We start from the raw sequence: 113,326 nt of genomic DNA, 5'->3' as shown, positions 1-113,326 counted from the left end.
CCCATATTAATAAGAACAAATCCCATCTCCACCCCCATCTTGGGATCTCTGCCACCCTCTGTGACAGGACACAATACCTAAAAACCAGGTTTCGAGCCTGCATATCGTGTAGCTTCCCCCGGGTCCATCTTGCCCGGCTTTCTGATGTTTGTTTGTTTAACACAACTACGTGACCGAAGAGCTTCCTTCCCAGAATACACTGCTGTGCTTGGAGGGTTATGAAGCAACTCAAAGTAAATTTATGAGGTGTCGACAAGCCATGGAGACTAGCATTTTACCGCAGAGTGATTAGCTGGAAGTTTATCTACAGTGGGGTGGGGATGGGGTAGGGTGAGCGAGCGGGTGGGAAGGGCACTCATTTCCTTTCCTTTGCAATTCACCATGGAACCACTGTATTTATTTTTCTTTCCTTTTTTTTTTTTTTGGTTTTTCAAGCCATCATTATTTCAAGGGAACTCTGCTCTTGTTCCGCTGATTACCAAATGATTGACACAGTTTTATAGTTCTTGGAACAGAGAAGAAATGGAAATTCCAAGGAAGAGACAGGAGACTTACGAAGGGCTTTTAATGAGATACAGGAGTAAGTGAGTGGCAGCTGCTAGCATCCTGGCATCAGATGGAAGGGCGTGGCCAGGAAGTTGTTCCTGGATAACTACTCCCAACTTTCAGATGTTTTTCCAAAGTCAGGGCTGAGGGATTCTCAGCTCTGGAACCTCCCCATCAGGCCATGATGACTTCACAAATCACCAACATTTAGCCTGAACAGAGTCAAGCCCCAACCCAACTGTTGTGAATGTACAACTTACACATTTGAGGGCACGCTCAATTGGATACAAAGAGGAAGGATATTCCCGAAAGGGCAATCTTTTTCCAGGAACACTTTGGCTCATAGCCCTCCTTACCCTTTCCCTTCAGTTTGTATTTGGGAACACATCCAAGGGAGGAACCAGAAACAAAACAAAACAAAAAACAATAATAAAAACAAAACAAAACACTACTCCTGGGGCTGGGAAGGCAGATCACCTGCCACACAAGTATGAGAACCTGGGTTTGATCCCACATAAAAGCCTGAGCCAGTAGCTGTCTGTAACTCAGCACTGGGGGTGGGGAAGGAAGGATTCCTAGATCTCACTGGCCAGCCAGCCTAGCTAAATGGGTGAGCTCCGGCTTCTAAGGAAGACCCTGCTGTTCTCTGAGCTCAGAGAGATAGCTCAGTGGTTAAAGAGCTCTGGCTGCTCTTCCAGAGGACCTGGGTTCAATTCCCAGCACCCACATAGCAGCTCCCAACCAGTTCCAGAGGCTCCAATGCCCTCTCTAGCCTCCTCCAGCACCAGGCACAGAGATGGTTCAGGAACATATACTAGGTAGCCCTGGCTGGGCTTGAGCTCACAGAGATCTGTTTGCCTTCTGAGTGCTGGGATCAATATCCAGTGTTTTAAAGGGAAGTGAGGGCACTCATCATGGACATTCTTATAGATGTTTGCTAGCTGGAGCCCCTGCCCAGACACAGACTTGTTGGGCCAGTCTCGAGCCCAGGAACCAGGGACCTCCTGGTGGAAAGTGACTGACATCTGATGTCTGTCTTTGATGCTACATGTGTACTCATACACACACACACACACACACGCGCACACACACACACACATGCACTCGCACGCGCACGCACCCATGCACGCACGCACGCACGCACAGACACACCCACATGTTGTGTAACAGTTTCCTCTGAGACTGAAACACCTCATCCTGCAGGGGAGCTCCTTAAGCAGAAAGGCAAACAACTCAAAAGAGCTGAAGGAAGTCCCTGAAACTCACCAGACTCACTAGCCCCCCCCCCCACTCCTTGCCAGAGTAAGCAATAATAGCTGAGCATCTGTCTGAGAGAGAGTGAAGTCAAGTGACAAAGAAGACTCAGACAAGTCAAGCTGAAGAGAAGATTCTGAGACCAGACTAACAGCCTGGAATTGAAACCAGCTGAGCTGCCTGGAATTGGTTTAGACCAACTGAGGCACCTAGAAGGGACAATCTCCAACTTGCTGAGCTGCCTGCAGCCTACGCAGTGGGCTCCAGGTTCCCAGCTTTGTGAATTGTCACCCACACTGGAGGTGGCCCTTGGTGATCCAGCTGTGTCTGAGTCATTTCTGCTCGTGTAAGGAGGTCCTCAACCATATTCCTGTAAATAATCCCAGTAAAGCTCACCGGTTCACTAGGTTAGACTTTGGTAGTGTCTGTACTTTGGTCTCCCTATCTTTGTACTTTGGTGTTCCCTCTCTGGGGTGAGTAGATGGTGTTCATCTCCCCAAGAAAAGCTTGTCACACAACAGCATTTGCACCCCAATCACACATACACAAATAAAACAAAAAGGAAATCTACTTGCATTCTTGGCTCATTCCATGAGGCAAGTACTGCCCTGATATTAAAACCAGGGAAAGCCATTATAAGAAAAACTAGTCCAAGATATATTATTATTATTATCAACACAAATCTTCAGCAAAACACTAGCAGTCCAATCCAGCAACACATGAAAAGGATTATACACCATGACCAAGTGAAATTTATCCCAGAATTCAAAGTTGGCTTAATATCTAGAAGTCAATTGATGTTATCCATCATGTCAACAGAATAAAAGAGAAATACTATGTAATCATTTCAATATTTGTTGGGAAAAAAACACTGACAAAATTCAATTATACCCTGTCATAATAAAAGCATTTAACAGACCAAGACCTGAAGAGTAAAGAACATCCTCGTTTCGATGAAGGGCATTGAAAGCGAGAGAAGGGGTGGAGAGAGAGAGGAAGAGAGAAGAGACATGTAAACAAGCTAATGCTATCATCATATTTAATGGTGAAAGACTAAATGCTTTTCCCTTCATTATAAGAATAAAATAAGGATTTACCTTTAGGAAGTGAAACCATATGTATTTTCAGATGGCTTGATCTTTTATATAGAAAATACTAAGGAACCCATTTAGAAAAAAACAGCAACCTCTTAGGGTGCCTGGGAGGTGGTTTCATCAGTAAAGAGCTTGCTGCTGAAGCCTGAACACACAGAGTTCAGAGTTCAGATCCCCAGTACCTATGTAAAAGCCAGGTGTGGTGGCTGGAGTCTGTAACCCCCCAGTTCTGGGGGGCAAGTGGATGCAGACAGGAATACCCCTGAGGCCCATGCCCATGTGAACTTGCACACACCACACACACATGAACTTGTACACACACCACATGCACTTGCACACATGCACAACATTTATACAAAGACACACCCAAAGAAACTATTAGATCAAGGTGTGGTGATGCATGCCAATGATTCCAGCACCTGGGAGCTGAGGCCAGAGGACTTTATGCTCAATACAGCCTGGGCTATGTGTTCTTCCAGATAAGATTGACTCCCTTGACCCCAAAACTAATAGAAGCAATAAGCAAGTTCAATAAGATCTCAAGTTTCAAAACTCAGTTGTGTGGTGGGCAAGATGGTTCAGCCTGTGGAAAAGGTGTTTCCTGCTAAGCCTGAGGATGCCAGTTTGATCTCTGGGTCCCCCATGGTGGAAGGAAAGAACAGACTCCCATAACTCATCCTCTGACCTCTGCACATAGGCTGTGACACAAGCATGTGCACATAGACACACACACACACACACACACACACACACACACACACACACAATTAAAACAAAAATCTAAATAATACTGAAAACATTTTAACTTCAAAGCATGCCAGTGAGTGAGTAAAAGGTGGCAGTCACTTTCAGAGGTTTTCTGTGGCGGTGTTTAGAAAAGCGTAGCTTTTCTTTCCTTCTGGCTCTTTTGGACCAGTGCCTGGGCATGTTTTCCCTGACACTCTGGGCTGTCTAACTCATCGGATTCCCCATTTCTGCCATGTCGCTGCTTGCTGACTTCCTTTACAACTGAGTGGCAGCTCTCCCATCCTCTCCTACATCTACCCTCAGCCCAGTAGCTGCCGACGTGGCAGCTTACCTGCCCCGTGCGTTCTCTTAAACTAATGAAATTTCCTCAAGGTATTCATACAAGTGGAGAACTATTTTCAAATCATGTATGTGATCAGAGTCCAGAAAATGTAAAGAAGTCTTACAAGTCAATAAAAAAAAAAAGGTGAACTGGCTGGAGAAACGGCTTGGTCATCTACAAAGTATTTGCCACACAAGACAAGGACCTGAATTTGGTCCTCAGAACCCACATTAAAAAACAAATAAACAAAAAATAAGAAAAATAGCTACTCCTTGTGGCTCATGCTTGTAGTCCCGGTACTGGGGAAGAAACAGACAGATCTCTGGGGCTCATTGGGCAGCCAGCCTCACTTCGTTGGTGAGCTTCAGGCTAACAGCATCTGAAGAATGGCAGCTGATATCTCTGGCCTTCACCTGAACACACATACACAGGTACACTGGTACACAAGGGTGCATGCGTGTGCGCGTGCAAAACACACACACAGTAAATTAAAAATAAAGTAAAAAGTCAGGACAGTTCAATGTAATAATGTGTAGAGGACTTCAATAGACATTTTCTCAAATAGATATACAAATATCTTATTTGATAAGCACGTGACAATAAGCACCTGACATCACCCAGCTCTCACTGAATTCCAAATCAAAATTGCAATAGGATGTTACTTCATACCCAGTGGGATCCCAGCAGACAGTAACAGCTGTTGGCGATATGGTAATAAAAAAAAAGATGCAGCTGTCTTGGAACATAATCCCTCTGTATTTCCATGGTAAAAATGGGCTACATCTATTCCCCAATTTCAGTCCATCTCCTGTGATTGTATAGTTACCTCTTCAAAGAGAGGAGTGTTGTAGTAGCCTTGATCAGGGCTCTGTGGAAGCCCATTAGGGAAAGCCATTTCACTAGCCTGGGTATACACTTAAAATCCCAAGCTACCCTGACCAGAGTTACCATGTGACCCAGGGATTCCACCTGGAGGTGTGTGTTCAGGAAAATTGAAAACATACACACATACAAACACTCCTATATGAATGCTTACAGAAGTATTATTCAAAGTATCCCAAACAGCCCAAATAGCTCTCAGTTGATGGATGGCAAATAAAAACAATATATGTGTACAATGGACTCTTATTAAGCAATAAAAATGAGTGAAGTACTGACCTGACCCACCACCCATGAGCCTTGAAAACATGCTAAGTGAGATGGCCATGTATTCTATTATCAGAGAACCCTGTTTATTTATGTTGTGTGCTGGAGAATGGACTCAGGGCCTTGCACGTGCTGGGTGTGGTGGGTTGAATGGCTCCCATAGGCTCATATATGTCTGAATAGTTAGTCCCTGTTGGTGGAACTGTTTGGAAAGGATTAGGAGGTGTGGAGGAGGTGTGGCTTTATTAGGGCATAGACTTGGGGGTTTCAAAAGATGTGGGCCATTCCCAGTGTTCTCACTTCACTCCTGCTCGTGGGTAGATGTGTGCACTTAGCTGTTCTTGTCACCATGCCTTTGCTCTGTCATCATGCATTCTAACCCTCTGACACTGTAGACTCAAACAATTTTCTTTTATAAGTTGCCTTGGTCATGGTGTTTTGTCACAGGATTACTGAGACACTGACCAAGTACTCTAAGCTGTATTCCCCAGCCCTGTTTATAATCCCTAGTACCAAATAAAACTGCATACATTCTAGAACTTTATACATCCTATACAAGGGTTCTACCACTGATCTGTATAACCCATTCCATTTTTCATTTCGAGACAGTCTTATTATGTTGGCGAGGGTGGCCTAGAACTCATATGCCACCTAGTCAGGCCTTTAACTTTCCATTCTTCTGCCTGAGACTTTTGAGTAGCTGTGTTTTGATGGGAGATGTCATTCTGTAAATATGTTTCTCTTATTGGTTAATGAATAAAGCACTGTTGGCCAATAGGAAAGCAAGATAGGTGGGTCTAGGAGACTAGGAGGAGAGAGGAAGAAGTAGGGAGGAGATTCAACATAGAGGACAGAGAGAATAGAATGCCGGGCCCTCTATCTGGTAAGATGAGACCATGTGGAAATACTTAAATTAACAGAAATGTGTTAATATTTAATACAGAGCTAGCCAATAAGAAATGCTAGTAATAGGCTAATAGCTTTATATCTAATACAGCATCTCTGTGTGTTATTTGTGGCTGGCGCGGCAGTGAGACCAGGCTGCCGGGAAAACATGCTCGTAACAGTTTAACAACCCTGAGCCCTGAGACTCAGTTTCTAACCCCATGTATATAAAGTATACACAACAGATTGTTTCTTCTTCATCTTTCTCCTCTTCCGGGACAGAAGTCTTGATATGTAGCACAGGCTGTCCTTGAGCTCATTATATAGCCCAAAAGTACCTAGCCTTGTGGCTCTCCTCCTGCCTCAGCTTCCCAACTGCTAGGATTTAATGATGTGAGCTGCCACACCCTGGTGAAGATTTCTTTTTTTACATAATAAAAGTATTCTAAAAGTTGATTACAAGGCTAAATGTGGTTGTGTGTACCTGTAACCCTGGCATGTAGGGGATGGAGGCAGGGTGTTCAGGAATTTGTTATCACCATAAGATTTCTAGTGAGTTCAGGGCTAGCCTAGGCCTAAACTGCCTAAAATAAATGCATAAATGAGCTTGATTTCAGGAGTTACTGCTTAACTCTTTTAAAATACTAAAAACATTCTATTGTATATTCTGCGGTGTGTGTGTGTGTGTGTGTGTGTGTGTGTGTGTGTGTGTGTGTTTGTGCGCGCACCTGTGTATGTGAGAGCACTTGCACATGTGGAGGTCAGGGGTCAATGCCAGTGTCTTCCATTGCGTTCCTCCTAATGTTTAAAGGTGGAGACTCTCACTGAGCCTGGAGCCACTGATACAGAACAACTGGCCAGGAAGACCTAGGGACACTCCCATCTCCACCTCCCAGAGTTGGGATTACAGGAGCATGTGGGGATCCAAAAACTCAGGTTCTAGGTTCTCATGTTTACACAGCAGCCACTTTACCCACCAAGACATCTCCCCAGTCCCTGCTGAGTACTTTAAATGTATGTAAACTGTATGGAATATGGATTGAACCTTTTTTTTTTTTCTGAGACAGGGTTTTTCTGTGTCGCTCTGGCTGTCCTGGAACTTATCCTATAGACCAGGCTGACCTTGAACTCACAGATATCTGCCTGCCTCTGCCACCTGCATGCTGCAATTAAAGGCTTGCACCACCACAGCCTGGCCCTGGATTTTATCTTAGTAAACTATTACACAAAGAAGAGGAAAGCTCAGAGATGAGCTCCAGTTGCAGCCCTGACTCAGAAAGCCTGTTGGGCAGCCTCACTGGCCCTCCTCCCATTTATAAAGGGTCAGAGGACATAGCACTTGAAGATCAAACATCAGAGGAGAGGGCACTTCTGGTTGCTATATAAAGAGAAGAGTGTTGTATGGGGCAAGCACTCACTCCTAAGAGGATGCTTTTCTCTCTGTGTACTTTTTGAGAGCCCCTCACACCCCAGACTGTCCTGGAACTCCCTATGTGCATCTTGAACCCACAGTAAGGCTGCTGATGCTGGAAAAAAGAAAAACACTCAAATATGCACACACACACACACACACACTTTAAAGGAAACAGTAAACATTCATGTTACATACCTATCGCCTAAATTCTATCAATAGTTTACTCTAATTGCTTAATCATATTTCTATACATCCTCCTCTTTAGCCATGCATCCATCTATAACCATCCGTCTGTTTTTGTTGTTGTTTTGTTGGCAGTGTGTATTCACGTGTGGATAGAACCTGGGGCCTCCCATATCCTAATACCCCTGCCCCTGAACTGAACCCCAGTCCTTTCTGTAGATTGTTTCTAAGGTTAAAAGTCACATACAGGAAGTGCACAGATCTTATTTCCACACTAGACAACAGATGCCTGCACCCATGTCACTGAAACTCCTCTCAAGAGACATCAGGAACACTCCAGAAAATTCCCCCAGCTGACTTCCAGGTTACTCTGATCCTGTCAGCCTACATTAGCTTCATTTGTTTCGGGTCTTACAGAAATTGACTCAGGGTAGAAGGCCTCTCTGTGCCTCTTTAAGTCACACCACAGGACATTCAATCATGTTGCGGCTTGTATTTGGTAGTTGACCTCTTTTATTGCTCAGTCATATTCCATCAGCCGATTCTGTCCGGAGAATTTTCCATTCTCTAGGTAGTCACCGGGGCTGTTCCAAGTGGAGTTTGAACACAGGAGAGCTTTGACCATTCTTGCATGGCTCTTTCACTTATATAAAGACCTAAGAGTGTGAGGAGAAAGTAGGGTTGCTGGCCATCTCTAGGGTTAGCTATGAAAGAAACAGCTGCATTTTTATGTATTGCCGGCACTTAGCACAGACTTACCAGCAAGGCATGAGCAGCCCCATTGCTTAGCTCTCCTGGTGGGTGAGTGTTGGTGTTTCATTGCAGATTTCATTTTGTATTTCCCTGATGACAGATGATGTTGAGTGCTTTTTTGTGTGTTTCTTGGCCATTAGTTTATCTTCCTCTACGAAGTTTCCAGTCAAGCATTTTGCCCATTTTAAAGACAGCTCTTGATCTTTTTGTTATTGAGTTGTAATCATTCTTTATATATTTTGTTTACAAGTTTCTTTGTTTACAAGTCAGATATACGTCCCAATGAGTTTCTTCTAGTACAGTGCTTCTCAACCTCTGGGTCCAAACCCCTTTGAGGGGGGGGGTCAAACAACCCTTTACAGATATCCTCAGTATCAGACATTATGATTCATAACAGCAGTAAAATTATAGTTATGAAGTAGCCAAGGAAATAATTTTAGGGTTTGGGGGTCACTACAACATGAGGAACTGTATTAAAGGCTGGTGGCTTTAGGGAGGTCAAGAAGCACCGCGATCCAGTGTGAGACTTGTCCAGCATTTGAATGATGGTTTCTGATACATACAGCTTTTTTATTTCAGGTCAATGAGATGGGTCAGTGGGTGGGGGCATTTGCTGTCAATTCTGACAACCTGAATTCAATTCCTGAGACATGCTCTGCCTTGGAAGGCGAAAGCTGATCGATTCCTTCTGCCCTTTGACCTCTCTACACACACACCATGACATGTATACACACACACACACACACAGAGAGAGAGAGAGAGAGAGAGAGAGAGAGAGAGAGAGAGAGAGAATGTAAATAAATAAGACATAGAAATAAAAAATTTAAAAAGAACTTTTTAATTTTGTTTTTGTATTTTCAAGACAAGATTTCCCTGTGTAGACTTCACTGTCCAGGAACTCTCTCTGTAAACCAGGCTGGCCTCAAACTCACAGAGATCTGCCTCCCTCTGTCTCGCAGGTGCTGGGGTTAAAGGCATGCTTCACCACCACCCAGTGTACTTTTTAATTTTTATGAAGGCTAACTTGTCAATCATTTAAAAAAAAAAAAAGGTGCTTCTTGTGATATATGTTAAGGTCTCTTTGCCTATCTAAAGTCCCAAAGAGGTCCTCCTGCATTTGCTTCTAGAAAAGTGATGATTTTAGTTTTGGTTGATTTATAAGATCTTTTTTTTTTTTTTTTTTTTTTTTAGGCAGGATTTCTCTTTAGAGCCTGTCCTGGAACTCGCTCTATAGACCAGGCTGTCCTCGAACTCACAGAGATCCTCTGCCTTCCAAGTGCTAGGACTAAAGGTGTGTGCCACCAACACCCAGCAATTTCTAAGATTTTAATGAATGTAATGAGAATGTCATGATGTTTGGTTATGCCTGTATGAACATTCAGCTGTTCTGACACAGTCTGCTGAAAGATTTTCCTCTGTGTGTGCATGTGTGCCCATGTGCACACACATGTATGTTCAGGGAATAGAGCCCAAGGCCTTGCATATTCTAGGTAAGTGCTCTGACACTGAGCTACATCCTACAGAGTGAGGTCTTCCTGAGCATCTCTTAGCAACCTTTCTTAGGCTTTACTGTAGAGGTCCTATAGATCTTTACTATAGACATCTTTTGTGAAACCTATTCCTAAGGATTTTGTGCTTTGTTAAAAATACTATTGTAGGGCAGAGGTGACTCATCATGGAAGGTCACTTGCTACCCATGCTTGATGACCTGAGTTCCATTCCCAGTAACTATGTAGGAGAAGGAGAGAACTGACTCTTGCAAGTTGTCCTCTGGCCTGGACATGTGTGCTATGAACTATACATTGTGTGTGTGTGTGTGTGTGTGTGTGTGTGCATGTGTGTGTGTGCATGTGCGTGTGTGTGTGTGTGTGTGTGTGTGTGTAGTACAAAACAAATACATGCAAAAATATTTCAAATGTTATAGCTGGGTGTAGTGGTGCACACCTGTATTCCAGCCCCCTGAGAAGTGGCGGCAGAAGGATCAGGAGTTCAAGGCTAGCCTCAGCTATATAGTAAGTTTGAGGCCAGTCTGGGCTCAGATATTGTCTCCAACAGTAAAACAAGGTAACAGTCATGTGGTGAATGGAAATTTTATAAAGCCTGTTCTCTGTCACCAGCCACAGAGCTGAACATCAAAACAGTAGCAGAAAAGCCAGTTTATCAAGAGAGTCTGGGTTTGGGGAAGTGGGAACCAGAGAAGTGACAGTTACTGGTAGTTGCAGGAGATCTGAGAAGGTGGGAGGAAGGTGGCCATGTGATGGGAGGGAGACGGCATGAGTAGTGGGGTAGGACCCTGACTTCCCTGTCCCCGACAGGTGCCTTTTCCTCAATATTCTTCTGAAAAGAGAAGTCAGGGCAGTGCTGCAGTCCCAGGAGAGTCCTCCTGTTCCTAGGACCCTCTCAGATGTGTCATCTCCCCAGCCCTCAGGCAGAGCTGCCACCATGGGCTAGACCACGTGGTAATTAGCTTAGTGGTATAGCTTGTCCTTGCTCACGGCTGCCCGTGTGTGTGTGTGTGTGTGTGTGTGTGTGTGTGTGTGTGTGTGTGTGTGTAGGGGGGATGGAAGCTGAAACCTGGGCTTTCCTGATGCCAAGGATGCAGCCCAGGCCTTACTGGCTCATGTCTCTTTCCCACATACAGCCCAGGCCTTACTGGCTCGCATCTCTCCCTCTATTTCTTTTTGGTGCTCCACCCAGTTACGGAGCCAGCTGCCCACGTCTCTCAAAGCAGCCAAAATTTCCAGCTCATGCAATGAGGAAAGATTCTTAAGAAGCAGAAACCCGGACAAGCCCCGACCCCACCCGGCCTGGGTCCCATCACTGTCTCGATGGGAAGGGCGTGGGTAAGGAAGAGAGATGACAAGAGAGTTTTCCTGCCAGAAAGAAAAGGGTCGGGAGGGGGTGGTGCCAAGGGGCCTCCATCCCTCTGTCCCCTCACAGTGTACTCAGAGCCCTTTAAAGAAGGGCACACTTGCTGTATGTTAAGACCCTACTAGTTGCTGTAACCAATAGACCCTCAAGTACACTGTGTCTGCCCCTTGATCATCACCAGCTCACCAGTTTGGCTGGTGGATGTCCTCCAGGCAGTGACTTAGAGGCCAGGCTTTTCACATTTGATGCTCTGTCATTCACTTCTCCACCAGACCTGTGGGGATGAAAGGAGACTCCTTTGAGAGCCACAATGTCTCAGAAGGGGACAGGGGAAGGTGGCTGAGAAGGTCAAGTGCTACTGTGTAAGCTTGTTGACCTCAATTCAGATCCTTACTCCCATGGGTGTGCCAAGGTGAGCCTGTAACCTCAGCCCTTGGACGGTAGTGGCAGGGAGGCAGGCAGACACCCAGAGCTCACACTGGCTGGTCTAGCTGAACGGGTGGATGAGCTCCAGGCTCAGTGAAGACACTGTCCCAAAAGTAAGGTGGAGGGTAGAGGAAGGCATAGGATATCCACCTCTGGATGGTACACACACACACACACACACACACACACACAGCCTACAAGAGACACATGCTATTTCAGCTCAATTGGTAAGAACCTGTCATAGGGCCAAAGAGACCTGGAAATGTCCCTGCTTCCTAGTGGTTTCCCACTGACAACTAATACCAGAAAGGGAGCTCAGATTTTGGTGTTTCTGCCATCAAGCACCACGGAGTCCTGGCCAGTCCTGTGGCCTCGCTTTATAAACTGGAGGGACCTGTCTCAAAGTGAGGGGTTGTCTTCTTCTCCATTGCCATCATGGGTTCCCCAAGCCTTCTCCATCTTTGAAGTGGCTTGTGCCGCCTTTCACTCCCCCCCCCCACCTTCACTCAGCCATTCAGGGCCCCACTTCTATTCAGCTAAATCTGATGTCCTCCAGAAAGCTTTTCAGGGAACTTAATACCCACACAGAAGGCGCCCGTTCGTTCTTTGGGTGCTCTATACGTCAGGAGTAGGAGCAATGTCTGCGGACACAGCCCTCATCTCGCTGGTTCACTGCGGTGTCTTCAGTTGAGATCAAGGTCCTTTGTCCAGCTACATCAAAGGTTTGTGAGTAGGAAGTAGACACAGTTATAGGGATCCTCTTAGAAGGAGGGGAAGAGACATGGGACCCTGGGTAGAAGCAGAAAGGGGGGCTGCTTATTTAAAGGGAGTCTACGTGTCTAGCGCGTTTGTTGACGTCATATTTAATTCCCCTCCTTCTTGGTTCCTGCCCTCTCCCCTTCTCTCTCTTTTCTCTCCCGCGTCCCTTCTTCTTGGCAGGGACTGAAGCCAGGCCTCCTGTGAGGCAGGCTGCTTCTCTTCTAGTGAGCCACAGCCCAGGCCTCCCTCAGCTGTGGTTTTCAGTCACGTGCTGAGAGCATGGGCAACTTTCCCCACACTGAGGGCTAATTAGAACTGTTTACTTGTTAATGGCTCCTCATGTGCTGGGCCTTACAGTGAGCTGGTCTGGCTTTGCAGAAGCCTCATGGAGTAGGGACTTTTGCTTCATCTCCTCTTTGCACAGAAAGAAAGAAAGGCCTAGAGAGACGCAGTAAACCTCCCAAGGTTCACAACCCTCGACAGAACAGTAGCTTTAACTTTGGTATCCAGCGCAAAGTCTCTGTTCCTTATGTGACTCTGTTTTCTTTCTTGAGGGACATCCGGTGTGTGGGGACTAGAACCCCCTTGGTGGCCCGTGCTCTCCAACTTTACTGTTTTCTCTCTTCCTCTGCGGCCACTGAGATCATTGCTTTAATGGCGGAGCCACCAAAAGATGGTTTCTGGGATCCCTGGGTCACTGAGCAAGGGGCAGCTGACCTGGAGGTTTGCTAGCTGTATCCTGCCTTGTGTGGATGAAAACAACACCTGTGTAAAGAGTGTGTGTTGGTTTCCATGGAGATCTGGAGGTGAGTCATCATAGCACAACAGAACCAGGCAGCATGATGGCCCACGCATGCACGCATCTCATGGTTTGTAAATCCCGGGGTGCTCTAGCCTGGAGATGGGACTTAAGACAAATCCGAACTCAGGCTGCTGGAAACAGAGCTCAGCACACCAAGGGCCTTTCCGATCTATTGGCGGCTGGAGCTGCCAGGCCTGGCCTCCTGATCATCAAGCTGGGCTTCCCCTCTGCCCTGTATCAAGTCAGTCCACATTGCTGGCTTTTCAAGCTGTTCCCTTTTAGCACAATCTCCTTATCTCTGCCTTCAGGGGTCAGTGTTCAGAGGAGAAACCTGGGATCTCCAGGCCCAGGATGTACTGGTTACATCCCCTGCAAACCACACTGTCTTTCATATAGACTCTCAGGGACATAGGGAACTTACAAGCCAGGCGGCCTCCATGTTCTGACCCTGCTGAAGGGGCAGCCACCCTCTGAGTGTTTGAAATTTCCAAAAAGAATCTGGGACTGAGGATGGAACTAAATGGCAGAGGGCTCACCTAGCACATGCAAGGCCCTTGGGTTTAAACCTCAGCAGCAGAGAAAGGAAAGAGAGAAGTCGGGAGGAAGGGAGGAAGGGAGGGAGGGAGGGAGGGAGGGAGGAAGGGAGGGAGGGAGGAAAGAGAGGCCTGTCAACAAGAAGCAACTTAAGCAAAGTAAGGTTTATCTATTTGATGGGCCACTACTGAGCTACAAAAGGATGCATGCACTCTTATAACTCAATAATAATGAGACAAATGGCCAGGAGTGGTGTCTCATCCAGCACCTGGGAAGCTGATGCAGGAGGATGGTAGTCTTGGGCAACAGAGTGAGTTCTGGGCTAGCCTAAGCTACTCAGCCAGATTTGTCTCAGACAAGACAAAAGAAAACAAAAACAGAAAATGAGGCAAAAGACAAAGTTTTAAAGCAGATAAAAGACTCTGACAGGTGATGTAGTGGTTTGAAAAAAAAATGGCTGCCACAGACTCATAGGGAGTGGCACTATTCAGAGGTGTGGCTTTGTTGGAGTGGGTGTGGCCTTGTTGGAGGAAGTGTGCTTCATTCACTTCCTGCTGCCTGCCATTCTGGATGTAGAACTCTCAGTTCCTTCCCCAGCACCATGGTGGCCTTCGTGCCACCATGCTTGCGGACATGCTAATAATGGATTAAACCTATGAACTGGAAGCCAGTCCCTATTAACTCTTTTCCTTTATAAAAGTTGCTATGATCATGGGGTCTCTTCATGGCATAGACACCCTAACTGAGATGCTATCTAAGGGAAATACAAGTATAAGCCCACAAAAAGACTTAAACATAAATGTTCATAATAATAATGACCAATCTGGAAACATCAAAATGTCTGTCAACTGGTGAACAGGTAAGCAAAATATGAAATGTGTGTCACAAAACACAGTTTGACAGCAAAAAGGAACAATACAGAACAATTAATAATTAAACATGCAACAATATGAAATAATTCCTAAAGCATGTAATTCCACATGTGTGATTCTACTTATATGAAGATTCAGAAAGTTGACAGAGGTATTGAGTCAATGGTCAGCTGGGCCTAGGATGGGAATGGGAATGATTCATGATGAACCCAAAGGAACTTGATGGGACAATGGGAATACACTCCAACTGAACTGTGATAATAATTGCATGGCTTTTTGAATTTGTTAAAGATCATTGAAGATCCTTACTGTGGATGACATCACTCTTAATAGAGCTGTTGGTGGGGAGAGGGAATGAGGAAGCTGGTTAAGCCAAGGTCTGGAAAGGTCTCCAAGTTGCATTTTTAATAGACAAAGCAGAGCACAGTTCATGCAGCTGCTTGCATTTTTTAAAAGGGGGGAAAGTGTTGGAGGACACCCTCTGTATGGATTTGTATTTACCCCTCTGCACTAATACATGTCTCTATGGTTTGCTTGTCTGTGCCTAGATCTCACTGGAAGGGTACACAAAGCTGGTGACAAGCAGGTGTTGGCAGCTGGGATTAGCTGACTTGGAGGTGGATCGGGTGAGGTACTTTTCTTTTCCATGTTTTCTTTTAAATTATAAAATATGCACAATATTTAACCTTTGAGTCTTTTTTTTTTTTTTTTTTTTTTTTTTTTTTTTTAAATCTCTGTTGTTGAGACAGGGTCTCAATATGATGCCATGGCTGGTCTCAAACTCTTGGGCTCAAGTAGGCCTCCTTGCCTTTCCACCTCCCAAGTGGCTTCTCAAGACTATAGGCTGAGCCATGCCCAGCTAGGCTTAGCCATTTTTAGGTGTACATTCAGTGGCATTAAATCAATTCATATTCTCTCTCCCTCCATCCCTTCACGACCATTCACTCAGAACTATTACCACCATCCGTTTTCAGAGATCTTTTGTTTTGCTGCACCAAAACATTACACTGTAGATCATAATGCTGGCAAACCCCATTCCACCTTCTGGCTCTGTGAATGGAGGTACCTGTGTGCCTCATGTAAATGAGATCACACTATTTTAGTGTGTGTGTGTGTGTGTGTGTGTGTGTGTGTGTTTTACTTATTTAGCAGACCTTCGGGTTCCATTCATGTTATAACATTCCAAAAAGGCCTTCTGTAGTTGTTGAATTCATTCTTGAAATTTATTTATTTGTGCATCTGTGAGCCTGTGTGAGTTTTTATATGTACCATGTGCTTGCAGGTGTAATGCGGTCCAGAAGATGACTTCTGATCCCGTGGCATCACAGGCTGTTAAGAGTCCCAAGTGGTTGCTGGGAGCTGAACCTGGGTCCTCTGTAAGAGCAGTGGGTGATTTTAACTGCTGAACTCTCTCTCTCCTGTCCGGCTGAATTGGTATTTAAGAGCATATGAAGTGATGTACTCCACTCTGGCATTCCCACCCATACCTACCATTGGACTGTATTCTTGTTCATCTCTGCCTTGCCTTCCTATCTATCTGTCTATTTATTTAAGACAGGATCTCTGGATGCCAAGTCTGGAACCCACTATGTAGCCCAGGCTGTCTTGGAACTTGCAGCAAGCCTCTTGCTTCAGTCTCCTGAGTGCTGGGATTAAAGACATGTTTTTCTTTCAGTTTCCAGTCTTAATACTAACTGATAATGCTCATCTGTACCCATGGCATCCTGTTCACTCATTTATCCTTCCCTAGCTCTCGAAGCTTCCTTCTGCCCTTTGGCTCCTGTGAGCAGTGCTGATATGAAAACAGGTATGCAACTACTTCTGAGACCGCTGTTATCTTACATTTTCCAAGTAAGGATGTATTATGTAAAAGACAAATTAAAATTGAGTCAGATGTGATGGTACATGCCCATAATTTCAACACTTTGGAGGTTGACGAGGAACACTGGGCGTTCAAGGTTAGCTTGGTCCACAAAGTGAATCCATCTTAAACAAGAACAAAACATCGAAAAGAATAGCACAGAATACATAGAAACGAAAGTGTGCTACTCTTTCCCGTGGTCCACTTTGGAGGCTGCTGAAGAGCCCTTGGTTCAGAGGGGTGTTCCCCTAGGAGCCGGGGACTAGAAGGTGCGTCCCCCACCAGGCTCAGTAGCAGCCTAGCCAGGGGTCTCGCTGAGTCACTGCAATGGCCTCGGTTGTGCCCTCGCCCGCCTGCCGCCGCCCACCCGCTGCCCTTGGCTAGCCGCCTTCCTGAGCTCCACTCAGCCGCGGGCCGGTGACTCAGGGCACAAGCAGCCTAGGAACGCCCGCTCACAGGATAGGGGTGCAGCTCGCCTCGCCACGTCCCGCCGGCTTGTAGCAGCTTTTCCTTTCTGGAAACTCCTTAGCCGGGCCACCTCCGCTTGCAGCCTGCCTCATCCCAGTACCGATGCACCCACGCTGAATCCCCATCCAAAATCCTTAAAAGAATTTAGGATGCTAAATCTTAACACGAACTAATGGGGGCGGGGCGGGGCCAAGCTAAGGTCCTCATTTCGCCACTTATTGAGAATGCAGAGGAAGTTTACAGCAGAGAATGACCTGTTCTAGAATAAATACAGACTGGAGCAGCCAGTACTCCTAAGGTTCTTTGTAATTATACATCAGATATGTGGCCACCTCAGCCCCCTGGGAAGTTCAGGGCCCGCAGACGACTCCTCATCCTCTTCTCCCCACTTCCCACATGCAGGGTCTTACTTTGTAGCTCAGGCTATCTTCCCGCTTCAAGATGCTTAGAATTGTCTTGCTTTTCTTCTTTTGGTTTATGTCCATGTGCGTGTGTCTATATGCGTTTGTAGACCAGGAGTCGTTCTTCAGGCTATTTTCTTTTTTGTTGCTTTTTTTGTTTTGTTTTTTTGTTTTTTGAGACAGAGTCTGTGTATCATTGAGACCCCCCCTGGCTGGTGACCAGAAATCCCAGATGTTCTTATCTCAGCGACCCTTTCCAGTGTTTAGGTGGGTCACTGAGCTTGATGCTCTCTATATGAATTCTTGGAATTGGACTCAGGTTTCATGCTTCCGTGCCAAGCACTTTTCTGACTAAGCTATGTTTCCAACCCCAAAGTCTAAAATCTGGGGAGTTCTGAGTTTCAAAACACATCTGGTTCCAGGATTTGGAATTAGAGACACTGGATCTGTTCATACCTGTTTCACAGAGCAGAGACAAGCTCACAAGACTGCTGTAGAACTCTATCCCACTCCGCCCTGTCCTTCCTCCCCCTGTCCCTCTGGTCCCCCTCAAAGATACTATTCTTCTTGTCTGGTGACATTTCCCTGTTGGATTCCAGAGCCCGGCCCTGTGCCTCTACTTATGGGCATTTAATGAGAGGGAAGAGCCTTCCCAGTCCTTCTTCAGGAGGCAAAGGTTGAGAATCATATAAACTGATGTTGGGGGGGGGAGAGCAGATTTATGTTAAGGACCAAATGACCGAACTTTATGATTTTAAAGAGTTAGACCAGAGCCAAATTATCCTGGGCCAATTTTTGTCATTTGGAAAGCCATTCCTAACAGCTTGTGACTATCAAAATCTTTAAAAGGAAAAAAAAAAAAAGTATTCTTAGCCAAACACCATCTTCCACCACCAAAAACCTTAACAGTGTCCTCAGACACCATCTGAGAACTATAGGAATGTTTCCCCACTGTGGACACACCTACCCGTGGTCCCACCAAAGTTTTTGGTAAAAGCTTTGAGTTACTTTGTCTTGTAATTAATAACCCCCCCCCCCATAGAACTATGTCCACAGTGGACCATGTCTTTCTGGTCATGCACTTATTTTCTTTGAGGCAAGAGATATAATTTTGTGCTGATGGTTGAAAGTTCACAGCCTGCCTGGGTGACTTAGTGAGGCTGTCTTAAAACAAAAGTAAACAAAGGGCTGGAACTGTGTGTTGTGGAGTATGCCTGTAACCCCAGCAATTGGGAAGCCTGAGGCAAGAGGATCAGAAGTTCAAGAGCATGCTCTGCCACACAGTGTCTTTGAGACCAGCCTGAGACACATGTGAAACCAGACAAAATGGTTGAGGAAGCAGCTCGATGACAGAACTCTTGCTAACCTAGCATTCACAAGCCCTCAGTTCAATTCCTGCTACTACAAAAGGAATAAATAAAGTAGACCTTTCACTGCCCAGGGTCTAGCCTTACTTTAGTGGTCTTGTAGCTGTGTGATTTTGGGCAGGCTACTTAACCCTTCTGTGCCCCTTAGCCCTCATTTGTAAAGGGGAGTGATATAAATAGTAAATCTCCTCTCCTAGGGTTGGTGTGGGTTAGAAAATGTGGCTTGGCCCAGTGTTGCCAAATACAGCCCTGGACTCCTATTGCATGGTATATGGATAGAGTACAAACAAAACAAACTTGTTCATTATTTAACTGAAATTCACAATACCTTTGGTCAGTAATCAATGTTACCATATCAAGCTGAAGTCTATACTGTCTTAATAGTTGGGAATGTTTAACTGAGAATAGCATTTTTCTTTTTCTTTGCTCTACACTAGTAGGTTAGCTCAATAATAAATACATGGAATTTTCTGGGGGGGGGGAAACAGAACAAATTTAACAGGGCATTCTGAGTTTGTCTTTTGCTAAACTTGGCAAACTTATCATGCCATGGAATTAATCCCTGGCATATATTAGCTGGTGTATAGTAATAAATGTCTAGGGGCTGGGGGTCTGGCTCAGTATTATTGGAGTCTGTGCTTAGCATTATGAAGCCTGGCTCAGTCCTCGGCACCCCAATAATATAATGATGATGACGTCAAATGGCAGGGGGGAAGCTTTTGCTCATAGCATTTGTGTGTGCCTAGCCCTCCTCTCTACTGCTTCAGGGGGTATATTCATTTATTCCTTTAACAGTTACCTATTGGCATTGAGACCCCCTACATGCAAGCCTTGGGGACACAGCAGTGCCGACTTCATTGGTACTTCCAGTCTGGCAAGGAAGCAGAATATAAAATTCCCACAATGATTAGTAACTATCATGACAAGACCCGAGAAGTCCCAACTGCAATGACAGTGTGTCATGGGCCCCACACCAGTCTGGCGGTAGTGGCTCAAAGTATCCCATTTGCTCCCTCCCACTGCTGTCCCTTTCCAGAGTGTCTGGCGCTGACACTGAGAGACAAATCTTGGGAAGGACGCACCGGCCCAGGGAAAGAGGGCGGGTGTTGCGAGGGGGTGGAGCTCAGCAATGGTACCTCCCACTCTATTTCAGCAAGCTGGGAGTGGCAGGTGGAGCTAAGGAGAGGTGATGGGGAGGCGGGCCAAGGTGTTCCTCCAGCCTGCAGGCTCTGGGTGTGGGACTGGGGGAAGGGGTTTAGAGTGACGGGTCTCTGGTGATGTCAGGGCAGAAGAGGACCATAAAGATCAACCGACCTGACATTTGATGGATGAGGAAACAGCACTGAAGGGGGAAGTGACTTCTGTAGGTCACACAGATCTTTCCCGGTGGTGCTGTCACCAAAACCCGGGCTGACTCCCTGCCAAGGCCCTGCTCCCTCACCAGAGGTGGAGCTAACGGAGAAGGCCCTGTGACTGCCTGGCCCTTTCTCCCTCCCTGGGAATCCCCCACACAGGGTCACCAGAAAGCTCCTGGCCCCCTCTCTCCCACATCCCCCAGGCCGGTTTCACCAGGGGAGTTACTGACAGCCAGCCTCAAATAACAAATGAGGCCCTACAGGAGTTCCGTTTCCTAGGGACTGCGGGGTGGGGGGCCAGCCTGATGCTTTCCAGCCAGCTCCTGGCAGAAGCCGGCCCATCTGCCCAGGACTGCTTCTCTCTTCTCGCTGCCCCCTCCAACTGGGTTCCCTGGGAGACGGGGTTCCCTGAGCACATGGACCTCCAGTCTCCAGAATCCCTCACCAACCCATCCCTTTGTATGTCCCTGATGTATGTGTACTTAGCCTAGTGACCCTGCCCCCCATTCTTGTGCCTGCATCCAGTGCCTCAGAGGAGACCTCCCCTTCCCCCTTCTGGCTGCAGAGATGCTGAGAAAATGTGTGGTCTTAGGGTCCATGGTGTGAACTCTGTTATAGACATTCTGAATTTACTTTTTGCTGGGTTTGACAGCTAACCCCTGGGGAGTGGGGGAGATGGCTCAGCCCATAATGAGCTTGCTTGGCAAGCACGACTTAAGCATGAACCTTAGGATTCATGTAAAACGCTTGGCCTAGCACCATGTTTTTTGTAATCCTAACTCCGAGGAGGCAAATCCAGGAGCATCCCTTGTGCTTATAGACCAACCAACTTAGCTAAAGTGGCCTCAAAGGGGAGGACGCCATTCCTGAAGATGACACCTGAGGGTGTGTCCTGTGGCCTCTACATGCACACATGCACATGTGCACCCATGTACAAACCCATGCATGCATGCTAAGCAATAATAAAAGTCTAATCTGGCCCACAAATGCTTTAGGTCTTTTTCCAGTGAGATGTTATGTCCTTGTTTCCTCTCCTCAAAGCTGAGTTGACCATGTAGAAGACTCTGGGCCTCCATATCCTTCTCACCCGAATAGGGCCCTGGCTGTTTTTCACCTTAACCAGGTGGGGGTAGTCTGCCAAAGATGGCCTCAGCAGAAACAAGGCTAGAAGGGTGGGGCTTAAGGATAGTTCAACTCCTTTCAACTTCTTCAGAGACACCCACGGTGAGGGGCACTGTGCTTTAAGGAAAAATGTAATGTATAATTTAGTACAGATTATAGATAGTTACCTATAATAGTCAAAACTTATAGTTAAGTTAGTTAGGTTTTCAAGATATACAGAGATGTATTTGAGATTAATAGGCATTCTTCAAACCTTTCAAAGACCTACAGAATATGGCATTTAAAATGGTATAGGGTTTTTCTTAACAGTGAGGCTCCTGGCAACACCACCTGCATCAGAAAGGAAGATGGACATTGAAGAAACGCATTATGGAGTTTGTTTTCAGTATGGCAAGACTAGCTATTTAAGCAAGATACTGCTCTTGTCTGGACTGTTTGACTATTTATGCTGTATAAACTGGACATGCAGGACCCACAGGACAGTGACTGCTGATACAAGATGGACATTGCTGCAGGGTTCCTGCTTCATGGAAGAGACTGTCAGACAGTCTGCAGGACACAGAGAAAAGTGACTGACAACCTGCCAGTACAGGTGGACAGTTTAAACTTTCCTGCTTTGCTGAGGAATCTGCCAGACACACTATGGCCTATGGGCTGAAGATGAAACATTACAGAAGAACTTCGGGTGACTGACCAGGTAGTGAATTGTCTCTGTCATTTCTAGAGTTTATATATTATCCTTCTGTGGTCTTCGAGGGAGTTGAAGACACATAGTTATGGTTATAGTTTTCCTTAGTTAGGATTAAAGATAAGTTACATATAGAACTTTAGACTCAACAAAGATAGGATATTCTTTAAATCTTGCTAAATATTAATGGACTAAATATTGTTAACTGTGACTCTTATTTGATAACTGTTTTGTTATATATTTTGCTATGTTAAGGTTAAAACCCTTCTTTTTATTTAGACAGAAAAGAGGAGATGATGGGAGATGTCATTCTGTAAATATGCTTCTCTTATTGGTTAATGAATAAAGCCCTGTTGGCCAATAGGAAAGCAAGGTAGGCGGGACTAGGGGGACAAGAAGGTTTCAGAGAGAGAGAGAGAGAGAGAGAGAGAGAGAGAGAGAGAGAGAGAGGAGAGATTCAAAATGTAGGACCAAGAGAGAATGCCGGCCCTTCTCTCTGGTAAGATGAGACCATGTGGAAATACTTAGATTAATAGAAATGGGTAGCCAATAAGAAACTAGTAACTGGCCAACAGCATTATATTTAATTCAGCATCTCTGTGTGTTATTTGGGGCTGGTGTAGCTTTGGGACCAGGCCTTCAGGAAAACAGCTCATAACAGCTGTGAGTATCAGTCTGGCCAACGGTAACAGTCAGAGCTAAGGGCCCTGCTGACAGCCATTATCAAATGCCATGAAGCTGAGAAGGAGAAACTGTGAGCAGCTAGGGATGCTGGGAGTTACTTGGTTCAAGCTCAAATCACTTTTAGAGAAGCTGATTAATCTGTACCAAAAGCTTGTAACTTCTCACCCACCTTGGGAACCTCCATCCCTCACAGCATCCCTGGACATCTTCAACCTAAGACAGCTATAGCTTTTTCTACCATCAGGGTCCCTGACTGGTCCTCTGTCTCAACCAGGTACAGAATCTGCCAAGAATGGCCTCATCTTGACCCAGCTCCATCACTAGGCCTCTTTCTGAAGTCCTTTCAGTCCTTTTAGGGGGTCTTGTGTTTCTGAGGATGCCTTCCCACTCACTGGCCCCCTCAGTGCCCTCAAAGCAAACTCCTCAGGGTTGGGTCGTGGGGGCGGGAGTCCTTCTACTCCTCTCCGCAGCTCCCTTCTGCCTCCTGGTCTGTATTTATTTTTCAGTGCTAGGATGGAAACTAGGCCCTTGCTTATGTTAGGTAAGTGCTATACCTCAGGTAAAATTTTATTTTGAGACAGAATTTCATTGTGTGATTCAGGCTGGCCTCAAACTCATAGTCCTGTTGTCTCAGCCTCCCAAGGGCTGGTTGAGGTGTTCACTCCCACATCTGACAGCCTCTGGCTCTTCTCATACACCTTAGTCACCCATGTCCTGTGATGGCCTCCACTACATCCCAGCCACTCCCCCTCAGGATGGGGGTTGGCTTTGGCTCTTAGCTCACTGCCTGGCATCCACCCCAGCCTCATTCCTGATGATTCTGACACACACACACACTTCTGACCTTCTCACCTCTGCTGAGTGATTTTCCCACGCTCACGCCCTGGCCCTTGATAGTGATGCCAATAGTTCTGCCCTGGGTTTCCAGCCTCCTGTCCTCCCCATTCGCTTTCTCTGGATCAAACTTCTAGGCTCCACTTTCCCCTGGGACATCATCTCCACGCTTCTTTGTTCATGTCTCATGCTGGCATCTATGGCCTAGCATATTTTAATCACCCTCTGGCTGAAATCCTGGCCATTGCTACCCTTTTCACGGCCTCTTTGCCTAGTAGAACCTTGCTCACCTAAGCCAGCTTCTCCATGGTCTTCCTACTTGTGCTGGGGAAACGGGAAGAGACTGAGACCGTGACAGCTGGCCCAGGTACCTGCCTCAAATGGATAGTGAATCTTTTTCTGTCCCTCCAGCCAGCTCTCAAATAATGACACGGGGACCTCTTTATTAATTATGAAAGCTCAGCCTTGCCTTAGACTTGTCCCCAACTAGCTCTTATAACTTAAATTAACCCATTTATATTATATTAACCTATGTTCTGCCTCATGACTTTTTTAACTCTCTTCCATCTTGTACCTCCCATTTCCTCTCCATGTCTCCTGGTGACTCTGTCTTCCCTCCTCCCAGAGCTCTCTCCATCCAGAAGTCCTGCCCATACTTCCTGTCTAGCTATTGACCATTTAGCTAAATGAGGCAGGGCCCAGAAAGCCAAGACAACTTGAACTCGATCCCAGGGAGCCAATCATAGTAATTAAACCAATCACATTGAGTGACATCTTTACACAGTTTAATCATACATATCACAACACAAGTGTGCATCCAACACTGCTTGGGAGCTCTCTGCTTCCCTGGTGTGGGTACTCACAGAGCAAGTCAAAGTGGAGTGAGATGGGAGGAGAAGATGCAGGTAGAGACAGAAGTACCAGCCTAGGGGTGTGCGGGTACTGCTTCTCGGGCTGATGGAGAGTAGTCAAGGCTCTAGCAGGCTGGTCCTCACACTTCTATCTCTGCATAGACTGGGACCAGAGGTGCTAGAGATGGTCACTGTTTCTTGCTCAGTCTTGTTGAATACCAAACAGAGATGGCTAGATGTGTAGGCAGAGCACTTGGCCAGCATGCAAGGGGTTCTGTGTCCCATCAATAGTGTCACAAAAACAAGCCTGCAAAGACACAGAGCATCAGCTTGCTTCCATGTAACCTTCCAATGGGTTTACATCCCACCATGAAATGAATCCCAAAGTCCACAAGCTCTCCTCATCCTAGCTGCTGGCTTCCTCCTTTACCTTCCATGCCTTGCTTGCTCCCCATAGAGCATTCCAGTTCTCCAGAGGTATCAGTCACCTTCCTTCTGTTCCCAGGAGTCAGTATACTGTCCAGCTCCAGTTTGACCATTGTCCCCTTCCAGACAGCCTGCTCTGTCTGCCATCTGCCCTAGTCACTCCCTACCATATCCCCCACTTCTTGTGTTACCGTAGAACTGACTGCTTCTCAGCTTGCCTCAATGGCTTATGCATTAATCTTCCCCTCTCCATGGGGGGGGGATGCTCGCTCTCCTGGCCCCCTGTTACATATTCAACTCCTGACGTGTGTTGAATACTCAGTATACATTGTTTTAAATAAATGAACACATGGCTTAATAGATGGGGGTCTGGAGGGGGTATGGCTCCTATCTGTTGCTGTAAGGATGAAGTTCCATACTGGGTAGATGGGAAGTCCTCTTACAAACATGCAGTGTGCCTATGGAGGTGTTTCTGCATCAGCACCACACCCAGCCTGTCATGGTTGTTCAGCAGGATTTCAGAGGTGAAGTTCCAGGTGAGGTAGGAGGGGTTTCCTAAGAGAAAGAGGGATGATGAGGCCTCCAATCCTGCTGCCTGCCTTATGTCTCCAGGCTCTGCCTCTCCCGAGGGCTTGCCCAGCACACAAACAGACCTGAGTTCGATCCCCATCTCACCAACCACACAAAAGCATCCTTGAACACTGGTCTCCAGGAAGCATTCCCTTGCACGGTTCCAAATCGCCTCTGCCTCCAACAGACTGTTGACCCCTTGAATGTGCATGTCACATTATAGGTGAGTTTCTGTCTGTCTGTGTCTGCCTCTGTGTGGGAGGCTGGGATTCCTGCCTCCCCCATCTTACTCTATTAGCCCCACAGACACATGCAATGCTCACCACACCTGTGGATTGCACTCCACAGTAAAGAAAAAAAAAGTTGTGGCTAGGGACAGTAGAGGAGGCAAAAACAATGTAAAGTGATAATGCTTGCATATTTGGGGAGAACATGGGGTATGGGGTGAAGGATGAAGGGACACAGTGTCATGCTGGATCTTGGAGGGAAGTTTGGATTTACCCTATGGTATCTTTCTTTCTTCTTTCCTCTCTTCCTTCCTTCCTTCCTTTCTTTCTTTGGTGTTTTTCCTCATAGACCAGGCTGGTCTCTAACTCACAGAGATCCACCTGCCTCTGCCTCCTGAGTACTGGGGTTAAAGGCATGCACCACCATGTCCATTAACAAATAATGTTACATTTATTTATTCATTCATTCATACTGTGCATATATATGTGCATAGACATGCCACAATGTGTATATGAAGGACAACTTGTGAGAGCTGGCTCTCAGTTCTCTCCCCTTCCACCATGTGGGTTCTGGGGACAGACCCAGGTCCTCAGGCTATAGCATGCACCTCATTTACTGAGCTAGCTCATGGTGCTTTTCTTATTAAGAAGGTCTGACTTGATTTACCAAAGTTCAAAGGCAATCATGGACTTAGCCACATATGGAATCCCATGAGCCAATCCCCCCCCCCACACACACACAGAAAGCTTAAAACAAAACGCCTGCTTCTCAGCAGTGAGCACCTGGCTTCTAGGGAAGCTGCTGGGCTATCAAGAGGTTAAGTAGAAGTCGGAGGCGCTCTTCTGGGTGACCTATCCTTATAGGGCGCTAAAGGGAACTGGGATAACTTGGGGGCATCCCTAACCTTTGAGGATGATGTCATCATGACAACTGCTCACCCACAACACATCTCGTGGTCCAGTTCTCCATAGAGAGAGGCAAAGGCCCAAGGCAGGGCTACATGTTTAGTGGTCTTAAGAGCACGCAAGAGGAACCATGCTCACCCTCCAACCCCCCCAAAAAAAACCTGTGCAGATTTGCATCATATGAAAGAGCTGCTTGTTCCTTCCTTCTGTAAATAGAGAGGTCTCAAGATCCTGCTCTTAAACCGGGCGGTGGTAACACACACCCAAGTGGATCTCTGTGAGTTCAAGACCAGCCTGATCTACCGAGTGAGTTCCAGTATAGGCTCAAAAACAACACAGAGAAACCCTGTCTTGAAAGGAAAAAAATCCTGCTCTTAGCTGGGTGTGAGGACACACATCTGCAATCCCAATGCTAGGAGGCAGAAGGGAGGTCATCTCAAGTTTGAGGCTAACCTGGTCTATACAACTAGTACCAGTCCAGCCAGGCCTATACGGTGAGACCCTGTGTCAAACAAAGCAAAACACACCACCCAACACAAAAACAAATCTGAACCCAGACCATCAACCAAGCTGAACTTTCTCCATAGCATGAGGCAGGGCCCAGAAAGCCAGACAACTTGGACTCGATCCTAGTGAGCCAAACTCCCCAAATGTCCGTAATGGACACTCTGCCAGCAAGGCACTTAAGTGTCTCAAACTTTCATTTTCTTAATGTTTCCTTTAGTGGTTTACTTTTTTAAAAACAAAACCATAAGTTTAAGTCATTTTTTTCCTTTTAATTATGTGTACGTGTGTGTGTGTGTGTGTGTGTGTGTGTGTGTGTGTGTGTGTGTGTGTGTGTGTGTAGGTCAGAGAACAACCTCAGGTGTCCCTAGTAGGGATGCCTTACTGATTTAGGCTGACTGATCTGGGAATCCCACAGACCCTCCTGTCTCCGCATCCTTGGTACCAAGAGCATCAGCTTGTGCCACCACACCTCATGCTTGTGCAGCAAGCAGTTTACTGATGGCTGTCTCCCAGTGCCCCAATCGTCCTGCTTTTTGAAGGCCACATAAATGGGAGCATGGAGACTGCTCTCTCTGCTCATCTTTGTCCTGGCCTCTTTTGTTGGTTCACACTTTTGCACAGTCCCCCATCCTGTGGACATGCTACAATGCCCATAGCCACTCTGTCACTGATGGCAAACAGACTGCTGTCAGCTTGCAGCTCTTATGAACCAAGCCATTGTGAAAACCCTTATTGGTGACTTTTGGTGAGTGCTCTATACTCATTTTAGAAACATCTGACTCCCTTCATGTGCTCAGCTTCAGTACAGGCAGCCAGTTTCTTAAAGTTCACACACACACACACACACCCTTGCCTTCAGCCAGTGGAGTTCTAACTGACCCACATCCTTGCCAACACGTGAACATCAAGCTTTGATCCCAGCTCTGGTGTGCATACAATAAGACTATGTGGTGCTTTTAATTTGCATTTCTCCAATGCCTAATGAAATCAACACAGGTTTGTTAGCCTCTTACACATCCTCTTTTGTGAAGCATTGAGTTGTTTTCCAATTTTTCTATGTGATTGTCAACGATTTCTATTGACTTTTCCTGCAGGTAAGTAAGAGTTTATTATGTATTCCCGATATTAATCTTTTGATGGATATGATCTATGATGTGACCTCTCTAGTGAATGCTGCTTTATGGTACAATATTTCTGTAACTAGAACCTTTGTGGCATATGTCACAGGTGTTGTAAAATAAATAGAATCGAACCAGAATATGTTATCTTTACATTCTAGTTAGCTAGCTTGCCAGTGGGCAGCTCTGGTCAGCATCCTGGTCCATGTTGACAAAAAAATGCAGCAAGTGAAAAGGGGGTTGAGTAGATGGCTCAGGGTCCTTGTCCTGAAAGTGTGAAGACAGAGTTTGAATCCCCAGGACTGATGTAAAACCCAAGCAGGTGTGGTGGCCCCTGTCATCCCAGCATTCAGGAGGCAGAGACAAGGAATCCCTGGAATGAGCTGGCTAGCCAGGTTGACCAAATCAACAGATGCTGGGTTCAATTGTAAGAGTGAAGTGCAGAGCTATTGAGGAAGACAGCCAACATGAATGTCATCAACACCAGGTCTTCATATATGCACGCACACACATGTGCACACACACAGATATTCACACACATGCAAACAAATACATGCACATGTATACACACCAAAAGGTAGCAAACATAAATATTAGAAAAGGAAAAAAAAAGGAATAAAAAAAAAAAAAGGAGGCTAAGGACCTCTGGGAACTTGATGTAATGGGAAAGTCTCACAGAGTTAAAAAAGAAACAACTTCCCAGTCTTGCCACCCCATGCTCATTGTCATCCTACTGTGCCCTCGTCACTCTGAATAGAGTCCTGACACCTTCTGTAGTCATGCCACTTGGTGCCATCCTCCTCTTGAGGCTTATACACTGCCAAGCCAGCACTGCAGCCATGGATGCAAAGAGGGTCTTCAGGAGAGGTGGGCTGACATTAGGTGGGGCGGGAAGGAATGATGGTGGTGTGGTGGTAGGCGGGAGCTCCTGAGGTAGAAGGGACCTGGGATTGGAGTTGGGGCTGAACACAGAGGAAGGTCTGTGAGGTGTGCTGATGGGTTGATGTGAAGGAAGGCAGAGACCCTTCTGGGCTGGCTCTGGGGGTTCTGAGCTGGAAGATGGAAGAGAGAGAAGACAGCAGTAACATGCTGAGTAGAGGGAGATGATGGAGTCAACCTCAGGGAGAGTCGTCATTCATTCATTCATTCGTGTGTGGGTGGCAGGGTGCAGCAGCATGTCAGACAGACAAAAATTCTTGTTCTGGTGGAGAAGACAGACTGGGAAAGGCGAGGACTTCAATCAAAGAGGAATCAGTGGGAGGTTGGGCAATCTTTCCTCAGAAGATGTGAACACGTGTCTGCTTACCTTGCATAGGGCACCAACGATGGACCAAAGAGATTGTACACCCAGCTCTGAGTTTTGTTTGCCGAGACAACAATTATGGAGTTACTTTTCAGAAGTATGAGTGCCTCAGGCGCTGCATCATGAAAAAGCCCGCTTCAGTCTGGGTCAGATGACTCATCTAAGGGACATTTCGAGTCCCCTGTGTTACTTGTAACTTTCTTGTGTGTTCTTATACCTTTCTTAAGAATTTCCTGAGCCTCCTTCTCTCACTCACCCCACAAGGAGAGATTGATCTGCAGCTGGTGGAGCACACCAGGGAGTTAGTTATGCATGGAAGCAGGGATCTGGGCTGCAGGGATCTGGGCTGCAGGGTTGGTTGAGACCTGGCAACTGAAGGACTATAGTTACAACTCTGTGGGCTGGTGAGCCTGCCCAGGGATGGGCTGAATGAGCCTAGGAGTGGGGGGGGGCTAATGGCTAGCACTCGTTGGAGACAAGGAAGAGACCCTAAAAGACAACCACTCCTTGGAATGCAAGGAGGGTTGTGGTGGAAGCAGATGACTAGAAGGGGGTTTCTAAGATTTGATAACATACTTTCAACCAAACTTTAACCCCTTGTGTGTGCCAGGCTCTGAACAACCAGAGAGGAAATGGACATCTCTTAGGGAGACAGGTGTGTCAATTACAGTTGAGCAAAGTGCATGAACATGATTCTAGCACTGCAATTACAGAGACCAGGGACTCATGTTTGTGTATGATATATGTTCATGCGTGTGTTTGTGTGTGGCCAGGTATGTGTGCATAGGAGGGTGCTTTTGTGTGTATGTATGCCTAGAGGCCAGAGGTTGGTGTTAAGTGCCTGTCACTCGGCCACATGCTGCCAGCTGGACAGGGATTGGAGGCTCTGCATTCCAGGGCCCTGGTGGTGTTGAGAGCAAGATTTTCTTCCAGGCCTTTAGTGTCACCTGGTGGGAGCGAGCACACAGCAAAGCTCATTAAGATCCTTCGCCCAGGCCAGATGCACACTTTGAGATCATGTTTGAGAAAGCTCAAAGTGAAGGGGCCTCTGGAAGAGAAGGTGCCCGGATGGTGTGAGAAACAGAGATCCAGTACCAAGACAAAAGGGGAACGCAGGTCGCCGGGACTTGGGAGATCTGGAGGTATGAGTTAGAGTGGGTAGGAGGCCGTGCTTAGGCAGCTGGAGCAACAAACACCCTCTAAGGGACCTGCCCCCTTCCTTCTCCCCTTCCAAGATTTGTCTCTTTGGGGGGATAGGACACAGTGGGCAGGACAGATGGCTTCTCTTGGCTCTAAAGCTCCCCTTCCAGCTCTGGGTGTGTCTGTGTAGTCACCCCTCGGGTGAAAGGCCTCTCGTGCCCTCTGCTGGCAGCTCTGCTCCAAGCATCCCTGATGAAAAGCTAAACTAATTTCCAGCTGTGGGATGGGGGTGTGGAGGTGCGGGATGAGGGTGGGGATGTGCAGTGGGGGTGAGGGTGGAGGACTGGTTTGTAGTATTCATCTGGACCCCGGAGGCCTCCCAGCTGGCTCACCTCCCTTTATCCTTTACCTCCAGCTGGGAGTGGCTCTTCAAAAAACCTAACCAGAAGCAGACCCAGGAGCCAGAAACGTCCACATTGACTCTGGTCAGAAGAGTTTGTGCCTAATGCAAAGAGCCAGGCTCCAAAGGGTATGCGCTCTGTGAGTTCCCCTACACAACAGCTTCAAAGGAAGAAATGAGAAATGGAGGAGAGAAGGGCCAGGTAAGAGAAGAGGCCTGGTGAGAGAGAAGCAGGGAGGCCTGAGGACAAAGGGACAATGGGGGCAGGGAGGCGTAGGACAATGGGACAATGGGAAGGGGGCAGAAGAGTTGGCTCTGCAGCTAAGGATACTTTGTTGTTGAAAACCCAAACAGCTCATGGCTGTCTGTAACTCCAGTCCCAGATGCCCTCTTTGGGTATTGGTGGGTACCAGTCATGCACATGCATACATGCATGCAGAGGAAAACACTCACACACATACAATGATTAAATAAATAAATAAGCAATTCCAGGCCTGCTCCCCCAACTTTGGTGCTGGAGATCCACCAAATGACTCTAAGCAAACTGTCTCTGGGCCAAGAATGGAGGTGTTTTTGTTTTAATTAATTAATTTTCCAGGGTCTCACCCTGGAGCCCTGACTGGCTTTCCTCAAGCTCATGGAGACTCACTGGCTTCTGCCTCCCAAGTGCTGGGGTTAAAGCTGTGGGCCATCTGGCAGAAATGGGGCTTTTGAAGTAATAGAACCATTCTGTTTTGATTGCAGTGGCGGCTGTGAGACTCTGTGCTTGAGGCAAAATATAGAACTCTGCATAAAGACACACAATCAAGAGTGTGCGAAGGTCAGTAGAGTAGGTGAGTCCCATAGCACAGCAGGCTGTGAGGGGCTCATCACCTCCCAGGATTGGTGTGCACAGCAGTTATGTAAGATGCCGTGGTGGGGGTTGGGTACTAACAGTGACCTGAAACTCAGCACCAGGAGACTCAATGCTCTCTTCCAGCCTCAGCACATACCTGCACATGGGTCACACACACACACTGAGACACACATGTAAGACCCTCAGAATGAGGAGTCTTCCAGGTTCGGTCGATACCCCAAGAACTCAATGTCCAGTCCAGTGGCTGCAAAATGCAAGAGGCTTTAATGAACAGGAAACGTTTGTGCAAACGGGCTCCTCCAGCACTCAGGCTAGAGAGAAGCCCCCTCCCCTGGGCCCAGGTGTTTTTAAAGGCAAACCCACAAGCTTAAGGAGGGGGTGGGACCCTCTGTCCATTGAGTACGTGACCCTTGGAGGCCGGATGGTCTCGCTATTAGGGTCAGCAGACCTTAGGGCTTCAGGTGTGCTAATTAATCTTGTCTGGGTAAACCAGAGTTACAGCTATCTCTTGACCCTATTTACCACCTGTTGACTCACAGGAAAGGAGGGGCAGTGTGAATTCTTCTTATCTCAGGGCCTTGTGAGAGGAAGCTAGCAAATTCCAAGGAACAGATATTGGTTTCTAGGTTAGTCCATCATTAACATTACTTTTTAGGTCTTTCAACAAGCACATATATAAAAATAAATACATCTTCTAGGAAGGGGAGGGGAAGACAGAGAAGGAGGAGAAAGGATCTTGGTGGGCTGTGATCTCTTGGGGTGAAAGTCAAGGTCATCTCTGGCTCTATAGAAAGTGTCACGGCAGTCTGGCTGAATGTGACTTTGTCTCAACACTGTACAAACCAAAAGACTGCTTCAGAGCCCTGGGATCAAAAGACTTATGGACCCAATATGATAGTCCTGTGGCTGTCCCTTTCTGGGACCCGGGCTAGCCTAGAAACTGGAAATAAAGACTAATGTGACTTTGCAAATGTCCCTAAACTAGGTTCAGGTCTTGGCAAGCTGCATACATATCTCACTGTGTATCCATGCTTGTGGAGGTCAAAGGGCAAATTTGGGGGACTCAGTTTCCTCCTCAAGTGGTCAGGCTTGGCAGTAGACGCCTTTACCTGCTGAGCCATCTCACCGGACTCAAGTATAAGGTTTTAAATTGGGACAATAAGATAGCAAGGGCAGTGTTTGAAACTGAGGCTAGATCAGGGGTGGGGGACTGAGACCATGGGATGGGGAAGGGACTATGTGGTAGTCCAGGCAGATGTTAGAACCGTAGACCAGGCTTGTGGAGGTAAGAGAGTTGGCAATGTAGAGCCCAAGGATGCTGAGACAGGCTGGAGGGAGCCTGTCATCTTCCCAAGATTTAGCTTGTCTAGCTGGGGATGACAGAGCCATTTCCTGAGATAGAGAAACCCTGGAGGTGGACTTGGTTTTGGGGGAAATCATGAATCCAGTCTTAGGCAGAGGTCTGTCACCGGGCAACATCACTGATGCTGTGGGTGTCATTCTGGGATCGAGGACAGGGAGGAGGGTCTGACCTGAGAATTCCTTCTTCACATGCTTGGCCAGAGGCAGGAGGAACATGAGGGGACTGAGGAAGAGATGTTTCCAGGAAGGCCTGCATGACATGGGAAGCCAGTGAACATGGAGACTCAAAACGTCTTTCAACATGGGTGTGTTGCTGAATCCACAGGACATTCTGGGGCCTGTGCCATGCAGGGGTTGAGGGCAGTGGATTGGATAGTCAACATGGACAACTTTTAATGTCTAGCTGTACATATAGATACTTGCCATCATGCCTGACAACCCCAGTACTCCAATGGTGAAGGAAAGGACCACAGTTTGCAAGTTGTCCTTTGACCTCCACATACATGCCATGGCATGCATGCACCTTCAACACACATACACAACATGCAAACAAATAAATGTACTAGTTTTAAAGGCCTGGCTGTGAGAGGGACAGAATGGCTGTGGTTGTGAGAGGTGTATGGTGGAGGGCTTCCAAGAGTGACAGTGATTAGAGGGTGTTCCCATGGGACCAGGTCTCTTCCATGACTGAAGCACCAAGTCCCCTATGGGTGGAGGCCCAGCTTGTTAGGATTGGTGAGCAACAGCTCTCATCTGAGCCCCTCTGGGATATGCCCAGGAGCTGCTCTGCCCAGGTCCCTGCCATCCATCAGGCAACGTTGGTGGCTAACAGGCAGCCAGCTTCTTGCCACAGCAGGGGCAATGCATAAACTCACCCAAAGCTTCTGGAAGCTTGGCTGAGTCTGGGCATAGGGCCCAGACTTGAGGCCTTCATCCCTTTGCAGGTGTCGGTTCTGAGAACACCAAGCTCACCTCACTGACTCTATTTCCTGGTGACTTCCGCCCAGCCCAGCCCAGCAACTCAATAATGGAGAAGCATGGAGAACTATGGGTATGCTTAGGAGGCAACTTGTCAATCCCCGGATGTGGACAGCTAGGGAGAGGAGGGGCTGTTCTGGGGCTCACTGTGGTTGCTGGGGACAGAGGTCAGCCATCTGTGAGAGAGAGGGAGGCAGGTAGAGGCACTATGAGGAGAGGAGAATGGACTGCATTCCCTCCTCTCGGCTGATAAAAATGGTGGGGGAGGTCTCTCCCCAACAAGTAAGCTGCAGGGGTCACTGTGGGACCCACCAACAGTTGTGTGCCCGAGGATGGAAACGCACAGGGTATGGAATGGAACGGAAGCTCACTCCCTCTGCTGTTCACATTCACGAGCCAGGTAGGATGTGTTTGGAAATGGGGCCTTGGGGAGTGACTCAGTTTAAGTAAGGTGATGGGATCGGAGTCCTTGCGTGGAGGAGGGACCTGACTTGTAAGCCTCACTGATATTTGAGAACACAGAAAGAAAGTCCTGCCTGCAAGCTGAAGATGGCCTCATTCCACCCCACCCTGGCCACAGACACACTTGTGCAGTAGTGTCTGTTGCGACAGCTTCAAGAGGACATAACCCAAAAGAACCCTCAGTTGGCAAATAATTAAGGAAAGGTGGCAGCTGGGCCCGGTGATCACTGTCAGCACTCGGGAGGTGGCAGCAGGATGAGCAGGAGTTGAAGCCAGCCTTGGCTGGGTGGTGGGGTGGGATACAGACAGACAGAAGACCAGCGCAGCTCTTCACATATCACACTGCTCAACTATGGACTTGGAAGAGTCCAACATGGTTAGGCTAGAAGCTAGCCTTCCAGGCCATTATCAAAGTACATTTGCCAAAGTAGGAGAATAAACGTATTTTATTCAACAGCTGTTAGTTTGCCTTAAGACTTTAATGTGTAGGTGTGTGGCAAGAGGACTCTATTTGTTCTCTTCTTGGCCCTGCTACCATCGGGGCTGAGTTTGCATCAGTCTTACACACTGGGCCCGAAGCTCCAGGTAGCATGCGCAGAACCCCTGTCCCAGGAGTACGTGGCTGGCACAGAGGGTCCACAATAAATACTGACTGCAAGAAACCAAGGGGTAATCCGAGTAAAAGGCTGCCGTAGTGGGAATGCTCAATAAATATTAGCTATTATTGTTTGTTGAGTCAGTAAGGGTGGGTGGAGCTACAGGCTCGGATCATAAGCTGAGGTGGTTTGTGCACCAGGAAGGGACAGTTGACAGACACATGTTCAACTCTCTCTGCTGAGGCTCTGCATGGCAAGTGGGTACCAGGCCGGCACCCAGCCAGGGTTCGGGCAGCGCCTGGAGGTTTCTGTTTATGCTGTTGTTCTTCCCAGAACAGCTGTGGAAGCTTCCCAGCTGCCTTAAGGTACTCTCTAGCCCTGCAGGGAGCTCCAGCATATTTATTCTGCTGGGCCCATAGGTTGTGCTTCTGCAGGTGGGTGGGAGAGGGACTCACTTCCTCCTCTAGAAGCTGGGTTTTGGGGGGTTCAGATCACCTTTGGAACCTGAAGTCAATTGACTTCTGTAAGCCCGCTCCCTGGAATCATGTGCAGTAGGTGCAGGGTTAGCATGTGATGGGCATGAAGAACACTTGTAGAGAACAGGTGTGGCCCAGGAGGAGAGGAAAGCACAGGAAAAGCCCTCGGGTGGCCTGCAATAGGACCATAGGGCACAGGACCATAACGCTGAAGGAAGCAGTCAGTGGCCTGGGCTGGCAGCCAGGGTAAGTAAGTCCTGGGACCCGTGTCAGTAGCTGCTTCATGACCAGAGCAGGACCTCCTGCATAGCACTGGACCTACAGGGTCTCCACTAAAGCCTGGCCAGGTGTAGGTCAGAGGAAGCCAGACCACCTTCATCCAATCCTTTGTCCCAGCAGTGGCCCTAGTTAGCACTCACCCTCCAGGCACATTCTCGCATTCACGAAATAGGGGGCGCTGTAATCAAGAAAGGGCCCTAATAAACCCCTAATGGGGCTACAACAGGGAGAAATCACATTTCATGAACTGGGGTCATGAAGGGGGTCCTCGTACCCTCCGAATCGAGGGGTGGAGAAGTCACAGTGTAGCGGGGTGGGAGGTGGAGAGCCTCAGAGGAGGTCAGCCACCCAGGCTCCACAGTCAGTGAGGTGGGAAGATGTCCGTGCACTGCTGTAGGATGAGCTCTACCACCTGGTTCTGGAACACCATGGTCATGGGCATGCTGGCTTCCTCCATCTCAGGCCGCAGCAGCGTGGGCCCGAACACTATGGCCACATTCTGCACGGTCATACGGTTCTGCTCACCGTGCTCGATCACCCTGCAGTGGGAATGGTGGGATCAACAGCTCAGCGGTTGGAGCATCTCTCAACAGGGGCTCCAAGCCACGACCAGCCCCCCCCCCCTTTCTGCCCTGGGAAGTCCAGCTTGCTCACCGGCACAGGTGCTGGATGAGCAGTCGGAGTGTGTCGTGGTTGGGGACTGGCAGCGTGCGCACCAGGTCACGCACACAGCGGCTGCGCTGGGCAGGGTCGTGCAGCTCTGGGTGAGGGAAGGGACCAGAGATAGTCTGCTGGCTGTGACAAAAGCGGGCCAACCTCCCCACCCCTCCTCTCCCTAAGCGGCTCACTGATGGCTGCTATGAACTGGTGGAAATGTGAGAAGGGGAAGAGGGGTTCTGGCAGCTCTCGGAAGAAAAGCTTCAGTGCGCCTGTAATCACGTGGACGTCCTCCCAGCGCCCATCGTCCAGGTCCAGGCGCTCATCTGCAGTGGGGAGAGGCCGCGGGAGTGAGAGGCAGTCAGCATTCACTTGTGCTTTCAGCTTCCAGGGTGGGACTGGGGAAGAACCTCACCGTGATCCACCTTATAGCGCAGCTTCTGAATAGTGGCCAGGTTCCCACTGATGCGGTATAGCCCGTCCATGTCCAGCCCTGAGGGAAAGGTAATGACTGACCCCGGAAGGGCTAGGGACCCTAGCCACTTCCACTCGGGATCGCCTCATGCCCTTCTCCTTGACCCTGTGCTCCCGCAGGGGCTCCTAGAAGCCGACCATGCAACGCTGCCCTGTCTGCGCATGCATGCATACATACCCCGGGCCTCGACAGTGCGGATGCATTGTTGCACGAAGCGTGGCACCGGGCTCCTCTCGCGCTCACACAGTTCAGCCAATGCACATCCAAACACCTGGTCTGAGGGAGAGATTGGTCAGCGCCGCCCAGCCCCTTGCCACCTTAGCCCGGATCCTGGGCGAATTGCAGGTACCTTTGATGTAGCCCTTGTCCCGCAGAGACTGCAGAGTGGGTCGCCTCTGTAGGAATTTGCGGAGCTTGTGCCGGACCCTGCTCAAATCACTCTCCAGGCCTCCGGGACTCAGCAAGGGTGAGGCTGCCACAGACCGAACCAGTCAGTAGGTGGCAGTGGTAGATATCATTGGCCCTAGACCCCAGCCAGGACATCATTTCCCACCCCCAGAGGGGGCTCTTGGGTCGGTCCCCCACCTGACCCCTTGCACACCTGCATTCTGCCGCACATCCTCCTCCCTCCAGCTCCCGAGGCGCTCACTGGACCCGAAGTCAACACTGCTGGGCTCGCCTTCCTCCCTCTGGAGCAGGTCTGCTGACTGGAATCACACAGCCTCAGAGAAGCAAGGCCTGGGGCCAGTTGGGGCCAGTCCCAAGCAGCTCGGGCCTGGAGCCATCCCAGGGAAGAGCCTGCTTTCTCTTAGCCAGGTTCAGGTCCAGAAATCAAGGTTCACCTTCCCTGACTGGAGAGTCCTCCCGGAGCTACAAGGTCATTCTACCCTCTCCCTTTCTGTCTCATCCAGCCATTTTCAGCAGCCTCCCATTTCACTCAACTCTCTACATCCACTAGATCGGCTCCCACTCACGAACTGACAGACCAACATTATCTCCTGCGGCTGGATTCCCATTTCCATCAACACAATCAACACCCAGTGCTAACTCATATGGAAATTAATACCATCAGGCCATTGCCATATAAATAGCTGTTGACTTTGTCACAGCTGGGGATCAAACTCAGGACCATTTGCATTCTAGACAAGTCCTCTGTCACTAAGCTATGTGTCCACAATGCATGATGGACGCTTTGCTACCAGGGCGATGGCTCAACGGCAAAACACTTGTCTAGCAGACATAAGGCCCTTGGATTCAATCTGTTGATCCTTTGTCTTCTAGTTTCAGCTGTTTTCAGGGTATTTATGTACTTTCCCACCTGCCACCCCTATAATGATAGGCTTCATCAGGTTGTGCCTGGGCCCTCCTATGGAGTCCTGCAAGAACAGTCCCAGAGCTGGAGTCACATGCCTCCGGAAAGCCCCTCTCATCAGCAGAGTGTCTGCTCTTGCAGGGGATGGCACTGTTCATGGGTTCTCTGTGCACGGCTGAGGGGCCTGCATAGAAGGCCCCCGTCCCTCTCTGTCAGCCCTGGAGGTCCCAGGCTCTGCCTACCAGCTCCTCGATGCCTTCGGCAATGGCCTTGTGCCAGGTGCTGATGATGGCTTCTGAGTCATGCTGGATCAGGTACTCTGAGCCATCTCGGCTTCGAAGCTGGAGGGACACAAGTCAGTCAGTTACCCCTGTTCCCTGGGTCTCTCTTGGGAGTAGGCTTGGACTCTCTCTCTCTCTCTCTCTCTCTCTCTCTCTCTCTCTCTCTCTGTGTGTGTGTGTGTGTGTGTGTGTGTGCATGTGGTTTTTACCAGTTCACTGCCTGTGGGGTGTGTTCATGCATGCATTCATGTGTGTATGTGTATGCATGCATGTGTGTGCAGGTGAAAGTTCAACCTCAGGTGTTATTCCTCAGGCACTGTCTACTTCGTTTTTGACAGGGTCTCTTGCTGACTCAGAATCCAACATTTAAGTTAGATTGGCTGGCCAGCAGGCCCCAGGGAATCCATGTCTGTTTTCTCTGCCCTGGAATTACAAGCATATGCCACCACACGAGGCTTCTACATGGTTTCTGGGATTTGAACTCGGGCTCTTGTTCCTGTGTAACAAGTACTGAGCCGTCCCCTCAGCCCCTCGCTGCCTGTGTTTTTCTAGTATTCCTCCTCACAGCTCTTAAGGACTGCCAAAACCCCAAACAGTGAAGGGTGTGGTACCAGGAGGCCTTTGCCAGAATCTTCGTGCTCTTCCTGCTGGGGGAATCAGACCAGCTTGTCACTGGTCTGTTCACTGAGAACCCAATAAAAACTGGAAGCTGGGCTCTGGCCAGCGAAAGCAGGTCTCTGGCTCAGCACATCACAGTGAGTGGCTAGAGACAGAGGCCCCAGTCTCAGGTTGGTGGCTGAGAGAAGGCCACTCAGGGATGGCGATGTCGTCTCCCAGACATCCTGCTTCTTACGGTCAGTGGTAAGGACTATTAACGCTGTGCCCAGGGTGGGGATTTCAGACAGCATGATGACAGAAACACTGGACCCAAGATGGGGCAGCCTTGACTTTGAGTCTTGGGAACTCGGCTGGCCCTACTTTCTACGGGTCCCCATCCCTGGGCCCTGTCTGCAGTGGGATTCAAGGGCCCTTTCCCCTATCCCATGACTCACCTCTAACACATTCTTCTTGCTGGATTTGTCTTTGGGGGCCCAGGAGAGGGAGGCCCCCTTCAGTTCAATTGTGTACTCAGGGGTAGAGAGCTTGGAAGGCTGCCTCTGTGGGGAAGGAAGAAATGGAGGAATCAAAATTACAAGGGGCATCCACTTAGGTGGGCTTACTAAAATACCTGGCTCTGACATAGCAGGCTCCTGGTGCTGGCCAGCTGGAAGGAGGAAAGGAAGGAGCCCAACCCCATTTTGTGAGTGGGTATGTCACAGCCCAGCCTCCCAGCTGTCCTGACTGGAGCTGTGCATTCCCAAGAACTGTTCTTCATGCCCTGAGTGCCTGGATGCTTTGCACTGTAGTGAATCTACCATCATTGTCCCTCTTTGCCAATGTATAGTTCCTTGGTACTTGGGTATCCATTTTTCAGACCAGTCTTTCCTAAGCCAGACTAGGAAGAAAGTGCAGAAGATGTCCCTTGCTCAGGGACAGGTCTCACCAGGCCGCCTGCAGCTGAGGTCTTTGAGTCCTTGAAGAAGGTGAGGACGCCTCCCTCCAGCACCGTCCAGGAGGTGCTCCAATGTTTCTTCCTGAGTACAGAGGGAAGTGGGGGTGGGCGGGGCTTAGATTTGCTCCTAGTCTGGAGCCCCCCCCCCAGGACATAGCTTGGGGCACTGTCTCAAGATAGCTGGATTCCTACCCCTAACAGCTGGTAGCCAAGGAACCTTAGGCTCCTCAGTTTCCTCACAGGACTTCGTATGAAGTCGCTACAAGGTTAGTAAGTGGCCCACTCTGCCATGGTTAGGGACTTGACAGGCCCTCACCGAAGTCTCTTTCCCTTGTCCACTGTCTTGGTACGATGGAGCACCCCTGCCTTGTCCAGGGTCTTGATCTAAGAGAATGGGCAGAAGCAGGAATGGTTATGAGGGGGACAGGCAGCAAGAGACAAAGCTAGCATCTCCTCAGCTGGAAGTTCCCCCACAAGCTAGGCCTGAGGCTCACTGACTCCCTCTGTCACCCTGCCTCTGCTGGGAGGGAAGGCGATGTCCCTACAGAAGTAGGCACAGGGAGACTCGTCCTGGGCTTCCATGTTCCCTTTACTCTGGGCTTATAGGGAGGGGAGGGACACACCCCACCAATCCCTAGCCCCAGACTCCGTGGCCCTTTCCCACCTTCTCCTCTGGAGGGCTAGCCTGGACTGGAGTGTCACTATCCTGGCTGGATTTTCGACCGCTTCGAGGGGCAGGGATTGGGACCTGGGGAGAGAGACACTGTCACCTATGATCCCGTCCACCCTCCCTACCACTCTCCCCTTCCCTAGTTAGTCACCTGGGGCAGCTCCCACCGAACAGAGGAGTCCTCTGGATTGTAGAAATATGGCTTCCCATGCTGGTCCTCCAACCTCACCCACTGTGAACACAGGGATGGTCAGGGCTCTCAGCCCAGAGTCCAGGATGGTACTAGGGGCTGCAGCACTCAACTTAGCACTGAATGTCGTGGGGTCTGCCCTTTAGTTTTGAGGGGAGGTCCGAGTTGAGGAAGTCTGGGGAGGAAGAGACAGCAAGGCTGTCTAGGTCATCTGCTACTGGTGTCCTACCTGCTCTTGAGTGAACTGGTTGGTGTAGAGCTTCTGCTTGTCTGGGGTAATGTGACAGGACCAGCCAGGGGGTGCCGTCAAGGGAGAAGAAGGGTCAGGATCACTGAAGGAGCCCACAGGAGAATAGTCCTCTTCCGGGTAACCGGACGGCAATTCGGGGTAGTCTGTCTCAGGAGTCGGGGGCTGCAGGAACCAGAAGGTGGAGTCAGAGGTTCTCTGTCTCCTGTCTCCCCACTCTGTGCCGGACCCATCTATTACTCTCTAGTCTTTGGGGCCAAGAAGCAAGAAAAGTCAGAGGTCCTTAGAGACAGCTCTGTCGCTCTTCTCCGCTCTTCTCCGGCCTCTGAGAAGCAAGAGGTGGGGTCAGAGGTGGTCCCGCCTCCACTCTGGTTTCTGATTATCGTGAGGAAGGGTCAAAGATGCTGAACACCCTACTGCCCCACCCCTATCATCTGACCCTGAGAAGCAGGAGGTGGGATCAGAGGCCCTGGGGGTGGTCCCGCCCCTCACCCTCTGATGCCCAGGGCTCCGAGGGCTCAGGCTGGGTTGCATCTCCAGCTGCTCCTGGGGCTCGTCCTCCTCCAGGTCCTCAGTCTCGTCCTCCCAGGCCGTCTCACCGGTCAAGGGATTGTAGAAGAACACCCTGCGACTCTCCTCATCCCAGTACTGGCCCCACTCTGTCTCCAGGCTCTCCCCACTGCCCACAGAGGCCCGGGAGGTGGCGGGGCTGGTGGCGCCTTCAGAGGCCTCAAAGGGTGACTCCCAGGTGGTCACGCCCGTGTTGGGGTTGTAGTAGTAGGGGCGCCCAGTGCCCGTGTCTGTGTGAGTCTCCCACACTGGGTTGAGCCGAGGAGGAGCTGCAGCAGAGGGAGGAGGAGTAGCCCGAGGCTGCCTCTCTACGTTGGCATACACTGGCTCCTGGGGGTCATCCACCTGCATCGAACGAGACAACTTTTGGGGTAAGTCCTGAGTTGCACAGTGTGACCCTGGACACTTGCAAACTGGACAGTCTTCAGGAAGCCCAGTTACTTCTCTGACTCAGTTACCCTGGGTGGAAAAATGTACGTTTTGCCCATCCCAGATGCTGTGGTCAAAGTTTTTTACGGTGCTGCCTAAAACAGTGTGTACCACAGATGGGAAGGGCAGTTTGTTAATCATCTAACAATAACTCAGCTCTCACGAGTCTGTACTCAGAGAAGGTGAGGCAATGGCAGCAACAGACCGACAGCCTGGGATCTATCGTTCTCTCGTGGGCCTCATTTCGCAGTGCATGGCCCCACTGAAGGTTCCCGCCATCCTTGAGAGCTCCAAAGATGGAATCCATACTGCTGGGGGCTGCTTTGCAGGTTTAGGAGAAAGGGGGAGAGGAAGAGGAGAGGGGTTCATCTGGCTAAGCACAGAGGAGAAGCTGGTATGATTCACACTTTCTGCCCTCCTGTGGGCAGAGGGGCAAAGTCTGAGGCCCACAGAGGCCATCCATCGCCTGTCTAGGCTTGAGCTCTATTTCCTGCCACTCCTTGCTTGCCCCTGGCCTTGAACTTTAAGCTCCACACCCCTCTGCTGGAACCTCTGGGGCCCAGTGCCTTCAGCTCCTCTGCAGCCTGTCTGTGTCCAATGCCACCCTGCTCACCCCGCTCACCCAGTTTGTTCTTCGGGACTCAGGTCCAGAGAGTGTCAGGTTTCAGATCTCTCCCCACATCCCTCCAGTGTTCCCAACAACACGCAGCCCAGCAATGCCAACCCTCTAGAGAGATAGACAGCCTCACTATTTAACCCAAAGCAGCAGGAATGCACCAGGGGTTAACAGTTTTCAAAGAATGCACAATGCTCCCAGCAAACAGTATACCTCAATACGGTAATATGGGTGGGCTGGGAAGAGTGTTTACCCAGCATGGATGGCACCCTGGATTCGATTCCGAGCACTGCAGACAACCAAGCATGGTAGTACATGCCTGTAATTCTAGCGCTCAGAGGACAGAGGCAGAACTTCACAAGTTCAGAGTTATCCTTGCCTACATGTGGAGTTTGAAGCCAGGTTGGGGTACATGAGACCCTGTCTCAAAAAGACCTAAATCAAACAAAATGCTGACAAATGGTCTATATGAGCAGTGTGATTATAGGGTTATTTTTTTTTGGGGGGGATGGTGGCAGTGGTAATTGAACCCTAAGCTTCAAGTACAGAAGGCAGATAGGTAGTGTTCCATTGAGCTCCAGCTCTGATTACTTTTTTCCTTTAAGAATATTTGGAGATTCCAATTTTTGTAACAGTAATTTTTTTTTTTTTGAGACAGGGTTTCCTTTGCAGCTTTGGAGTCTATCCTAAAACTAACTTTCTCTGTCTCTATAGACCAGGCTGGCCTCAAACTCACAGAGGTCTTCCTGTCTCAAACACAAAATGGGCTGGCAGGATGGCTCAATGGGTAAAGGTGCTTGCAGGTGATGACCTGCATTTGATCCCTGGGACCCACAAGGTGAAGGCAGAGGACTGACTAGCACAGGTTGTTTTCTGTCCTCCAGGTGTGTGCTTGTGATCCACCCACACATACACAACACATGCAATAAAATAAAATTGTCACAAATGCTCCCCCTCTGTGGGTTGAGACACGTGTGTAAGGGGAAGCACGTCCTACTCACCATGGCTTCTCCCTGGGTTTTAGGACGGAACATAAAAAGCACCCACTTGGGGCTGGAGGGACGGCTCAGTGGGTTGAGAACATTATTACTCTTGCAGAGGACCCGAGTTCAGTTCCCGGCACCCATATGGTGGCTCACAACTCTCTAACTCCAGTTCCAGGGCATCTGATACCCGCTTCTGACCTGTTTGGGCACCAGGCGCACACGTGATACATGCACATGTATGAATATTTGTATTCACACACATAAAAATAATAAGTAAATATTACCCCCTCCCCACATCACTCATCTCGAAAAGATTCCTCGGCTTTGGCAGGAACTGAGCCAGGCGCTGGGAATGCAGCAGAGAACAAAGGGACACAAGCCCCTGCTTGGCGGAACTGGCCTCAAGTGCACACATGGCAGGTGTGGCAAGTGCAACACGTAAGCGATGTCACTGCTGAGAAAGACTGCAAAGGCGGGGGCCAGCAGGAGGGCTCAGCAGATAAAGGTATGTGTCACCAGGCCTGGCAACCCGAGTTTGAGCCCCAGGACCCATATGGTGGAGGGAGAGAACTGTCTCTGCCAAGTTGTCCTCTGACTTCCACACGTGTGCCGTGGCAGGCGTGACTATGTGTGCAATCAATGAACAGAACGAAGAACGTGGGAGGGCATATGAGACATGGGAGCTTCTGACAAGGTGGCTGGCCCCCAGGACGCAGGTGCTGGGCTGGTCCACCGTTCCTTCTCCTTTACCCCTCCAGGCTCTTGTGGTGGAGACAGGACCTTCCGCACACTTCTCCTTTCTCCCTGACCCCAAGCCTGTATCCAGCTACACCAGGCTATCCCACCTCACCAGAAGACGCACCTAACCACTTCCTCACTGTCCACTTCCTTACACTGTCCCTCTGGCCTGACTATCTTCTCTCTTGTCCACCCCATGCTGACTTTGCTCCTTTTGGAGCCTCAGGTCACAGCCTCTCAGGGGAGAGAGGGTTAAGACTCTCATTGCTTTGTTAGGGTCCAGTGGCATTCTGCCTTGGAAGCTGGGTAGCTTGCTGCCCACTACCTGTCTGCCTGCCTTCCTTCCTTTTTCTCTTTCCATATATATATATATATATTGTGTGTGTGTGTGTGTGTGTATGAATGTAGGTGCACATATCTGTGCATGTGTATGGTCTGAGGTTGACAGTGGCTGTCTTCCTTGATCACTCATCACCTTATATATTGATATGGGTGTCTCATTTGAAGCCAGAGCTAGCCAGTTTGCTTTAGCGATCCCAGTCTCTGCCTCCCCAGTGCTGGGATTATAGGCAGACTACCATGTCCACCTGGCATTTACATGGGTGCCCGGGATCTAGACTCTGGGCCTCATGCTCATATGCAGCAAACACTTGACCCACTGAGCCACCTCCCTTTCCCCAAGGCATGCATCTCTTGTGAGTGTGACATAGGATGATGTGCCAGCTGCCACTGCCCCCACCAGGTGAGACGATGCGCTGGAGCATAACAGATCTATTCAATAATATGCAAGCCAATCCCATGGCAAATGTGAGAAACAAGCAAACACACACACACACACACACACACACACACACACACACACACACCAGAAGGTAAGAAAGGATTTGCTAGGGACGATGTTTCGAGCCACAGAGCCCAGGAGCCTCAGTGGGGGCACAGAGCCCAGATATGCCCCTGAAGGGTTCATGGGTGGTGGGGAGATGCCGTGGTACTGCTGGGCTCGCTCTTAGGAGCAGGGACTATGCTTGACAGGCTACTGGAGCTAAGGGATCTCAACAGGGGACAGGCCAACAGGTACTGGGGGACATGGAGGAGAGGGTTAGGTCCCTGGAGTGACAGGGCTATCACAAGAGGAGACCATGCGCAGGAAGCATCAGGGAGATGTACTACCCCAGACACACCAAGTTGGGGTGGAAGACAGGGACCCCAGAGGCAATCAGGCAGGACCCACTCCCTTTTGAAGCTGTAGCCATGGAGCTGTAATGCACACTGGTCCCTCAAACTCTGGACCTCTCCTCCCCCACTGATGAGCTAAAGGGCTTTCCTCTGCCGGGAGGGTCCAGCTGGGCTCTCACTGCTCCTGGGGGGGTCTGTGTGGGCCCGTCACTGTGGGGTTTTTTGGGGGGTAGATAGTAGGGCCTGTCAAGCTGGCCCCCACTCTGGAGAGCCACATGCTGCCACAGCCTAAAAATAGTATCAAGGGCTCCTAGGTTGTATAAGCATGGGGCTGGGTGGGGAAGAGGAAGAGGGCCCCACCTCAGGGCAGCAGACTGAGCCAAGAGAGACCTTTACTCTCACCACAGATCCTCCTTCACTTCCTTACGGTAATGCATTCCTTGCCTTCAACCCCCCCCACACACACACACACAAACACACACTCCCCTTGTCCACAGTGGTGGAAGCCCTGTCTCTCTTGCCCCAAGCTGCGGATCTCAGATCTCTCTTTGCACCCTTGGACAGGAAAGGCCTGGAAGAAAAGCGCCAAGACCACCGACATATCCTGTTCTGAGCTTCTACAGTCAGCTCCTAACAGACTGGGGTGCGGGCCGCTGAACCCAGAAGGCCCTAGACCTCCCCATCAGAGGAGGAGCCTGCCCGAGACCTTCTATCCTTACCTGTGCCCTCAGGGCCCGGCTCTGCCTCCTGGCCAGTTTTGCAATCATGTCCACCATCCCGGCCCCTCTGAGCTGCTGGGATGCAGCCTGGGAAGTTTTTAGGGGGTGGAGTCCAGGACCACAACTCCGGGCTGGCTCAGGGCAACTGGGAAACAAGAAGTTGCCCTGAGATGGCGGGAGGCTGAGACTGACTGGTTTCCTGTCAGGGCTGCGGAAGTGCCTGAGACCAAGCCTGACGGGTGGGGGTGGCGCAGGTTGGGGTGTTTTCATGTTCCCAGGACTTCCCATGGTTGTCTCCCTGTACTCCGTGCTCTGGGGATGTGCAGATGGAGCTCGGAGCAGCTGTCCTAGGATACAGGTGGGATGTTAGATGTGGACAGCACTTCAGCCTGGGCTAGCCTAGGATACTGAGTAGCTCCTGTGGCAGACACAAGGCAGTGAGTGGCTGTGGGCTCCCCCAAGGCCCAGGAGGATGGCGAAGGGAAAGCGGAAGGTTGCGGGAGTTTCAGACGAGGAAGGGGTTTGGATACATGTGGTATATGTATGGGGAAGTTGGTGTCTAGACTGCCAGCCATGAAAACAGAAGGGACAGTGACCACACCACTGTCTTCCCACTCCATCACCTGCCCATCTCCTCCAGACTTGGTGACCAAGCCACATCTGCTCTCTACCGCCTAGGTGGCCGCACGCACCTAGACACAGGTGTCTCTACGTCCATGTGTGAGTCTGTCCTTCCTCCACTGAAGACCGAGAGGAGGACATCAACCAGCTGCTGCCTTCTGACTTCTCCTCCCTCTCTACCTCATGCGGGCAGACACTCCAATCCAGCCACACAGCGGACCCAGCGGACCCCAGGTGAGCTTATGGCTGCTCCACCAAGTCCCTGGACACTCTCTTGTCTTCCTGTCCCTCTCCAAGGTGCCCCTTTCTGGGCTCTGTTTCCATGAGTCCCCAGCTTGTTTCCAGTTTAGGCCTGGTCTCTGCATCTCAGGAATCCCAGGGAGACACGACATAGAATTGAAACAGTTGAGGAAGACCTTGGCAACTGTGTCACACTGCCCCCATTAGAAGTGTGTGTCGTCCCCCCCAACACACACACACACACACCTTCCCCCAGTCACACTGGGAAGCCAGCACTGCTCTGGTTGCACTGGCTAGCAGCTCCCTTCCCCCGGCAAGCGGAAGTGATGACCACAACCAGGGCCCGCAAGCACAGCACGCAGAGAGTTACACAGCAGGAGGGGCCAGAGCCGCCAGCTCAGACTAGCGGCACAGCACTCCAGCGGCCTCTCCCAGCTAGGTCTCACCGTCAAAACCCTCCTAGGAACGAGGTGGGGGAAGGGCAGGAGACAGCACAAGAGAAAAAGCTTGCCCTCTGGGTTGAGAGGTAAAATAAATGTGCCATGTATGGTACATGCCTGTAATCCCAGCACTCAGGAGCCCAAGGCAGGCTATATATTCAAAGGCAGCCTGGGATTTCTCCATTGTAGCCTCTTGGCTATTTGGTGAGAATCTGTCTCTAAAGAGAAACAAAACAGAAAGAGAGATGGGAGGGAGGGAGACAGGACCCAAATCAGACTCAGGCAGGGACTGGCAGGGACTGGCCACTGGCCACCATCCACTTGCCAAGCCCGCCCACTCTTTGCCACCCACATTGGGTAGAGGGACAGCAGGAAGCAGCTGTGCTTTTTGCCTCAATGTTGTCACACAGCGGGTCCCTCTGTGTCCACCCAGGCCAGGCTGAGAGCTACATGCTCACTGATGTACAGGGGCAATGGGGGACCAGAGTAGAGGATCCACTGCAGTCCCAGACCAAGCAGAGCATTTCACCTCTACCTGGGGTGATTGTTCAGCCCAGGCCAGGTGCCCACCTCATCTGCATCCTCACACAATGGGCTGAGGGCTGAATTATCTTGATAAACACAGGATGAACACAGAACATCCAGAGGTGTGCGGGCTGGAATTTCTTTTTTTTTTTTTTTTTTTTCTTTTTTTTCTTTTTTTTTTTTTTGAAACAAGGTTTCTCTGTGTAGCCTTGGCTGTCCTGGAACTCACTCTGTAGACCAGGCTGGTCTTGAACTCACAGAGGTCCACCTGCCTCTGCCTCCTGAGTGCTGGGATCAAAGGCGTGTACCAACGCTGCTGCTGCCACTACCACCAGGCAAGGAATTTCTGGAGCACAATTTCTTTAGTGACAGCATGGGGCTGTCCTCCCCATCCCCAGGGCTAGTTTCAGTGCAAGCTCAGCTGAGTTCCCACACCCACAGGGCCCTGGTGAAAAATCAGGGTGTGCTTCTGGTTTCCTGGTTCTGGGTTTCGGATAGGGCACCTCCAGCACTGGACTCTGCCCTAGCCTCTGTATGACCTCATGGAGCCGCCTGCTGGGCCTGCTCCTCCTGGGTGGGCAAGACCTGGGTGAGGCTTCTCCCGGGTACATAGTAGAAGTAATACTGGCAGAGGGCCTGCAGAGCCTGTCAAGGAACTTCTGGGCCGGCCCTAGGGCTGTGGCTTTGAGCCAAGCTGCAGAGGTAGGAAAGCCTGACCAGGGGCGGTCTTTTACCCACCCATTCCGCAGACTGCTCAGGGGCCTCCTGTCCAGTTGGCTTCCCTGACCTGGATCTCTATGGAGTCTTCTCCTCCAATCTCTTCCCACCCCTCCTTTTTGATTACCCTGGTCCCAGCTGGTGTTTTATAAATCTAGTGCTCAGAGAGAAAGAGTCTCACACACCTCCCTCTCCACGGTGGCTTACAGTCTCATTATCTTGTCACCAAAGACGCTGAGGCAGAATTTGATACAAAAATAAAGAAAAAGAAAAATTCACAAAGTTTTAATGCACACACACACACACACACAGTTGTACATTAACAACCACCAATGATAATAATCTGATGCTATGAAGCTGAGATTAATTTCTTTTTCTTTTCTTTCATCTCGTTTTTCTTTTCTTTTTAAGGTGAAACACCCTTATTCCCTGAGCAACACCGGCACCACTGGTAAGTGAGAACACAAGGCATTAGTCACAGCTCCTGGTGATGCTAAGGTAAACACACCTATGAAAACCTATGACACTGGCAGCTGTATAAACCTATAGCACAAGCAACTAGGTAGGATGTACAGTGCACAGTATCTGACAAACAAATGCACTTACTAGCCTCAGTGTTCTATTGCAATTACAGTTTCTCCTTCTGCTTAGAACAGAAATTTCCCTGTGAAAGGGCTGGTAGCCTCATACATCTGGTTACCGTGTCTCTTGAAAACATCAGAAAGTCATGCCGAGTGACCAACCTGTTTGCAATCTAGGTTTGGTCAAATACACCCTATGACACCCACAAGACAAGGAAATCACCTCACAATGCATTACACAGAATGTGTTCTCATGGTAAGTGACACATGACTGTGTGTATATACATAAAATCTTAGTACATTTGTAACAGTTTAACTAAGTCTACAATAAAGCATCAAGATTTAAAAGCCACAAAAAAATGGAAATACTTTGACATTTTATTTTATTTTTGTAGCACCTGGGAATAAAACCAAGGCTTCTTAGAGACTAAGCAAGGGCTCTACTGATCAGCTACATTATATATATATATATATTTTTTTTTTTTTTTTTTTTTTTTTTTTTTTTTGAGACAGAGTCTTGATAAGTTGCCAAAGTTATCCTCCAGTTTTCAAACCTTCCACCTCAGGCTCCCAAAGTACTAAGACTGAGTAGCAACCTGCTGGACTTACATGATATGATTAAAGAAATCTTTCTTTTTAAGTTGCAAAGCTGAGACGGGGTCTTTTGTTTTGTTTTGGGATAGGGCCTTTCCTATGTAGCCTTGGCTACGTAAACCAGGCTGGCCTCAAACTCAGAGATCCACCTGCCTCTGCCTCTGCCTCTGAAATGCTGGGATTAAAGGCAGTGGAGAGCTGTATTGTTTTTCTGAGGATCCAGGTTCAGTTCCCAGCACCTACACTGAACAGTTCACACCTGCCTGTAACTCTAGTTCCAGGGCTCCGATGCCCTCTTCTGGCCTCTTCTGGCCTCTGCATGCAAATGGCACATGCGCACATACATACACATAAATGTTTAAATCTAGAATAAAAAGGTAACAAATGCTAGTGAGATACGGGGAATTCTGCTTTCCCCTGCAGCATGTGTGAAATGTAAAACAGTACAGTCTGTATGCAAATCAATGTGAGTGTCTCCCCCAAAAGCCAGAAACAGAACTGCATAAGCTGCAGCCACCTCACCACGGGCATATACTCAGAAGAACTGAAGTCAGCATGTTAAGAAGAAGACGTCTGCACTACTACGGTCATTGTAGCTCTCTTACAAGAGCCAACATACAGAGTCAACCTATTTGTCCGTCAATAGACAAATAAAGGAGACACATAAAAAAATAAATTAATTAAAAAAAAGAAGACACACAATGGAAAACTAAACACAATGAAGTACTACAAAGCCACAATAGAGTGAAATTCTATATACGCGCATAAATGTAACTGGAGGGTACTATGTTAAGTGAAACAAACCAGGCATTGGACAACAAATAGTGTGTGTACCCACTTCAAGGTGGGAACTGAAGAGTTGACTTTGAACACAAATAGTGGTTGCCAGAGCTTGGGAAGTGTGTGCACGAGGGGTGACAGAGAAGGACAGTTAGTGGGCGTCTAAGGGCTCAGTTAGATGGAAGAATTAATTTCTGAACTCTAGAACACCAGAAAGCACCGGTGCTTGACATTTAAAAATAGCTAGTAGAGACAGTTTTGAATGTCCCCATCATTGATCTGTGATGATCAATACAGTTACACTAATCATACTTTTTTATACATGTTGGGAAGTCTCACTGTGTGTGCTAAAAATGTGTGTGACTGCTATGTCAATTAAAAATAAAATTATAGGGACTGGAGAGATAGCTCAGAGGTTAAGAGCACTGACTGCTCTTCCAGAGGTCCTGAGTTCAATTCCCAGCAACCACATGGTGGTTCACAAGCATCAGCAACTCCAATTCCAAGGGATCCAGTGCCTTCTTCTGGCCACTGTACACCCCGTAATACACCAACATACATTCAGGTAAAATACCAATACATATAAATAATAATTTTTGTTTTTGGTTTTTCGAGACAGGGTTTCTCTGTGGCTTTGGAGCCTGTCCTGGAACTAGCTCTTGTAGACCAGGCTGGTCTCCATCTCACAGAGATCTGCCTGCCTCTGCTGGGATTAAAGGTGTGCGCCACCAACGCCTGGCAAAATAATATTTTTTAAAATGACATATGATACTGTACACAAACCTACAACTTTCATTGTATAGGAGGACACTTAAAAATTAAGTTATCCAGCTGGGTAGTGGTGGTTCACCTTTAATCCCAGCACTCTGGAGACAGAGGCAGGTGGATCTCTGTGAGTTTGAGGCCAGCCTAGTCTACACAGCAAGTTCCAGGACAGGCTCCAAAGCTACAGAGAAACCCTGTCTCAAAAAAAAAAAAAAGATAAAAAAGGTTACCCCGTTTTTATTTATATTAGTTTGTCTTTGTATAATGAAACTGGGAGAAACAGAGAATGGAGGTTGTGACTCATGGCCAACAGAAGAGAAGCCAGGCAAAAAAGCAGGACTGCATGTGAGAGTTTTACTACATACATCAATATTAAAATATTATTTTAGGGCTAGAGAGATGGCTCAGTGGTTAATAACCACTTCCAGAGGACCTGGGTTCAATTCCCAGCACTCACAAGGTGGCTCACGACTGTGTGTGACTCCAGTTCTGGGGGATCTGATGCACTTATATAGACAAATGTACACATAAGATAAAATAAAAAAATATGATTTTAAAGCTGGTGGTGGTACACACCTTCAATCCCAGGGAAACAGAGGTGGGGGAATCTCAGGTTCTAGGCCAGTCTGATCTACATAGTAAGTTCCAGGACAGTCAGGGCTACACAGAAAAGCTGTGTTTGGGGGGAGGGGATTATATTTTTAAAAAACCCTGCATACGTATTTCCATTAAAATTTTCAAGACTATTAGGAAAAGGAAGGGCTAGTAAATGCAATTACAACTTAAACAAAAAAAAAAATTGAGAACTCTTAAGGAGAGTTAGATCAAGTAAGGAGAGTTAAAAAGGACTTGAAAATACATCATTATACTCACCGAATAAAAGATATTCACCACCAGGCTCAAATTTGTGGGCTCAATTTCAAGCAGAGGAAATTCTCTCCAATGTCATTTCACAAGCACAAAGGGATGGGGAAAAAAAAAAAAAAAACCCCATGGACCCATTTGGGAGAGCTAACTCTTAAGTACAAGAAAACATAAAGGTAACGAAAATACATACTATAAAGAGTGTGCTACGCTGACAGGTTCCAAGTCCGCTGCCCGGCAGGTTCAATAGGCGGCAAGACCGGATGCAGAATTCTCGTTAGGGATGCAAGGATGGAGGCAGAGTCATTAATGAAATGGGATATATGAGGGAAGAAAAGGGAAGTCAATCACACTCCGCCCCCAGAGGCTAAACAAGAAGTGTAAAACCCGGCAATAAATCCCAGCAGAAGGAAACAGCTGTTAAGTGAAATTCTAGCAGAAATGTCCCTGCTAAAAGATGAGCAATTGGCCTAGGTTTCCTTTGTCTTTTAGGTGAGTTCTTGGTACACTGTCCTGGCCAGCTCTGGCCTTATGATTCTCCTGCCACAGCTTCCTAAAGGCTGACACGGCAGGTACGTGCTATCTCTTCCAGTTTATACTAGATTTCAGAAGTGGAAACTTTACAAATCTATGGAAAAAATAAATACTTTCCTAGTAAGGTGTCAAATAGCTGAAATTAACTAGGGAACTAGTAAAACAAAGCAAAACAAAACAATCCTGGAATAGGCTGTTACTGACAATGGGAGAAAGCTGCCCCGTAGGACAGTGCCCTGAGCTGGAATGTTTTCACAGGAAGAAATTACAGAAACCTTTACGACTATCTGTGACATCACGTTCTTCCTTCAGGGAGCATTCTGAGATGTTCCCTGCCAATCTCATCACTGGCGAGAGGCAGCTTCCAAAGCGCCTTCTATGGCGCCTAGGGGGCGTGTTTGGCACACAGCTCCTAACGGTACGTTTGTTGGCATGTATTGCTTCCTGGACAATAAACTACCTGGGACCAGGACTCCCTTCTTTGCCTTCCTGATGTGCAGTACAGTTCCTGCCGTTTCTGACTGAGCGAGTGAGCGACGCAGGAGACACCTCCCCCATCAGCAAACTCCCAACAGGGAAGACCAGGGAAGAGGACCCCGCATATGGCAGGAATAGGCAGCAATTTCCCATTACCCCAACCTTGAAAAGGTGGTCAAATCATTTTACCGGGGAGGGTATAGCAGTTCACACATTCAAACAGGCTGGGTGAAGTTCCTGCCTAGGGACAAGGAGGAGGGAGGCTGGGGTCCAGGATTAGATAGAGACCTCCAGTCAGGAACAAAAGATGCCGAATAGGTACCCCCCCCCTCCCCCAGGAGGCTGCAGATGAGCTGAGCACAAGGGCAGCAGATCTGGGAATCCCCTAAATACCACTGTCCTTCCTCAATTTAGAAACAGGGCTTCCTAAATTTAATCAAGCATTCTCATGCCCCAGGGCCACAGGCCTAGCTGTTCCAGCTCCCCGAGACATCAACCAGTGGCCATTGTCCTCTTGTTCACCAGCCCAGATCCTTTTCTGGCATGGAGCCTGGACCACATTCCCGACTACCAGCTACTACAACCATAGGCTTCCTGCACTTCAAGACCTAGCACTGATCACCCATCCAGCTGCCGTTTGGCACTGAGGACTGTCCCCTCCCTCCTGCTCTTGAACAGAGAGCAGGGGAAAAGGAAAGTCCAGGGTTCAGATGGGAGGGACAGGAGTGGGCTGGCTGGTCCTGGGATGCAGCTTGAAGGCTAGGGGGCTGAAGGCAACCAGAGAGCAAGAGAGAGCAAGAATTCAGCCCCCGAGGATCCAGAGGACACAGGGTAGCCACCCAGCTTGCAGGGGTGAAGGCAGTGAGTAGGAGCATTCTGAGTAACCAGGTAGGGATGTAAGGCTGGGGGGCCAGGAGGGGAGGGGGCGAACCTGTTCTTTCTGCCCTCTCGTGTGTGTGTGTGTGTGTGTGTGTGTGTGTGTGTGTGTGTGTGTGTGTGTGCAGGAAGGAAAGACCAGGGCAGTTACAAAGAGACCAGCTGAGCCACCTAAGAGCTGTTGGGAGACTGTGTGGAGGGGTGAGGTGGGGGTGAGGTGGGGGTGAGGTGGGGTGGGGGGTGAAAACCTGGGACAAGGCAGGGACATTTCACTGGGTCTCCCTAATTTGGGAGATTGGCTTTTAACGATTCCCCAGCTTTCAGGGCACATGATTACTTGGGTCTGTCCCTGTTTGTCCCAGGAAGTGCATAGGACAGGGAGGGATCAGGTGGGAATTCGGGAGGGAGTGGGAAAACTATGCAGTTCCTTTCTCCCCCACAGGACTCCCAATTCCCAGGAGGGATCACTCACAGTTTCTGATGGCTCAGGTGGGAAGGCCCAGAGGGCTTCTTCCTGTTCCGACTGGATCCAAGCTCTCAAGAGCAGTGCCTCAGGCTGATTGCATAAGTTCCCAGCAAGGTCTGTAACCTGTCCTGCCAGTGGCCAATACCCAGGCAACAGGGGCGGGCCCTAGTCCATCTGTGCCTTCGGCCTTCCTACCTCCAAGGCTAGGGCAGGCATTGTGACCACACCCCTGAATCTACTAGCTAGGGAGGCCAGAGGCCAACAGGGGATGGCAGCTTTGGGGACTGAACCCCGAGTCTCAAACATTCTAGGCATGAATTATCTGTACACCCTAGCTATCTTTTTACCCTTTCTTTTGCAGTCACTCTGTAGCCTGAGGACCCCTGAAAATGGGATCCTACTTTCTCAGCCTCCTGAGTAGCCGGGTTACAGGCATGGCCCCAGAGGCCTCTTTGTCTCTTGGCTTCCTGTGCGGGCCTAACCCTGTCTGGGGTGCTGGCTGTGACCTCCTGACGATGTAAACTGTAACCTGGATGTTAACAGTGCCGCTGGAGGATTGCAGGGCTGGGCACTGCGCTCAGAACAAAGTGGATCTGCTTGTCTTCTGCCCCCCCCCACCCCCTGTTCTGGCCCAGAGGAACAGGGCCAGCCACCTCGAAAGGCCACTTCCCTGAGACTAAGCTTGGCCGATAGGGTGGGATTTGGAGTCAAGAGGCCTGGGTCTGATTTGAACACGCTTCCTCTAGGATCCTGTTTGTTTTGGAGACAGAAGGGTGTCCCATGCTTCCTTCTGAGCTGTTAGGCACTGAGCTTTGTGTGCAGGCCTCTGAGTGAGAGGACATTAATTAGACTGTTTGTCCCTGGGGCTGTGTCTTACTACACCTTGGGTCCACGGCGTCCAGCTCCATGACCTGCATACACCAGGTGTACTATATAGTACGTGTGACTGAGAACATGAAATACTGAATGTGGTGCAGACTCCCTTCTTCTCTGGGCATGCCTGCTGAGTGGGCTGCCCTAAGGACAGAGCTGATGTACAGACAGACCCATCTGATCCCTTTGACCTGCGACACCTTGTGATCCACACCTTTCTTCCAGTTTCCAGTCACTCCGTTCTCCCAGGGATCTGATCTAACCACCCCTCCTCCTGCCTCAGTTTCCTCCCCACCCCCACCCCTGCCTGTCCCCCCCATCCACCACCTCCTGCCTCGGCCCCCCCATTCCTCCTGCCTCAGCCCCCCATTCCTCCTGCCTCAGTCTCCCCCCCCCATCCAGTGACTTAGATTTCGGGATCATTTCACCCTCTCACCCTGACCACAGTGCCTCCCTCTTCTCTACCACACAGCTGCCAGCTCATAGCCTCTGCATCCACACCCTTCAGCTCCTGACACACATGCCTTCTGCAGTCCCCTGACAAGCTGGCCTTCTGGTGGCCATGTCACATAATGTCCCATAGCCTTTGTCTAACTTGAACTTTTGCACATGGCTTTTAGGCTTCTGCTTATCCTCTTTGTTTCGCCCTGAGTTCCTCCTTCCCTCCTTTTGTAAGTTATATTCAGGTGCACCCCCTTTTTTCTCTACCCCATGCCTCCCCCACTCTGAAATAGTGCCATTGTCTGCCTACCAGTGTGAGTGGCAAGCCAGGCTCAGCTGTTTTTCCCTGGCCTGAGGCTCTGACCATGGCTCATAGCCCTGAGCACAGGAGACCTTCTCAAATCCACCCCCTCCCCTACTAAGAGCATTCCAGGAGCTGCAGGGTAAAAGTCCAGACCCCCACAAAGCCCTTCCTGATGGTAGACGCCACAGCCAGCACAAACGGTGGGTTAAGACAGAACTACAAACCCTCCACGAAGGCCTGTACACGCCTTGCCCTGCCCTTGCTCCACAGCCCCCTCAGCATAGCTCCACAGCCTGAACAACGTGGGACAGGAGCATCTACTGCCTGCTGTCGGTGTCCTACCCCGGGCAGTGTACCACCCAGGGCTGTTTTTGAGCTACCCTGGTGCCTATGTCTGAGGGCTCACTGGGGGACTTGGGAGGTATCTGATCAATCCATCCCTAACAAGCAAGAGTAAGCAAATTGAGGACCATGGTTGAGGGCTGTGAGGAGGTTTGAGTGAGGGTGGGGAGTATAACTTGGAGTATGATGGGGATGTACTGTATATATGTTTCTCTTATTGGTTGATGACTAAAACACTGTTTGGCCAATAGCCAGTAGAGGCAGGAAGCTAGGCAGGACTAGGAGACAATTCTCTCCATGGAAAGTCGCCATGTAGAGACTGGCAGGATAGGATGCACCAGGCGTTCTCTGGTAAAATAAGGCCATGTAGAAATACATAGACTAGTAATTATGGGTTAATAATAAAGACAGAGCTAGGCAATAAGAAGCCCTAGCCATCGGCCAACAGTTTAATAATTAATATAGTATCCATGTGTTTATTTAGGACTGAAGCACAGTGGGACCTGGTGGGACAAGAAACTGCCAGCAACAGGTGTGTGTGTGTGTGTGTGCACGTGCCCACGTGAGTGTGTGTGCATTAATGTCCTGTGTGTGTGTCTATGTCATCTGTGTGTGTACATATGTCCTCTGTGTGTGCGCTTCTATGTCATCTCTCTGTGTGTATTAATGTCCTGTGTGTGTATATCTATGTCATCTCTCTGTGTGTGTACATATATGTCCTGTGTGTGTATATCTATGTCATCTCTCTGTGTGTATTAATGTCCTGTGTGTGTGCATCTATGTCATATGTGTGTGTGTGCATCTGTGTTATCTCTCTGTGTGTATTAATGTCCTGTGTGTGTGTGTGTGTGTGTATGTCCTCTGGAAAATTGCCACACTCACCTTTCAGGAAATTCTTTCCCATGCTGCCTGGGACAAGGAAGGGCAGGGGTTGGGATTTCCTTCCCAAGGGAGAAGAAACTCACCATCCCTGCAGTTGGCTGGGGTCAGGGTATCAGGGAGAGCCACAGCAGAGAATATTGTTATACTCAGCACCCAGGAGCAAGCAGGACCAAAGATGCTGAGCAGTCTGCTGAAGCCACAGAGTTAATAAGAGCCAGCAGCAGCCTCTCTGCCCAGCATCCAGGTCTTTGGCAGACTTCCTGGTTCCTTCTGTGTCAGTACCAGCCCACCCTCAACTGCATCCCCAAACTACTCACAACCAGGAACCTGGGAGCTGAGATTTCCCAGGAGATTCCCCAGGCATCTGGGGAATTCTCTTTCTATTTGGTCCCAGAGCCTGGATAGCCGCCCTTGGACAGACTTACATAGTCTGGGTTCATGGGTGAAGGGGTTGCAACTCCTCACTTCTTAACACAGTGTGAGCAATCCCTTGGCCAGAATTCAGCACACAGGGCTATTTCCCACAGATAAGGAACCCATGGGAAGACCCAGGAGTTCTCTAGAGGAAGGCAGCCAGCTCAAGGGCGCCGGAGAACCAAGCAGGGACGTTTAGCCTTCTAAACCACAGTTTAGCCTTCTAAACCACGTTTATCCTGGGCTGGCGGATAAACAGGACAAGCATTGATCGGCGGCCGCAGATACTTAAGGCGGCTGAGTGTTGTTCTCTGCCGTGGCCACAAGGAGGAGGGGTGATCTGTGGAAACCTGAGCGCAGAGACTCAAAGCAGCAGCCAGTGCCTAGGCAGCGAGACCCCAGCTGCTCTCCCTGCACAGGCTCCTGTCGAGCGCTTCTACGCCTCGCAGCGTTTAAGGTTCACAACAACTTCATTCCTTGCGTATTGTTTACATACGAGGACACCGAGCTCGTCAGCAGCTGGCAGGTGACCCAGCAGAGTCAAATTCGGGTTTCAGTAGCCGCAAAACCTGAACTCTGCGGCAAGGACAAGCCACAAGGCCAAGTAGCTGGCCCATGGGGTCGCACCTCCTGGGAGAGGGCACCCGGGTCGCAGTGCCTGAGAGAGGAAGTGAGTTGTGTATAATACCACAGCGAATGGCAGATGTTAACCCATTGGAGGTACCCCTCCCTCCTCCTGCAGGCCATCTCTCCCTAAAATGTTCTAAAGTTTAAGAAGACAAGGCTGAGCAAGAGGATTCCGAGGCTATAAGTTTTAAAGAACGCGCTGTTTCCTATGTCTCAGATAAATACAATCGGACTCCGAGAGGAGATCTCACTGAACTTGAAAAAAGCCCATGAAGTGTTTTTGTTTTGTTTTAAAGGAACCGAAACATTGGAAACTGCCTCAAAGATAAGCAGGTGCTCGACTTTTCACATCTACCATCTCATCTGACCCGACTCCCACCTTAAGTTTCTGGAGAAGAGTCCACAGCTCCAAACAGAGCAGGTGGCATTTTAGGACCCCTATTCGGTGCACTGACCTGTCCTAGATTTTTATCCCTCCATTTGCATTTTTGCATAAAAACACGATGTCTCTTCACGATGAAGAGACAAACGACGACCTCAGTTAAGAAATCATTTGGGCTCTGCGCGACTGTGACCTCCCTCCCGTCCCCTCGCTCGCGGCGACCTACCAGCTTGGTTCTCTCCTCCCGCGGAGCGCAGCGCTTGTCCGGGATGGCCTCGTAGACGTTCTCCGGGTCGCTGCGAGCCAGGGGCCGAGGGCAAACCCAGGAGCCCGCCACGCTGGAGGCCTTGAAGTGGCCCGCACTGCCCAGGAGGCCGGCAGGGGGCGCGGTGCCGCCACGCGCCAAGTCGTCCAGGGACTGCGCCGGTCGCACCGGTGCTGCGGGCCGCACGTACAGGCAGGCGGGACCTCCCGGCGCCAGGTTGCTGCGCTGGCCTCCGGCGCGCTGTCGCGCAGGGCCACATAGGGAGCTGGCGCGGCCCCGGGGCTCGGTGGAGGACCCATCGGCACCCACTGCGGTGCTCACGAAGCGGTAGTCATAGGTCAGAGGCTCCGGGATTGCCGGGCGCGGCTGCGGCACGGAAGGCTGCGGGGCCGGGGCAGGGTCGCCGAGTGCGGGCAGCTCGCGCACGTACTGCGCGGGGAGGTAGAAAGGGCGACCGCCAGGCTCGCGCCGCACGTGCCACCAGTGCTCTGTGCTGCGGCGCAGCAGTCGGTAACGCTCGTTAGGCTGGATGGCGATACGGCGCCCGTCTTTGCCGGTGTACTCGAAGGGGTGCTCCACCAGCACGTACACGTCCCCTTCGACGTCGGCCGCCATCGCGGCCACCGCGCTTTCCTGCGGGTAACAAGGGGAGCCGCCGAAGTCAGGACAGCGCAGCCGGGAAGAGCTCCACGCCTGGGGCTCAAAGACAAGGGTTCGAGTCCCTCTCCTGCCCTTGCACAGTGCATCCGGGCTTCAGTTTTTCCATCTCTGAAATGGGGACTTGGATAAAATCATCTCCAAGGCTCTCATTCTTAAGGCTCCACTCTGTGACGTTGATTGTATGTGTCTCGCTGCGATCCCACGGTGAGGAAATTGAGGACTATAGGAATCCAACTTTACTCTCCGGGAAACCTTGGCTCATAGACCTGCGGGGACTGCAAGGTAGACAGCACATTTGCCTGACGGTTGGCTGAGCCTCGTTTTCCGGGTGGGCGAATTGTGAATTTAGGTCCCTTTCCCGCCGCTCCCCCGCCCCCGTCCCGCCCACCCTGACGCCTCCAGCCTGCAGGGAACCGGTGGAAAGCCCTTAAGTGCCCCCCCTTTAGGAGCCTGCGCTCCGGGCGGGCGAAGTTGGCGTTGGGGTACAGGCTCTGGGGCAGCCCCCAAGTTGTTCTTCCTTTGGGGTGTCCCTGCCTTTCTTAGTCAAGGGACTTTGACGTAGGGCTTGGACAGCTAAGGCTGGAGAACCGGTTCTCTGGGTTTCTCTTTCCTTTCCCAGTGGCGTCGCCGCACACGTGAACCAGGAGTCCGGCCCGCCCAGCGGGGCCAGCACCGCCCCCTGCACTCAAGCTCCCAAGGCGGCCTCCAACCGAGGAGGCTTCCTGGTGTGCACACCTGAATAGGGATCCCTACCCTGCCTGCATGCCCGCGAGAGTAGCTCCTAAAGAATGCATTGCGATAGTGTCACCAGAGTCCCCTAAAATTCTTTGGAGTGATTATTATAAAGCCAGCCCCACCCAATGCTTGCTCAGTCCGGTGCCTGGCGTAGAGGTGAGAGGGGCGATCCTTCAATAAAGTGAAGCCGGTAGCCTGCTCCGGAAGTACTGCCCTAAGGTGGCCTGAGGACCAGAAGCGGGGAGCCCACCCTCTTGCTGAGGGTGACTTCTTGTTTTCAAGAATTCCTTGATGGGGAAACGGGTGTAAACTGAGTCGCTGAGCACCCTGAGCCGGGAGGCGGTGTCACAATAGACCAGAGCTGGGCGAGCAAATCCTGAGTGTGGACACTCGAGTTACGCCCCTTCCCCAGGACCCCACGCACTCACGTTAGCTGGGAGGGTCTCAGGGTGTCCAAGGGCTGGATGGGCGGGGCTGGCGGAGGGTTGCAGGTGAGGTCTCTACCATCTCTGTGGGCGGGACTTCCAAGGACAGATGGAAGGAACCGCGCAGAACAGAGCTGACAGGGAGGAGAGGAGGAGACCCATACTCAGCAGGGCTGTCCCCAATACAGCTTGTCTGGGAGGGTGAGAAGGAGCCAGCCATAATGCCTGTGTCGGGGCCCTTTGGAGATGTGAGAGACTGAGTCTCCAGAAAAAAGAGGGGGAGGGCTCGAGGGAGGGGCTGCCATGGAAAGGATGCTGACGGATCGCAAGCGGAGCTCAAGAGTCAATAGGTCCTGCTTCTCCCCTCCATCCCCAGAGAGATTTGCTGCCTTTGAGGCCCAGCGTTCCGTGGGCCCGATGCTCTGGGAATGCCTGGCTGGAGATGGTTGTCTAGTCCCAGCATGCACATTTTGATCGAGGCCATTTGCACCCTGAATCACGAACTGGGAGTCCTTTGCAGACAGACTGAGAGCAATACCCATTCCTGGCGCACCTCCGCCCTCTCAGCTGAGGCGCAGCCGGTCCGGGCCTGGAAAAACTAGAGTCCCCTTGCAGAGACGCTCACAGGAGCTCACTGTCTCGGTTTGTGTGGCAAGGAGACCTGCGTCTCAGATTCTCCTTTATCCGGGGAGAGCGAAAGGAAGGGGAGGGATGCGAGAGCGGCAAGGATCCTTGGAAGCAAGAACGCAAGCTTAGCCACTAGGCTTCCTGCATCTTTTGCCTCGGTCACCCCTCGCCATAGCGTCACCAATGCCTAAATCAGCTCTGGAGGGACTTCAGCTGTTTCCCCTCTCGCCCTGAGACAGAAGGTAGCTCCACGCCTAACGCTCGTCCCCGGGGATCGGACCTCCGGGTCCTCCTCCAGGCTCGCGCGGCTCTAGCCCCAGTGCAGCAAGAAGGGCAGGCGGTGCGCGGGGCTCCAGGGTGGGGAGGGCCACCTGGGGCACCTTCTTCGCCCTCCCACGACCCAGCACCATCCTCCCCAACACCACCCCTCCCTCGGTCCAGCCCGGCCCGGGCACCTCAGAACTTTCGCCCGCTGGCTCGCCTAGCTTCCACTTGTCCCGGCAGACGCGCGTGGGGTCCCCGTCCGGTGCTGCCTGCTCCAGGGCCCTGCTCCCGCGGTGCCCTGTTTCCTGTTCAACAATATAACCGGCGGAGAGCGCTCGGCAGAACTTCCTCCCAGGCTGGGGCTGGGCTGTGCTTGCAAGAGACAATCCCCGGTGTCCTGGCTTCCTGTCCCCTCTGGGCCGGGCCAGAGCTCTAGGAGCAGAGACGCCACCCTCCCCCCTCCTTCCCCGGGATCCTGGGCCACACCTGGCTGTCTCCGGGGAGGAGGCGGCAGCAGAGCCTGGATGAAGAACTGCGGGGGAGGCAGTTTCTCTCAACTTCTGACCAGATTCCATTCCTGCTAACCCTCATCGTCGTCGCATGGGAAAGAGTGCCGTCACCATTCAGTACTCTGCAGGCAGCCTGGGTGTAGTTCCAGGATCCTGGCATCTTGGAAACTACCTGCCTCCTGGGAAAGCAGCCTTACCACTCTGAGCTGTGGCTGTAATTTCTGACAAGGGCAAGCCCCAGCACCAGAGTACTTACTCTCTGGCTTTCAAGAAAGTGTGGGGTCCAACTAGGTGCTCCACCTAAGAGCTGCTTAAGGCTCCTGAGCAGAGAAGGGGACAGGGACACCAGGCCTTTGTCCCTCCAGGGTGGAGAGTTCTGTTGGACACACCCACCCCCATATTTTCTGAATTCCCATTCTGTATATTTGACTTTGTTAGTCTGCCCACTAAGGAGTCCACTGTGCTGTGTATCTTAGGATACACCAGAGAAGGCACACGACACAAAGAGAGACTGAAGGAACTCTGTCCCTCCACCCTACCTGGTCTTTCTCTAATTATCTAGTCACCCAGCCAGCCAGCCAGGCCCTTGTCTAGGATGCAGCAGCCTGATGCCCAACTCTGCCACAAGCTGGCCTTTAGACATGGGAGTACTTACTGCTTTATTGGGTCTCAATTCCTCCCATTACCCCATAGACTTGCTGGGAAGGTTAAATGACACCCACCAAACACAATAATGGTATGCACACGTACTTTATTATTCGTTCTTACTTTTATAATGTGAGGCCCTTTCTGGGAATGAGAACACCAGTTTTCCCATCCCCCTCTAGATGAGGGGAGAAAGGAGAAGCTGCCCTCGGGAGGCACTGTGCTGAAGGTTGAGAGCCTGAGCCAAAGACTGGCCAGCATCAGCTCAAGTGTCAGGCCCCTCTCCTGGCCCTGCCTCCCCGAACCTTGAACCTCCAAATCCAGTTCTTCTTTTTCTCTAGGCCCCTGGAGAATCTGGCTCACAGATGACCAAGGAACTTCCCACTCACTGGCTGAAGGTCCTCGAGTCCAGGAAATGTAGCTCTGGATGTTGTCTCTTTCTGCCCCATTTTCCTGCAACCTGGTTTCCCTAGGAATTGGTCTGTTTCCTTCTTTTGTTCTTACATGGGCAGTGGGGGGCTTCTCCTGGGACCTCTGGGGAAGGACAGCAGCACACAGGTCTCTTGAGCCTGGGCTTGCCCTTCTTGCTTGCCCTCTCTGAGGCCCTCTCCACACCCAGATTCCTGAGCTTTTACAGGTGTGTGTGTGTGTGTGTGTGTGTGTGTGTGTGTGTGTGAGAGAGAGAGAGAGAGAGAGAGAGAGAGATCTGTGTTCAGGCATTTAAGGTGGAAAAGCAAGCTTCAGCTGTTACAGTCCAGTGGTGTAAATCTAAAGGCTCCCACCTTCACCCAGGGCAACCTAAATTCGGTCACTTACCTCTTCCCCCTCTGCTGCACTGGCTGGCAAGTGTGCTCCATGGACCCTGAAATCCCCAATGCCTAGGATGAAGGGGAGTGGGTGGGATGGCTGGTGCTTCCCCAGCAGCCGCAGGATTGAGATTCAGAAGCCACACTTTGATTAGAAAAGACCAGCTCTTTACTGCAAAATCAGTCAAATACCACAGAAGCAGTTCCTTCCCCATATTGTCAAGGCCCACTTGTCAGAATATTGCATAAAAAAATTTATCTCTGAACTAGTGTGGGCACTGCCGAGGTTCACGTGAGCTCTTCTGGTGGCGGGTTAAGTGACTCATCTAAGCACATCAGCAGCTCAGCAAAGGGTACAATCCAGGCAGTGGAAAGGATCCGGCTGCCTCAGGCGGGTTCCAGAATACTCTCATGTAACCATCCCACAAGGGACAGACTCCTGCCCATTCAAGATCCAAAGCAAGGAGGCTCTGATCGGTCTGTGGTTTGGGGGAAGTGTTAATGCTGGCTGTGGGGTGCAGGTATGGATACACTGAGTGGTTCTGGAAGCTTTGGTTTCCCAATCACTGGAAAGCGCGCCTTCCATGATGGGGACAGACGAACTGTGTGACAGGCAGCCTCTGCCACCTGCCTCCTCTGGTTTATTGCACAATTCTTTAAGCTTCGGGAGGTGAGTCAGCTCATTCAGCTCAGGCAGGGTGGGGAAACCTCTTCTGTAGACATGACAGGCACATTTCCAGGGAGGCCCTCCAGCCCTCCTGAGGCCTCTGGCTCTAAGTTGAGTACTCTGGGATGTCCAGAAAGGCTGTGGGGTTCAGGAGAGGTGAGGATAGCACAGGACATATCTACTCCCCAAAATGCCTCAAGGCTATGAACATGACCTTGAGAACAATCCTGGGACACTACACCAGCCCAAGAGCCTCTTAAGGGCAACCCTCCTCCTAGGGAGCTCACTGGGCGCTGCAATGTCCTCCTGGGCAAGATAAAAACTGTGAACTCACAGCTCTGGGAGACTAGGGCTGATGAAACTTCTACAGGGCAGCTTCTAGGCACATTCCTCTATCTCTCTGTAGCCAAAGGATGGTGCCTCTTCTCCACAGTTGGAGCTTGGAGCCTCTCTGGTGTCTAGACTACTCTACCCTGGCATGGGTTAGCCCTGCCACCTATGCAGGACTAAGGAGGGCATGGGGTATGCGTGTGTATGGGGGGTGAGGTTGGCAAGATCATAGTCTTCCCGAACAAGGAGGGCTCAAAGTGCTGACAGTGCTGGTGCTTGTCACCCCCTGTCCCAGGCCAGAAAGGAGCTCTGACAGAGGAAGGGGACATTTTCCAGGAGAGAGCACGAAGATGGGAGAGGAAAGATGGAGCTGAAACTGACCAGCCCTGCAATGATGGGCCATTTGGCACACAACACTCGCATTCTTGGCAGTGTGTGCCAGAAAGGGCAAAGGGAAGGCACCAGTCCACAGAGGCCTGTCCACCCAGGCCCATGCCTATCTCCGGGCTGGGGCTGCTCTTGCCCATCTGCGTGGGTGAAGGGTTGCATTTCTTAGGCGACTTGGGTAGGGTCAAGAATAAAAAAATATTTTCTGTTTAAATATGAAGGGGGAAAACCCACCTTAAAAAACTAGACCTTTTAATCAGGAATGTGAGTTGAAAGTGCTCACCAAGCCTCTCTTCCACAGTGTACGAACAGCCCTAATGGAGATGCCATGACAGCTAGGTAAGCCAGGCCTGCCAGGTAAAAGGCCCTGTACGGAGGCACCTGATGGTCTCCACCTCCCGGGGCAAAAGGGTTAGAAGGGGCCATGGGGCATCACTGAGACTCCTGGGCTTTCTCTGGTGCAAGCACTCTGAGAGTCTTCCTTACAGGGAGACAGAGAGGCCTAGGCTGCCGACAAACCCAGTTTGATGGCTCGGAAGGTCAGGACAGCAGGGTTAGCTGACACTGTTCTGTTCCTGGTACTTGCGCCGGCGGGCACAGCGGGGACAGCCCTTCCTCACCACAGCCTGGCAGCTCTGATGGAAGACAGTTCTGCATTCAGCACACCTAGAAGAGAGCATCAGGGGCTGCTAGTTAGCGCCAGTCATCTAGATGTGCCTGGGCCAGGCTGACCAGGGCCTTGGACAGAAGCACAGGGGCTGTGTCTGCCTGCAGCCCACACTCACATGTACTGCCCTCCAGTTCCCTTGGCGAGCATTTCAGACACTGACCCCATAAGTGACCCCCATGCCCACTGACATCCTGTGTCCTGTTCATTCTTTGTGAGCAAGTGCTGCCTGAGTGTTTATATGACTTCTTGCCTATTTTTAAAGCAGTTTAAACAGCTCAGGCCTGTTCAGGGCCGACACTAGCTGGTTTATCCACGGAAGGAAAGTGGGTGGCCCATCTAGCTCAGTCTTCCACTCCTATCTGGGGTAAGGGAAGACTGGGGAATATGCCCTGTTTAAGGGTGTCTAATGATGTGCAGTAATGAATGGCAAGAATTACCACTTACTGCAGCTGGGGCCATGGTGCCCACTTAGCTAAGCCTCATGCTAGTGCTTGAGGGCCAGAAATACACTGTCAGTACCTCAGCCCGCTGTAGACTGAGCTCAGAGATGTCCCACTTCATGGGACAGCAGCTGTCTCTAAGATAATGGGGTGGGTGAGGGGTGCTGTGGGCCCAGGCATCCCTGGGCAGTCACAGTAGCCTGGGCACTGGCAGAGTGGGTGGGTGTTCAGCATGCCCCTGCAGAAGAAGATGAGAGGGTCTGGGAGTAGCTGGCCACATGTCCCTCATACCTGACTGTGGTGTCAAACTCAAAGGGGAAGATGATGTCGTGGTGGTGGCAGATCTGGCAGATGAAGCCTCGCTGTGTGCACAGGTCACAGTGGTAGACATGCTGGGAGGCGAACTCAATCAGGGCTTTGAGGAACCCTTCATACACCCCCTCTGCAATCTGCAGGAGCAAGTGGAAACCAGTCTTAGCCCGCTCCACTGCCTCAGAACTTCCCTGGTCCCACGTGGGTTGTTTGATGCAGCCATCAGCCTACATCTCAGGTCTCTGGGGCATGGGGACTATAGATGGGATCCCAATCTACTCTATCATCCTTGGAGGAAAGACCTTCACTCACCCTTGGGCTGCTGGAGCCCCTGATTCATCCAGTGACTGCTCAGGAGGTAGAGGACAAAAGGGAGGCCATTCTGAAGGGTGGATTGTTGAGGATTGCTGCCTGGCCTGGGTTAACTACAGGTGCCCCTTCTGCTATTTCCCTGAGATTTCTTCAGGATTAAGAACCGTCTAGTGAGTCCAGGATTTAGGGGTGGGGAGCATGACATGCTCACCTGCTGGAGGTCAGCAACACTGAATTTGTGAGGAGACTCCAAGAGATAATTCCTGTGGCTTAGCCTGCAAAGATAACACAAGCACTTCCTTAGAAGGGCTTCCAAGGTTAGGCCTCCGTTCCTGCTTTTCTTCCACTCAGCCCTGCCTACCAGCCAGCGACACAGATCTGGGTTACTAGGCAGGCTAAGAGCACACACCCACCTCAACTCACGCCTATAGTACCTGGCACATTAATTAGCCCTTGGCACCTCAGGTACCCTCCCGGGATTGTGTTGAGGATTAAACAATCGACTGAACACATCCAGCACACTGTAAACACATGACTACCAAGCAACGAGGATGATGTGTGTTGACACCTGGTACTCGGAACCGGGCTAAGTACCTAGTCTTTGTGGTAACCCTGTGAAGCCGGACCAATTTTAAATCGCATTTTGAGAAGACAGGAAACACAGGTTAAATGACTTGCCTGAGGTCACAGAGTTAAGAATCAGAGCTTGAGCTTGAACGCAGGAGTCTGACCCGTATCCTTATCCCCTCCATTGAGTCAGTGCCAGCCCTGAAACAGTTCTGAAGCCTAAGAACGTGGACGCAGTCCCCCCCTCCCCCAAGGTCATGTTCAAGTATCTGCTTTCCCTGATCCTCTGAGAGGAACTGATTCACACTCTAGGCAAAGCAGATCCTATTTCAGGTTGAGCAGCAAAAGATGAAGGCAGGACACCAGCTCTGCTCAAGTTCCTAACAGACCAATGGTGGAGAACCCCGGTCACACCCTGAGGGATGAAGAGAAAACATTTGCAGAGAATCCCTGGCACAGAACCGGACTGGCCATGTGTGTGGGCACTGGTGTGGAAGGTTGGTCAAACTGGGGAGGTGTGGGGTCCAATCTGGGTACTCTGGACATCTAGGACAGAACAGTGCCAGGCCCCAGGGAGACTGGCCACACCCTAGCCAATGGCCTCAGTTCTGATCCACAGGGAGCCCAGTGTGGAGCTAGGATGCTGAATCCTACACAGCCAGGCAGGCTACACTGTACCCTGTGGCTGAGGACTCCGATTGGCCCCCAGTGAGACTCCAGCTTTCTGGGAACAGGAAGCTGTCATTTATAACCAGGAAAACACAGAAGGGGCTACAAAGGCTGATCCTGAGTTGGCAGGAAGGGTGGGGCTGTTTTGATGCAGATTTATCCCTGTCATCCTCCCTCTGTCCAGTCCTGGGAGACAATAGGCCCAGGGACTTCCCTGCAAGTTACTGCACCCTTTGCCTGCCATTCTCAGTGTGGCCTTGCCAACTCATTTTTCTGTAAGGTTTGGTTGAGGGCATATACAGAGATGGACACAGCCTGTCCTGTGCCTCAGTTTCTCTCCCTATACAATGAGAAGACCCCACTCAGTGCTCTGGAGCAAAGTTAATGGGCTAGGAAAGGAGACAGGAACCCTCCCTGCCAAGGCCAGGTGATGGGTGGGGGGGAGACTTGATTAGGTGGCCAAGAATTTTATGTGTTCCATATAAGCCACACTTTTCCTCTGGCCACTTCTTTGGAAGCTTCCCAGCCTCCTGGCCCTTCTGTCCAGGCTGTCATGGGCATCCTTCCTCCGGATACATATACTACTGACCCAGCCATCTGCCTGCCTGCCTATGGCCGGTTAAGGCCCAGACACTGAGCCTCTCATGTGGCCCTCACCACAACTCAGGAAGGTCATATAACAAAGACCAGTGGTCCATCTCACAGATGGATAAACAGGCTCACAGCACCAAACACACTTCCTGGAGCCATGCTGTGGTCTAGGTCAGGCAGGGGCTGCTCCTATACTCTTCCCTTGCTCTGAGCTTCGTCTAAAATGGAACTTCCAGGGGGAAAGAATGCTTGATGCACAGAAATGTGGACCTGAGTTAGGATTCCTCAGTACCCACATAAAATGCTGGGGTGTGGCTGCAACCCCAGTGCTGTGGGGGACAAAAACAGGGAACACTGGGACTCACTGGCCAGCCAATCTAACCAAAAAAAATGGCAAGCTTCAGGTTCAATAAAGACTGTCTCCAACGAATAAGACAGAGAGAGGCTGAGCAGGACAGCCCTTTGGCCTCTGTATTCATGTATATGGGTGAGTGCAACCTCCCTTCCCCCATGCACACACATACCACATGTACACACGACTTTCACAAGCCTGGCCCACCCTCTAACAGGCAGTTGTGCAGGGCTGAGCCAAGGTGGGGACAGCGAGTCAAGAAGATGGAGGGAGGCAGAGACGCGGTGCCTGAGCACCCACCAGAGGCTGTTGGGAACAAGTCAGCAGGTAGGGTGAGTGGGGACAGCACCTATGAGCCATGCCATAGTCACCCATCTACACAGATCCTCAGGTCTCTGGGGTTCCAGAGAGGGCAGTGAGACTTTTCTCCCACCCAGAGATTTCATCCCTGGGCAGGCACACATATTCTTTGGAGCCCTAACTCCTGGAATCCCTGAAAGGAAAAAAAGCAGGGTCAACTTCATGGAAAAAAGGAGACCCAGGTAGTATGCTGATCTTAGGTGGCAGAGTCCTCCAAAAGGTTGTCTGTTTTTCTAAGCCCTGTGGAAGGAGATAAAGCTCTGGAGAGGGGGTCACTGGCTATTCTAGGCGGTGTCCCCTTGCCCTACCCAAGATCCAGAGGACCATCACTGGACACACCTATCCCCAAGGCACAGTGCAGGTATACCTCTGGGAGAACTGGGCCTGAGGAGACACGCTCAGACAGTGCTCTCTGTGATGGCCCCTAGGGAAGCAAGGCTAGGGAAAGACAGCTTGTAGGTACCTCTAGTCTCTGAGATTCAACAAGCAGACACCAAGTCAATAATGGGCCATCTACTCGCTCCTCCCCAAGGCCTGACCTGCTGAGGACCCCCCAGAAAGTACAGCCCCTCAACAACCACATCTTCAGCCATAAATATAGGGCCTGGAGATTTATGAGGCAGTCACAGAGAGGCCTTATAAGACTATCCTAAAGTCCAAGGTTACCTCTTATCCCTTGAGTACTAAGAGATTTAGGCTCTGTTGGAAGAGTGCTGCCAACTGTTCATGCTGTAGATGACCTAGAGAGAAATGCAGCCAAAGACACAGCAAGCAGCCAAGGGATGAGCCAGGCCAGCACCCTTCTCTCTTCTGTCCCTTACCACTCTGCCCACTTCCTTTCCTTCTTCAGCCAAAGCTCTCCCGAGCTTTCCATGCATGGTGTCTTCCTCCATGGCCCATGTGTGCCTCTCTTCAGCACGTCTTGCCCTTCCTCTGTAAGGTCTATTTACTTTTCAGGCTCATTTCAGGAGCCCCTCCCTCTAGGAAGTCTTTCTGATGGACCACCTTGGCCTTCAGGTCACATGTGTCTCCTATGTACATCTGGGGCATCCTTTCTCTCCCCTGCTTTGCCCCTGGTTGGAGGTGCTGCTGGCTCACCTGACCCCTGCCAGATCAGTGGCTTCCTGAAGGGAGGCCTTGGGTCTGCCATATCTCAGCACAGTATCCACCTACTTCTCCAGGTGTTCAGAGCAGCTGTTCTCAACAAGCTTGTGTTAAACAAATGAAGGTATGGACAAGGATACAGTGACTTCACAGCCTAGTGGGAAGCTGCCAGCTCAGCTCTGACATCTCCCAGGTGGACGTGTTGACCAGGCTTTGGCTGGTGTGTGCACACAGGTGCATGTGTGCATGAGCAGTGCTCACCGTTTGCTCAGCTCCTTTAGGACGCCACTCCTGCACAGGCCCAGGTAGTCCCCCAGAAGCTTCAGCTGTTCCCGGCTCCTGCCAATGAGGTGCATGCGCTCCACATGCTCGTACAGAGAGGCGTTCACCAGCTGCAGGTTGATAAGGGGCTGGGCCCGGATCTGTGCCAGGAACTTCAGGGCCTGCCGGCAGACCTGGAGAAACCCAGGAAAGACCTTGCCCGGTCAACCAAGGCTTTCTGGCTGGCTGCTGTGTTACCTAGTTCAAACCTGCCTGCAGCCTGTCCCCACTTAATGGTACTTTCTTCAAGTTACAGATCAGGAAATAAGGTCAGAGAACTGAGGCCACTTGACAAAGGTCACACAGCCTGACTTTCAAACCCTGTGGAGACAAGGGAGGGGTCCCCTCCCCATGGGCCTCACAGACTTTCCACACTTTCCTGTCCTCCCAGCCCCCTTTTCCTGCCTACAGGAAACACACTGTCCTCTGGGCCCTAACTCAGGAACCAGGTGACTCCGCTGCCATCAAGCCCCAGCCACAGGAAGCTACAGAGCAGAGCTCCATGACATTCCTGAGTGGCCTCAGCTCTCGACAGTACTTCAGGATGGTCTTCCAACGTCTCAACTGCCAGCGCACTCTGCTTAGAGAAGAGTGGTCAATCTGTATTGTCTCATCTTCAGAACCATCCCTCAGAGAAGTATCTATTTGCCTGTGGATGGCAGAGGCCAGCAAGAGCGGTCCCTCAACACGGGGCTGTCATAAACTCTGTTTTCCATGGCCAAGAGCTAAGGTTTGCAGAGGAAGTCAAAGCACACTTGACGACATGATTCTGAGAGTAAAAGGTGGGAGCTCTGGCACAGGGCTGTGCATGCTGCACCCACATGAAAGGCACAGTGCAGGAATTTACCCTGGTCCCATCGGCCTCTGAGGGCCAGGGCAAGGTATGACAGGACCCTCAGGAGAGCTTCCATAGACTTGGGGGCTGGAGACACCTCTGATCTCCCATCTCCCAACAGTCACCTGTCACTTCCCCCAGCAACGGACAATTGCATTTTCCATGTGCCAAAGCACTGAGGTGATAACCCCCACTCTGGGTAAAGCCCAGTGGCAAACCCTGGTGACTGGGGTCAAATTGCTACCCTCTAGACTGAGCCTCGATCTTCCCACAACTCAGTCTCTGGCCCCAGGCAAGGCTCAACTGAAACAACATCCAGCAATGTGTGCTAAACCCTGCCCAGCCCTGCACACGGGGCTTCATGCTCCCCAGAGGCTGTATGTATCCTGTGGGCATGGAAGAGACAGATCAAAGCAGATCCCTGGTCCTGGGCTGATGCTCTGCCAGGCGCCAGCTGGATCTCAGCACAAGTGGGTCAGCCAGCGTTAGTAGCAGCAAACAATGAAGCCCCAAATCCTTGGGCCAACTACTCTCTGTTTTGAATTTCCCTGTCTTTCCCAGGTCAGTGACTGCTGAGGGAGAACTGGCTGTTTCCTGGTCCTAGAAGCACCTGGAACAGAACTCAGTGTCCTAGTGAGGGGAAAGATGATGCACAGAGACTCCAGCAGTGAATGAGGATCTCCACAGAAATACAGGGCGAGGAGTGCTAACTGTTTTACTGCCAAGGGGTTCTTTCTCCTTTGAATTTTGAGGTTTACATTCCTCTTTGTAGTTGAATAGTTAATGCTAAGGGCAGGGGTAGAGACATGGTAAACAACAGAAGGCCAAAACAAAGCCAATGTTGGGGTTTCCCCTCACCACAGGGGAGCTCAGTCACTATCCCTGGGCAGTGGGGCACATCCAAAACCAAGAAAGTGCAGTCTGTAGGCTCTGACAGATGCAGACAGCTCCTTCCTTGTGTTTCCATGGTTATGCCCTTGGGAGAAAGCCAAGTCTGTCCCCCTGGACAGATAAGTAGCCTAGATAAGTAGCCCTAGGGATGAAGGTGTAACAGGCTATGAGGACAGAAAGGCGCTGCTGGGCACTATGAGACTATCCCACGCAAGCAATCTCCTTCAGAAGTACACATAATAAAGGTGCCCAAGGGCCACCAAGAGGGCTCAGTAGGTAAAGGTGTCTGGCCACACGTGATGGAAGGAGAGCTTGCACATACTGTGCACACACACAGTAATAAAAACATACCCGAGATAGAATATTCAATAAAACCAAATGTGGTAAGGTGAGGTGAGGCAAGGTGAGTCGCAATGCTTATATAAACAATTACACAGAAAGGGCTCTCTCTCTCTCAAAACACTTCTAAAAATTAGCATGGCCATTTTACAGCCAGGAACACTAATGTTCAACGGCTAAAAACTCTGGGCTTCTTCCTTCTTTAAGTTGTAGGTGTGACTTAGGAAAAGGCTTTCTTTTCTCTGCAGGGAGGTGCAGTTGGCTTGGCCCCCAAGGAGAAGCACAAGCCAAGTAAGAGTACACCCTGCTGCCTTGCTGTCTACCTACATCTGTCTGTCGGTCCATCCATCATCAGTGCATTAAATCTACTCTATCCTAATTTCCTACTGACAACCTTACTGCCAAGGTCTTAAACAACTGTTGCTATCTTAGCTTTAGGGAACTGTCCTGAGGTAGCCACTGGGGACCAGAGCTTTACAGAGCCCTGTTCAGGGGCTGCAGTAGACACCAGCTTTCAGTCCCACATCTTAGGGACTGAACCGATGACTCTGGCTCCCCTACAGTGCAAATATTCCCAACAAACGGAGATGTTCTAGGGGAGAATGTTTCTCAGTCTCGGAGCAGCTCTGTGTGGCCAATGACAGCCTGGCCTACAGACTTACCGGGCGTTTTGTGAGGTCCCAGTTGTGGATGATCCTGGCTGGAATCACTGAGGCATCGTCTTGGTGGCAGAAGTCACAGTAATACAGGCCAGAGAAGGCACAGAGCTTGGGGCGTACAAAGGAGAAGCCAATCTGCCGTGAGCAGCCTAGGGGAAGGGATGGGGAGTGAATGATCGAGTTAGTGGGGCCACGTTCGGCTTCCTGTAACATGGAATCTTCATGTAACAGTGGGAAAGGCCTGCTAATATAAAGATAAAAACAATCACTCACTCTCAGGCTGGCAAGACGGTTCAGTGGGAAAAGGCCCACTGATGGATGGTTCAGTGCCACCAGGCCTGATGACTAAAGTTTGATCCCTGGAACCCCACATGGTAGAAGGAGAGAATTGAGTCCTCTGACCTCTTTCTCTCAATAAACATGTCAAAAAAATGTTTTTAATCACTCATATCTCTACCACTTAAAATCAAAACTGGTTTTTTGCCCCCCCCCCTTTTTTTGGACAGACTCTTACTATGTATGTAGATATGTAGAACAGGCTGGTCTTGAACTCAGAGAGACCTGCCCACTTTCTGCCTCCCAAGGGCTGGGATTAAAGGCCTGCACTATGTGCACTGTCACACCCGGCAAAACTGCTGATTAGGACAGCATGCTATTAAACAATGACTGCTGGGAGCACTCAGGCTGAGGGAGGAGGACTCTGTGTTTGCGATCAGCTTAGGGTTAGACGATAAGGACCGGTCCAAAACAAACCCACAGGAAGACATTGGTCAGGTCATGCCAAGGCTAAGTGACAGGTGGTGCTCAAACCTGGGCTTGGTTGATCACAAAGCCTGCATTCTCCATAGCTACCTCTGTTCACTGGGTCCACTGCTGGCTCCCCAAGGCCAACCTGTACTCCTGCCTCTCCACCAGGCTCAGAAACAAGAGCAATAAAGCTAGAACCTTAACCAGCAGTGACAGATCTGTGCAGAGAGGTCTGGCCACAGAAACAGACGGGGAAGCTAGCAGCAACAGCATGACCTACACATAACATGGTGTCCGCTTGAGCCTACAGTGGCTTATCTCAGGACAATGGGCAGTGACAGCTTTAGCCACTTGGTCAGTACCTCTCCATACTAGAGAGCAGTGTGAGTCAGGAGTGCTCAGGGAAAAACCTAACATCTACCTTAGTGCTTAATGGCCTGCTGCCTCCCAATGGGAGGGGGGTGGGGGTTTGCCTTTGGTCTCAGGACCAAAGACCTGGCTTTCTTGCTCATCAGCTGCCTCATCCTGACCCTGACCTACTTTCCTAAGACTCTCTTTCACTGTAAAACTAGCTATTTTGTGAGGTCATGACAAAGTGTAAATAATGAGCCCTGTAAACTATGAGTTCTAACACAAGAATGACTGGTTGGCATCTTCTGGCCACTGGACAGTGCAGCAGTATAGAAAGCCCGAACGCCTTGGATTTACAGGTCTCAGATGGCAGGCTGGCAGGTGACAGCCACAGGGAAGAGTTCTCCTTATAGTGCTCACACCCACAGACAAGAACCTCCCCCACAAGAGCAGAGTGTGAGTGCTGGGGCAGGCAGAGGTGCCTTCTGCAGGAAGCTCTGCTCAGCCGCTTCACCCACCCTCCAGGGCCTTGCCACAGGCCACTTCCTTCCAGGCACTTGAAGCAGGCTTTTCTCTGTGGTCCCATCAGGACAGTTCAGCTTTCTACTCCATTCTTCTACAACAGGGCAGCTGATATCTCCCCTGGATAGCATGTCCAGGGGATAGATGGGAAGAGGTGCCAATGGAAGGCGGGCAGCGGAACATCATGAAACTGGGAGGCCCTCTAGTGTCATGCCCACGAGCACAAGTTCTGAGACATAATCATCAAAGTCTAATTCTGTCTCTTGCATATACTAGGAGCCTGAGACAAGATACTAGCTTTGGGCTCCAGTTTCCTCACCAATACTATAAGCAGAGAAAATAGTAGCCCCTAACTCTACAAGGGTATACTGACACACACACCCCACCCCTGCCCATGATGACACTGACATAGCAGAATCCTTCACATGGGATACTATGCATATGAGAAAAGGACAGAAAAGCCAACTACGTATGTGGTGACAAAATGCCTGTAATCCCAACACTTAGGGGGCTGAGGCAGCAAGAATTCAAGGTCAGCTTGGGCTATACAGTGAGACTGTATCTAAAAAAAAAAAAAAAGAAGCAGAAGAATAAAGAAAGAAATGGGGGTGGGGACACAGTTGCACATGTCTATAATCCCCGCACTTAGGAAGGCAGGAGGACCAAGAGTTCAAGGTCATCTTCAGTTACATAACAAATTCAAGGCCAGCCTGGGCTACCTGAGACATGAGGGGAAGATGGACCCCCAAGCTGTGGAGCAATATACTACCCAACACAGTGGCTAAAAGTCAGGAGGTCCCCTTTATACGCAAGCAAATGGAAAGTTCAGTTCTTAGTTATATATAGTTATACTTTAAACATTCAGTGGCCATTTGTAACCTATAACTATGGTTGGAAAGTACAGACCAGATGCTTTCATCATTACAGAAGCCCTATTGGACAGCAATGAATAGCATAGCATGTCTTCCAAAGGCATGCAAGCACATTTCAGAAGGATCCTACACCCTTGCAACAAAAGTATACTCAGTGTAGCAATAATATAAAGTAGGAAGGATAGAAGGGCTCAGGAAGCAGGACTGCCACCCACAGGTCCACCCAACATTAGGAGGTGTCAAGTGGTAGGGTGTCTGTCCACAGAGGGCACTGTGGAGGAGCAGAGGCTGCAGGGCAGGTACCATCTGCTCTATCGGATATGGGAAGGATAAAGGCCTTGGTGGGGAGCCCCAGTCAGCACCTGCACAGAAGCAGCCCTGCGAGTCAAGGCCCTTCTCAGTGGGGATGGCCACAAGGTACTGTAGCAGGAAGCCGTTCTCCCTGGTGGCAAACTTCAGCACCTCTTGGCAGTTTTCATCCAGGCTCCCCCCAAGTGTCACAGCCTCCTCAGCTGACTCCAAGTAAGATGCCAGCACCTTTCGGACCAGGTCTCTCCACAGGGTGGCCTCCTCAGTGTTCTTGGCTTGCAGTTTCAGGACAGCCTTGCCTGTGATGATTTTGAAGAAGGCTGGGCCCCCAAGGCTGGTATCTGGCAAGATGTCTCGGATGGTCTCCACCCCATGGCTATCACTTAGCATCTTTTCATTGTTTCTCACACGGAAACATTTCAGAGTCTCCAAGGACAGGGAAAAAATATAGGGGACCCAGGTCCGGTCCACATACAGGTACAAAAGGGACTCTTTGATAGCATCTGGCTCCGGAACCTGGGCAGATGTCCAGTCCAACTGCATGCCCTGGACCCCTGCAGGCTCTGGGGGCAGGGCTGAGTGAGGGGGGAAGCTGTCTGATGGAGCCTCTAGGGCATCCTCAGGTAGGTCCGAGTACTGGATATTCACCCACTCGTCCTCCTGCTGAGGACGCACCTTCTGCAGAGCCTCCCGCACGCGGTCAAGCCAGTCCTCAGCCTCATCCTGGGAGGAGGCACGCAGTGCCAGCTTCTTGCCAGAGAAGACCAACTCAAATCGTCCATCACTGTGGGCTGGTCCTACAGCTTCACATCGGAGCAAGGAGCAGCTTTCCACACAGGTGCGCTCCTCATCACTTAGGTAGAGGCGGAGCTCCAGTGGGGACAGCTCACAAAAGAATTCCTTCCAGATGCCCATGGCCCCTCGCCGGGCTACTGTGCCCAGCTTCATGAGGCCCCGGAATGGGTTAGACAGGCCTATTGGGAAAAAAAGAGGCACTTTAGACTATGGGCCTGACCCACAACTGGTACCCAGTGTCCTTCGTGGGAGAATGACTGCCATCAGAAGCACTTTCAGATGGAGTGTCTTTTTGCACATCTCCATCTTTCATCCCAAAGCTGGTGACCTCACCTCCAACATTTCATTGAAAAGGCAAAAACACTCAGACTCCTCCGTGGGCCTCCTCACTGCACTGCCTCTGAGCATCTGTGCCCATACTTCCCAACTGTCTCTGCTGAGGCCAGCCCCTCCCTTCACCCACTCAATATCATCCCTCCAGCAATTCTCCAACCCCCCAACATTGTCCCTTTCTCCCTTCTCTACTGGGTCATTCCTAGCAGCACACATGCAGTTGTCATTCCTTCCATGTTAAAAACCCCTCTCTCTCTTGACTCCCATCTCTAACTGCCACCCTGCTTCTTGGTCCCGTTTTACCAAAACCCATAACCCACATTTTGTCTCTGGCTTCCCTGTTCCCATTCCTCCTTGAACCTGGTTCCATTAGGCTCCCATATATCTCCTCATGCCATTACAACTGCTCCTTCAAGGCCACCAAAGCCTACTCTGTGATCAATCCAAGCCCTCATTCCTAGCCTTCACCTCCCTGACCCACAAAGCCTGAAGCACTTGGGGCTCAGTGTTGTGCCTCAGCTCCATGGCCACCTCTTCCTAGCTGTTCCTGCCTGCCTTCAGGGACTTATGTGAACACACACAAGTAAATAATACTGTTTAAATTGGCCAGGTCATGAGATGCTCAGAACTATAGCCCAAGCATTTCCTGTGGCCCATAGGCCTCAGTCCCACATACCTCATCTCTTCACACTACCATGACCTGCCCCCATCTACTGTGGTCACCAATGTTCCCAGGACATGTCAAATATGTTACCAGAAGGGCACTATTAATCACCTTCTCTCTGCTTGAGATGCAGATCACTTCATGTTCCCTCTTTCATCCTGACTGTCATCTCATCTGTGAGGAGGGCCTGGGTCAAACTCTAGTAAGACTTCTCTCCCTCTGAGCACTACGGATGGTTCTCCATCATCACCATTTGACCACACAACATTTACTGGTCAGTTTCCCTACATTCTGACGAGGGAAGAGTAGAGGAAGCTTCAGGAAGACAGGACGCTGTTTTCAGCACCTAGGTAGGGCAGAGCTGGGCACATTATAAATGGTACCTGGCACATTGAGAAACATCTGCTGTGTGAGTTTGTGGGGAGGTGGCTGAGTATGTGTGTACCACACACTGCTCATTGCTCCCTACTTCCCTGGAACTACCCGCAAGCGGGAGTCTGAAAGACACATGGTTCTCTCTCTCCCAGTCTGGACTAGAGTGATGGGGAACCTAACAGCCTACGCATGAAGCACTGATTCTCTGTGGTTAGAAACTACAATCAGCCATGAAAGTCAACCCAAGAGAAGCCAACATAGACACCGGGGCTTTGGCAAGTCCTCTGTTGACTGCCCACCATCAGAAAATGAGAGATAGAGACCAACCTCAAGTGAAATCTGTAGGTTTGGTGACTCATGCTTTTAACCTCAACACTCAAGAAGCTAAGGCAGGAGGACTGTGACAAATTTGAGGCTAATTAAGTTGAGCAGTTGAGCTTCAGGCCAACCTATGCCACAATGTGAGACCTTGTCTCAAAACGAAACAACAAACAAATAAAACATATATTTGCAATTGGGTCTTGTTTGTTCTTGCTTTTCTGAGGCACTGGCTAATGGTCCTGCTGAGCCTCCTGAGTGGCACCCTGTGGGCAGTTCTTACACTGCTCTAGTGGACCATGCAAGTGAGTACAGCTCATTTCTGGAAGTGCATTCCTGCCTCAGCGTCACCTTGCCTCTACACTCTGGAAGAACACACTACCTGTCTGCAATAGTGAAGAGGACTGAGAGCTGACTTTGGAAAGACACTGTCCCTGGAGACTCTATAGAGACACCTACCCATCTGCCTCCGATGTACCACACAGAAGTTTTTATGATCTTGTGGCAACACGGCTGCCAGGGCTGCTTTGGCATTCCCGCAGCCTGGTGAAGGTACACATGCTTTGTCTAATGCCCCCAGGGAACAGCTCTTTCTTGGTCCTTGAGAAAAACACCTCTGCAGAGCAGGCCTTGACTCTGGAGTCCCTTGCAAAGGAGATGTGGAGAGGTCAGAAGAACTCTTGGGAGCATGCTCCTGGGGAGGTCGGCAGAAGTCATCTTCAGAGATCCAGCTTTTGTTTTTCTATAAGAAAAGAAATAGTGGGTGTTATGAGTAGGTTTTTTTTCCATTCCACCGGTCTGGTCCCACAGCCGTGCCAGCCCCAAATAACACACAGAGACGCTATATTAGATATAAAGCTGTTGGCCTGTTACTAGCATTTCTTATTGGCTAGCTGTCTTAAATAGTAACCCATTTCTATTAATCTAAGTATTTCCACGTGGTCTTATCTTACTGGAGAGAGGGGCCGGAATTCTGCTCTCCCCGACCTACATCTTGAATCTCCTCCCTACTTCTCCCTCTGTCCTCCTTGTCTCCTAGTCCCGCCTATCTTGCTTTCCTGTTGGCCAACAGTGCTTTATTCATTAACCAATAAGAGAAACATATTTACAGAATGACATCTCCTATCAAGTATGGCAGTCTTTTAAGAGTTATAAAAATGTTTATAAATATTGTTGTTAGTCCACATATAATAGAATAAAAAATATGAATGCACATTGGGCTTGAGAGATGGCTCAGAGATTAAGAGCACTTGTTACTCTTGTGAAGGAACAAAGTTTGGTTCCCAGCACCAACACTGGGTGACCCCCTTGTTACTCCAGCTCCAGGAAAATCTATAAATGATGTCCTCTTCTGGCCTCCGTGGGCAACTGCATGCACATACACATACACACAAAATACAACTTTAAAAAATGTGTGTGTGCAGGGCTGAAGAGATGGCTCAGCCGGTTAGGCTAGGCTCACACCAAAAAATGGGTGTGCAACTCCACATCTTTGGTATACTCATAGAGGTGCATAACCATCTAAGTTTGGAATATTTTCATCACTCACAAAACAAATAAACCTGTCTATCTCCCACGCCCTCTTTCTTGGCATACACCTAGGAGCAGAATTGGTAGATCATGCTTGAACTCCATATTTAACTTGAAATTAACGTGCTGTTTTGCAAAGTGGCTATACCATTTTACATTACCATTTTACATTCCCATTAGCAATGTATGAGGCTGATACTACTAAAGGGAGGGGGGTTTGTGCACATGGAGGTCAGAGAACAACTTCAGTTTTCTCCTTCCATCTTTATGTGAGCTCTGGTGATCAGAATTAGGTTGCCAGGCTTGAGTGGGAAGCAGCTTTATCTACCTGCTGAGCATCTCGCCAGCTCTCCAGTATCCTTCTAAACTCTTCCAACTTCTGTCATTAAGTCTTTCTGCCATGCTGGCCTGTGAAGTAGTGTCTCACTGTGGTTTTGATTTGCATTTCCTTAATGTCTAACGGCAAGAGGACATCTTTTCATATTGGTTACCACTATCTTTTCTTTGGATTTTTATTTTTAATTGGGCTTATGGTTTTGTTGTTAGGATTGACTTTAGCTTCCAGCCTCTGAATGTGACCTTGTTTAGACACAGAGTACTTGCAAATTTAATTAGTTCAGATGCACTTGTATTAGAGCCTTCCCTTCATCTAACACAACAGATGTTTTTATAAGAGGAGACATAGAGTCACACGCCTCCAATCCTGTGACTCTAGGGACAAAGACAAGCGGATCTCTATGAGTTCAGGGCAGCCTGGTGTGCACAGTGAGTTCCAGGCCAGACTCTGGCGCAAAACCAAACAAAAAAGGAGATGACACACACAGAGGAGAATGTCAAGTGGAGGGAGAAGCATGGGATCATGGAGGGGTGGAGTGGAGTGATGCCGAGAATACTAAGAACGAAGGGAAAGAAAGACAGGGAAGAAGTTCCTCCTCAGAATCTGCAGAAGGACCAACCTCATGGACATCTGGCTCTGTACTCAGCTTCTGGTACTACTGAGGAATACACAGTTGCTGTCTTAGTCCATCAGACTTATGGTACTTCGTGATAACTGTTTTAGAAAACCAACAAAAATTACAAGCATTCTGGGCAGATTCTGAACACCAGAATCATATCAGGTTTCTGAATGACTGATAATTTCTCCTATTCTACACTGTCTTTTATTGTTTTCTTTATCTCTCTCCCTCCTCTCTTTTTGAGACGCTGTCTATAGCCAAGGTTAGTCTAGAGCTCATTACATAGCCCAGGCCAGCTTTGGACCAGCCTCCTGCGGCAGCCTCTTGAGTGCTGTGATTACAGGCCTGAGTCCCCATGCCCAGCTTCTGTTTTCCTTCTTCATGGTGCCTTCTGCAGCGCAGATGTTTTAATTTCAAGCCCAATTTAGCCAGTTTTCCTTCTGTCTGTGCTCCTGCTGTTTTATCTCAGAAGCCACTGCTAAAACTAATGTCACCAAGATTTACTCCTACGTTTTTGCTAAGAGCTTTCTTTATTAGCTCTTACATATCTGTGACCCATTTTAAGTCAACTTCTGTGTAAGATGTAAGGAAGGGGTGTAACTTGATTCTCCTGCAGGTGAAATACAGGTGTCTTGCTCGGCACTTCAGGCTCTTTGGTTTTGGGGATTTGGGGTGATAGAGGTATGGTATACAGGGTTTAGTCCTAAATTATTGCTTCTAATTCTGCTCCCCATATTGAGAAGGTTCTTGAAGCCCCTAGCAAGGAGGTCCTCTTCCCCTCCCCCAGTGTACTATTTAAGTCTGAAGCTGCTCACTGACAGGGGAAGTTGGGGATATCTGGAGCCAGGCGGCCTGTGAGAATATTTCTTAGTTCCTATTTTTCACTACTATAATTTCTTCTGCCTTTCTACACTGGAACATGGAAGAGCAGAGGCAAGGAAGCTGGCTGGCTGCACTACGTGGCTGTCTATACAAAGGAAATGAGTCACGCAAGGGCAGGATCCACCCCACTGCTCTGTTAAGTGCTACCAATCTCACTCTGACATTGCTATTTCTAACCCCTAAATCAAGAATGCCTTCCCTGCTGATGTAGGCAGGAAAGCGGACTCAGGCTAGGGCTATGTCAGAAGGCTGGTTGGACAGTTTAATACATTCAGTTGTAACAAGACTCCTGAAGCCATGAAAGGCGAGTTCTGATTCAGGCACTTGGGGGAGCTCTCCAGATTGGGGCCCCCAGAGCCTCTTCATGTGACTTTCAGAGCTAGCAGGCACTTCCTTCCATTAGGAACAGGATGATGTGTCAGTCAGGGTGGCTGCTAGGGACCATGCAAAACTGGTCTAAACAAAGACTGTCTGGGTCACCAAAACCTAGATGATTCCCCTAGGAAAATGAATGTGAGGAATGGGTCCCAGGAGCCACCTGGCTATCCTAGTGACCTCATACATACCTGGTGATCCTGCACTGTGCAAGCCCTAGTAAGAGAGGGCACTATCTCTTAGGGTTCCACCAGGGGTCACCTCTCACCTTCTGGAAGCCTCCCAGGAAGCATATCACCCTGCTGGGTGATATCCTCTGCTCACCTTCATCCTATAAGGCTGTTCCGAACTATCATTTTTCTGGATAATGTCAAGCAAAGTACATGGCATTGAGTCATGAAAGACAGGAGACTATTTTCATTTACACAAGTGTGTGAAGAACTCTGTGGAGTCAGTTCTCTCTATGCACCTTTATTTGGGTTCCAGTGACCACACTTACGTCGCTAGACTTGTGTGGCAAGTATTTTGACTCACTGAGCCATCTTCCAGCCCAAAGAACTAACTCCTGACTACCCAAATGTTGTCACTGTAAAACAACAGAGGTGGGTGGAAGGATCAGGAGGGATGGTGACAACTGTGGATGTATAGGTGGGTTGGGGGCTTGCTTCTCTATCCACTGAGGAGAGGGAGACTATTAAGAAACGTTCTGAGCCCATTGACCTCAAAGCAGCCACTGTGAGATGATTCTGTAGAGAATGGCTCTGTTCCTCTCAAACAACAATGAGAAACAGTGGAGCAGATTCCACTGAGAAAGCACTGAGGATCTATTTGCCTCATGGGGTGAGGTAGAAAAAGAATAATGGGTCATGGCAATCACATGATCCACTATCTAGTCCCCCCCCCCTTTTTTTTTTCCTCTTGCCTCATTCTGCCACCCTCCCACATCTGCTTGTTCAGGGTCATAAATCTGCCAGCTCTGTTCCTTCAAACTGTGAGGAGATCACCACTGACCTGGGATCTACATCTGAGCAGCATCTGCCATTAGGGATCCAAGTCAGAGGAATGCCGCCTTGAATTATTAGGCGTCAGGATGCTATAGTTAAGGAATGTAATGCTCTCAGGACCATTTTCAAAAGGACTGGACTTTCTGTTCAGGCTGTCTTTATTATGCTAAGCAAGGGGACTGCCTGTATGTACAACTGCAGGGGGGATCCCATGCCACAAACAGTGTGTGGGATAGTGATTAGGCCAGGTTTAGTCACCCCCAAGAGCTCCCCATTCCCTACGCCCTTCCTCCCTAGCACATAGCTCTAGTGTAATTATAATGTACATCATCAGGTATCTAATCTGATGACTGTCTCCAAAGGCCAGAGCTCTTGTCTGTCCTGTTTCATTACTGTATCCCTAGCATCTGTCATGGAGCTTGGCTCACAGTCAATGCTTTATGTTGAATGATTTGCAAACAAAACATTTGAAAAAGAAAGGCAGAATGGTTCTCAGGGCTTTAAAAGCTTGATGATGACTAGCCTACTCCTATCAACAACAAAAGACAACCAAAAAGGAAATGATGAATTCTACCTTCTAAACAAGGTAGAACAAACAGATAACAAGGACAGTAACAGGGACGGTACTTTCCAGACCCAGGAGGTCAGAGAAGGTTGGGACAACACTGAGGCACAGAGGACAGTCAGGAAGGGTCCTGGCACAGGGGATAGTCAGGAAGGGTCTAGGCATAAAAAAACAGTTACTGTAAAAACTGGAACCTATAAGGAACTTGTTTTATCTAGGGAACTAATGGGAAGCTAGAGGGTCAAAAAACTGTGGATGGGGAAGAATTAAGTTAAGAGGTGATGAATACCATGTCTATGATGAGGTACCATGTCTGTGATGAGGTACCATGTCTGAGCCTGCAAAGCAGAAGCCAGACCCTAGGCAAGGGTGAACTCTGCATGATCAAGGCCACATTTGGAAGCTCAGCTAGACACAGACAGCCACTTCTTAAAGCATCCTTCTCTCTGCAGTTTGAGGCAGGAGATGTAGACCTTCCAACCTTCAGCATACTTTCATGACTGCCTACTTAAGGCCTCAGAAAATACATCTTCCTGAAATAAATCTGGTATATCTTCAAAATGGGAAATACAGAGAATCTGACCCAGTTATGCAGTTACATGATTTTCATAGTCATATTCAATACTTTGAGGTAGATCAAGCAGATGTCTATATAGAAAAATACAAATTGGAGCCAGAGAGGCAGCTTAGTGGGGAAGGAATTTGCAGCCAAGCCTGGCAACCTGAGATTAATCACTAGAAACCACATGGTGGAAGGAGATAACTGACCCTCAGAAGATATCCTCTGACCTCCATTTGTGTGCTGTAACACACTTAGTGGCCACATACACACTTGCACATGCACACAAATGCTCTGTCAATAGATAAAATTGACTGCTACCTCATACACAGGGAAGTGAAAGCAGAAGAATCGGAAATACAAAGTCATTTTAGGCTCAATACATGATCAATATGAGGTCAGCATAAGCTAAAAGAGACCCTGTATCAAAAATCAGAAAACAAAAAACAAAACAAACAAAAACCAAAGCACATGAATTCATTTTAAGAATGGGTTGGGGGGGGATGGCTCAGTGGTTAGGAGCACTGGCTGCTCTTCCAGAGGACCCTGGTTTGATTCCCAGCACCCATGGTGACTCACAACCACCTGTAACTCCAGTTCTAGGGAATCTGATGTCCTTCTCTGGTCTCTGTGGACACCAGGAACACATGTAGTATACATATATACATGCATGTAAGACATCCATACACATAAAATAAAAATTAAAACAAAATAAAATGTGATGGTGCTTCACAAAAGACAAAGTGGCCTTATATAAGCAAATGAAAGGACATTCTTTAATCACCAGAAACATACAGATTAAACACACATGAACTACCACTTTTCATCCACCAGGATGGCTATAATAATAGATTCATTTGAAACTAGATAATTACAACTGTTGGTAAGGATGCTGAGAAACACATTGGTGGAAATGTAAACTAGGCCAGCTGCTTTGGAAAACAATTTGGCAGTTCCACAAAATGTTAAAAATAGAGTTACTATATGATCCAAAAATTCTACTAATATAATTTTAAGTATCTAAAAGAATTAGAAGCATATGCCCATACTAAATCTTGGACACCCATGTCTATAACATTAATTGTAATATCCAGAAAGTGTTAATAATCCAACTGCCATCAACATATATCACATGACTTAGTCATACAATGGAAAATACGATGGGGTATTTATTACTCAGTAGTAACAGGGATAAAGAACTGATATATGCTGTAACATGGGTGAACCTTTTTATTGGCTTATTTTTGAAGTAGGTTCTTCTTACTAAGCTGGTCACATGATCTTCCTGCCTGTGCTAGGATAATAGAGATGAGCCACCACACTCAACTGAATTAATTCTTAAAACATCATACTTAGGGGCATGGGAAGATGGCTCAATCAGTAAAATGCTTGCCACATAAACATGAGGCCCTAACTTAGGATCCTCAGCACCCATGCAAAAGGATGGATGCAGTAGCATACCTCTGGGCTCCACACATATGTGTGCACATATACACAAACAGCTGAAGCCAGTCACAAAACCACGATCCCATTTATATGAAATATCCAGAACAAACAAGTCTATTGAGATCAAGCAGTGGTTATCTGAGCTTGAGGAGATTCACTGCTAATAAAGTTTCTTTAAATGAGAGATTTAAATGTTCTAAAATTATATCATATTGATAGCTCTACAATCATAAATAAACCAAAATTCACTGAATTATGTTTCTACATGGTATGTGAATTAGACCCCAATAAGCAATTTAACAGTGCTTATTTTATGTACCACATCTAAATCTAGACTGGCCACATTTTTCTTTCTTTTTCTTGAAACAGTATCTCACTATATAGCCTTAAATTCAAGATCTTTCTGCTTCCACCTCAGAGCACTGAGATTATAGGTTTACATGACCATGGCCATCTGGGGACAGGACACATTTGAGTGCCCAACAGCCACTGTTGGTTTAGTGACTGCCACATTTGACCACAAGGTTCATGACCTAGTCCATGTTAAAAGTGAGTATTTTCAGAGGATATTTCAGTATATTCAGTATATTTCAGGATCTTATGAAAATTTAATTTTAAGTATTAAGAAGAAAATCAAGTCTCAGGCATGTGAAATGGCTTTTCCATGGGCATAAACTAATAAATGGTGGCAGCTTAGGGACAGAGATTGGCCACTGGTAATCCCAGCACTTGGGAGGCTGAGGCAGTATTGAAAGATCACATGTCAGATGCCAACCTGAGGTGCACAGAGTTGAAGGCCAACCTGGGCTACACAGTGAAACCCTGTCTTAAAAACAGATACAAAAAAAAAAAAAAAAAAAAATTCAAACAGAGTGTGGTATTAGATGGGGATCACTTTTTTCATGGAGTGGTTATGAAGACAAGAAGAAATATTTATAATACCTGGCTCATCTCCACTACTGACACACCAAGACACATTAGCTCCTCATTACCATGTTGCTAATACTGTCCCAGTGAGGAACAGGAAAGCTAACAAGACGGCACCAGATGGGGACACTTCAGCTTTGAGTCACTCCTGAGACTCCCCTGAACAGCCTTCACACTCACCGGACTGGTAGGAGAGGAAACCACGAGCTTCGGCCCAACTCCACCATACTGCAGGGCCTTCGGCTGACCACTCCTTTGGCCTGCTGTTCCGCCCATGAGACCTGAAGGCTGCTGGTCTGAAGTGCTCCCTGCAGGGGCAGCTTGGGGAGGGCCCAGATGCTGCACATCTGGGGTTTCCTGGGGAAGTAGATGATGCTTGTGGCCACCACTTGGGGTCCCAGAGGAAGCGCGGGCAGGAAGGTGCTCCGCAGGCCTCTCTAAGCGCAGATGTGTGCTGGTAGCTGCACTGTGGAGGGAGAGAGGGGACTGGAGCGTGGAGGTCTCTGTCTCTTGGCTTGGTCCGCTGCTTGGCACAGAGTTAACCTGGGCTTTTCTGAATTCTGACAACACCCTAGAAGTTTTTAAACAAACAAACCTGTGTGACAAGTCGGTGGCTAGGATGTCCACTGCTACTGGAGCAGTGGTAAGAGTAGAAAGCTGCTGATTATTTTAAAACCAAACCAAACAACACTCTCTAATTACTCCATTCCTCAGCTCCCACATAGGCCTCTTCTGATGCTCCTCACTGACACTAGGACTTGGGGCACAGTGGGTGAGCAAGTGAGCTGTTGGAGCCCCGTTTCAGGTGGCTCATTCCCATAGCAGACTGTGGCCCTAGAGAATTCACTTGGCCAAACGTGGTGCCTTAGAGGGGGCTCCTCAACAGCTAAGAGCTGAGGCACTGAGAATCTGCTCTCTGAAATAAGGGATAGTGAAGTGAGGACAGTCAGGGGCACCAAGTCCTCAAAGTCCACCCTCAAAGGGGACTAGATACAGAGAAGCTTCAGGTCCTCCAAACCACTGCTGGAACCCAGTGATTTCCCACATGGTGTGGAAAGGTATGTACGAGCACACAGGGTGTAACTTACTAATGTCTCTTTGTAGAGTAACTGTCCCTTGTCCCCTCAGAGGGGCCACTGAGTCAACATTAATGCCTTGATATACATATATGTATACTTCTGGGCCTTCTGGAATGTGCCCAGGCTAGTGACTGCTCCTCCCTCTCCTGAGCTTCTGGGAATCCAAGTTACCTTTTAAAAACAAACTATTTGTTATTTCCTCTTCTATTTACAAAACCAGAATGCTATGGATAAATGCTGGTTCAGAAGGCTGCCTGGAGTCTAAAGATGGTCTGAGTTCACCACACTGGCTTGGATGAAGTAGGTGTCCCTTAATTTTGGCTGATCTTAGAATGCAAAGTGTTTCCCTGTTCACCAGAGTTCCGCTCTTGCCTACACCATCCCAATCCCACTGACACTCCAAGAAAATAGAGTCAGCAGGTGTCACCAAACCAAGCTGTTACAAATTTTCACATGGATGCCAGAACATTTCAACAAATGGTGCTGCAAAAAGGGGCCAATCACATGGAAGAATTATAGCTCACACCATATACAAACTCTAAAAAAAAAAAAAAAAAAAAAAAAAAAAAATCGATAGAGACCTAAATGTGAGAGCTAAAACTCTTAGAAGAAAATATTGATATAAGTGCATCTTTGCATTATGTAAAATAATGAGTTAGGTAATTCTCAGATATGACATCTAAACCATAAGCAACCAGTCAAAATTGATGGGAGATGCCATTATGTATATATGTTTCTCATACTGGTTAATGAACAAAGCACTGTTGGCCAATAGGAAAGGAAGGTAGGAGGGAGTAGGAGACAAGGAGAAAGAGGAAGTAGAAAGGAGAATCAAGATGGAGAGTCTGGAGAAAGCAGAATGCCGGACAGCTCCCTGGTAAGAGAAATACATAGATCAACAGAAATGGGTTAATACTTAAGACAGAGCTAGCCGATAAGAAACTAGTACCGGGCCAACAGAATTATATCAAATACAGAGTCTCAGTGTGTTATTTAGGGATGGCGTGGCGGCAGGGCAAGACCGGCCGGCGGGTGGAAAAACCGTACTCCTTACATATGGCGCCCAACGTGGCTAGTAAGAACTTCCACTTAAAATTTAACAAAAGCTTTAAAAATGGTTTTAAAAACAAAAGAACAGAGACAAACAAAGTTTCTTGGTAGCAGCACTTTTCTTGGTTGAACTCTGCTTTGCGAGAGACAAGCAGATATTCACGCGGCTCCTTTAAGGGAAGGTTCCTGACTCAGCATAAGCGGCAAAAAACCCGCACAGCTTTTAAAAAGCACTGTTAACAATTTATTGGTATGTATCAGAACTGGCAATGGCAGTGACTATATCTCCAAGCCGGCAACCTGCTGCTTGCTGCGCGTAGACCAGGGCAGTGACCACAGCTTTCATTGCTGGTGGTAAAGGTATCCGCCGCCATCTTTGGTAAACCATGGCAGGAACAACTATGACTTTCATTTCAGCAATGTTGTTGTTTACCAGATAAAAGACTCGTGGCTACAAAAAGATAAAGATTTACATTAAAGACAGATTCATATTTAAAAAAAAAAAAAGCCTCTAAAGGTTTACAGTGTGTTTTAAAATATATGTAGGCTTGGGAGAGAAAAGAAATAAAATGGTTTTAAAAAGAGAGTGAGGAGCTGGGTGTGGTGGCACACACCTTTAATCCCAGCACTCGGGAGACAGAGGCAAGCGCCCCCTATCAGCAGGAAGTAGCTTGGAAAGAACGACGCCCAAATTCCCAAATATTGTTTATAAATGTTTGTTTTCATTTAAGTGGACTTGGTTATAAATGGCTAATGATCACAGCCAATTCTTTTTAAAGGTAAAAAGGGGATTATGGTATAGATATGAATACTTTGTTTTGGAATGGATTTTCATTTATTGATTACTTTGTTTTGGAATGGATTTTCATTTATTGATACAATTTAAGGTCAATTTTGTGATATGTATATTTCTCCTCTTGTTTAGGTATTGTGTTTATATAGCTCATTTAGAAATGTAACGTATAATTTAGTACAGATTATAGATAGTTACCTATAGTAGTCAAAATTTATAGTGTTAGTTAGGTTTTCTAGATATATAAAGATGTATTTTAGATAGATAGGAATTCTTTAAACCTTTCAAAGGCCTACAGAATATGGCATTTAAAATGGTTTAGGGTTTTTCTTTACAATGAGGCACAACTGCTCCTGGCTACACCACCTTCGTCAAAAAGGAAGATGGACATTGAAGAAACTCGTTATGGAGTTTACTTCCAATATGTCAAGACTAGCCATTTGGACAAGATACTGCTCTTGTCTGGACTGTTTGACTTTATGCTGTATAAACTGGACATGCAGGACCCACAGAAAAGTGACTGCTGATTCAAGATGGACATTGCTACAGAGTTCCTGCTTCATGGAAGAGTCTGCCAGACAGTCTGCAGGACACAGAGAAAAGTGGCTGACAAACTGCCAATACAAGAAGACAGTTTAAAGTTTCCTGCTTTGCTGAAGAGTCTGCCAGATACACTATGGCCTATGGGCTGAAGATGGAAGATTACAAAAGAACTTCAGGTGACCAGGCAGTGAGTTGTCTCTGTCATTTCTAGAGTTTATATATTATCCTTCTGTGGTCTTTGAAGGAGTTGAAGACAGATTGTTATGGTTATAGTTTTCCTTAGTTAGGATTAAAGATAAGTTAGTTAGACTTTAGACACACAAAGATAGGATAGATGATGAAATATTTTCTTCATATCTTGCTAAATGTTAATGGACTAAATAGTGTTAACTGTGATTCTTATTTGAGAACTGTTATGTGATATATTTTAATATGTTAAGGTTAAAACCCTTCTTTTTATTTAGACAGAAAAGAGGAGATGATGGGAGATGCCATTATGTATATATGTTTCTCATACTAGTTAATGAATAAAGCACTGTTGGCCAATAGGAAAGGAAGGTAGGAGGGAGTAGGAGACAAGGAGAAAGAGGAAGTAGAAAGGAGAGTCAAGATGGAGAGTCTGGAGAAAGCAGAATGCCGGCCAGCTCCCTGGTAAGAGAAATACATAGATCAACAGAAATGGGTTAATACTTAAGACAAAGCTAGCCGATAAGAAACTAGTACCGGGCCAACAGAATTATATCAAATACAGAGTCTCAGTGTGTTATTTAGGGATGGCGTGGCGGCGGGACAAGACCGGATGGCGGGTGGAAAAACCGTACTCCTTACACAAAATCATAAACTGGACTTCATCAAAATTAAAAACTTCTCCGTGTGAGACAGTCTTGCCAGATAACTCAGCTGATCCTTCTCCCTGAGTGACAGGATTATAAGCATGCACCAACATTCCTGGCCGTAAATAAATAACAAACAAACAAACAAATAAATAAAACTTTTATGATTCACAAAATACTAGCAAAAAAGTGGTCAGGTGGTGGTGGCGCACACCTTTGATCCCAGCACTATGGAGGCAGAGGTAGGTGGATCTCTGAGTGTGAGGCCAGCCTGGGCTACAGAGAGTTCCAGGACAGCCAGGGATACACAGAGAAACCCTGTCTCAAACAAAAACAACAAAAGAAGTGAAGCCAGCCTCCATGGAGTGGTGCACACCTAAATTCCAAAACTTGGAAGGTTGAGGCAAGAAGATTACGAATCTTGCGATCAGCTTGGACCACATAGTAAGTTCCAGGCTACAAAGTGAAACCCTGTCTGAAAACAACAACACAACAAAACAGCAACACACACAACTCACACAATAAAAAAGGGAGACTGTGAGCTGGTATGTACAGCTCAGTTTGGTAGTACATTTGCTTATTATATGCAAAGTTCTGGATTTGATTGCCATCCTGAGGGGAAGAAAGATAGAAATGACAATTTACAACACAGGGGGAAATACTTGTACTATCCAATATCCAGGATATATCAGAATTCTTACAACTCAGCGATAAAATGACAAATAACTGAAGCTAAGATGGGCAAAGAGATCGAAAATACTTCAGTGACGATATCTCCAGTAAATACATGGTAAGGCAGTCAGTATCACTGGCCACCAGGGAAATGCACTACTTTGTACTCACTAGGATGGCCACAATAAAAAACAGAATAATAAGAGTTGGCAAAGATTTAGGGAAATTAACCTTTTTAAAATTTATTTTTTGTAGACAGAGTCTTAACTTGCTATTTAGCCAAGAGTTCTTGTTAATAGTGAGAATGTAAAGTGGTACTGTTTCTATAGAAAGCAGTTTGGTAGCTCCTCAGAAAGTTAAACAGAATTCCATGAGACCCAGCAACTCTTTTCCAGGTCCACACCTATAAGAATCAAAACACATCCAGCCAAAATCTGGACACAACTATTAACCATTATCTGTTCAACCCATTTCCCTGAATGAACAAATTGTGGCAGATGCACCAAATGGGGTATTATTCAGACATGATGCATGCTCTGATGTGGATGAACTGAAAATATTACTCCAAGTATAAGAAACCAGCTACAAAAGGCCACACATTACATGGCTCTGTTTGTACAAATGTCCAGAAGAGGCAAACAAAGAGCAATGCATTGCCTTTTCCTTCCCTGACAATAAATATGTTCTTGAGTTACACAGTAATGATCTTGCAACTGGGCGTTTGTTTTATGCCTGTAATCCCAGCATTTGGGAAACAGAGGCAGAAGGATTGTGATGAATTTGAGGTTAGTCTGGTCTATATAGTAAGTTCCATGTCGGTTACATAATAAGATCCTGTCTCAAAAAATGTAAAAGGAAAAAAAAAAAAACCCTAAATTTTATGATGTGTGAACTTGATATCTTACCTTCATAAGAAAGACAGGTGGCAGGCTAGAGAGAAAATGGATGGGATAGGAGACAATTACATTATGAGAACTAAGACTCAGGAAGACATGTATTGTATATTTTCTCTCACATGTAGGATCTAGGTTTAAAAAAAGACATTGAAAACAGAAAGGGAAAAAAAAAATCACAGGAATGCTGAATGGGAAAAGGAAGAAACCTGGGGAAAAAGGAAAAGCAAGAGGGTATAATAAAAGAGAGATGTGATCAAAACACATATGCATGTATGAAAATGCCAAAATGAAATTTTTTTTAATGTTACTTATTTTTTATTCTGTTGTGGGAGGGGGCATGAGTGAGGGGATAATTTATCAAGCCAGGCATGGTGGCTCAAGGCCTTTGATGCTAACACTTGGTAGGCAGAGGTAAGTGCATCTCTGAGCTCAAGGCTAACCTGATCTACATGGTGAATTCAAAGGACAACCAACACTACAAAATGAGATGCCACTTCAAAAATAAATAAATAAATAAATAAATAAATAAATAAATAAATAAATAAATAAATCAAGGAGTGCAGTCTGGTGATTCATACCTGTAATTCTAACACTGCCCAGGCAGGATCCTAAATTCAAGACCAGCCTGAACTTCACAGTGAGTTCAGGGAGAACCCTCAGCCTAGGGAGACCTTGTTTCAAAAAAATAGTTCAGCATGGGGGTGAATGTTTTTAATCACAGAACACAGGCAAGCAGATGTCTGAGTTTGACTCTAACCTTGTCTAACAGTGAGTTCCAGGGCTGCCAGAGCTACAGAGTGAGACCCAGGAAGGCTGGGATATACCTTAGTAGTAGAGTTTGCCTAGTATAAATTTGAACTCTAGGTTCAACCCCCAGTACTGTCTCTCCCACCCAAAAGGAAAAAAAAAACTCAAGCAAAATCTAAGAATGTGACTTCTAGGGAGTGGGAAACGCTGAGTTCTTCTCTTCCTCCCTTTTTGGTGGGTGTGGGAGAGATGGGAAGATCATGTATATGCAGGTACAAGTGTGTGCTCAGGCTTGAGGGCACCCTCAAGTGTCATTCCTCAAACATCATCCACTTTGTTTTTTGAGGCAGGAGCTAGCCTAGTAAGTTATGCTGGCTGGCCAGTGAGCCCCAGGGATCCACTGTTCCTGCCTCCAGAGCACTGGGAGTACAAATAGGCACCACCATTCCCAGATTTTTCACTACAGGTTCTAGGGACCTAATTCAGGCAGGAGAAGTACTTTATCAACCAAGCTCCCCCAGGCCTCCTGTCTGTGCATCTGGACAAGGGTGTTCACAAAGGTGTGTAAATGACGCCTTAGAGAACAGTTCTGCCAAGCCAGGCAGGGTTTGGACTCCCTGATCCTCATGCTAGTGGAGTGTGATTCTGTCTCACAGCTAAGGTAAGGGCCACTGAAGAAAGTACAGAGGTGAGCTCCACAGCTGAGTCATTCCCCACAGAGAAATGATACCTGACAAATACTGTCAGAGTTTTGCAATGGAAAGATTGTAAGAGCCAGAGGGGATGGATGATGCTAAGGAAACAGAAGGCTGGTAAATGGTCAACCCAGGCAGTTTAGTGCCTGAATTCACAACCCTCCATAACCATAACACAGACCTTCGTGCCCTCTGTTCACTAGGCAAGCTGCAATTTACTTTCTGCAAAACAGAACCCCTTATAGCAAGTGAAAAAGTTTCATTTTGATGTCATGTTTTGAACTTTTTTTCAACCTGCAGGTGTTTTAAGAGTTGACATTAAGGACAGGATATTTATGCCTAATTAACTTAAATATTCAAGTATCATTAAAGAATAAACTCAACCAAAGTGCTGCTGAAGAGCTTTTATCTTTAAAACACACACTTAGAAAAGCTAATCTCGGCAGCTTACAGGCTAACAAGAAGCCAAGTATGGTGGTGCTTTTCTTGTAACCCTGCTCTGAAAGATCAAGGGTTCAGGACCAGCCCAGGTCATGTGGCAAGTCCCTGTCTTTTTAAAAAAAAAAAAAAAATGCTGGGCCAGGGAGACAGCTCATCAAGTAAAGACACTTGCTGTGAAGCCAGTGGATCTGCGGGACTCACATGGTGGAAAGAGATAATCAACTCCTGAAAGTTGTCCTCTGACCTATACATGTGGGTGTAGCATACCACCCCCAACCAAGAGGGTACATTTGAGTCCCAGCCCTGCAAATGACAGCCCTGACCCTGCATTTGCATCTGTGTGAATGCCCCAGTTACTCATCTCATTGTCTGGTGCTTGTCTATACATCCTGACCCGCAATTCTTTTTTAGTTTCCCCATAAGAACCATGTCAGTGATTCCAAGACAGGGTGGACAGTCACTGATTCAAAGACCTTATACTGGAATCTTCCAGTCATGAGACTCAGAAGAGTTAAAGGCAAGGCACATGACAAAGAGAAGGCCTGAGAGAGGTGAGCTAGCCTAAGTCATGCTGTATCACCCCACCTCAGCATTTTTCCCCAGTGTCCTCGATCTACACCCTCACTTGACTTCTGAAATTGCCATCTCATATCTCATAGACTTAGTGCTCTGCCTTGGAGCCCACCATTCTCACATGAGCAACTCACTGTAGGGTCTAAAGGAAACTCCAAATACCCAGAAATGAGCTCAACCTGGACTATAGGAGGATTTCTGGTGGTTAGAATAAAAGCCAGCATTCCTCAGGAACTTGGAAAACCAGTTTTCATCTACCAAAAGGAGTCATTTCCCTTTCCTCTGGCAGAAGGGACTTATGGATGCATATACCTGTAGTTGCATATCAAAGCACACACTGGCCTCCAGGCTCTCTCAATATCACAAGTACATGTTACACATTCCTACGTCCACACTAGCATCCTAGTCCTTCTTACCTCCCCAGGGTTTCCTCCTCCCAGAAGCCATTTATTCTCTATATGGGCAAGTCCCCCCCACCCCACCCCCATACCCGATGCTGCTATTCTCACTAAGCTCTCTGTCCCTGGTTATTCTCCCTTCTCTCACAAGGCTGTAGGATGCACAGTAGTAGTAGATGGAACAAAAAAAATTATGAATACCCACAACCCTGACAACACTTTCCACTGGTATGACTGAGAGATCACAGGCACATTCCTGGCAGTGTTGACAGACAACAGTTGTGGAAACTACAAATCAGTGCTTGTAGGAATTGACTGAACTCAATGTCCAGTGAGTGGAATAGTCATAATAAGAGAATAAAAAGGCCCTGACACACCAGCACCATAATATGCTACCTTTTGTAGGAAATGGAAGAAATAGGAAGAAAATTAAAAATAGTAACAAAAACAACTGTTTCTGTTACAGGTACATTTAGGAACTTGGAAGCAGAAGCATCAAAGAGTTCCAGGCCAGCCTGGACTAGTGTATGAGACCCTGTCTTACCAAAATAAACAAAATCAAATAAAACCACAAAAGTGCTGGGGCTTGGGAATGTGGTTTAGGAGTAGAGAGCTTGCCTGGCTCATGTAAGGCCCAGGTTTAATTCCCAGCACTGCATGGAGGTGTGGGGGTGTGGAGAAGGACCTGCTAAGGCTGGCAATGCAGCTTTATACAGACAACTTAGCACTGCAGTTGAGGGCAGAGTTCAGCCCCATGTTCCCCTCTTTGAAGAAGTGAGTTAAGAGAGCCTGCTCTACACACTCTACACTCACTAACCTCCATTTGTCTCAGGTTTTGTCTGCCAGGTGTTCTACAAGATCACAGGCTATGCACTCCACTTCACCGTATTTGCTGGAAGTTGTATATGCACTCTGAACTACAAGCTCCTTCCTTCTAGATAGAAAAGTCATATTTTGTATGGACCTCAGAAAGGCCAAAGACTCAGTCCAACTCTGAGTATTCAATCTATTTTCCAGGTGAGAGTATTAGCCCACACCTCTAATGCCAGCACTCAGAAGAACCAGGTACTGTAGCCTGGACTACAAAGGGAAGCCATCCCCAAAAATAAAGCAATCCATCCATTCTCCCCACTGAGCTATTTCCTCAGTTACAGTGAGCCCTTGTCTCCTTCGACTTCTTCATATCCCACCAGAGTACAGTGACAATCATGTGTACAGGAAAGCAGAGCGAAGGTTGGAGAAGGCTACTCACTCTTGCAGAGACCTGTCAGAGTCATCAGCATTCGCTGGGCCCAGATCTGAGTCATAGGACATGGGTTCCTCAGAACGGTCTGGACTCCTGGAGCCATTCTCTTGAAGTAGACAGCTGTCAGAGTTTAGGCTGCAGGATAGTTGCGATGAACTGGCTGTGTCCAGGCTGAGAGAAGAGGCAGTGAGCTTCCTGTTCCTGGGCATCTTATGACCAGAGTGCTGGACTTCAATGTCCTCAGAGCCTGAGGAATGTGAAATTGAATCCAGAGACTCCTTCCGTTGTAATTCTGCCCCAGAGGTAGTGAGAGGGTCGAGTTCAGAGAGGGGACAAAGCCCAGAGAGAGACAACGGGGTAAGTGTCCATTCATTTAAGATGGCCGATTTGTAGGAGAGTTCAAAGGACAAGGACGTTAGTCCTTGCAGGAAGCTCAGAAGGAACTCGCCCTCTTCGGCATCTCGCAGCAGGGCTGTGGGCTGATAATACTCGCACAACCGTGTGGGTTCCTGCAGAAGCAATTTCAGATAGCACTCCATCAGACCATCATTGAGGGCCAGCCGCAGCCAGGCCCGGCAGCGGCCTACATCTGTATTGATGAAGACCAGGTGCTCCAACTCTGAGACGATGTGTCTAGAGGGGACAGAGCAGATGTGTTTCAAGAAACTACCTCAAATCTCAGACATGGTTCAAGCCACTGCTTAGCAAGAACCAGTGATAAGTACTGCAAACACAAACATACTTAAGCATAGCAAATCCACCTCAGGGTTCCATCTCAGGGAATACAGAAAAGCTAAGCTGTTGAGCTATAGCGACCAGATGTCATCTACTAACTCAACATACTTGTTAAACTCCCAACCCCTAACTCCTGGGCCTTGCATATGCTAGGCAAGCATTACACTACTGAGCTATGCTCTCAGCCCCAGGTAACTGCCATTGAGAGAAATACATGGAGGTCAGTCCTTTTGTTGGTGGAGTGAGAGGTTGGGCCATCACTTCTGGTTAGAAAGCAGTGTCTCAGTTAGGCCCTGAAGACATTCCAGAAAGAAAGATGAATAAACTTTTAGCACAATGGGCAGAAAAGTAGCAGAGCTATCAGGAGACTGGGAGAGCTCCCATTACAACAGGTGGAGGGGCAGCTGGTTAGGTCACAAAGCCAGGCAATACATGGGGCCTTGACTATCACCTGATCAGACTTCATAGGACAAAGGGTCCCACACCTGGCTGTTAGGCCTTGGGGTGAATATTCAGACACTATTTGGCTTCTTGGCTAAATGCCTGACACAACTTGTTATGAGATAAAATTTAGAATCAGGAGCTGGAGAAGTAGCTCACCGGTTAAAAGCACTGGCTACTTTTTGCAGGGACCTGGGTTTGATTCCCAGCACCCACATGGTGGCTTGGTCACCTCTAGCTCCAGTTCCAGGGGGATCTGGCACCCTCTTTTGGCTTGTGTGCCCTGCACCAGGCACATGCATGGTACATAGACATGAATGTGGAGAAACACACACAAAAAAATTTTTTTTAATTATATTTAGATGATAGAAACTCAAATAGTCAAAGGCAAGCAAACTTTTCCTGTTAAAAGGACCAGGGAATGCTTTAGTCTTTTCAAGCCACACAACTTGGCAGTTACTACATGACTCAGCCCTCAGCCCAGTATAGTAAAAGGTCAACAGTGCTGGGGTGAGAAGCAGCCACAGGCTCTCGATGAGGGTGGAATGTCTCAAGGTCTGGAGGTAAGCCTTTCTATAAGGCCATCTCCAGCCCTACCTCACACAGTGCCTACACTAGAACACTGTTTTCTGGCTTTGCCATCCTCAAGAGAGTCGAGTGCCCCGCACTCTGAAGCCCCTCCCTGATGCCAACCCTCTCACTTGTGAGTGACGGCCTTCAAAAGGGGCCAAAAAACAGGCTGAGGCAGAGGCTTCTGATGCGTGTGCTTCTTCCTTTTCCCTCCTGCCTCAGCACGGATGTGCTTGGCATGCAGGCCGTGGATAAACACAGCTTCCAGGGCGCTGCACATGGTGTTGGCATCTCCATCCTCACTGGTGACCACTGTGTCCAGAGACACATGCTGCTTCTGCAGGGCCTTCACAGATCCTACCAGCTTCTTCTTGATGACCTAAGTGAGGTCAAACACACGGTCAGACTTTCGGGGTAAATCCATGTGTGTCCTGGGAATGCAGTCCATAGCCTGCTTTTCAATGTGTATGACCACATACACACCTATGTGTATAAGCCCAGACTCCTTCTGCAAAGCTAGCTACAATGGCAAGTGAGGATCCAGCACACAGAGAATGACTTTGCACATAGTTTTTTAAAATTAGATTTATTCATTTTATTTCATGTATGAGTGTTTGGCCTACATGTATGTATGTGTACACATGAGTGCTTGGTGTGCGAGGTTAGAAGAAGCTATCAAAACCCCTCAAACTGGAGTTACAGATGGTTGTGAACTATCCACCATGTAGATGATAGGTGAGTCCAGGTCCTGTGCAAAAACAAGAGTTTTTACCACGGAAGCATCTCTCCAGCCCCAATCTTTTGTTGTTTTATTTTATTTTTTAATGAAACTTGAGTCTTGTATTTAAATACCAGATCCATGTAGTCACAGCTATGGCAGCTCGGGGGCATTCTGCAGAGGTAAACTAAGGAGGCAGAGAATATTTCTTCAGAGCAAAACCTAAGAAAGGACTAGGGGGTGTGGCTCAATGTAGACAGTATGCTTAGCAGACACAAGCCCCAGGTTAGATCCCTAACACAGAGGAGGGAAAGGTCAAGACCAATGCCTAATTACATTAGCTAAGAGCACAGGCCTAGAGCCAAAGGCAGTACCAGCTCTGTTTGTAGACACTCTGCTTAAATTCTCTATGCCTCAATTCCCTAAAGGTTAATGGAAACAATATTTTGTGATCTATAACATTAGGACATTGCTTCCTCTTCTTTCATTCATTTATTATTATTATTATTATTATTATTATTATTATTATTATTATTATTTTGGAGAAAGGGTTTCTGTAGAACTGGCTATCCTGAAACTCATTCTGTAGACTGTAGACCAAGTTAATCTCAAATTCAGAGATCTGTTGCTTTTTTTTTTTTTTTTTTTTTTTTTTTTGATAAAGGGTTTATGTAGGCCTGGCTGTCTTGGAACTCACTTTGTAAACCGGGCTAGCCTCAAATTCAGAGAGTATCTGAACCATCATGCTCATCAAGGGCCATTGCTTGAGGGTAGAAATTGGGTTTAATGTCTCCTTGTGTCCTCAACAGTTGCCACTGTGCCTGGTACACATATAGAAGTAATGCATTACAAAATGTACATCAATTTAGCAGAAAATGTATATAATCATAATTATGAGTATATCAAAGTCATATGAGTGTTGGCAAAGAACTAGACAGAATTGTAGAAAAACTGATTTGTAGCAAGTGTTAGGTTATAGATAAACATTTCACTTTTATTTTGACTTAATCTGAATAGAAGTATTCTTTGGAAAATTAAAAAATTAATTAACAAAATATAATTCACATTAAATTCTCCCATTTTAACTACAAACTTCTAGGAGGTTTTGTTTGTTTGTTTTGTTATTGGTTTTGGTCCTCCCCAGAAATAACCATATTCCTAAATTTTAGGTTAGGAACTTTTTTTACTAATTTTTCTAAAAATGTATTGACACTGAGTATGGTGGCACATACCTCTAATCTCAACACTCAGGAGGCAGAGACTAATCTGGTCTATATAGGGAGGCCCATGTTAGCCAGGGCTACATAGTGAGACCCTGTCTCAAATCAAACAAACAAAAAAGATTTATTTATAATGGCTGTTGAGAGGAGAATCAGTCTTCTATAGGGATGAGAACTAATAGGCTATCCAGTCCCATATGCAAAAGAGCAATACTAAATGAACTCAGTAGATTGTATACACAAAAGCTGAAAGTGAGGCCAGGCGTGGTAGCACATGATTTCAATGTCAGCATCTGGGAGGCAGAGGCAGGTGGACCTGTGAGTTTGAGGCCAGCATGGTCTACATAGTGAGTTCTAGATTACATAGAGAGACTGTTTCAAAAGAAAAAGAAAGGGGAGGGGAAGGGAGAGGAGAGGAGGGGAGGAGAGGGAAGGGAAGAAGGAAGGGAGGAAGGGAGGGAGGGAGGGAAGGAGGGAAGGAAGGAAGGGAAGGAGGAAGGAAGGAAGGAAGGAAAAAAGAGCAGTAAGTGTCCTTTAACTGCCGAGCCATTTCTCCAGCATCGTATTTTTATTATCGCTTTAATCATGGATGCATTCCTAAACAAACAATACCAAAACTTGATGGTTTTATTGTATTTTTGCTGTTTAGAGTTCATTGAATTTCTTTGAACTGAAAATTTAAAAATCAATAAAATGTAGAAAGTTCTGGAAAAGGAAGTAAAGTTCAGTGGTTTTTAGTATAGTCAGAGAATTATGCAACCTTTATCATTAGTTTTAACACCACTGAAGGAAAGTGTGTATCAGTGCCTGGGGGTGGGGTGGAATGGCTGTAGGATAATCTATTTTCTACCTGTACAGATTTATCTGTATTGGATATTTCAAAGAAATGGAAACATACAACACATGACTTTGAGTCCAGCTTATCTGACTTGGCATTTTTTCAAGGTTTATCTATATTATAGCACATATCAGTATTTAATTCCTTTTTATAATCAAGTATATCCTACCACATGGATATACCATGCTTACTTGGCCATTCATCAGAAAATGAATGTCTGGCTTGTTCCCACTTTCTGACTACAGTGCTGCTCTGAATGCTTGTCTTCACACTGTTATGCAGACATGCTTCCAGGTCTAGAATTGATAAGCCATAGAGCCAGCTCCATGGCACAGACTTGCAGTCCAGACACTTAAAAGCTGAGGACTTTCATGTGCATTTGGAAGCCATCTTGATAGTAAGTTGGAGGCCAGCCTAAATTACATAGTAAAACCTGCCTGAAAAGCCAAAGAATTGTTAAATCACATAAAGCCTATACTCCCTATGCCAGGCTGGGGATGTGGCTCAGGGGTAGAGCAATGTCTCCATTTATGGGATCCTGTATTTCATCCCCAACACCAGAAAGAAAAGAAATAAAAACCACCCAAAAAGCCCTATTTAAGTTTTCTATGAAACACTATGTTGTTTGCCAAAGTAACCACTATTTTACATTAACAATGACCAGAGAGGCCCAACTTTTTCATGTTTTGTTAACACTTGCTATTGTCTTTCTGATTACAGCCACCCTAATGGTGTGAAGAAGCACCTTACCTCGGCTTTCCCTTACATTTCCCTGGGTCTAATAGTAATAAGCATTACTTTGTGTGCTTATTGTTCATCTGTATGTCTTTTTTGGAGAAATTTTTGTACACTGTATAACTTGTTTTTATGTGTGGTGTGTGTGCTTATATATGTGTCAGTGTGTATGTAGGTGAGTACACACGTGTGTGGAGGCAAGACGTCAATGTTGAGTGTCTTAGTTCTATACATTATTCTTATAGACAAGGTCTTTTACTGAACCTAAGTTCATCAATTCATGGGCTACCTAGCCAATGAACTCTGAGGATTTGTCAGCCCTTACCCTCTGCCTAACTGGGATTATAGACATAGGCTGCTAGGACTGGCTATTATGGTTTCTGGAGATCTAAATTCAGGGCTTCATGCCAGCACACACTATTAAACAGCCATCTCCAAGCCCCCACATTATCTTTTAATTGCTGGGTTGAAGTAGTTTCTATATATTTTGGATATTAGACCTTTATCAGAGATAATACCTTCTCTTTTTCTGTGGACTGTATCTTTTCATCTCTCCCTCAACACTTTATGAATAGTGCCTTTTGAAGCAAAGATTTTAATCTTAGAGTTGAATTTTAAATGCTATTTTAAATATATTATTAATTATATATAAAAAACATAAACTATTTCCAACTGAGTGCCTACCAGGTGCTGTGTCAGGGAATGCAGGTAACCAGACATACACCTCAAGGGGTGGGTCTGTGCAGCCCTTGCTAGGAGACCAGGGCTCTGCTCCAGCTCCAGAGGACCCAAGGGTGGGACAAGAATAACTTGCAAAGGCCTAGCTGGAAGCCAGAAGGGAGATGGGTAGAGCTGACCCTCTAGTGGCCAGGAGAGGGAAGGCAACTCTCTGAGGACTGAAGCTCCTTGTTGATAGAAGGTTCTGGTAACTGGGAGCAGTACTGGAAGGAAAGGATGCTCCAAAAAAGCTACCACAGGGTTCCACTGAGTCCCTAAGCTATCTGACTTCCTCCCTTTCCAAGAGCATAAGACAGCCAGTCCTGAGTGCCTAAGCAAGTCCAGGGACAAGCACAGGAAAAGAGGTTGTTGGAGGGGTTCTGCTAAACTGGCCAAGTCTTTGCTTGAAAAATTCCTAGAAAACAGTACATGTTCAAGGATATATATATATATATATATATATATATATATATACACACACACACACACACACACACACACACACACACACACACAATTTACCCCCATTATTGAAACAACTAGTGAGAACAGCTGCTTCAGACAAAACCAAGGGCTTAAGTAAACTGTATAGAGCATGCTGAACAAGCATGAGAACCAGAATTGGGATCCCTAGCACCCACATTAAAAAAAAAAAAAAAAAAAAACTGGGCATGGTGACATCTGAAATCTCAGCCCTGGGGAGGAAGAGACTGGAGAATTCCAAGGACCTGCTGCTCAGCCAGTCTAACAAAATCAGCAGGCTCCAGGTTCAGTGAGAGACCCTGTCTCAAAGAGGGTGTGGGAGTAAAGGTACTTGCTGCTAAGCCTGACCTGATTCAGTCCCTAGAACCCACAAGATGGAAAGAGAGAACAGACTCCCATAGGTTTTCCTCTGACCACCACACACATGCCATCTAGAAAGGTCAGGAGCTCCTGGAAGTCTGCTTTTTTGGTAATTTTTCTCCACCTGAAACCTCTCTCTGGACATACTCATTTATTTCAAAATAAGAAAAGTAGATGAAATCTGGGTATGGTGATACATGCCAGAAACTCTAGCACCTTGGAGGTTGAGGCAGAAGAATTAAGACTTTATCCTTTGCTATGAAGTGAGTCAAGGCCATTGTAGGCTACTACAAGACCCTGTCTAAAAAGAAAATGTTTTAGAGAAAAAGTGATGAAATGGTGGCCTCGTGCAGCCCTTCCCATCCTTTATTCTATTGTGCCCACATACCTGGATGGCAGTCCGAGGGTCCAGCCCATTCTCCACTGAGAGCATTTCCACTCAGGCAGCAGCTCTCAAGGAGACTCACATGACACCTGCAAGGACAGAAGGAGGCCAGATAAGTATGCTGCCAATTTACCCCCACAACTGCAGTCCCCTCCCAGCCAGGCACGCAGTCAGGCCAGGACACTCAAATTGCAAATGAAAGACCTTTGAGCAACACAAAGGAAAAACTGAGACTGGATTTTAAGGATGGAAACAGGCCAGAGGCTCATTCTTGGGAGGGGTGAAACCCTTGTACCACAAACGGGAGGCAAGAGCTCTTTGCACCAAAACCGGTGCAGAAAGCCAGGGCCTATGAGATAGGAATTTGCAAAGCTTCTTCAACAGTGGGTTGAAGCCCCATCGAGTGGCACACCCATATGTAGGAGTTGCAAAAGAACTTACCAGCAGAAAAACGCTTCTGAATGCCCAACTGAAAATTAATTTAAAAGCAGTGTCTAATGAATCTTAGTATTTCTAGCAGAACTCACGTTGAGTTGCATCATATAATTTCAACTGCTGTTCTGAACATGCAACATATGTTTTGCACTACACAGGAATTCACCATACATCATCAATAAGCACTGCCTGAACAACCTCAGCCCAGATTTGAGCCAATCTCTTTTTTACCCCCTTTAGACAGCTATGTAGCTCTAGATGTCTTAGAACGCTATTTTTACAGAAATCTTGCCTCTGCTTCCTGGGCCCTGGGATTAACGTGGGCACCATTGCACCCAGCTCTCAGCTCATATTTGAGACATCTTGCAGTGTTTACAATACAAATTTTTCTGATTTTTAGAAACATAATGGTTTAATTATTAAAATGAAGACTTTGAATGTTTTTCAGCATGTAAGTATCAAATTAGTAAAGCCTGGATTGGACTGATAAACAAGCTCAGCCATCTTATCAGTATGCAAATTTGCTTTCATCTTCAATAAACAGTATAATTGTATGTATGCCAAAGACCCTCTTTAAATAGATTAATTTATGGTTTATTATTATTAAATGTTTGATTTGTCTACCTTATATACCTACCTATGGGGTCATGCAAAAATTCTCAGATAAAAGGGGTTGTGAATGTGAAAATTGCAGAAGGCCTGCCAGGATATGAAGGAGGGGCTTTCCCTGAAAATGCTAAGAACTGGTGGGGACCAGATGCTGGGCCTCACAATTCACATTCAAGCTAGTCTTGTACTGACCCAGTCCAGGATTTCAGCACACCTGCAGAAGCAGCAGGAGACAGCACTCTCTTCACACTTCTGCTTCTGCACTGGGCTGCAAAGCTTTAGCCTGGGTGTCACAGATGTATGTCTAAATGACCAACATGGTCACTACAATTTGCTCCTAACTAGGCAGGATCAAGGGAGCATAGGATTTTATCTCTCAGGTGCAAAGTCTGAACATGATGTATTTGGGTATGGTTTCTGTAATTCCGGTGAATGTAGCCGCAAATATGTAAGTGAAGAATATCACTACCCACAATTTAGTATGTATCCACAGTTGAAGATTCCAAAGGCCAGGTGCCTTCTTCCCTTGGCCCAAGCCTGAGCTCTCTGGCTAGGTAGGCACATTCATATGCAAACAAGTTTCTAGGGAACATGACAGAGCAAATGTTTATGCTGTTTCAGCTTAATTAGGGCACAAGACATTAACATAAGCAAGGAATGGTAACAGACTGCCTTGCTTACATGTCTCCTATGTTCACCTTTGAATGCCATTTCATTACTTCTTCCTGATGGAGGAAAGAGGACAAGGAAGCTGAAGCAGGTCTAGGAACAAATTCACACAGCAGAGGTTTGGTTTCACCACTCAGACTCCTAAGTAAATACCAACCTCAGAGCTAAACTTGAGTGGGTCTGGGAAGGGTGCACTTCAGCTGCAATCACAAGGAGCACTAACTAAAGCCAGTCTGGCAAACAAGGCTTACCAGTCAGAAGTGGAGCTTGAGGCCCAGGAAGAAGAGAAAACAGGGTGGTCCTCAATGATGGGACCAAGCCAATCTCTGCCTTCCCATGATGGCAGTAATAAAAGCACCAGGAGCCAGGAGCCAGGACCCAGAGTGGACCTCTAAGACAGGCCTTGTCCAGGGAGGCAAGTGTGTGGGGAAGCATGGCTCTCATGGAGACAGGCTGCCAGGAAGGGGTCTTGGCTCTGACTACAAAGGCTCTGTTCCACCTCCCTAGGCATTCCCAAGGATTCAGAAGGCCAGCTCCAAATTCTGGTTTCTAGGATGGCAAACAAGGCATGCCCTGTGGTCAAGCAGTCACTCCTCACAATATGCCTGTCCAGGAGATTGAGTTCCTTCCACAATACCCTTGTGCAGTGCAGAAGGCAAGATCCAGCTGCTGAGGCTCCAAGCCTCCATACTTCCCATATTTCCAGGGCCCAAGCCTCTCTCATTCTCAGCCCTGCTGTTCTAGACAGTTGCTCTTCTCTTGGCCAGAGTGAATAGGACCCTAGGGTTTAGAGCTCAACAATATAAATAACAGCCTATGTCAATAAATGCTCTGGAACTAATTAGCTGAAAGTATAGCATACTCATGGTGGGGGCACTATTAATAAGGACTATGGCCCAGTAATAGCTTTTAAAAACAAGCAAACGAAGGGTGCCATGAGATCTCAGCATTTGGAAGTAGAGGTGAAAAAATTAGGAGTTCAGTATCATCATGACAACCTGCCTCATAAAACCAAAGCCACACTAAAACAAAACACAAATTCCAGTATGGTGGGCTCATTCTTGTAATCTCAGCATTCAGGAGAGGAGGCTGAGGCAAGAAGACTGCTGAGTTCAGGGCCACCCTCAGCCATGTAGGAAGTTCCAGGCCAGCCTGGACTCAGAGACTTCATCTCAGAAAAAAAACCTAACTAGGGCCTGGAGCGATGACTCAGCAATTAAGGGCACTTACTCTTGCAGAAGTCTAGGATTTGATTCCCAGCATGTACATGGTGGCTTACAGGAGTTGTAACTCCAGTTTTGGAAGACCTGATGCCCTCTTCTGCCATAGCATATGGTAACATACATATACTCAGACACACACACATACACATAAAAATCAATTAATTAAAACAAAACAAAACCTAAACTAAACTAAACCAAAATAAACTGAAGCTAAGAAAGTCAGAGTACACAGGTCCCAAGCAGAGAAAAGTAACCGTTGCCTGAATTTGTCAGAAAAGCCACAAAATGATACTAGCTCAGGAGCCCAAAGCAACCATTTCACAATTCAGAAAATAGGTTTAAAAAAAAAATTCAGGTTTAGACTGTTATCAGAACTCCTTTACCACCACCATACTGGCTTCAAATGCACAGAAATCCTCCTGCCTCTGCCTCCCCAGTGCTGGAATTAAAGACGTGCACCACCACACCCTTTACCCTTCTTTGAAAGAAGCTAAAACACTGGTTACTCATGTCTAAACCATAGTGCTTCAGGGAGACAGCAATGTATCTGCTCATGGAAGTTGTTTTGACTGTTGGGTCAAGGATCCACTGTCCACCTGGTGGCTGAGACCTCAAAAAGGACTGGTGTCATGTCCTCTCCTCAGCTGTTCTTCAGTGATACCAAGAGCAAAACTGAAAAGAAGTATGGCTCTCAGGGCACCCATGCAGAAGGGGTAAGGAGTAGACTCGGGCAACAGTCCAGAGGGCCTCCGACATTACTGGGGAGAGGTTAGCAGGGGAGAGGCAGACCCAACTTATACTAATTTTGTCTCTACCCCAGGCACTGATTCACTTTCCCATGGGTTTCCAGAATGAACAAAACTTCTCTGATCTCATTCTCCAACTCTGTTTAATTCTTAGAACAGTCATGTGAGAAATGGTTGTCTCTACTTTAGAGGAACACACTGGCTCAGTAGAGGCAGGTAAGAAACAGAAATCTCAGGTTTCCTTAGTCCTTTTTCCAGCTCAAGCTGTCTTGGGTCAAAAGAACTCAGAAGCTAACCAGTCAGAACTAAAGGCAGTAAGACACTGTCTTACCAGACAGATTTACAGCCCCAACCAGCTGAGTCTAGGTCTTCTCCATGACACCCAAGCTTCAGAACTGTCCTTTTTTAATTGTTCAACATGGAAAGGACCTGTCCTAGTTCTTGCTAGTATAGTGGCCATCTTACTTCATCTACACTTGGAGGAAGAAAAGAGAAAAATGGCTTAGATGAGAATTGAAAGAATGGATAACACAGCTCTACTGCTCTCAAAACACTATACCCATCAGTAAAGGCAAGGGCTTCTCCTTAGACACACCTCAGCCACTCCACAGCCTCCTTGTACTGCCTGAATCATATATCTGGCCCTTCTGAACAGCCCTGCCCCACACACTTGTGCCATCCATGGCTAGGCCAGTTGATGAGTCATATTATTTCAGTTGGAAAAGAACGACAAAATTATCTCCTGATTCAGAAAGGCAGCTGACCTCTCAGGCATGTGAGTGCTGAGTGAGTAAACAGCATGTCCTTCCTTCTGAAGAAAGCTGAATCTCTAGAAAGTACCCTGAACGGGTAGCATGGGGTAAAGAGAGCAAGCCTTTGAAGCAACAGCTTCAAATGAAATACTGCTGGAGAGTGAGAGACTAGACAGAACACTAGTGTGGGTGAGCGCATCTGTCCCTGCCAGACACATTTTCTTTCCAACTTTCCTTTCATTCAACACCACCCATCTCTCCCATACTCTTGTTCCATACAGTATAGGATTTCTCCCTCTACTGTCTTTGGTTTTTGTTCTGTGTTTTTTTTGTTTGTTTGTTTGTTTGTTTGTTTTAAAGACAGGACCTCACTGTGTAGCTTAGGCTAGCCTCAACTTAAAGCAAACTTCCCGCTTTCTCCTCTTTCAATGCAGAGATTACAAGGCCTGGCCAACTATTCCCAGATTTTATATTTTCCAGGGCCTTATAATTCAGCAAGTGCTCTACCACTAAGCTATATTCCAAGTACTTATTTTTTTTTATTTTTGAGAAAAGGTCTTAAACTCATTGGGAAAGTTTCCCCATTCTCAGCCTCCTGAATACCTATGGTTACTTACAGGTGGGTATCACTCTACCTAGCTTTGCTGTGGAATTCTAATGATGTGTATATTCTAAATGAATGAAAACAAGAACTCTGAGCAACTCATTCATCACTGTGTTTTCTTTTTTAAAATTAACTTACTTTTATTTTATTGGTGTTTTGCCTATATGTGTGTCTGTGTGTGAGGGTGCTGGATCCTGGAGTTACAGGCAGTTGTAAGTTGCCATGTTGGTACTGGGAATTGAACCCAGGACCTCTGGAAGAGCAGTCAGTGCTCTTAACCACTGAACTATCCTTTCAGCTCTATCATCCTAGGTATTCAAAAAATCAAAAGGGAAAAGAACAACAACAAACCCCGCTCTTGAATGATTTAATAAAGGTGAGGTATACAGCACAGGTACGTCTATTTGACAGACTGTGGGAAGTTGAGGCATACCTCTTTGACATGGTAGGGCTCCTGGGGAATTCCCAACAGTATGATATTTGGTCAATAAGCCAAAAGCCTTTTTGAAGGTTGCATCATCGTGAGAGGATATTAAAGACAAAATTGCATCCAGCCTTCAAAGAAAGAGGCCACTTTGGCAATGATAGTCTCTCGGGGCCCTTACAATTGCTAATAGGGCTGAAAGTGTATGTATAAGATCCTAGATTCAATCGACAGTACTGCGGGGTGGGGGCTGGAGGGTGAGGGGCTGGCATCATGGATAGCTGACCCTCCTGAAGCAAGCCCATCAGAACCTGGAGGAAATATACATAAGTCCCCAGGGGGCCTATAAGTGCTGAGCATAGGACCTTAAAGATACCCATCTGCGTCAACTACTAACAGGTTAACTTACCCTTACATGTTCCTACAAACCCAGTGGCTAAGGCTAAATGACCAGGACCTACAAAAAGAGAAGTGATTTTACAGGGACCCACTAAGTCCTTCAGCCTACCCAGGACCCACTCATCTGTACTCTTCATGACTTACACTTCCGACAGCCATCATGTCTGACTCAATAGGAAAGTTCTGCATTCAGCTATGCAGAAAGGAGCACTGGGAGGATTGTTCCTCACAGGTGCTGGAACACAGAAGCAGGGCTCTGTGATCACAACCAACTCCACAGTGCTCCCTGAGGCACTCTACTGCCAGAACACCAGCCAAAAAGAAGGGCTGGCTTCCACTGCCCCAGGATGAATGAGCTAGGTGAGTGGCCATCTCTCACCTCCCAGGTATTTGAATGACACCCAACATTACAACAGCAAACACAAATGATTTAATATGAAAGCCAGAAAAGCCATCTGTGGAGACATGTCCAGGAGGCCAGAAACCAGGGGAAAAAAAAAAAAACAAACCTCTCACTCATTTACCAACTGAGTCCTTACAGACACCAATTCTGCTGTTCAGTCTGCTGGGCTCTGCTGTTGAAGAACAGCAGGTATGACAGGTAGGGAGCAGTCTCTTAAGTTCTCAAAGTGAAAGAGAGCTGGATCAAGGAAGGAAACGACAAAGGTCAGTTAGATCTAATTAACAGTAATTCCTGGAAGCCAAGCATGGTGGCTCATGGCTACAATCCCAGCAGTTGGGAGGTGGAGGCAAGGTGGAGGCAGGGTGGGCCAGGAGTCCAAGGCTAGCTTGGGCTATTTAGAGGGATCTTGTCTCAAAACAAACACTACCAAAGACAAAAAACTAAACCAAACACTCAGACCTACCCCCTACTGCACGGAAAACAAAGGATCAAAAAACAAACCATAGCCAGGAGGAGGAGTAGCCCACACCTTTAAACCCAACACTTGGAAGGCAGAGGCAGGTGGATTTCCATGAGTTTGAGTGAGTTCCAGGAAAGCTAAAACCAAAAAACAAACAAACAAACAAACAAAAAACTAACAGGGATGAATAGGGGGATTAATATGATCAAAGTACATTACATGCATGTATGAAATTCTCAAAGAATTAAGTACATATTAAGTCTGAGGCAGCTGAGTTGCGGACAGTTTAGAAAAGATTTAGGCGACATAATGTCCTCGAGGTAATGCCAGAGAGAAATTACCTCTATGATCAGCTAGGAAATTAGGGTAAGACTCGGTAAGGACAAGATACGCACAAGACTTGCGATAAAGCTGACATGACAGTCACCGAGAAAGGGGCAAGTTCAACTTTATTAGTGGGTCAACGGGAGGGGACAGACGTAGGGTGTTCGGGATGAGCAGACCTCGCGGGGCTGAGCCAGGGGAAGTCAGGCTGCGATAGGAAATCTGAGCCAGAAAGGAGTGTCGAAGGAAGGTTCAGACGAGCTGAGGGATGAGCGTGATGTTGAGGTAAGGGGCGACGAAAGGATGTGACTCGGATCGGATTGCAACCGGGCTAAACAGGGGTCACGAGTGAGGCTACACTTACGCAAGACCGGCGGTAAGGGGACCCGGCTCAGGGCTGAGGTCGGCTGCGGTGGAGACGGAGGGGTGAGCCGGGGTGGCCGCTGGCTGCGGTGGCCACAGGCCCGGGCTGCGAAGGGCCGAGGTTCCCAGCCCAAGTCTCAAGGCACCCAGAGGTCGCGAGTGGCCGCGAGGTAGCAGGCCCACCGCCGGCTCGCGTCACGGCCCGCCGTCCCTCGCCTCCCTCCAGGCCCAGGCCGAGACTCACCATAGAGAACAGGAGCAGGTGGCTGCGCTCCGGGCGAGGCGACCCCACACCTTGCAGCAGAAGCTGCGGCTCCTGAGGCACTGACAACAGGAAGCGCCGCGCGGCGTCTGACGCCACCACGTTAGCTCGTCGCTCCGACCCCGCCTCCGGCCCGCGAAGCCAATCGCGAGGCCCGGAGAAGCCGAGGGGCGGGGCCGGTAGCTTTTCCCCGCCCCGGCTCTTGTGGAGGGGGGGGTCTCGGTGCAAGTGAGCGATCCTGCGGCTCCCGACCCCTGGGTTCTGGGTAGCGCAGAGAGGCTGGACCCCTCTGAGCGTTCGGGCCGCCTCCCTCCAGCAGATCTGCGTCAGTCCTGACCCTCAACCTGGCCTTGGGACTGTCGTTTGGTTTCCTTCAGACGAAGATGCGCCCCTGTGACACCACTAACCCCGGGCCTCCGCGAGGGCAGGGAGCAGATTCTGGACCCAAGTGGGACCCTACGGTCTGGTTTTCTGGAACCAGGAAACAGTTGTTTTGACTTGTCTTATACCACGCGATCTCCCTGAGCGCTCCCTTGGATGTGTTAATTTGCTTGCGGTCAGCCCCTTGAGGCATGAAGCCCGGAGGACATGCTTTTCTGTTTCTCACCATTTAATTGCTTTTGTTCCATTACAGAATGTGACACCTGTCTTTCCGAATGGACTCTGAACAAAACTGTTGAAAGTAGTGAGCGGCGGTGTAGGTACTGTAGCCTTGCAGAATTTGCCCAGAAGGAACCTAGGGCCTAAGTGCGGGCCACAGAGGTGGGGACTGTTAAAGAGAATCCTTCCGAGAGCATAGTACATATGCTTCAGGCTCTCAGTTCATATGAGCTTTGCTCCTGTTGACTTAGAGGACACCATGTTTTCCTGGTGTCCTCCATCCCCTCTGGCCCTTGTACTCTTTCTGTGTCTTCCTTGGGGTTCCCTGAGCTCCAAGGGGAGGGATTTGATGGAGCCATCCCATTTAGGGTTGCATGTTCCAAGGCTTCTCACTCTCTTGCGTAA

General features: G+C 48.3%; 2 protein-coding genes across 3 annotated transcripts; both read right to left on the bottom strand.

The window, feature by feature from the left end:
• Positions 1 to 34,922: 34,922 nt before the first annotated feature.
• Positions 34,923 to 62,671, bottom strand: Arhgap27 (Rho GTPase activating protein 27). The gene is made up of 18 exons (XM_051177640.1): positions 62,376 to 62,671; positions 61,297 to 61,427; positions 59,435 to 60,408; positions 41,722 to 42,144; positions 41,212 to 41,394; positions 40,944 to 41,024; positions 40,787 to 40,870; positions 40,439 to 40,506; positions 40,114 to 40,204; positions 39,623 to 39,727; positions 38,532 to 38,630; positions 37,579 to 37,684; positions 37,327 to 37,449; positions 37,155 to 37,253; positions 36,918 to 36,995; positions 36,694 to 36,828; positions 36,500 to 36,605; positions 34,923 to 36,384 (listed from the first exon to the last, which is right to left on the bottom strand). Exons 3-18 carry the CDS (start codon positions 60,086 to 60,088, stop codon positions 36,207 to 36,209), a joined length of 2,613 nt encoding a protein of 870 aa, XP_051033597.1. The 5' UTR covers positions 60,089 to 60,408; positions 61,297 to 61,427; positions 62,376 to 62,671; the 3' UTR covers positions 34,923 to 36,206.
• A 1,619-nt stretch (positions 62,672 to 64,290) lies between these two features.
• Positions 64,291 to 112,436, bottom strand: Plekhm1 (pleckstrin homology and RUN domain containing M1). 2 transcript variants are annotated; one of them, XM_051177619.1, is made up of 12 exons: positions 112,304 to 112,436; positions 104,652 to 104,737; positions 99,324 to 99,571; positions 97,453 to 98,079; positions 87,661 to 88,051; positions 79,696 to 79,978; positions 76,805 to 77,725; positions 73,954 to 74,099; positions 71,167 to 71,360; positions 67,474 to 67,537; positions 66,930 to 67,087; positions 64,291 to 66,194 (listed from the first exon to the last, which is right to left on the bottom strand). In XM_051177619.1, exons 2-12 carry the CDS (start codon positions 104,694 to 104,696, stop codon positions 66,083 to 66,085), a joined length of 3,189 nt encoding a protein of 1,062 aa, XP_051033576.1. In that variant the 5' UTR covers positions 104,697 to 104,737; positions 112,304 to 112,436; the 3' UTR covers positions 64,291 to 66,082. The 2 variants fall into 2 exon arrangements, with proteins under 2 accessions (XP_051033576.1, XP_051033585.1); XM_051177628.1 differs by having other exon boundaries at positions 87,661 to 87,946.
• Between the last annotated feature and the right edge of the window lie 890 nt (positions 112,437 to 113,326).

Source organism: Phodopus roborovskii, unplaced genomic scaffold (assembly GCF_943737965.1).
Source record: "Phodopus roborovskii unplaced genomic scaffold, PHOROB, whole genome shotgun sequence".
NCBI lineage: Eukaryota > Metazoa > Chordata > Mammalia > Rodentia > Cricetidae > Phodopus > Phodopus roborovskii.
Note: the sequence above shows the minus strand (reverse complement) of the source record. Positions and strands in the feature narration are given on the sequence as shown.

What these genes read in the sequence shown, in the direction of transcription:
- Plekhm1 (XM_051177619.1), bottom strand. Translation starts at nt 104,696, where the DNA reads ATGCTCTCAGTGGAGAATGGGCTGGACCCTCGGACTGCCATCCAG. An exon ending in GGTACATCGGAGGCAGATGG is followed by an intron (nt 77,726 to 79,695) that starts GTAGGTGTCTCT and finishes TTTTCCCAATAG; the next exon opens with GCCTGTCTAACCCATTCCGG. An exon ending in GAGTTTGACACCACAGTCAG is followed by an intron (nt 66,195 to 66,929) that starts GTATGAGGGACA and finishes GCTCTCTTCTAG; the next exon opens with GTGTGCTGAATGCAGAACTG.
- Arhgap27 (XM_051177640.1), bottom strand. Translation starts at nt 60,088, where the DNA reads ATGGCGGCCGACGTCGAAGGGGACGTGTACGTGCTGGTGGAGCACCCC. An exon ending in GCAAGAAGAATGTGTTAGAG is followed by an intron (nt 38,631 to 39,622) that starts GTGAGTCATGGG and finishes GTGTCCCTCCAG; the next exon opens with CTTCGAAGCCGAGATGGCTC. An exon ending in GCGCTATAAGGTGGATCACG is followed by an intron (nt 36,829 to 36,917) that starts GTGAGGTTCTTC and finishes TCCCCACTGCAG; the next exon opens with ATGAGCGCCTGGACCTGGAC.